This window comes from Ambystoma mexicanum, chromosome 2q, assembly GCF_040938575.1.
Source record: "Ambystoma mexicanum isolate Mex_15411 chromosome 2q, UKY_AmexF1_1, whole genome shotgun sequence".
NCBI lineage: Eukaryota > Metazoa > Chordata > Amphibia > Caudata > Ambystomatidae > Ambystoma > Ambystoma mexicanum.
This window is the reverse complement of record NC_090924.1, coordinates 212860612-212982507: the sequence shown is the minus strand read 5'-3', so window position 1 is coordinate 212982507 and position 121896 is coordinate 212860612. Positions and strand designations below refer to the sequence as shown.

The 121896-nt window shown below is 47.6% G+C and overlaps 1 protein-coding gene across 1 annotated transcript; it reads right to left on the bottom strand.

Annotated features, from left to right (window-relative positions):
- Nucleotides 1-2131: 2131 nt before the first annotated feature.
- LOC138568687 (uncharacterized) lies at nt 2132-111304 on the bottom strand. Its single transcript, XM_069646465.1, has 8 exons — nt 110965-111304; nt 110431-110730; nt 109071-109315; nt 103000-103078; nt 102302-102469; nt 2429-3750; nt 2301-2313; nt 2132-2208 (listed from the first exon to the last, which is right to left on the bottom strand). Exons 1-8 carry the CDS (start codon nt 111302-111304, stop codon nt 2132-2134), a joined length of 2544 nt encoding a protein of 847 aa, XP_069502566.1.
- Nucleotides 111305-121896: the final 10592 nt, after the last annotated feature.

Here is a 121896-nt window from a genome sequence, read left to right as displayed (position 1 = left end):
TTCTGCATTTCCCAATGGGGTTCCCCAGGGCTCGATCCTAGTCCCCTTTCTTTTTTCTCTTTATACTTCTCCTCTGACTTCTATTATTTTGCCATATGGGATGTCTTGACATTTTTATGCTGATGACACTCAACTTTTTCTTTCCTCTTCTTCTTTTACTCTTGCAATCCATCACACTTTGTAATCCTGCCTTTTGACCATTAAATCCTGGATGGCTGATCACTATCTTGTTTTAAATTCTACAAAAACTGTTTTTTGCTTTCCTGCGTCCACTACTCCTCCTCCTTCTCCTCCCTCCTGCTTTTATTTCCTTTCCCCTGTCTTTGATTCCTATTTCCTATTCTACCCGTAATATGGGTCTTTATCTTAATTCTGAGTTTTCATTTACTTGCCATAGTTCTCTACTTTCATGCACATGTCGGTTTCACCTTTTCAATATTCGAAAGGCTAGGCCATTTCTCACCTTTCAAGTTGCTAAACTTCTAATCTCATATCTTATCTTCTCTTGCTTTTTCTATTGCTCTTCTATTCATTTTGGTTTCCATCTTTGCTCCGGGTTCCTCTTAAGTCTATTTTTAACTCCTCTATTTGTCTTTTATGTTCCCTTTCAACTCATGACTATTTCTTCGTCACTATTGTCTATTGGATAGTTGTCTTTCCATTCTCGTCTGAAATCAAATTTTCTTTGTGTGGTTTTAAATCTTTTTATAATCTGGCTCCTCATCTCTCATCACTGGTTTCTTTTTATGTTCCTTCAGGATTGCTTCGATAACATTCTCTCTTTTTATCGTTCCGAGTCCTCCTTGTGCTCAGTCTCGATTCTGTTCTTTCTCTCTATTGGCTCCGTTACATTGGAATGCTCTTCCTCTTTCTTTAGACTCTATGACCTTTTATTCACTTTCTCGCTCTGCTCTCAAGGCTCATCTTCTTTAATTTGACTTCATGAAGTGTATCCATTTTATTGTACTCTGATGTGATGTTTGTACACAGCTTTGGTATACAGTGCTTAACAAATGGACAATGCCAGATTTTCAAAATGCATTTGGGCAACTGGATTCCCTAATTTCCTTAGTGGATATGATGGAATCTCCGCCCAAGAATGCCTGCACCGAAGTAGCAGGTGTGCATTCGGTAATGCAAAATGGGCGTTCAGGCTACTTACATAATACCTATCTGCGTACCATCTAGTAAAAATGAAGCGATTGTCCACTTTTGCACAAGGGGTCTCACCAATACTAATACCAGCAGTTATCGCCTACATTCAGAGCAACCTTACTGCCAGGAAGCATCTCGTGGATGTAAAATGTATTAAAATGAATTCATCTTTTATAACGCGCTTAATACCGGAGACCAGACTCTAAGCATGGGACCGGGATCTGCGTTGTCTTGCTTCCCAGACACATGCATTGTCGCTAGTGCTCTTTAGATTTACTCTCAGGGTGGTAGGTGTGCATGTTCTGCTGAGGTCTGGGAAACAGCAATGTTGGACAATGACTCTGAACCTATGCTCTAGTCGGTGTCAAGATCAGACCCACATTTGGTTCATCTGAATTAATTCTCCACATTCTCTCTCTTTTTTAAAGCTTAATGGAGCAACATCGCCCGATTTACAGTACCGAGCACCTTGAGAGATCAGACTATATTCTACTCCAGTGATGCCCTCTGCCATCAAGAGGTTATGACCTGGTTAACTACGCATATGCTCCCAAGTATGGTTTCTACAGGGCCAGATTATCTACTTAGGCCAGTCTACAAGTAGTCCAGTTTACAAGAGGTTTATAGGCTTAGATTCAGGTTCAAATGAAGGCAGATATGACTCACCTTCTCACACTTCTCAAGTCAACGAAATGCACGCCACTACATTGGGAAATAACACCTGTTGCACTAAAATACAGTTACATTTCTGGTTTGCGATCAACTGTTTTTTACCTGATAATGTAATGGCCGTAATTTGTAAGTAGCGATTTTCCTTAGGGATGAAGGGTGAGAGCTACATACCATAAAGTTGTATCAGGATTATCTATAATTGATATAGTCTCTTCTCTCAAGTGAAGACTGGTTTGTTTGATTACTGATCTGCAAACCCCATCAAGTTTCCCTGTGAATATAGGAGATTACTGTTTTATATGGGTTAACTATCATTTTGCATGGGACTCAGCTGCTCTTCCTCTGCAATGAGCTCAAGCCATTTGGGGATCATTAGATAAACTGCAGAACCCAAATAAATATAAAATGGCAGTAGAGAGAACTGGCGTCAAAGTTCATGACATTCATTGGGTGAATCACTAACAATACCATACTCTGTGGACTGTCCTATTTAAAGAGCAAAAAAGAACAGGGTTTAGGAACCTCCAAACAGTTCATGGTACCATTTAAGCCTGATGTCTATGGATAGTGTTAAATGCCTAAAATATCATCAATGTCTTACCATCTCCTCGTGAACATCCAGAGAATTTAAGGACCCATGAAAGTCCAAAGCAGAGGATATTGAGAATTCAATGTCTTCAGTTTCCGATGAACTCAAATCACCTGCTGATGTATTTGAGAGCGTATTTTCTGCATTGAGTGATGAATCAGCTTGCATGCTCCCGTTTATGAAAATAATCCCAGGATCATGGTTGATCTGCTTTGGCCCACGGTCTCCTCGGGAATTGCTTGCCTCAACTTCATTGGCTTGCACTGCTCCATTAGACCCGACATTGCAATGACAGTCTTGCAGGCTATTTTCAATGTCTGAGCAATTGCCTTTCTTCGTTGACTCTGGTACGGTAGAGCAAGATGCCATGTCTCTTACCAGTCCGACGAACATATTGTATAGCGGTAGAGGCATTCTGCATGTGATGTCAGGAACGACACCTTGATCCCGAGTGTCCGAGTGCTGGCCCCATAACATTGTATTCTCTTGAATAACATTTTCAGTGTTATCTTTTGTGTGAGGAATGATACTTTTGCTTGTATTGCTGTTTTCTACACCTTGGATGATAAAACCCTTTGATACAGTTCCAACAGAGAATTCTTGCAGGTGTGGTTTCTCTGAAGGGACTACAATGGAAGCGTTGTTGGGGTTTCTGTCCGTAGATGCCATACATTGTTCCACCTTTTCTCCCTTGTTGTATTTAGTCTGACCTTCATGTGCACAGTTAATTCCTTTTTCGGGTGGATTAGACTTATTAATGCTCTGATCGATGCAATGTGGAGGAACCTCAGTTGAAGGAGTTGTTTTTCCAAAGCCTGTAATATTTGGACTTCCCTTTTGACCGTGAAGGACACTCACCTTATCCGTCTGAAGAGTCCGTTTGTCAATAGTTCTTATGTTATAGTTGGTGTTTCCAGCTTGACCCAGCTGAGGTGCACTGTATGGCCTCGACACAGGAGCAGAGCTTGGTCGCAATCTAGCACCCATACCCGTACCATTGGAATTTCCTTTGGTTGTCTCCAGATTCAATGTTTGCCTTTTGAGCTCATGGGACTGTTTGAGGCGGCCCAAAACATGCCCAGGCCCAATGCAGTGGAACGAGGGTTCACACTCGCTTGTTTCCATTTCTTCAGTGGAATATTTCATTTTGCTGTAAAGTGACGATGAAGAACTACCCGATTCTGGGGTCTTCTTCTGGCTGTTAAATCGCTGCCGGGACCCTTTATCTCCAAATTGATCAAAAGAAGATGAACTGCTTATACGTGATTGCAAACTGGAATGTGAACTTGTTTTGGAAACTGGTAAAGATGTACTCTGGCTTTCAAAAGTGCTACCTGGAAAAACACAAAAAAGTTATACGTTATCGTCACCATTGGAAATAAACAAGAATTGCCTCAAGGGGATCTTAAAGAGTTCAATGCTTGTAAAACACATTGGGCCTCATTACGACCCAGGCGGACTTCGCGGTGCTAAATGCACCGCGAAGCATGGCGGAAAGCCGCCGATAGCGCCATGGGGGTTGGCGGATTTACCGCCCCATTCCGACCTCGGCGGAGCGGTAAATCCCCAATCCCCATTCTGCCCTTCCCCATTCCCATTTTTGCCCCATAGGGTATAATGGGAGTGGGGAAGGAGTTAATTACGCCACCGTAAAATACGGTGGCGTAATTAACAACGAGGTCCCGTAGCGCCATGGTTTTCTCCGGCTGGTAAAACCAGGCGGAGAAAACCTCCATGGCGCTACGGGAACTCGTAGTATGGCGGAGAGGTACGCCATGCACTACGCTGGCGTAATACCCTCTCCGCCAGGGTCCTAATGAGGCCCATTGGCTTCATTGCAAGTTTGGTGGTATCTCAGCGGTAAATCCACTGAGATACCACCAAACGGATTTACTGTTACCACCACTTGGTCCTGCGAAATTACTGCCAGATTACAAGTAGTGGTAGGCGGTGTTTGTCTCCATTTATCGGAGTCCAGAGGACTCCATGGGTATTTTGGAAGAATTACCACCGGTGGTAATTCCGCTGGCAGTTAATTCTGCCGATTTGAGCTTTTTATGGCTGTAAAGCAGAGGAATTACCTCCAGTGTTTCGCTGGAGGTTTTTCCTCTGCCTTACCTACAAACGTATAGTTCGGTGGTATGGTAAGGCAGAGGTAACGCACTGGTAACTGTGTTACCACTGCATTACTAGTGTTTTTGGCCACACCACTGAACTCATAACGACGCCCTTTATTTGTACAAATTCTTCTTCTTCTTCTTAATTATCGGATGCGTGGGCGGACCCACGCAGGTGCTTCGCCATTCTAAAGGATGATGTGCACCAAACCCACCAATCAATACTTAGCTCACATAAACTCACAACTCCTCCCACCACCCCGTCTGCCTCACAAAATCCAACTGCACACTGCTCCTCCTCCTGCCTCTCACCCCGTCACCTCACAGCAAAGCCTTCCCACTCAGCTCAAATTGAAGCATTTCTGAATGTAGTGTCCCGGAAATAGATTTTTCTACATCCGGGATCACGATAGAGGATCTCTTATAAACAAAAGGAAAATTATAGGTATTCATTCAGGAAATATGGGCCGCCCTCTTAAAGCTGTAGCATCAGATCTTTCATTCAATGACATAATTGCACTACGGGAGGACAAGAAGAGGTTTAGCTTCGGGCCTCATCACAGCGCCGGCGGATTCGTTAGGGAGTACAACCGTTGATAAATACCAATTCCAAAAGGGGTTATGAAGGGTGAATTCCTCGGATCCATGTGAAAATATCCCCGACATAAAGTCGCCATGTCAAAAAGTCGCTGTGAAAAGGGCGTGTAAATATAGTCTTACCATAAATACCCTTACATCTATTCAAATCATTACTTTCCCTCAGTCGGTGCTAAAATGAACTGTCTAGGAACACCGAAAATATGATTCATATGTAGAAGGATATTAATTTAAGTCTACAATCCTCACTCCACTGCACTGATCAACACAGTAAAATGATAGTTTAGAGAATATTAACATTACACCGCTTTCAAACCTCTAGCTTGATAATTGATGTCACTCGTCGGGCCGAAAAAATGATACAATATTGCCATCTAGTGAGCAAACCTAAATAATGTATTTCCCGTTACTCTTTATTTTTTTAGGATGTGTATTATTATTGAAGTCACAGACATGGGGCCTCATTACACGGAAGGCGGTAATCCAGGGTGCTATTAGCACCCTGGACCATGCCGGTAAATTACCGGCACCGCCTTGGCGGAAAGGGGATTTACCGCCCCATTCCAAGGTTGGAGGGGCGGTAAATCCCCTTTCCGCCATTGCCCTTCCCCATTTCTGCCCCATAGGGCTCTATGGGAATGGGGAAGGCGCTAATTACGCCACCGCAATTTTGCGGTGCCGTAATTAGCTCCGAGGTCCCTTAGCGGGTTGGTACTTAACGCCTGCAAGAAGCAGGCGTTAATTCCTCCAACCCGCAAAGGGACCTCGTAGTACGGCGGTAAGGGTTAACGGTCACCGTTGCCATTAACGGTGACCTTTAACCCTTACCGCCGTCCGTGTAATGAGGCCCCATGGTGTTTCGGCCAGAATCATGTGCATAAGAAAACCTAACAAAGATCGGAGCAGGCTCACCAGTGGATACTTTAAATAAGATAACAATATGAAAATGGACCAATGTGGGGTCAATAAAAAGAAACAGACGACAGAGCGTCAATGTGCATGGGGTACTCGCTCTATATGCACGGAAGGATATTTAGAGGGCTAGTCAATATATGTATACCACATGTTCTTGATTATTACGAAAGAATCAACGAACGAATAGTGCCCTGGTTTAAAGCGAGTGTTGTGAAGTAGCAGTGAAGGTGAGCTAGGTTCAAGTTTGTAGTGTGATGGTTTTTATATCAGGGTCATAGTCCTCGGCAGTAGGGGTTGGAGCCGAATATGGCATGTGTCATATGCCAGTGACACGTGCCACTGCATGGCACCACTACAAGTGACACGTGCCACTGGCAGGTGTCACATGCCATGCCCCAAAGAAAGGTTTCACGTGTCACGGTAAGTCTGTCTCTTCGTTTTTCAAATTATAATCCTCCTTTTAAAAAATAAAAATACGAAACGCCAATTTTAATCCTTTTTTGTAAAAATTAAATTATAAGTCTGCACGATTCAAACTCATGACCTCGTGTTATGGGCCTAGCTCCTTTAACCACTGCACCATTACGTCTCACGACATTAAAGGTTCAAATTCTACCTCTAATGTGAACTCTTACATGGTTCAAAGCTGCTCTTTTTCTTATTTTAAGTAACATCTTAAAACCAACTGCATGTGCAATTCTGAAAGTTTGTAGGATTGAAACAATTTACTAAAAGTATTTGCATCTTGTGCTTTTCTTGCATAATACTAAATGGAAAAAACAGTTCAATCCAAAACCTGTTACTGTGTAATGCTTTAAATGTCAAACATGTATTGTGTACATGTTTTCCAAAACAGTATGGTTGCAATATTAAAGTGTGTTTGTTTGTACATTAATTCATGTGTTTCACACTTGACTGTATGAACTGTGATAAATACAGTACAACCATATCCTACTGATAATATGTATAACTTATATATCAGAGTATATACAGGATCATGAAAACATAATTTACAAATGTTGCTAAATCTTCAGATTTAGGGCCCAATTCATAGAATCCAGCGCAGAATCAGCACAAGTGCTGCACGCCGAGAAGGAGCGTGTGCCATGCGTGTACCAGCTGTGGCACGCATATTCATGGATTTTCTGAGGCATCAGTAACCGTGGTGCAGAGAACATCAAGTACCACCAGCAATGCCCTCAACACACCCCCATGCGCAGGCAAAAGCCAGTGAAATGGCCAATACGGCGCAACGCCCCGGACCATCCGTGACCCAGCACACATCCCCCCCATTGTAATTGCGTGAAAAATCAGAGCGTAACCCGCTCGCACCAGCCAAATCACGTGAAAAGGCCCATGCGTACCCCGTCCGCACCAGCCAAATCGTGTGGGAAGGCCCGCGCGTATCCCATCCACACCCCAGCAAAATCATGTACCCCACTCGCGAAATCACATGGGAAGGCCTGCGTGTACCCTGTCCGCGCCCCAGCGAAATCGCGTACCCCACTCGCACCAGACAAATCACGTGGGAAGGCCTGCGTGTACCCTGTGATACATGCACAACTCCCCTGGAAGCAGACGCCTCCTCACAGGACAGCCAGACCCCAGCAGTGGACCATACCCCGCAGGCAGCCCATGCCACATGGTCCCCCCTTCACCCGTGACCACACCCCGCAGGCAGCCTACACCAAATGGGATCTCCACCATCACCCATAAACATACCCTGCAGGCAGCCCACACCACATGGCCACCCCATCACCTGTGACCACACCCTGCAAGCAGCCCACACCACTTCAACTCTTGAGATAAGTCTGGCTGCTCAGCCAATGCTACCACATAACTGTGTAGTACAGGCTTGTACCAAAGGTGAAATTGTACTGACACTTGTAGTCTTAATTGCATGTAGTGTTCCCAAAGGGTACTGCATGTGATTCTGCCTAACACTCTGAAATTGCGAAAGCGTGCTGCAGTTTAGTTTGTGCTCTTTAAAAATTACAGACAACACCCCTGCACAGTCTCTGCGACCCAAGAGTCCACGGTAAGATCCTCCCAAGCGCTTAGGTGCATCGCTAGCCTACCAACTATTGCGGGAATTGCATTGCTTGCTGCTGCGCTGTGAGCATACGACTATACTCTCACCTGCTGCTGCCGTGCCAACCCCGACCCCTGCCTCTTCCACGGGAGGGGAAGGAAGGATTCAGCCTTCTGTCTTCCTGCTGTCACCAGTTGTTTCCTCTATAGGGCCTCTGGCCTCCTCAGTGGCTGGCAGAGACGCCTCTGCTTCTGCCGCCCTGGCGGATACACAGGGCACAAACACTCTTTTTAACGATGTCTGACCTTTGTCCAGAGCAGCAAAGCTGTTACAAATCTGGACATGTCTTTGACAAAAGCTTCTCCAAACAAAAGCCCTTTAGCTGCTGCAGTGGCCTCAGAGGATGCCAACTCCCTGAGTTTCAGGTCGATCTTTACTACAATCGATCGTCTGCTCTCCGCTGCTATTGTACAGTTGGTATTACTTATTAAAGAAACTGCTCTTTGTGCCCAATTAGCCAGAATATGCACATCCATAGGCAGGGCCTCTTTGGTCTCTTCGACCATTTTAATGATCTTGGCCAATGGACCTATGGAATCGGGGAGCGTGTCCTGGCATGCTATCCATGAGCGGTCAATGCTCTTTTCAGGTCCTTGGTGTGTTTCACCATGAATGAGTCCACCTCCAGAGTGAGTGTCCGCTACTTTATCCGGCAGAGAAGGTCTGGGATATTGTGCCTTCAATTAGCCTCTCACCTCCTTATTTAGAGGTGCACGCAGTCGCTTGCTCAAGTACCTTTTGGCATTAAGTGGGGGCTTCCCCTTCGAGGATCTCGGGTGGAGTAGCAGGTCTGGATGAAAGGGGTCGACCAGGGATTTATCTCTGCATTTCTAAATGCTCTTATTGTGCCTTTTGCACGGTTCTCCTTCCTGAGGAGTGGCCAAGCTCACAGAAAGGTGAGAACTCTCAGTGCTGCTGGAATCCCATTCAGTGCCCTCTTGGTCTTCCTGTGGGCTAAGCGGTATGTCACCTTGTCCCTTCCATCACGCCTTTCCCTTAGCATGCCTCTCTTTTGTGTGTCCTTTGCGTGATTCGGACAGTGGTTCGCCACTGGCCTTATGTTCCTCTTGCCATTGTCCCTTGCAGGCTCTGGGCCTCACAGCTGTCGGCCCTTGCGAGAAGGCGACCCAGCCCAGGAGACAGTCCAGCTTATGAGATAGCGGCCCTAGGCCTGCCCATGATGCTTTGTCCATCAGCTGTCCCAGAGAGGGGTCCTGCTGAATGTTTGAAGGCCCTTCTCTGCTTTACTCGCTGTCAGAGGATTCTACTTATACCCAGGCCATATTGTGTAATGCACAGGAGACAGACAGCCAGCAGCCGCAAGGTGACGTACAGGGTTTTTATTATTACATTTAATTTATAACATCTCTCAATGGTCGTGAGGCTATTTCTTCACTTGTTTAATGTCTTAAACAGTACATTTTACATCAGCTAGTCCAGAGATTGGTGACATGCTATGGCATGCTGGAGTTCCAAGTGGCTGAAAGTTATGAAATATAACACAAGAGGCTAAGAGGTAAGACGCCTGAAGTAATTTTGAAGCAATGAAAAAACTGATTTGAAGCAGATATAAAGAAATATTTAGGTGTCATGCCACATTAGAATTGACACTGAAAAGGGACTTTCAGGCCCTGCCGTTTGAAAAGGTCATAAGAACTAACACCAGAAATGTTTTCATCTGAAGTATTGGTGTAATGGTAGAACTTCAGATTAAAGTGCATGAGGTTGTAAGTTCTAGGGAGCTGTCAGAATTTTTTTAAAAATTATTTATTTGATTTATAACATCTCACAATGATTGTGAGGCTTTTCATTCACTTGTTTAATGTCTTTGAAGTCATTTAAACAGTACATTTGACATAAGCTAGTCCCGAGATTGGTGACATGCTGTGGCATGATAAGTGCTTAAACTATGCATTTGCTGAAAGTGTTTCAATATAAAACAATCCCACAATGATTGAGAGGGTATTTTTCCCTTGTTGAATGTGTTTGAAATCCTCAAAACTGCACATTTTACATCAGCCAGTCCAGAGATTGGTGGCATGCTGTGACACGCTGTGGCATGTGCCACATGTCACATTCGGCTCCTACTCCTTCTCCCGCTCGGACATTGGAATTCCCAATGTTTGTAGACATTGCATTGCCTTACCTTCGGAGCGAGTGTTTGTACCCTTTGCCACATAGTCTCTACCTTTTTATAGGTAACTTAATACTGTTATATGTGAATAGAATTAAAGGGCTAGTTGGCGACCAAATAATGCGTGTGACGCTTTTTTCTTGGCGACATTTTGATTGACAAATGTTTATCGGGGGACTTTACGAGTGGACACCGAATTCCTCAATACCGCCGCCAAAGTGTGAAGGGTGGCGGATTGACTGAAATGCTGCCGGCAGTATTGCAGTAAACCCACTTCCTATGTTCTTTTAACTACACCCTCTTCATTAGGATGGACATGTATATGTGCAGAAAATGATCAAAAATCAAAGTAAATGTACAGATGCAACTTCATGTCACCCCGCCAGGGGTATTCAAAGGATACTGCTGGGAGTAAATACAGGGGTTGGTTGCTTTATTTTTTGTTGTTGTCATTTATTATGCACCTAGGGTGACCAGATTTCCAAAAAGAAAAACCGGGACGACCAACAACATAAAAGACGGACTAGCCCATCGCAGCCCACCAAATACCACCCCTCCCCCAACCCGCCCCCACAACCACCACCCAATCATATTTCCAGCACTTCTCCTTTCTATAAACTGCATATGATCTCATTTGTGAATTATCTGTGAATCTTAGCATGTTAATTCAAAACAGGCGTTTGCTCTAATTGATATAACATGGCTTGCTCTACAATCATTTCCAGGCCAGTCTCTGTGGCACAGTCAGTAAGTGTTGTGCCTTGTCGGTTGGGTGTTCGAGCCAATCCTCCAACTTCAGAATTCTGAAAGTCTTATGAAAAATAATTACAATTGGAATTACCGTAGCCAGCCAAAGTCTGCAAACCCCGGAATTACTAGGGTTTGTCCACCCGGATCGCTGCGCACTTAATCCCAAAATCGCTTTCAAGAGCGAATTTGGGATTCGAACCCGTGCTGCTCCCTTTAATGCCACCTATGATTTTGAGTGTTAACCGTGCAAGGTGTTGTTATAATATATGAAGGCTTTCACTATTGATTTGAGCCTCTTTGGAGATCAAGGAAAATAATTAAGACCGATGTGATGGCAGCCGAATAGAACAGCATTCTGCATGATCAACCACATGTCAGAGTTAAGGATTTTGATATTTGTATCGTTGCAGTTAAACAACCTTTTTAGATGAATTGTTTGGTAAAAATCTAAAAAGAAAGTAAACGGTCATATAACTTGTACTGTGATGTTTTTTTAATCAGGTTTTCAAAATATCTTGTGATTTTTCCATTTATACCGTACACATGGACACTACGCTCTATAAATCTTAAAAATTCATAATAAAAACACAAAAAACATTCTATATTTTTAATAGAAGAGTAAGATGGCAATTAATAAGGGGCTAATTTATGCCTCAGTGGTAACGTTAAAAAAAGGAGATATTTTGCAAATACCGCCTGTTTTGAAACCTACCACATTGCAGTCCGGGTTGAGTATATATACCCCCAGTGGAATTCCGTGCCATTGCATCAATGCATTTGCATATGTGCCGTTTTCAGCAGTACATTTTGATCTGCCCGTTTCCATCAGTTAGTTCATTTTTCAGGGAACCAGCAAAACGAAGTTGAAAAAACGTGAGGGCATATAGAAAAAAGAAAAAAGGACCTGGTACAGGGTCTTGTTCCCATTAAAAAAAAAAACATTGCAAGTGCAGCGATGCAAAGCGGCTTCCAATATTTTCGCTTCTGTTTGTTTTTTATTAAACAAATCATTGCTGTTATATTCCTTCTCCAGAGAGCGTCGGAACTGTTTGCCTATTTAATAGTGATTTCTTAGGCAAAACACACCACTTGACTGTGGTACACGGCACCAAGAGCTGACGTAAGGACAAGCCAGGGCTGGGCATTACAGGGAAGAACCCAGTCAACATGTCTTTATGCTGTGATCCCATGACCATGGTTTTCTGGAACCTCTCGAATGTAAGGTGGTGTGACTGTCACCTCCTCCTGCTGGGCTCAGACCTTCCCAGGCCTCTGGGCCAGCACTACCCAGGCCTCTGGCCCTACAGAGCCTTTTTGCTTAAATAAGATAGGGTTATTTTGTCTTTGTTCTCTGATCTTAGGCTGTGAGTTCAGGGACGTCATTTCACCAAAATGCCAGGGGTAGCTGAAGTGACATCACACTACCCTTGACCCCCTGATAACATCACAGGAAGTGATAGGAGAGAACAGCTCAGTGGCACATCCACTGAGCTTTGGAGATGCCTGTTTATGTAGTAAATACTACTTTAATTGTATTGCAACTCAGACTGCAGAATTTTTTAATATAGTGCTTCATTAGTGGTCAATCATCCATGGATTGACCCCCGTTGTGTGCTTATATTTCAATCACTTATGAATCCTTATTTTTCAGGTTTTTCTTTATTATAATCATTGTGGCAGAAGCCCTTGCCGATGCATTTCGTACTGTGTCCTTCCTCAGGGCGAGTTTCTAAAAAAAAATATTAACAACTCGGGGTTAACTTCACCCCAGATACAATCAACAAACAAAGCAATCCAATCTGTATTTAATCAACATTCGTGTTAATAATGTTTTGGTTATACATGCCAACAAAATAACACATACCTGCCAACTTTTTGTATGCTTTTCTCTTTAGTCAATGCCTTCAAATCACACACTGTGATAGCTACGAGCTATTCTTATTAAGAGCTTCTGTGTCGTATCTCGTATAAGTAAGCCAGAGTATATAAAGCTTAGGAGCTGCTTGGCTGATGCTAGTGGTTGTGGGTACATTCACAGAAATTCTGGAAGGAAATTAACAATACTGCGCTTTACATGTATCTGAATAGTATATACTAATTTATAGTGATGGTATTAGTGTTAATTCACACATTAATGTGTAAAAAAACATGGGCAGATTCATTAGCTGTCTTACCTCATCCGGCCGCCGGTGAGGAATACCCTTAGTTAGATCCAACAAAGGAATCTCGAGGCTGGGTGTTACGTCTAACTGGTCCTCTCTAGATGAAGGACACGTAGAAAAGTTAAGAAATGCACTTGTGTTCACTAAAGATACATGCGCTCATACGGGCATCGTCCCAAAGGCTAACCTATTCTTACTTCTTTGCGAGGTCGTTCGCAGCATTGTGGTGTCTGGGGCAACAGAGGTTTCCCCTGGCAACAGAACGCTGCGTGCCGTGATTTCGCGGTTAAATGTACTACGTCATCACGTTAATGCACGTGATGACGTGAAATAGTAGTCCATGAGATACTGGGAATTGTCGTTCTTAGTGAACAGTGACCGCATACGCGTGAAACCGCCGAGCTCATAAACTATAGAGCTAAGTAGCGTCCTTGTCGTATATTATCATTGTCGTGCTCTTTAAGAAATGTGGGGCCTGATGGATTGGATCCAAATTCCAGTGGTATAACGATTGGTTATTGTGTATTGTGTTCAGTGCAAGGCAATCCATTCTATGTAAGTTGTATAAAGGAATGTACTAATGTGACTTCTGCATGTAATGGAACTCCGTGGAAGCTACCTACCTTGATAATGATGTTAATCAGATTCAGAGAATTGGTTATCTTCTATCAGTGTCTCTAAATAAAACGCTTCAATATTTATTGTCTATTTCATCCACTGGTCAATGTGAATTCCTCTATACATACTGTACTTCCCATAATTACGGAATGGCATGGTTATAAGTTAACAATAGATATAACTAAATTACGACTCATGTCGGTCCCCATGCATTGTAAGAGATACTTTGTACATCTTGCAAAGGCAGTTGTATTAGCCTGACATAGTTGCTCATTAGCCGATATTACTACGTGTCTCACATGTAAATTACTCTGTGCATATTATACATACAATTGTTGTGGCATGGCATGGTTATTCATTACCTATATTATTTCTTATATCACATGATCGCTCATATTCTCTTGCGTGGAACATAGGAGCAACTTGTATTGAAAATTGGTCAGCTGTTTATCGACAGTCACAGTTTCGTGTCTAATGCTGACATACTTCTGGCTCCTCATTATCAGTATGACTAATGTGAGTGACATTTTTCCATTGTATCAAGTTCACAAAAAACAAAACAAGTCTAGTTCTTCATTCAAACCTGTGGGAGCAACCGTCCCAAGTCTGTCGATCCAATACGCTTCTCGTTGTTCTAGTCTCTTTGTAATAGTCATACGTAAATCTTTCGTCCTAATAACCTCCAAAATTTGAAATCTCATCTGAGATAGCTGATGTTGATGTTCTTGAAAATGCCTTGCTAGAGGGGAATGGCGATTGTTCTTACGTTGGATTTATGTTCATCCCAGCGTATGCGTGCTTTGCGACTGGTTTGTCCAACATATGTAAGGCCACATGGGCATTTGATTGCATATACTACATTTTGTGTTTCGCATGTGGCATGATCTTTTAACAAAACTTTTTCGCCAGTGCTTGAATGGGTGATGATGCTGCCCTTAGTCACGTTGTTACAGTTATTGCATGACAGACATGGATACGTTCCTGGATGTTTACAGCGTTGTTTTTTAGTTCGATTAGGGTTAGTATCCACTAGAAGGTCTTTTAAATTGTGGCTCCTTTGAAAAGCAAAAATTAGTTTATTGCTGATGTTGCCTTGTAATCTTGTGTCACATTCTAGTACTGGCCAATGCTTAAGTATTGTTTTTTTGATCCTGTTGGATTGGATGCTGTACTTACTTACAAATACCAGTTGTGGGTCAGTTTTGATAACATGAGTTTTTGGTATTAGCAACTGTGCTCTTTCTTTTTGATCCACTTTCTGTTTTGCTTCTTGTAATTCTAGTTCATTGTATCCTCTTGATCTGAACTTGTTGAGCATCTTTGATGATTCACATTCCCAGTTTGCATCGGTATTGACAATTCTTTTGACTCTTAGTAGTTGACTATATGGTAAACTTTTGATGGTTGTAGGTGGATGAAAACCTAGCCTATGAAGGAGATTATTCCTATCTGTAGGTTTGTGGAAAATTTTTGTCTCAAAATTGGGGGCTGACGGTGTGATCTGTACATCTAGGAAGTGTAAACCAGGATTTCCAATTTCTGATGTGAACTGTAGTCTTGTGTCAATCGTGTTCAGATATTGCAATAACTATTGTAGATTCTCCATTGTGTCTTTCCAAATCAAAAAAATTTCGTCTATATAGTGACCCCAATGTTTGATAGTCTTTTGCCAAACTGGATGGTGCAAAATGTAGTCCTCCTCAAATTTGATCATAAAGGCATTGGCATAGGCTGGCGCCATGGTGGCTCCCATTGCGGTTCCACTTATTTGTTGGAAAAAGGTTTTGTTGTGTCTGAAGTATGCGTTCCTTGCTATCATATCCAATAAGATCATCATGAATTCTTTAGACGCTCCTATGTCTTCTTCTTTCAAAAGGATCCACTCCACTGCTTGTAATCCTAAATCATGCGGTATTGATGTATACAAACTGCATACATCAATAGTGACTAAGATGTCTGTTGGTTCAATTACTATGGTATGCAGTCTGTTGAGAAAATCCGTAGTGTCCTTAATGTAAGAAGGACATTTCTGAATGATAGGTTGTAAAATTTTGTCGATATAAATTCCTAGGGGTTGCAGTAGTGTCACCCGCAGGCGTTCCGCTTGGCGGCTTCTCCCGCGTTGGAAATTAGGACACAGGTATGCAGGGCACTAGTCCCTCCTTTGTGTCCATCACGCTTCTTCCTCACGACGCGGGGCCGCTGGGAGTATAATTACCTTCCCGGCCCAGCGGTCCCTGCGTTGCAACTGTCCAGTGGAAGCCCTCGTTGCTTCCTGGTTCTTCGCTCCTACCCCGTTTCAGCTTCCGTCTACTCTGCTCTGCTCTGCTCTGCTCTCGCGCCCCTTCACGGCGTACGTTTTTTCTCTTTCCTCTCTCTCCTCCAGTTTTCCCTGTAGTCACCGTGCCTCGGCGACTTTTGTTTCAGTTCTCTGCGGTTCCGTCCTCGCGGATAGGCTCCGCCCCTTTTTTCCTTCGTTCCTCTGCTTTCTCTCTGGACTGCCTTGCCGGTGCCTTGCCGGTGCTTTTTTCCTGACCTCCTCCCATTCATGGTCCTCGCCCCGCTAGTTGCTTGGCTGGCAGGGGTTTCGGGGATTCTTCCACTCAGTAGGACCCCCCTGCTGCTTTGCTGTTCCTGCAACCAACACGGATCCTGCTTATTACTTTCTCCTGCTCACCTGCACGGCCACGTACAATACTACCTTGCTGACAACCTGAGGAGTCCCAGGGTTTTTTCCCCATCAGGGGTTTTTTCCCCTATTTTCGGCTTAGTCCCGGAAGGGAGGTCCCCGGCCAGCTGTTCCCAGCAGCAGTCAAGGTGGCCTCCCTCCGTGACAAGCAGGCACTTCGAAAAAAGGAGAAGGACTATCTTACTCGACGGCGGCTACAGGATCCCAGCAGTAATACCGGCAGTTCAGGTGAGGAGAGCTGGACAGAAGGGGGAGAAAAGGGAAATCAGGCACCTAAACCATCACAGATTGCAACGCCAAGTAAAGACACGATGTCCGCTGAGGGACAAGTGCAAGAGCTTTGGAAGGCGATCCAAGCTATGTCTCAAGAACTCCAGGGAGTCAAGGCGGAGAACGCCCTCCTTAGACAAATGGTTTCCGCCAGGGAAACCCCTCCTCCAGAACTACCACCTACGATACTATCCTCGGGAAAGTTTGACGGTGCCCCCAAGAAGGTGAAGGAATTCCTAGAGGCATGTACTGTCTACTTTACTTTCCGACCCCGCACTTTCTCTACGGATCAAGCTAAAGTCGGCTTCCTAATCTCGAATATGACCGGCAATGCTTTGACTTGGGCTACTCCCCTAGTCATAAGCAACAATGCCATACTTCAAGACTACTCAGCATTTCAGAATTCTCTGAGACAGACATTCGAACGCCCAGAATTATCATTCACTGCTTCTGAAGAATTGTTGGACGTCAAGCAGGGTTTCTTGGATGTCCTGTCATATATTTCGGCCTTTAAGACAGTAGCTTCTGGCGCTGGCTGGCCAGAACCTGCACAGTATGCCATTTTCAGGAGGGGTCTCAAGGAGGAAATTAAGGACGAGTTAGCCAGGTCTACTCGCTCGCCTACTTTTTCGGACCTACTAACGGCTGCACTGCGTATCGAGTATCGTCTACAAGAAAGGAAGACAGAAAGACGCAGACAACGTGGCTCAGGATTCCCCCTGGATGTTCGGGCATGCTCTCCCCCTCGTCGCTCTTCCACTGCCGCGTCAGAAGAACACATGCAGATAGGCGCCACAAGAGCACCTTTGACTGCTGCCGAAAGACGGCGAAGAAGGGAAAAGGGACTTTGTGCCTATTGTGGGTCAGACCAACACCTTCTTAAGGATTGTTCTGAATTGCCTAGCAAGAGGCAGGGAAACGAGCACCCTCGGCATCAATAGGGACTAGTGTCCGGGGGTTTCCAGTTCTCTCTACTCGTCCCTATGTTTCGCTTACAGTTTCTTCTTCTGAACCCAAGGAAGATACCAGACTCATGGTAGTTACTGCCACTCTTACGGTAAAAGGCGAGAAGGTGGAGACTCTCGCGTTACTGGACTGCGGAGCAGCCGGCAACTTTGTTGATACCCTGTGGGCAGACCAGGTCGGTCTACGCAGGATACCCCGGAAGGAAGGACAGAAGATAGAAGGAGTCGACGGCTCTCCCTTATCATCCGGACTCATCACCCATACCACTGAAGATCTGTCCTTAACAGTTTTTCATCATTCAGAAGTGGTAAGATTCGACATTATCCGGGCTGCACATTTCCCAATCATACTGGGAATCACATGGCTTCGCAAACACAATCCCCAGATCGATTGGACTAAGAACCAGCTGAGCTTTGGTTCTTCATACTGCACCGAACATTGTCTTCCTCCGAAGAGCCAGAAGGGCCCTGAATCCGTTACGGCCTATACCTCTGACTGTGTGAGAGTGTTTGCATTGCCCAACTATTGTTCAGAATACTCTGAGGTGTTCCGGGAGAACCTTCACTCCATACTGCCACCTCACCGGCCCGAAGACTGTACCATAGATCTGGTACCCAATGCCCTAGTTCCCTTTGGCAGAATGTTCTCCCTTACTCTGGCCGAGAAACTTGTGTTACGACACTATCTGGACACTAATATGAAGAACGGGTTGATTCAGCCTTCAAAATCCCCAGCAGGGGCTCCTCTGTTTTTCATAAAAAAAAGAGACTCTACTGATCTGAGACCCTGTATCGATTACAGAGGTCTCAACAAGGTGACGATCCGTGATTGTTATCCTATGCCACTTATCTCCGACATCATCGAGGCGGTACAAGGGGCCAGAATATTTACAAAACTTGACCTCAGAAACGCTTATCATCTGCTCAGAATCTCCCAGGGTGACGAATGGAAGACGGCATTCCGCACTCCATTCGGCCTATATGAGTATAAGGTGATGCCATTCGGGCTAGTTAACGCCCCGGCTGTGTTCCAAAGATTTATGGACAGAATGTTTTCTGACATGCTCTCTACTTCCGTCATCATCTATTTGGATGATATCCTTATCTACTCCCCCAACCTACAAGAACATATCGGGCATGTCACTCAAGTCCTGGAACGTCTACAAAAGAACGAGCTGTTAGTGAAGGCTGAGAAGTGTAAATTCGCGGTCCCTTCCGTGCAGTATCTGGGCTATCAGCTGTCCGAAGAGGGTATAGATATGGATCAGAGGAAGGTTCAGGCCATCCTCGAATGGCCCGCACCCACATCTGTCCGGGAGGTGCAAAGGTTTCTGGGACTTTCCAATTATTACAGAAGATTCATCCCCAACTTCTCTGAAGTAGTATATCCCATCACTCGCCTACTCAAGAAAGAGGCCTCTCCGTTCTACTGGTCGCCCGATACCGAAAACAGTTTCAGACTACTCAAACATCTTTTCTGCTCGGCTCCGATCCTCCACCACCCAGATCAGACTTTGCCCTTCATCCTGGAGACTGACGCTTCTGCAATCGCGATTGGAGCGGTTCTACTTCAGACTGTCAACGGTGTGGAGCATCCAGTAGCCTACTTATCCAAGACTCTCTCACCTAGCCAATTGAATTATTCGGTCCTAGAAAAGGAGTTGTTGGCTATGAAATTGGCTTGTGACGAATGGCGCCATTTACTCATGGGGGCCAGGCATCCATTCCTCATCAGGACTGACCACAAAAACCTGAAAGCCCTCCAAGAAATGGAGTGCTCAAATTCCAGGCAAGCTCGTTGGGCCTATCTTTTCTCACAATATGATTTTCAGATCTCTTACATTCCCGGTTCGCTTAACCGTCTGGCAGACGCTCTATCTCGCAAGGACTCCAGCAAGGAAAGGGCTTCACTAGACACTGAACCCATGTTTCATCACAATCGGATATTGGCCCAGGTCAGTACTTTCCTACAAGGGGTTAAGACCGCCGTGAGTCAAGAGCTTCCTCGAATTGCGTTGCACCCCACTTCTCCTTATCAAGAGAAAGACGGCTGGCTGTTCTTCAAGAAACGTCTATACATTCCGGAAGGCCCGCTGCGGAAGAAGATTCTGGATTGGTGTCACACATCCCGCCTTGCGGGTCATCGCGGGGGAATCAACACTCTGGAGCTCATCTCGAGAACCTTTTCCTGGCCCACCGTGAGGAGAGACACCCTAGACTTTGTGAAGACCTGTCCTATTTGTGCCCGATCAAAATATCCGACGGGGAAACCGTTGGGATTACTTACCCAAGTTGAAATGCCTACTCGCCCTTGGGGGTTGGTTTCTACGGATTTCATTGTAGACCTCCCGGAATCTGGATCATGTACCTGCATCATGGTCACGGTAGATGCATTCTCCAAGATGGCACACTTCTCCCCTCTTTCTGGGGTTCCCACAGCCACCAAGATGGCTGAAGTGTTTGCACGAGACATTTTCAGGCTACACGGTCTACCCGACAAGATCATCTCGGACCGGGGAAGCCAGTACACTTCGAGATTCTGGACAGCCCTGTGTACCCGTTTAGGAATTGAGAGAGCACTCTCTTCGGGTTTTCATCCCCAGTCCAACGGGATGACGGAACGACTTAATGCCACTCTCGAACTATATCTGAGATGTTACGTCACTCAACACCAGGAGAATTGGGTTTCCCTACTCCCTACTGCAGAATTCTCGTATAACAATGCCAAACACTCTGCCATAGGTCTTTCACCTTTCTTTTGTACCTATGGGGTTCACCCTAAGTCCTTTCTCCCTGAAATTCCCAGTTTCACCAATTCCCCGACGGCCGAAGAGGTGTTAGATCAGATCAAGGATGCCCATGACACAGCATTACAGAGTTTGGAGAACAGCAGGAGACGATCTAAGATGGGAGTGGATAAACATCGCAAAGAATGTCCGGACTGGAAGCCAGGCGACAAGGTGTGGCTGTCCACCCGGTTTCTACCCAAATGGACAAGACCCTCTAAACTGTCCCCTCGTTATCTGGGTCCTTTTCCCATTCTTCTCAAAATCAATCCTGTGGCTTACCGTCTTCGGCTGCCGCCTTCTCTAAGTCGCATTCACCCAGTCTTTCATTCCTCTCTCCTTAAAGACTTCTATTTCGATTCCCATCACAGACCAGTGCCCAGACTTGCTCCATCACAGACCCCCACTCAAGCAGAATATGAAGTCTCCAACATTAGGGACTCTAGGTTCTATCGAGGCAGGTTGGAATACCTTTTGTCCTGGAAGGGTTATCCGGAGTCGGAGGACTCTTGGGAACCTGCTTCTCAGGTGCATGCGCCTCGCTTGCTCGCTAGATTTCACCGCCTGCACCCAGGGAAGCCGGGGGTGATACGGTCTGGAAGGGGGCATACTGTCACCCGCAGGCGTTCCGCTTGGCGGCTTCTCCCGCGTTGGAAATTAGGACACAGGTATGCAGGGCACTAGTCCCTCCTTTGTGTCCATCACGCTTCTTCCTCACGACGCGGGGCCGCTGGGAGTATAATTACCTTCCCGGCCCAGCGGTCCCTGCGTTGCAACTGTCCAGTGGAAGCCCTCGTTGCTTCCTGGTTCTTCGCTCCTACCCCGTTTCAGCTTCCGTCTACTCTGCTCTGCTCTGCTCTGCTCTCGCGCCCCTTCACGGCGTACGTTTTTTCTCTTTCCTCTCTCTCCTCCAGTTTTCCCTGTAGTCACCGTGCCTCGGCGACTTTTGTTTCAGTTCTCTGCGGTTCCGTCCTCGCGGATAGGCTCCGCCCCTTTTTTCCTTCGTTCCTCTGCTTTCTCTCTGGACTGCCTTGCCGGTGCCTTGCCGGTGCTTTTTTCCTGACCTCCTCCCATTCCTGGTCCTCGCCCCGCTAGTTGCTTGGCTGGCAGGGGTTTCGGGGATTCTTCCACTCAGTAGGACCCCCCTGCTGCTTTGCTGTTCCTGCAACCAACACGGATCCTGCTTATTACTTTCTCCTGCTCACCTGCACGGCCACGTACAATACTACCTTGCTGACAACCTGAGGAGTCCCAGGGTTTTTTCCCCATCAGGGGTTTTTTCCCCTATTTTCGGCTTAGTCCCGGAAGGGAGGTCCCCGGCCAGCTGTTCCCAGCAGCAGTCAAGGTGGCCTCCCTCCGTGACAAGCAGGCACTTCGAAAAAAGGAGAAGGACTATCTTACTCGACGGCGGCTACAGGATCCCAGCAGTAATACCGGCAGTTCAGGTGAGGAGAGCTGGACAGAAGGGGGAGAAAAGGGAAATCAGGCACCTAAACCATCACAAGTAGTCCTTCGGTCGCTGCAACAATCGGTCTTCCCGGTGGTTTTTCAAGGGTCTTGTGTATTTTTGGTAATAAATAGAAGTGGGGAATCTTCGGGTATTTTGTTGTTAAATATGATTTAGTTGCTGGCGAGATCCATCCATTTTCTTCAGCATCACATAGCATTTCTTCAATTTTAAGCTTAATGTCTTGTGTGGGGTCATTGGGTAGGACCTTGTAAGTATTAATATCTTGGAGTTGTCTTTGACATTCCTCTTCGTAATCTGTTGTGTTCAATATTACTAAAGCTCCTCCTTTGTCAGCTGAGCGAATTGTGATGTCAGGGTCTTCGTACAACTTTCTTATTACTGACATATCTTTTTTGCTGAGATTCCTGTATTTGGGTGGCTTGAAAGAAACTTTTTGCAAATCCTTTAACACAGCTTCTTGAAACACGTCTATCGTTCCATGCGTAACCGGGGGCATGAAAGTGCTTTTTGAGCGTAACTCCAGAAATTCCGAGTCTCTACTGTCTGAATCAACTGATGTGTCAGCAAAAAAAGTTTTGAGTTTCAGCTTGCGTATGAACTTAAACAGTTCTACTTTCGTTTCAAACAAGGTAGACGTGTGAGTGGGAACAAAATGTAGGCCTTTCTGTAGTATTGTTAATTCAGTTGCTGTGAGGTTTCTCTGTGAAAGATTGATCACTAAAGCCTTCTGTTCGGATATCGGCTTTGGGTGCCCGATGCTCCTGCTTTTTCTCTTGCCCCTTCGTGTTCTTTTCCGCAGTCTTGTCCTTTCCTTAAAAAAGGCTATTTACGTGGTGGTGTTGTGGTTTGATCTGTCACAGGTCTTTCTTTTTCGCTAGTTTGTTGTTCTGTGTGATTATCAGTAGTTTTACTGGATTCTGCATCTGAACCTGAGCTCGAGTTGTCAGTTGAGGTTTTGTTCTGGGGACGATTTTGGTTGTTATACTTATTCATCCAGGTATAAAACTCGTTGTTAAAATAATCATAGGTATCTCGTTTGAACTTACTTATCTTTTTGTTTTCTAACTCATCTCGGTGGGATTCAGGTTTTTGATTAATTTCCTCTAATGTTTTCTTGAGATCTTCTTCACTGATAGTTGTATTTAGTTCAGTTTTTATGTCCTCAATTTCTGAATTGATTATTGCCAGCTCTTTTGATAATTCTGGTATCGTTAATAATATCAAGTCAAGTGAAGTCTTTGTTATCCTTGCATAACGTCGGTCATAAGGGCATCCGCAACCCTGTTGGGATCCTCTGAGCTCTGTGATACTTGGTCAATGTGATGGCATGTAATTTCCTGTTGATTTCCTTATGAACAAGGTATTCCAATTGTTTAATCTTTCTGATAGGATCTGTGGGTTGTAGTCGAAGTCCTGATTCTGAAATGAGACTTAGTATTGCTTCTGCCTCCTCATATGAAAATCCTAGAGTTTCTGCATGTTTATTAGTGATGTTTGATATTTCTTCATAAGACATTCTGTGCGTGCCTCCACCTTGTGTTTGTGTAACAATTTGGTGAACAAGTTCAATGGGTAAGGCGGGCACTGCTGATATTCAAAAAGTTTGTTGAACATTAGTCATAACTTATTGTTTGAGTTCAAGGTGTCATCCAAAACATGTGACATACACAGTGTCACAGAAAAAGCAACAGGAGAGAACAGCTCAGTGGCACATCCACTGAGCTTTGGAGACGCCTGTTTATGTAGTAAATACTACTTCAATTGTATTGCAACTTAGACGGCAGAATTTTTTATATAGTGCTTCATTAGTGGTCAATCCTCCATGGATTGACCCCCGTTCTGTGCTTATATTTCAATCACTTATGAATCCTTATTTTTCAGGTTTTTCTTTATTATAATCATTGTGGCAGAAGCCCCTGCCGATGCATTTCGGACTGTGTCCTTCCTCAGGGCGAGTTTCTAAAAAAACATTAACAACTCGGGGTTAACTTCACCCCAGAAAGTGAAGTCATTTGTCCCCACCCTGAAGTGATATCGCGGAAAGTGATGGAACACGACCTTTCACCTGTTGCCAAAACAGGAAGTGGCATCACATAGCATTGTACACTACCAAAAATATGGGTATGATATACATTTCATACAAGTATGGATCGGCATATGTATCGTTAAGATCAGTGTGTATAGGCGCATATTACCAAATTACTGTGAATGCAAGCAGACGTCCATGAGCAAATGATAATGATGTGTTATTATATAGCACTTACACTTAAGCGCTTTATATAGAAACAACATACACCCAATAGCACCCAACCTTTGTTGGTACTCATTTATCGACCTCAGAAGGATGAAAGTCTGAGTTGAGGCATTTAAGAACAGGCTAAATCAGTGACTCTCCCCCTGAAGTGTGCTTGAAATAAACCTTTAATGAGTCTAGCAATTATTGTGTAGAAGTCCAGAAAGACACATCATTTGGAATTTAGGATCAGTGCTGAAAGTGTTAGACTTGTGGCACTCCTGGTCCTGGTGCTGGCCACAGCCCACAGCCCAGGAGCTTGCATTTAGAGGTCGCAAGGGAGACCACAGAGGTCGCAAGGGAGACCTGAGGAAGGACACAGTCCGAAATGCATCGGCAAGGGCTTCTGCCACAATGATTATAATAAAGAAAAACCTGAAAAATAAGGATTCATAAGTGATTGAAATATAAGCACACAATGGGGGTCAATCCATGGATGATTGACCACTAGTGAAGCACAATATAAAAAACTCTGCAGTCTGAGTTGCAATACAATTGAAGTAGTATTTACTACATAAACAGGCGTCTCCAAAGCTCAGTGGATGTGCCACTGAGCTGTTCTCTCCTATCACTTCCTGTGATGTCATCAGGGGGTCAAGGATCGTGTGATGTCACTTCTGCTACCCCTGGCATTTTGGTGAAATGACGTCCTTGATTAAGAGTCCGGCAGTAGCTGTGCCGGTAAAACTGGCAGGCTGCCGCCGGATCCATAATGATTTACAGGTGCCTGACTTGCTGGAATAACCAGGGCATTACAGCCCCGGCGGCCTGGTAAGTCAGGCGCCAGTAAAATATTTATCCACATTCCGGTGGAGTCCTCTAGGACTCCACGGGAACGGGGAACACTGAAACACCGGCACCATTAATAACGGTACCGGTGTTTCAGTGAAAGACTGCGGGCGGGTGCCGATCCGCCCGCCAGGGCAGAACTGGCGGGCAGGAAGGCATCCCGCCTGCAGACTCGTAGTTTGCCGGTCCGGAAAAATGGTGCCGGTAAACTTACAGGCACCGTTGTTTCCGGACCGGCAAACTTGTAATGAGGCCCATAGTCTTAATGACCTAAACTACGTCACACATCCTACCTAGCACAAAACCTTGTATAACTTTCATAATCTGTCAAAACCACAGACTCATGACAATCACTGCACAACCACGTGGTAATATACGCATAGCAAGATCACGTGACGTAACATCGACCATTGAGAATTTCCCCACTAAACACCAATTACATAATATAACAACATGTCACACCATTCAATCCCAGCATCCACTCCATCCCCTTAAGCGACATTCCAGACCAGAGCGCTAGGGAATTTCCAGGGATCCTCGTAGTCTACCCCATTTCTCTGTGAGACCCCCATTCCTCTTCAAAAGCCGTCACAGTATCATGTGCAAGGTATGTGAACGTTTCCATAGAGTACACATCCAACACTTTCTGTAACCAATCCAACTTATGGGAAACAGACGTCAGTTGCCATTTCAGAGCCACTGCCAGCCTACCAGCCCTTAGCAGCGCCTCCCACATCCTTGTAAATCTAGAGTTCTCATGATCTCTGGGAGGAATGCCAAGGGTAATCATTAGGGGTCTAGCTGAAAGGTAAGCCCTATAAACTGTTTCATCCAGGACAGCAATTCCACCTATAAAATCACTATTGTGGGACATGTCCACCACATATGTGCCAAAGTAACCCTTTGACCACACCCTCCATAGAACATAATTGATGCTCCCACATACATCTTAGAAATAGTTTGAGGATCCCTTTGCTATCCCTCTAGGACTTTAAAATTATGTTCCAAAAAAATTAACAATGTTTCCTGAATCTTTTCCTTTGGCAGTCCCATTATGTCAATTAGCGTTCTAATATGGTCATACCCATATCTACCTCGCATGAAGCCAACTTGGGAACTACTGATCAGGTCACAGATGCATTTATCAAGCCTGTTAGTCATCATTCTTGTGAACATCTTGAGGTCAACATTTAATAATGAAACTGGCCTGTAGTTTTCACATGTCTGACAGCCCTTGCCTGGTTTTGGGAGTACCACAATACAAGCCTCTCTCATAGTGGGACATACTTCCCCATTAGTCATGAACCCATTATATAGTGTGCACAAAAACGGCACCAGTACCCGACTCAATGCCTGGTAAAACTCAACCGGGAGGCCATCCAAGCCTGGTGTTTTACCTTAATTGAGTTGTTCAATAGCTGACAGAATTTCTTCCTCCATAATGGCACCATCAACCGTCGCAGATTGGTTGTCAGTTAACCTTGGCAGATTCATTTTATTAAATAACGTCTCCATATCATCAAATGTTGGAAGGTGATCTTCTTTATATAAAGATTCATAAAATTCCCTGAAGCTCTCGCATATCTCCTCTTTTTTAACTTTATATTCTCCGCTTTCCCCTTCTATTTTTTGGACAAAGGGATTATCTATTAGACCGCGTAACCTATTCGCTAACAACCTACCATTTGTGTCCCATTGTTCCCAGAACTTCTGCTTCATAAAGAACATGCCTTTCTCATATTTAATATCAATTTCCTGCTTAAGACGTTCCCTTAACCTTCTTACATTTACTTTGTCTTCATTACTTTTTGTTACTTCATATTTATTTTGGCCTGCACCCAACTCACTTTACAAGCTTTTAAGCTCATTCATGCCCTTTTTCCTTATGCATGACGTAATATTCATTTGTTCCCCCCCCCTAATGGCTGCCTTATAACTATCCCAAACCATAACATTGGAAGCAGAGCCCACATTGATATCAAAATAATTTTTTGCAAATTCCTCTAGAGATTCAATCACTCCATGTTCTTGTAATATGTAGGTTTTCATGCGCCATCTTGAATATCCCACCCCTTCTATCCCGATGTTCACTTGCATCGTCATCAAGCAGTGTTCCGATATCCCTCTTTCCTTGATGTCAACATTATAGACCTTTCCAGCCAGTCCCTCTGAAATTAGGAAATAGTCAATTCTAGAATGTGAATCATGGACCGGTGAATAAAAAGAGAACGCCCACTCCCCCGGGTGCAAAAACCTCCAAAGATCAAACAGATCTAGACCATGTAAAAACTTGCACTTTCTGCTGTATATCTACACTGGGCAGAACAATCAATGTTTCCGTCAAGAATACAGTTAAAGTCACCTCCTAGGATTATCTATTCCCCATTAATTTCTCTTAAAAGCATCAACAGCTTCTTAAAAAAGGAACTTCCCCTAGCACCCATTCCATAAATAGACCCTATTGTAACCAATCTCCCTTTATATGTAGCATCAATCAGAATTACCTTCCCCTCCTCATCCATCACCACCTTTTCCAAGTTCAAATTCAGACCTTTGCGTACCAATATACCCACACCACTCGTTTTGGTATTGTACCAGTTCAAGAAAACTCTTGTAAACAAATTATTCTTAAGGAGATGTTTTGATTCCTCTAGCAGGTGATTCTCCTGAACAAGGGCAATATCAATGTTTTCCTCTTCAATCTAGTCAGCCTTCGATAGGGTCAACTGGGCTTTTCTGTACCACACGCTTGCAAAAATGGGCTTTGAAGACACTTTTATAAGAGTTATTAAAACATTGAACTCATCAATCAGTGCAAAGGTTTGGTGAACTGTGTCATGTTTTCTCCATTTCTTTTATCTAGAGGTACTACGCAAGGATGCCCATTGTCACCATTTCTGTCTAACTTAGCATTGGAACCGCTCATTGCATACATAAAACAGGAGCAGTGTCTTCATGGTCTTAAATTTGGGAATAGCGAAGTTAAAATTGTATGTTATGTAGATGACATGACTATTATCTTAACAAACCCAACAGAAGGTTGTGAAAAACTTCAGTGTATGTTTAGGGAGGTGGGAATGTTACCTGGCCACCAGATAAACTGGGGGAAAACAGTGGTTTTCCCTTTGGATGTTGGATATTCCAGAAATGTTATGGAGTCCTGGAATTGTCAATGGGAGGTGGGTGCTATGAAGTATTTAGGGGTTTACATGGTCCGAAACTTGAAAAGGATGGCAGAGTACAATGTTGCAAAAGTATTGGAGAAAATTAGAAGATACATTTTAAAATTGGGTCAATTGAAACTAGGGCTATGGGCGAAAATAATGCCATAAAGATGGTGCTTTTACCAAAAGTGCTCTATATTATACAGTCTATTTCCTTGAGGTTCATGAAGAAGGTCATCCTCAGTATTGATAAGGCTTTTCAGGGGTTTCTCTGGGGGGAGGGTAGCAGACCTAAGATCCCCAAATATGTTTTAACACGTTCTGTGAAGGAAAGGGGATTTGGATATCCCAAACTAGTGAACTACTGCACTGGTTTTGGCCTTAAAAAATCAACGTTTTATCTTTCTGAAGTTAATGATTATGTCCCCAATTGGCATATCATGTTCTCGCCTTATGCTCTGGGTGAAATGTATTCAATGTCCGAATTCTACAGTAAGTCTACCTACTATGTGCACAACTAGGGAAGCGTTGCAAAATGTTATGATAAGTAATGGCGAAAACATCTGGATACATTACGACCCATCTTTGTGGCATAATATAGGACTTCAAATAGCAAATAAAACTTTATTGCGGCAGAGTTGGATTAAAAAGGGCATACTTAAAATACTTGATGTATGAGAGAATGATCACATGATTCCCTTTGATCAGCTAAGAGAATCTTTTGGGATTGGTGGTAGGGAACGTGGGAGTTATGGAGTTTTAAAAACACTTTTGATAGAAAGGAAGGGAATGCTGGGTGATAACATGAGAGAAAGACCACCGGTATGTGAGATTGTTTGCTCCCTCCATGTGCAGTGTCAACATATATGAAACTAATGCCGAAGGAAAGCTCACAGGTGGAGGCATGGGAAAAACTATGTCAAACTTGGATAGAGGATCTTGGCACAGATATTCCGAGGGAAGAATGGGAGTACCTACTCCGTATAGGGGTGCAGACAAACATGGACCTGGGGCTCAGTTATTATAGACAGAGGATTCGTTGTAGACTGTATTGGACACCTTCAAGAATGGCTAGGTTAGGACTTTTGGATGCTGATACCTGATGGGGTTGTGGTTGCGGTGGGGGCACCCTAATGCATATGCTATGGACATGCTCTAGGGTATCCACCTTTTGGAATGAAGTTTTAAATAGATTAGACATTGTGGTGGGAGAGTCTCTTCTGTGCACATTTTACTCATCAATTTTGTTATCAAACAGAGAAAGAGGGGATAAGGCCAGAGTTAGAGCAAACTGGATTGATAAGGTTTTGGTAATGGCAGCAACACAAATACTAAAAGTTTGAAAGTCGAGGAAAAAGCCAAATGTAAATGAGTGGCTGTTAGATGTTCGAACCTTATCAAACTACGAGAAAGTTATGTTAGTAAAACAAGGAAGAGAGGGTTATTATTCACAAATTTGGGGAGACTTCAATGAATTGTACAGTTAAATGTTTTTAACCACGTGTATTATTTTCTGTATTTAGTAGTTAGGGGATCATTGTATTTATTATATGGTGTTGTTTGTTGTGCCTATGTTGTGTTGTTTGTTTTTTTGTCAAAGGCTTAACATTTGGTTGTATAATAGAGATTTACAATTGTTATTAAGCTTTTCACCTTATGGATTTATGAATAATATTGTATAATTATTAGTGGATTCATGTGTTTTACGACCTGGATGTAAATCCACAATGTTATGAATATGTTGTTATCTTGTTCTTTGACTGTTCATTCTAGAATTAATAAATAAAATGCTTAAAAAAATATATATATATATATGTTCCATTGTGTAAGTAGATAGGTTCCCATGAGAAGTGACTTTATACATCTTTCCCATAATGTTTCTGGAACACCATCATTGGAGTGTGACTCCCAATAAGGCTTAAAACTTTGCCTATTAGTCATATCACTTGTAACCAGCATTCTATACATTTTAATTATAAGACCCTTTCTTTCACTATTGTCATTCAAAACTTTTTCAAAAGGGGAAAGGTCTCTTGATACCTTTTCTTTCCAACGAACATCAAGGAGGTGTCCCTTGAATCATAGGTAGTCGAACATTTTTACTGCTCCTCTACCCAAAATCCATTGGACCTCCTCCAACTCTTAGAATTTCCCATTTGAAAACAGCTCACAGGCCCATTCAGACCGATATCAGACCATGACTGTGTACCTCTCAATCCCAACTTCCTAAGGTCCAGCGGTGGACCCCATAGGGAACTCAATGGTGAGGGCCAGGTAGATAGTGCCTCATTGGCATGTCCATCATTTCACAGGCAGCACAATACCCCCAATATAGGATGGTCCCGGACATCCCTGGGAAGCCGCTTCATAGGAGTCCATAATAAATCCCTAACTTCCCTCGGGTGTACTGCTCAGTCTTCCAGAAAGGACCCATACATGCGCGGTTCATCCCTCATATGTTCCAGCAGAACCTGCAGCTGTCCTGCTTTATAAAAATTGTAGAGATCCAGGAAACCAAATCCCCCATGGTCCTTAGGGAGGGTCAGATTACTCCCCTTAATCCTTGGTTTCTTCCCTTGCCAAACATATCGGAATATCATAAAATTAACTTCCCTAAAAAAAGATCCTACAGGGTGACTGGCAACATCGTACAAAGAAAAAGAAGGTGAGCAGAACATTCATTTTAACTGAAATCCTTCTGCCAAACCAGGATACTTTCAGTTTCTACCATCTATCTAAGTCTTCCCTCAATACATCCAATATCAGTGCATAATTGAGGCCATGAAGTTCATTAAGATCTCTAGGAATTCTAATCACCAGGCAAACCAACAAATGTTTCTCTATGAAGATTCCAAACCTGTCCCCGTCACTCAAGTCCTCACACCCTCCATCATTTATCGGTAGGATACTCGACTTTGCTAAGTTACTTTTTAAGACCTGCAATCCTGCTATATGTTCCAATGAACAGTGTCTCCAGGGTCCAACAAATAGACCATAATATAATTGGCGAAGAGGGAAAGTGTAAACACCATATCACCACATTTTATACCCCAAATGTCCGGGTTCATTCTAATGGCAACTGCTACTGGATCTATCACAAATACATAAAGCAACAGTGATACAGGACAACCTTGATTGGTACCCCTGCACAAGTTAAAGGGCTGTGACAGAATACTATTGACCGATATCCTGTCTGATGGGTTAACATAAAGGGAGGCCAACCAGCATCTAAAATCCCTACCAAAACCACATTTTTCCAATCAGATCTCTAAAAATTGCCATTCCACCCGATCACACGACTTTTCAGAACCTAAGGATAGCATGCATGCACCCTCGTCCAATTTTTGTGCATTCTGTATTAATTTCAAAGTCTTTCTCAAATGATCCAATCCTTGTCGTCCTCTAAGAAACCCCACCTGGTCCCCATGAATTAGATACAGACAAACTATCCAGCCTCTGTCCTAAAATGTTTGCAAATATTTTGACATCTGTATTGAGCAGGAAGATAGGCCAATATGCACAGCAATTCAATAAGTCGTTCCCCTCTTTTGGTAAATCAGTAATTATTGTCGCTATCATGGTTTCAGGAAGAGAACCACCTTCAAGAATTTCATTAAAAAGCTGAGTCAACATTGGAGCCAGGAGAGGGCGATACATTTGATATAATCTAACAGTAAATCTGTCATCTCCCGGCATCGTAGCACTTTTCATGCTCTTAATAGTCATGGCAACTTCTTTCTCTGTGATTAGGATCTCAAAAGAAGAGGCATCCTAGGGCGATAATCCTGGTAATTCCAAACCATCCAGAGAATCCAGAGCAAGAATCTGCTCCTTGTCCCCCACATTCTGTAGTATAGAGGTCCTCATAAAATCTCCTAAACTCTGCCCCTATTTCTCTATCCTCATACCTCATCTCTCCTGATGCGTAACATGTAACAGACACCATTTTAGATTGACGTTGTTCCCTCAACGACCAGGCCAAGATTTGATCAGCTTTCTCACCCTTTTCATAATACTTTTGTTTCAGGAGTTTCAGTTTCCAGTCTATTGCATGTTTCAAAAGAGCTGCCAACTCTGCCATACAAATATTCACCTTTTTAAGTATCGCTGGATCTGTAGGGCTTCTACCCAGTCCCTCTGGGTGCAACTTCTCAGTCCTAGCACTCAACTCAGATTATTTCCGAATTCTCTCCTTTTTCTTGTATGAGCCTATTCTAATCAATTCTCCCTGCATCACTGCCTTAAACCCATGCCATAGGGAAGGGGTGTTCACCTCTCCATTATAGTAAACTCAAAATATTCCTTAATCTTCAACTCCAAACGCTCTCCAATTAACAGGTAGTCATTACAGATCCAACTCCCACATTTGGCCTTGTCTCCATATTCCTCCATTTCCGCATAGACCAAGTCATGGTCCGACCATTGGGTGACACTCTGTTGCTCCTCACGAACATAATTCACAGCTGCCTTATCTATCAACACTTAATTAATACGGGATTAGGAATTGTGAGCTGGTGAGAAGTGGGAAAAGGGGTGGATGCCTCCAAAACCACCTGCCAAGATTAACCATACCCAATTCTCCATTAAGGCCCTCAAATATCTTGGGAGTCTCGCACCTGCACCTTAGAAATCTGTGCGATGGTCCCTCAGATCTGTCTCTCGAGGGGTCCAATACCATATTAAAATCCCAACACAACAATAAAACCCTTCCACAAATAATTTCAGGTGCTGATTTATATCTTCCAAAAACTGCAATTGTTCCTGATTGGGACCAATTATCGCACTGATAGTTACCTCTGCACCTCGAATAGTTCCTTTCAGAAATGGGTAACCTTCTGCCCCGGTTTGCACAGGGTATTTTTCACCAAAACATTACATGTCCACCTGATCAAGATCGCAACCCAATTTTTGTTCTCATCCCCTGATGCAAAATACAGCTTACCTATACCACAACCCTTCATAGATGGCTCCCGTCCCTGCAGCAAATGACATTCCTGTAGAAACAAAATATCAAAACTAAATCTCTTAAATCCCTCATGACCAGAGACCATTTATATGGGGATTTAAGATCCTTAACATTCAGTGTACCTAGTCGAAGAACTCACATCACTCCTGCCATACCACAATATGAACTAATTTGTTACAAAGGTCATATATTGTCCTACCGTCTCAATAAAATGTGACTATTCTCTCCGGGACCTCAGAGGTAATTCCACAGATGGGAAAGACAAACATATAGAAAAAAAGAACAAACTAATCTCCCAGACCCCTTCAACCACACTAAACAGCATCAAACCTCCCAAATGAAACTAACAACAATACAACCCCACTCTCAGTCCACCCTCCCCAATCTACTCATATAGGCTCCCACCATCATATTATCAGAGCTGAACCAACAGAATATAACCCCTCTCCCCCGTCCCCCACAAATCGCCCCAACAACATAAGATGTGCATCTCCCACCACCAACAGCACATTTGAGGCCCCAACAACTGCTAATTCATCAGATTCACCCTGCTCAAAGGCCCTACAACACCACAGGGGGAAAGGTCCCACTCTCAGACCACCCCACAGGACCTTAGCGTGGGGAACTACACACAGCCCCACCCGGTCCCTCCCACAGCTCTCCACTGAGCCCTTCTCCTCCGAACTCCCTACGGAAAAAATAAACTGGTCACACTAGCATGCCCGCCTTTGGCCTCTAGTCTTTATAGAACTAAACACTATGTCTCTTTCCTCATCTCTTCCTTGGAGATGATGTATTCAATCTCTTGAACTTCCTGGAGCCCTGATTTTCCTTCTCTCAGAAGACTTGCCAACGGAAGGCACCCCCTTCATCTGTTGAGTGTCCGCATCGGGAAACAAACCCAACACTCCCATCAATTCCTCCATAACTCTCTGAATATCATCCTCCATAACCAGGTTGTATTTCATACCCTACCATTCAAAAGAGATGGAGAAAGGATAGCCCCATCTACATCACACATCCTTCATTCTCAGTCATTGTGTAAGAGTAGAGCACTTTTTCCTTGTCGCCAGTGTATATGCGGACAGATATTGATGGATGGATACCTTGGAACCTCCACAGTCCCAAAACATTTTGATTTCTCCAAACTCCTGGACTTTTCAGACTAGTAGTGGAAACGCACAAGGACCGATCTCAGACCTCTTCCTCCACCTCCCGCTCTATGTGCTCTTTTCATTGTCACTATAGTCCCACCTTCTGCCTTGAAAAGGACATTCAGAATATCCTGCACTGCTTTCTCAATACCCATTGGAGTTTCTACTTCTTTCTCCTGCAGCCCATAAAAACAAAGATTATTGTGCCGCTCCCTATTCTGCACATCATCCAATTTCAGGTTTGTTGCGTCCCCAATGACGTTCCAATTCCAAAAATCTCATATCAAGTACGGACTCGGGTATATCCACTGGCGATTGATTGGATGTATGTGATTTCACCAAATCCACTTTACCTAAAGGTGAAATCTTTGAATGTATTTTTCTTTTAATTATTTTTTATTATGAGGGGGGAGTCCCCCCGCCAACCCCTCCTCTTCCCCCTACCTTATCCAGTCCCCTTACCCCTTATCTATGTTTTAAAATGTACCCGCTTACCCAACCAAATTCAAAGAATTTAATTTCCGAAGATTTCACATTAGGTGAAAATTGATTTGGTGAAAAGCATGGATACACAATTGATAAATCTCAAAGCCTTGCACCCTTTCCTCCATGGAGGTGATTCGTTTATCCTGACTATGCAGCCTCAATCCTATGTCAGCATGAATACCTATGATCTTCAAAAAGGCCAGGATGTCATTGTTGGTGGCACCAGTGTCCCCCATATCCGGACGGGAATCAGGGGTGGGATAGTGTTGCCCCTCCTGCTGTTTAAATCACTATAACATCTCCTTTCAACTCATCAGAAAGAAGAGAACCACCCCAACTCTTTTTAAGGACCCGAGGTGCAGTCCACCACCAACTCTCCACAGGTCATAGTTTCACCAATTCCCCCAGCCAGACACAATTGCACCATGGCACACAGAGAATCTTCAGGACTGCAACACCAGGCCAAAGGGAACCAACTCCACTGCACCAGACAGTCTACAACCACTGTACATGATAGCCAATTCGACTGCTGTGCTCAAGACTGCTGTGCTCCTTCCCCTCCCTTGCCTCGTTACGCCTTGAAACACTTGTGTATAGGCACGATATAAGTGCCATTTCATCATATCTTATAGTACAGCAACTCCTCCCCAGTTTCGGAGTTCTGCGAGCCATACTGACAAGCAGAGTCCCTTCCAGTATGTTGGAATCGTATCACATTTCTTTTCACACACCGACACATAAATACTCTATCTTACCTGTCTACTTTACCTTATTGCAGGTCGACACCCGATCTCTGCTCCACCTCGGTATCTTCTGTTCTCCTAAAGCTGCTACACTACTTCTGACTACCCTAAACTGACAACAAGGCCAGATTGAAGACGTACCTGATCATCAGGGTTTTATTCCCCAGAGGGTTTCCCTGGAGCCCTTGCTCCATCCGGATCTTGGCTAACCAGGAACGGGGGAGCAAGGTTTCCCAGGGGATTCTCAAGTTCCTCAGGCTGTTGCAGCGGAAAAGGGTTAGTGTCAGTAACCTTATTGCCATAACGGTTGCCAGAACCAGACATATATGATATAACTTGGATTTCCTTGTGAGAAAGTCTGCACTAATATTCTCTGGTCCTGGCAGGAAGGTGAACTGCAAATCAAATGGCGAAATAATTTGCCCATCTGCCCTGCCGGCTATTATGGCACTCAAACTGTTGTAATCCCTGTAGGTTGCAGTGGTCAGTCTGAACTTCGATCGGATATCTGGACCCTAATATAAGATGTCTCCATTCCTGTCAGGCTTGTTTCATTGGGTACTTTTAATGGATCCTCCCCAGTTATTTGTTAACAGGGGGCTGGTTTCACACCGGTGGAGAGAGAATATCAAGATACACAAAGTGAAAAACAAATACCCCAACCTTTTTTTGCACAAGCTCATGCCAAACATGGAAAAAAATGAGGTAAACCTCAACCTAGAGGAGGGGATTGAAATAAACATCTCAGAAAAACTGAGGAAAAACTGATTCAAAGATTAGACTCTGTGCAACATGCACGAAATACCAGCATTGAGTGGGCGCTGTTTCTGTAAAAGGTGTACAAAATTGTATAACAATCTTGAAAAAATGGTATAACAATCTTTAAGCAAATCTCTACATCCAAGGCCCTCATTGAAAAAATAAATCTTCACATCGGTGGCCCAGTTTGGCACCTATCAGATCCTTACAGACAAGCCTGCACAAAAGGATCATGTGTCGTTTTGTTGTTTTGAATCTAGGAGTTGGCAACATGTCATCACTGATACTGCATCAGTAATGGCCCTATGGACTCACCTAGTTGCACACACCTCTGTATTCAGGGTCATAAATTAAAAAACAACGATGCTCCTCCGCTATCCTCGTCACTAGCACAACTAATAAAAGGTCATTAGGTTGTCTGAACATATGGTCCTGTTGCCTGCATTTATCCCATGTAGAAAACAATCTTTCTGCACATCGTTCCGTCACGTGAGACTCATTGGCTTGCACATCTATCAGAGACTACTCTCTGCCTTTATACACTTCGTTATTTCTACCTTACACATTTTTTGGGTTATATCCATGCGAGATAGCTCTTGTTAAAAGAACCAACAATGATTGCACAGCTCTTAATATCAATGGAGGCTCTTAAGTCCATTGCAAGAGGTCTGCCTGAACTCCATCTGCCTCCGAGGTCTTACGCGAGACATCATCAGGTCGCGCCTAGCACTATGAGTTATGACTAGTGTATTCACCGGTGGCACCAATGCGATCAGTACCGCTGTGCCGCCTAGACTCAGGATTCCATGCAGCGGCATTTTCTATACGGTGGCAAGTCAAGGAATGCTCGCTCAGTGGGCATCTTGCCTATTACTCAGTATCAGTTACTTTTTTCTCGTGTTACACAGGAACACTACACAGGAACACCGGGGGCTCGGATTATGCTCACTAAGACGTTGATTGTTTCATTAGGCACTACATTTATGCTCGTTCGGCAGGCATCTTGTCTATTACTCTTTATCAGTTACTCTTTTCTTGTGTTGCATGGGAGCACTGGGGGCTCAGATCCTGTTTACTAAGATGTTGATCGGGTCATTATGCACTAAATCTAGATGGCTTGAGTAGGTAGTGCACAATTTCTAGACCAGTAATCATGTATATTGCTCTGCCATGTCTTTACAGATATTAGAATATTCAAACTGCAGAAAATACAGAATTTGCAGAATAAGGCAGCAGTTTCATGTGAATCCATAGCCACACCGTCAGTAGATAAAACATAACCAAGATATGGTACTGTAGAATGATGGAAGAGACACTTCTCTAGTTTGGCACTTAAGCGGTGGAGGCAAAGGCATTAAAGTACTGTCTTAACATGTTTAACGTGTTCAAGAGATTCCTTGGAAAAGATTAGAATATCATTAAAATAAATGATGACAAAATGAAGTAGAATGTCAGCAAAAATCTTATCCATAACTTGTTGGAAGACTGACGGGGAATTTGAGAGTCTGAAGGGCCTCACTCTATAATTGTAGTGTCCAAAGGGAGTACAAAAGGCCATCTTCCATTCGTCTCCCGCCTTGATACATATAAAATGGTATGCCCCTCTAAAGTCCAGCATGGTCAATATGGTAGCACCACATACTTTCTTGAGGATGTTAGAAATAAGAGGAAGTGGATATCTAGCCTTAACAGTAAACTTGTTCAGTCTTCTATAATCAAGACAAGGCTGTCATTCTGTACATTCTTTCCTTGGAACAAAAAACAATGAAGTGCCAGCAGAAAAGTTTGAAGCAGCAATGAGTCCATTACGTAGGGTGGCCTGCAGATATTCATACAGGGGCTTTTATTTTCAGCTCAGACAAACTATACGTGTGTCCAAAGGGAATCTGAGAGTTAGGAAGAAGGTCTATGGAACAATATTCTGGACGATGCAGTGGTAATTGGTTGTCAGTGGTTTCTTGGAAACGTCCTCAAATACCAGATATTCCTTTGGAATGACATACAAATGATTAACTGAAGTGGACCCTTCAGAATTCCAATAGATACTGGTAGTAATGGGATTGGTTTTGTCGGGGGAATGAACTGCCAGACAGTTCTTGACACAATATTCAGATCCTATGAAAAGGATGCAATATGTCCAGTTAATATAAGGTTTATGCAATCTTAACCAAGGTAACCCTAATGCGACAGGAAAATGAGCAGCCTTAATAAGGACAAAGCGGGCCTATTCCACAAGAGTACCAATAAAGAAGGTGAGAGTACTTGCTTCTGCAGTGATAGGTCCTGATATTAAACGTCTGCCATCCACTCCTTCAATTGGAAGATTGATCTCCTTTTTAATCTGGGTAATGTCATGAGGCTCAGTCCATTGATCATCCATAAAGAGAAGAAGCAGATAAATGAATCGAAACTTTAAGAACAACAAACGGAGGAGAACATTTGATTGTGTAAAAATTCTGAAAGGGAACAGGAGGAATGGGACAAGCAGCAATATATTCCCTGCCGAATGCTCCTACTGCGGCCGGGAGGTGGCGTTTCCTGAATGTTGGAGTGGAACTACTGGACAGTCCTTAACAACATGCTCTCGAGAGGCACAATACATACACAGTCCCGGATTCCTTCTTTTACGTCTTTCTTCATCAGAGAGAGGACCCCTAGTGGTCCCAATCTGCATAGGTTCTGGTTCTTCACTTTTCTTACTTGGTAATGGTAGAAGAGTAGTCTTCAACAATCCTTCTCTGGTCTTCTTTCATTTAGATTGGCTTTCTTTTTTTAATAATTTTTATTTTTGTTCAGAGAGTTACAACAGTACTAAACTGGTTGGCAGTTGGCGAAGCACATCGATCACAACAACATAGATAGACATTAACAGTATAGGTTGCACGTTTTCACATTGCATAACAGTACTAGAGTGGCGACGTCGGATTATCTTCTCCATCAGATATCATATTACACAAATATAGCCTGAACAGTGCCCATATATCTTTGGGACGGCATCTCGATGGCAATGTTATAATAAATTGTTCCTCCGGTTTGTTAACCATTGACAAGTCTTTCAAGAAGTCCAGCCACCTTGGAAGATGTATTGATTTCCAACATTTCAGTATATTACGTTTTGCAACCACACATGCCAAGTTAAATAGTCGTCTGGTGGTGGTAGCGGTTTTACCGATATCCCCAAAGAGATATTTCCGTGGGGAAGGTGTGGCAGGTATCGCCGTGATATCTTCCAGGATCTCCGCCACCTCCCCCCAGAATGCAGTGACCAGTGGACAGGCCCAATACATATGAAAAGAGTCTGCATCAGGGGCATCGCATTTAGGGCATTTTCCTGTGTGACCTTGTACAAATTTAGCCAACTTAGCTGGGGTATAGTGTAGCTGGTTAAGAACCTTAAACTGAATGAGCCGAAGCCCTGAGTTCATGGATACATGTTTGGTCAGCTGGCAACCACGTGTCCTCACCTAGTTCCACCCCCAGGTCTCGTTCCCAGTTCCCTTTCATATCATTGCTTGACTTGGAGTGTGTTTGGACTAGACTGTAGAGCGCAGACAGACTTTTACTATGACCACCCGGTTCCGTCATGGCTGCAATACACCCGGTTCCGTCATGGCTGCAATACATTCATGTGTGGCCGGTTCCTCTGGGAACGAGGGCCATTTAGCGGCAAAGGCAGCCCCCATTCTATGAAGCTGAAATCGCTTAAGGTGATCTCCACCCATCGGCCCAATAAAATCGTCAATAGCACAGTATTTCCCTTCCGGAAACATATCGCGCATTCGAAATTGCTTTTATGGGTCCCAAGCACCCAGGAGCGCCCTATCAAACGTGGGGCTTATGCCTGGGAAGTTCCATAGTGGCACTTCTGGATCATACGGGGTTGTAAGGGCGAGCCTATTATATATCATAGACCATTCGCGTACAGTGGCGCTGACAGGGTCATATTTGCATGGCTCTTTTCGTTTAAGATCGAACATGACTGCTCGTAGTTCTATAGGGGAAGCCACAAATCTTTCAAGGGGGATGTGTGGAGCAGTGTCCTCCGGGTTAAACCAGTGTCTCGCAAAGTGTGCCTGAGATGTTAAGTAATAGAGCTCGAAGTCTGGGGCTACAATCCCACCCTTTTCAAAAGGTTCTGTCATTTTGGGCCATTTCAACCTATGCATCTTCCCTCCCCATACAAAAGTGGTGGTTAGAGTGTTGAGTTTATTGAAGAAGGCTCTGCCCGGCCAGATCGGTATATTGCAAAAGAAATATAGGAGTTTGGGTAACACCGTCATCTTAAGTAAGGAGATTCGCCCATATAGGGATAAGGGGAGCCCATTCCAGGATTGTAGTTTAGCTGTAAGGGATTGTAAAAGTTCACCGTGATTTTCAGTGTACAGTGTGCTCCAGTCTTTTGAGACTATGATCCCCAAATAGCGGATATGTATAGGTGACCATTTAAATCCTTGTGTATCCGACATTTCTCTAGTACTGGGCGTGAGCGGGAACAGTTCCGACTTGGATACATTGATCTTGTATCCCGTGTATTCAGAGAACGTCTCAACCTCCAACATGATTGGCCCTAGGTTTACTTCCGGGTTCCTAATGTATATAGGGAGATGATTTGCGGCTTCCCCGTCATACGAAGGCCTCTACATGCATGGTTTTGTCTGACATATTCAGCCATGGGTTCTATGGTGAGCGCAAACAGGATTGGGGAAAAGGGGCAGCCCTGCCTCGTGCCTCTACCCCGATGAAACTGGGACGACCGACATGGTTTGATTAGTTAGTACTTTCACTCCCGGGGAGGTGTACAGTAGCTTAACACAGTTGACAAAGTAGCTTCCCAACCCAAATCTCTCAAGGACCTGAAACAGATAGACCCAGGAAACAGAATCAAACGCCTTCTCGGGGTCAAGGGAGGCCGCTACCGCGTCTGCCGCCGGATCTATATGTGCCATAACTCCGAAGAGTCTGCGCAGATTGAGAGCAGTAGACCTCGTTGGTACAAAGCCCGCCTGGTCGGGATCCACCAGTATGGGCATATAGGGCAGCAGCCTGGTGGCCAGAGTTTTGGGGAAAATCTTCGCATATGTGTTGATAAGCGAAAGGGGTCTTTATGACCCCATTTCATTAGGGGGTCTACGAGGTTTAAGCAGAACAGTTATGACTGCCTCTCGCATGGTGTCTGGTAGTATACCACATTCCATTGCTTCTTCCCAAACTGTCAGTAAAAGAGGGGCTAGTACGTTGTGATATTCTTTGTAGATTTCGGCGCCGAGTCCGTCAGGACCAGGGGCCTTACCAGAGGTTAACGCTTTTATTGCCTCCGTAATTTCATCTAGTGTTATGGGGGTATCCAATAACATGCGCGTATCAGAGGTCAAGGTCGGGAGATCAATAACATACAAATAACTTGCTATTTCTTCTTTAGTTTTGGTGTCTCTATTAGAGTATAATGTTTTGTAGAATGCAGCAAACATGTCATTGATTTCTTGTTCACCATTTACTATGTCCCCACTAGGCGTCTGGATGGCTGCTATAGGGGGGTGACCATGCTCGATTTTGAGCGTCTGGGCCAGAAGTTTCCCTGCTTTATTACTTTCCCTGTATCTACGAGCTCGGATCAGGGCAGCCATATACTGTACTTCCCTTGCAGCAAGTTTATTAAAGTCTGAAAATGTTGTGTGGATATCTAGAAGGGCCTCCTTACTGTGTGTACAGGTGTATTCAAACTCCAGGAGCTCGAGTTTGGCTTCTGTGGTGTCCAGCTCTTGTCTAACTGTTTTAAGTAAGCCTGTGGTTTTAGCCATAATTGCACCCCGAACCCAAACCTTAAATGTTTCCCATAACGTGGCGCGCCGATTTACCGACCCCTCGTTTAGTTGAACGAATTCCTCTATTTCAATACGCAATGATTCGCAGACATTCGGGCCTCTAAGTAGGGCAGGGGGCATTCTCCAGCATCTGGCCTTGGGGGCAGCTTCATCAACCCTCAGAGTAAGTGACACTGGGGAGTCATCTGAGAGGGTGCGGGGATACATTTCACAATGCTGGACCATATTCACAAGTGTGGAGCTCATTAACCAGTAATCAGTTCGAGACTCTGAGTCAGGCACTGATGAATAGAATGTGAAGCGCTGCTCTAGGGGGTGTAATTCTCGCCAGATGTCTATTATAGTCATTTGTTGCATTATTTGTCGTATGGCTAATTCGGCTCGGGTTAAGGGTCTGTATGACGTTGTAGACCTGTCAAGAGATGTGTCAAGGATTGCATTGAAATCTCCCCCCAGACCACCGCACTATCTCCAGCTTCAATCAATATATTATATATGGCATTATAGAATTCAGGGTCATCAATATTGGGGCCGTACGTGTTAACCAAAACCATATTTCGCCCTGCCAACTCTCCCCATACCAACACATATCTTCCCTGTTGATCGATCTTAACGTCATGAGTGCGGAAGTCCAGTTTCGGGTGTATTAGGGTGAGGACTCCTCTAGATTGGGAGGAGTATTCAGTGTAATATCTCAGAGGGCCCCACCTAGACAGGAAATTGGAGCAAACCTGCCCTAGTGCGTGCGTCTGCTGCAACAGTATAATCTGGGGGCTATGTCTGGTAACATATGCTGCGATTTTTCTAGATTTAATTGGGTTGTTCAAGCCTCGTATTTTCCATGAAAGGAGTTTAACACTTACAGCTTTGTCACTCGGTACCATAATATAATATCAATGTCAATGAGTGAAGTAGTTCGCCCGTGCCACAAACCGTAACTGTCGTACCTGTTGCAACCTGACTCTGCATTTTAAAACATTTTCCAACTGTGGCAACAATTCGTGCCCTTCCCCGACCCCCACCCTCACCATCAACCCCAACCCGATGATGTATCCCTTCCCCCATAACCTGTGGAACGTTCCTGAGGGTAGCTGGTCGCAGTCGCCAGGCCTCCATCAGTAGAGGCTCACGATCCCAACTTTGCCAGCACAATAACAACTGGGGCCGTTATACCCAAGAGAGTCAGCTACATAACTTGAACAGGATGCTTCCATAGTCTCAATTCAGTCTGCTGAGTCCGGGATGTCATCCCCCCGTCGCGGGGGCCTATTTCGGTCTGTGGATAATCTTCCGGAGGCATGGGGATGGACGACTCAATATACGAAATGGCATCCGGCGGGTTCTCGAAGAAATGCGATCTGCCTCCATGTTGGATCCGCAATTTTGCCAGGAAGATGAGGGCATACGGGATACGGCGCAATCTCAAGAGCTTTTTGGCCTGTTCGTAGGATCTGCGCTACATCTGGACGCTTGTCGAAAAATCAGGATATATGTGGACTTTGTTGCCTTCGTACTGCAGAGAGCCCTTTTCCCTGGACAGCCTGAGCACCGTGTCTCTGACTCTATAATTGAGGAGACGGACAATGATCGTGCGCGGTGGTGCCCCAGGCTTGGGCGCTGGCGCAAGTGTACGGTGAGCCCTCTCAACCAGAAAGTGGTCAGAGAAGGATTCCGTTCCAAGAAGAGTTTTCAACAGGGCCTCTACCTGTCTCTCCATCAGGCCCTTGCAGAAGGATTCTGGAATGCCGACAACACGGATATTGTTTCTCCTGGATCTAGATTCAAGGTCCTCGCATTTTGCTTGAGTGTTGCGTAGTTCACCTTTAAGCTGTGCTATGTCACGGCCATGCTGTGTTATCGCATCCTTGTTAGTACTGATTCTGCTTTCAGCCTCTGTAATGCGAGAGCTTTCCTTGTCTACTCTAGCCTTGAGGGAGCTGATGTTTGAAACAATATCGTCTAGCTTGACATTCACAGCTAGGAAGCCGTTCTGCACCATGGTCATAAGATGGTCTTCTCTGGCGTCCTGCCCCGTCTCAGCAAGTGTGTCATTTTCCATGGTTGTGGCTTCCGGTGTCCCCTGAGGTTGGGAGCTGGCAAAGGAGTCCATTGGGCCAGTTATTTTCCCTCCAGCGCTTTTCTTATCGTATCGGCCCATGAGCCGTCTTTGCAGAGCAAGGCCCGATGACGTGGGTCAGGCCAGACTCACACGATGGTATAGTATCGTTCGTTATAGTATACGATGAGTGCCGGTATATCGCCTCACAAAACCCAAAGGAGTCGTTGTTGCCTGGGTTCTGATCTAGCATGCGGTAATATTCCCTTGTATCCTGCCTGATGATGTAGGTTGAAGGTGAATCCCCAGGAGGGGTTATGCCCATTATAGGAGCTGCCAACCAAAGTATCTTGGTGGGTCTGGGGCCGAGCTGGGGCGCGGCAGCAGCGCCTCTGATTGCACCTGTTCCTATATATGGAGGACCACCACCACTCATGCCAGCCGCAAGCCTCTCCACGACCCTCCAACAGATTACTGGTAGTGTGTCGGGTCACTTTTAGCGCTCATCCATGACAACCGATGTCCAGCCACTTGTGGCGCAGTTAGGGAGCCCAGTTGCCACGGATCATATACTTCTCCCGATGGTGCAGGTCTGCTAAAGGATTGGTAGAGATGTACAGGCCTCCTCCCAGCAACAAAACAAAACAAGGGGCAGCGCCCACAAGTTAACAGCACGGAGGTTTTGCCGGTATAATATAGCGCAAAGTCCCCTCTACGGATGTTTTGTGCTCTCCCACATTAATCGGCGTATCCGATTGACGGATAGAAGGATATTAACGCTGTCTATATGCTCCGATGCAGCTGGGTCCGTGCACTTTCAAGCCCCTCACCTGCTTTCGTAGCGCCAGTCGGAACCCGATCAGCGGCAGACCCAAAGAGCTAGCTGAGGCCTTGCGCGGGAGACCGCACGTCGACCCAGCAGTTGTTCGGGAGGTGGGCAGTAGCAGTAGCCAATGTTCGTCTTGCAGGGACCTCGGCACCAACACACACGGTCTGCCCGTAGGCCTGCGTATCAAGGAAGCGCCGCCGGGATCAGCCGCCAGGATCAGCACCCCTCCCCCACACCTCCCTCCGGCGTCCGCAGAGCCTCGGTCTGGCGTGTGACTCTTCCGGTTCTCAGGGGCGGCTTACGGTCAGCCGAGCGGGCCGCCCCGTGAAACAAAGCTCCGAACTCAGCCGCGCCGCTGCGGTTTCACACCGGAATTGCACACAACGTGCAGTAGGGATGCCGGCATCAGCAGACGTAGTCGTATCCTATCTTCACGGCCCCAAACAGGATTAATTTATGTTAAGGATGTCCTCGGGATCGGAGCACTCCAATCAGGCGGCCATTTTAGTTGCGCGCAACAGCGCCCCCCCTAGATTGGCTTTCTTGAAGACGGTAGTCTAATTGAAGGACCAAAGTTATGAGATTGTACAATCTTCTAGGTCTAGGAACCCAGGCAAATTGATCCCTTAAAACCTCATTGAGACTTCAATGAAAAGCAATTATCTGGGCTTCTTCAGGCCAAGCCATCTCTGAAATCAACTGCTTGAATTTGGTTACATAGGTAAGAATCTCCAGAGAACATTCACATAGATCCAGTAGGCTTTCTTGGGCAGCATAAGTCAACTCAGTGCGGCCGAACATAGCATGTAAGCTATTTAGAAAACCAGGGTAATCGTCCAGGATAGGATTTCCACTGGTGGCTAAAGGGGTTGCCCAAGCCAAGGCACTTCTAGCAATATTGGAAATCATATAACCAATCTTTGCTTTATCAGAGGGGAAAAAGAAAAGCGTTCTTGAATCAACTTAGAATTTTCCACAGGAAGGAAGTCCCAAGGTGGCTTCGGAAGTCCTTGCCTGTCCTTGGGCAACAGCAGGCCTAAGGGCAGCGTTTTCAGTGTCTGGACCTCTACAGTGAGGGTCTGCATGGCAACAACCAATTGCTGAAGCTGATTAATTACTTTTTAGGTGTTGCACACTGCTAGGTTTTGTAACTTACCTGAGAGCGAGCTCTTAGCTTGGGAAAACGTGGCTAGAGGCCAGACTCCAAAATGGAATCAGCAGTCCCTCTAATAGTTAATAGAGGAACAGATGAAGCCAGATGGTGGCTGCCAAGGGAAAAAACAGAATAGGCAAAAAACTCTCCAGTTGCAGAAGAAGAAGTGAGGAGTGGAACAACAACGTAGCAAATAAGGGAATAAGGACTCAGAAGCAGAGGAATTGGGAAACTGGAGAAGAGACTGGAGAGATGGTAGCAGAGTACTGGAGGAATAGCGAAGCGGTAGTAGCCAGGGAACATAGAAAGACAGTGTCCATGCTGAGAGCTAACCTGTACGTTATGACGTGTAGTCGTGTTGGAAATCCACTCCGTTATGGGGCATCCAAACAAGAAAGATGCGGTTCCCCTGCCGGAAGGATGTCATCTTGGAATGACGTTGCCATGTCGAGATGTTGTGTGTCAGTCCTGTCGGTCATCTTACGGTGGGCAAGCAGCATGGGACAATACAGCAGCCATCATTAGGAGGGCATTAGTATTGGTAACGGTTGTGCAGGGTACCATGTTTCCACCATACCTATAGTGATAAGCCATGGGAAAGGTGAGAGGTAACAACTCGCCAAGCTAGTTCCTATGTCTTTGCATTGAACCCGAGTCATTGCTGTTGCTGCCTCTAGCAAATTCCATGGACATTGGGAACCACACCTCTTTGGCATCGCTGGCTCTAGTCAATGCCTGCTGCAACAATAACGAAGTTACTCAGCCTTACAATCACTTGTTTGTCTCTGCCTTTAACTTGCTCATGCTCCTCGTGCACTCCTCCCTGTGCCAATTGACTTGGTCTACTTTAGTAATGCACTTGAACTTCTCGCATCATGCATTTTTATTAACTCTTAACTCCTAACGTCTATTACTCTTGAACCCTGATACACACTTAGATAAACTCCTTAACACCCCCTCTATCCCCACCCAGCACTTAGCACATCTGGAATGTTCAAAGCTTGCTTACTATCAGTCTTCCTCCCCTCCCCTTCCCCTTGCTATGAATCACTTTGATGAATCTTGTCCAGAGCTGCTGGTCTACAAATACCAAATAAAGACATACAACAATTTTTTTATCAAAGACCTTTGTCAAATATAAAGATCATTCTTATGTTCCCAAAATGCTTTGATTTTATGCAAAGCAGCCAGGAAATATCATTGGTGCTATATGTGCACTTCCCCAACCCCTTAATGGTATTTCGAAAGAGTCCAATAGGAGTGTCTGAACACAATTTATTTGGTTATTCTAGCTTTTGATCATGTTTTTTCCTGAGTAAGACAAGTATAACAAATTAAATATACAATATATACAGGAAAAAGAGATTGGAAATGAAAATTGTAAATGCAAAAAAAGATGCCGTTTACAAAGTTAGTACAATTAAGTAATTTCCTTTTTTTAAAAGCTTTTTGTGAGAATCCACGCCATGGTGTTAATCAAAATGCCCTTCTTTCTTGGATGTTTCTTCGGTGAGCACCAAGGCGATGTAGCAGTATGCATAGACACCAATTATTAACAAAGCCAGAAACTAACAAATGCAGGTGTGGACTCTGAAACCTTGTCTGCTGGTTACTTACAAAGTCAGAACCCAAACAGACCACCCAGACCCTATCGGAGTACCCGATTTTAGAAAACAAAAAGCACACCTATCTTCACCACCTTCCCTTTGTATCCTGGTCCGGCATAGATAATGACCAGATAGACAGCAGGACCACCTGCTGACCAATGGGACACTGTTTCACTCCTAGGTCCATCACCTATTAGTTGATAAAGAACCGGTCATACATTTTTGTAGATTTTCAGTATATATAGTGTTGAGCATGGACTTAGGAATTTTAAACTTCATTCAATTCCAACATATTTTTTGCTTATTCATTAGAACAAAAACTCATTTGTTTTTCCAATGGTTCCCCACATCACAGCCACTACATGCAGGTGTTTCTATCTGTTAAGATCATCCTCTTGTGGCTAAAAACAAACCAAAATCAAACCAATCAACAGAAATCTCAGCAATCTCAAACAGTAATCACATTGTAATATGCGGAGTCCAAAACATATATTACCCGCTTAACACGCCCTGAAATAAATGCTCTTTCCTGCATGCAAACCTATATGCATTAATAACACACCAAAGTGCCCAAATAAGCTCTACTGGCCCGCAAAAGCATTACAAGAATAACCTGATGTATGTCAGGCACTACCTACAATAAGTGCCCTTTCCCACATGTTGTTATAGAAAACCTTATGCACATTACTAACACCCTAAAGTGCCCAACAGAAAATCCAGTAACCCACAACCTAATTTCAAAATAACTCAAATGTGTCCACACGTGCTGTGAATTCACTTCTGAAATAAACCACTCCATACGCAATGCTAACTATGGGCCTGATTCACAAACCGGTTTCCTATGGGATTGCGGCATTATAAAATGTTTCTGTGAATCAGGACCTATATCTTACTGCTTCTAACAAACCTGATTTGATATTGTGCCCTTGTTACCTAATATAACACATGTTTGTGGTAAACTGTTCCTGTGCTACCACTCACCACTAGCCCATATGTACACAACGAAACAGTGACTGCTCAAGAACCTTACTCTGTAAAGTGATAAATGCTACAACTACGATCAACGCGTGTCAGCATTCATCTTTCCAACGCAATTCCGAGCCTCCATACAGGCTGTGTATATTGCTCTCAACATTAACGACAGACAAAAGAACCTCCACCAGAGCCCCTAAACTATGGTGGACATTTCATAACATAGTAAACTCATTTACAACAGTGATTTAACATGTGTCTGTGCTCACTCACTTATCCCATACCTAGCCCAAATGATACCTATGCCTACCCTAAATGAAAATAAAAATAAAGCCAAATCCCAGCTGCATCCACATGATAATAATCAAAACATGTGACGTTAATACCCACAACTGTTACATAACTGAATGAAGTGCAATGAAATTAAACCATCCCCCATGAAAAATATGACCAAAATAATTCAATGAGGTGAAATGAACAAAATCACATGACAAATTAAAGAAGTTAATAAATAAATAATGACTACAAAACCAAAAAGAACCCATGGGAAATAAACACACTAAAAAGGTAGAAAACGTCAAAGATATGTATGCAATCTGTCTACGCCAAAAATGAATGTGTTGAAAAATAAGCAAGGGCGAATGTGTCCCACACTAAACCCATTATTGTCCACTGGCACCCAAATTCTACCTTTTTTTGAAATATACTAACAGGAAATAGACTGAAAGCAGTGAGGCATAGGAATCAGAGTGGTATTGCTTTACACATTTGAGATCCTTGAAAAATTATTGCAACATGACTCACACATTGTGTTTCTACTTGTGTTGTTTTAACAAATTGTATGTGTTTTATGTACTATGATCATTTTTATGATTGTTTTATGAAATTGATTGATTTATGATTAATACAATTTTGTGATAATTGATTGCACTTGATGTGGGAAGAGTGTAAGGTGACGCCGGATAGAATATAGGACTTTCTTCTTGTATATAGAAACCCAAATTCTATCAACATCTCTCAACCGATACGAAATGCCTCAACACCCCAAGATAACGTCTCCAAAGAGCTGGGGGGCCAGCTTTCTGGTTATCGGTGCTAAGAGCTGGAACGTCCTCCCTCCTTCCTTCAGACTTGAACACTCTTGCTGGGCATTCCGCAAGCAGCTTAAAACCTTGCTCTTCTCCCAAGAGCAATGATTGCTATCTCATCAGTGCATACTAACGATAGCTATCTTGCCATGTGGAGCTACTGCACCTAGCGCCCTGTTCATTGCACTGGTTAGGGTGTGTTATTGACAGTTATTTTGCTCAAGTTAAGATGTGTTAGTGTTATCTTGCTCAAGTTAAGATGTGTTACTGACTGTTATCTTGATGTGTTGTGTGATGTGTTAATGACCGTTATTTTGTGAAGCAGACTTTTTGTATCCAGCGCCTTGATGCCCAACAGTTTAGTATTGTAGGATTATTTAGCGTGTTTTTGGAGTGCAGCACCACTGCATGAGATCAATGTATTGCTATAATGCGGTACAAGCAATTGCACCATTTCTTTTCACCTGAAATGCCCCTGTTGCAGGAGACACATTTGAGGATTAATGAACTAATATAATTAACAGTACTAACATGATCCTAACTTCTTAATAATATAATGTCTTCACAGTGCAAAATGAGGCAGGCTGAAAGTCATTTTAAACGTGCACTTGGATTCATTTTTTTTCTCCGTACATTGTGTTAGCTGGATGCAAAATCTGCATGCCAGGAAATTAGTAGATACAGTTTCTAAACTGTATAAGCCAAGCCATTGTTTAAAGAAGGAGGGTATGACATGATATAATTGTATTGTGTGCATGTCACCCTAAGGGCTGTAACAGAGGTTTCCTAAAGAATCTCGGGGAGAGAGAAAGGCAGTGGACATTTTTACACAGCTTGGGTGAGAAGCCTGAGGGGAGTTGCTGTGGGGCTGCCTGATTGAGGGGCGTCGTTCCAGTGTACTGCTGACTTTCACAGGCTGGAGATTCCAGTCAATTGGCATCGGTTTGAGGACCAAAGAGTGCAGATTGGAACTGCATGTCCTCGCCGGGTGTTACAAAGGGAAGTCCCGAGCCATCTAAAGAAGGCGACCTGTCCAGAGAGTTTGCGTGCTGATCTGCTACAATTTTGCTGGTAATTATCTTACACAAAGCTAGAATGCGGTGTGTGAATGAAAGCTATTTCGGTCAGGCAGCATAGCGATAGCTGCGTTCTAATGTTGCTATTCAGAAATGCAAGTCAACTGATGCACTGTTCTTTTTATTGTTGCAAAGAATCTAATGAAATGCCATGTATTTTGCAATTGCTTCTATTATGTTTATTCTAGAAAAGACTGCCTCACAAAATTAGTAATGTATGATTTTGAAATTAAATTGATGTAAATCACAACCCGTGTAAAGGCTTCTATTTGCTTCTGTTTTTCTCTGGTACAGTTAGCCCATATCACCTGATAAAAGGGGAGGTTATTAGTTAATATATGTCAAGCATCCCATGTGGAAAAAGTTATGTTATGAGTAATTATAAATAGCTGTGTGCGTGGTTTCACTCAGTGTATATGTGTGTGTGTGGCTTCTGAGTGGAACACAATCCGATAGTCTGCTGGGCGTACATGAATCAGCAGAGAAAGAGGCCTCTGGAAATAGTTTCACTAATGTAAATAAATTAGTGATTATACCACATGTTATTGTGAATACTTTATGGAAGCATAATCTCACTAATGTAAATAAAATAGTGATAATACCACATGTCATTGTGAATACTTTATGGAAGCATAGCTCGCTGGTGTAGATAAATCAGTGATAACAGCCATATGTGTCACTCCATATGAAAATGTGGTGTTCTTGAATAATGTAGAAGCCTGAGGCCTCTAGAGATCACAAGAACAGTCTATACAAAAGAAAGGGGTTTTGTATGTTGGGGCCACAAATAAAACAAAGAAATTATGCTCATCACTATACCACAACAAAATGCATACCAACTAAATGTATCTGTGTACTGAAATAATGCATATCCACTATATTATTATATTACCAAACCCAATCTGAATGCAAGCAGTGATTATTGCTGAATTACTTTATTTTTGGCGGTAAGAACCCAAATTTACACAAAATACCCTACATATTTATGGTGTGTTGCAGGCCGGGAAAGTGATCATAGAGCACCTGCTGGGCGTGGCAAGTGTGTCTCACACCGCCATCTGTACATTAAAGGGAACCCATTTCATAATAGCAGTGTGTCACTAAAAACAAATTTCAGAATGTCTCAAAGGGAAACCACACTCTCAGACCTCAGCAATATTTAGAGGTAAAGTTATTCGCACATGGGACGTGGTAATCAAACAGTACCTCAGAATGGCATGACCGCATTCAGGGTGAGGTGCAGAAAGAAAAACTAGACAATATTTTTGCAGAAGGCAGCATAATTCAGGTCTGCCTTCTAAGGTTATTAAATGCAGCCGATAAAAATGCAGAGAAAGACTGTTTGATACGGCTATGCGCCAAAATCTGGTTTATTTTGAATAGGTCCCTGCGAATGCAAGAAAATGACACCCAGCTAATTAACAGGTTAAAGACTGACTTAGATGGGGCAAGTAAAAATCAGGAAATGTTAAGAGCAGAATTGGATGTATGCCAAAAAGACATGCAGTTAAAATGCAGAGATTTTGATGTTCAATTGTCCAAAAGCAAGAAACAATTTGAGGACAGTGAACAAGAATTGGTACACTTAAAAGCATTGGTGGACCACATTAGAAGAGATAAAGATGAGGTTGTGTCAGAGATGCAGATTTTACAAAAAGAACATTATGAGAAAGAAAGTGACCTCCAAAATGCGGGACAAGAAATGGTTAAAATGCTTCAAGAAAGAGACAAGAGGAATAAAGAATTGAATGAGTGCCAAATGCAAATGTGCGACATGCAGGAGGTAATTAATAAAATGAGTGATGAAAACAACTATTTGCAAAATGAAGCAAACAGGCTCCTTAAAAAGTGTAAGGACTTAGAACAGCAAATGTGCATTCCCATGTCCCAGGAGAGGCGGCAGGGTACCACATTCAATGGAGTTGAGGTGAATTCTATTTCTACCCAAAGGGCTAGTGCCCCAGTGACTGGGCTGGTGACTGAACTTGGTTGCAGCGCCCTTGGGGGATTTGATACTCCCATTGGGGGCCGCCACCAATCCCATACACCTGGAACCAGGGTCGAGTCACCAAGTAGTGCAATTCCATACATTGCAACAAGTAGCCCCATAAAGATAATGAAATCCATTAAAGCCCTGATCAAACCATTTAAAAAGGGAGGGGAATGCTGCATAAAGGATCACTTAGAAGCGGTTCATGACATTTTTAAAGCACTCCAGATACCTAAGGAACAGTACAGACAATATTTTCATTTAACTTTAGATGCCCCGACAGCCAGTATTATAAGAGGATTGAATGAACAGCAGAATATGACATGGGCGGAGTTCGAAAAAGAGATCAGGCGTCATTTTTCTCCTTTTAAGTCATTGCAGGAGGCAAAGAAAGTCGCTTACACAATCACTGCTGGGCCTAATAGATCCCCTCGCCAGTTTTTACAAGACTTAAAAAGAGCATTTTCTCGCTTTGATGTATCTTTTGACCCCAATTCCAATGAGTTTAAAACTGCCTTCTTCTATGGGCTGCAGAAAGACATTATATCCCAATTTTCTTCCGTGAATTTGACCGTGACAAGTCCCTGGAATGGATAGTACACCAAAGCACGAAACTATATGAGGTACTCTATTGTCAGGGTAGAGAAAGTGATAAAATGAGAGATACTAGACCTAAATCTAAAGAACCCTCGGCAACAGTGATGGAAATCAGGTCAGCCAAAATATCCCTTGAGTCTGCTCAAAGTCCAAGTAAAAATAATTTGGCACCTGAACAGAGGGGTAATCAACAAAGGTCATCACACACTGCACCAATGTTCCAATCACATGATCCTAGTAATAGGGAGAGTTACATCAGCCCCAGGTACTTAGGAGATAGACCCCGGGCAGGCTATCAACCTGATATGTCAGGTATGAACAATAACCAGAGACAAAATCAGGATCAAAGAAATGATGGTCCTTATCAGACATTGGGGACACAAAGCAGATTTGATCCCAATACCATGATTTATGGTAATCAGGATAGACCCCGATATGTGGATCGATTTGCTGATAATGGGAATCAACATAGGGGCCAGTACCCACAACCTGAGAGACAAGACATGAGACAGAATATGAACTACACTTCACATCAGTACAATGATTCCCCACCAGGGGACTACAACCAAAGGATGGGTGCACCCCGCTCCCCACCGCAAATGAATCAAGAGTTCAGGAACCATCCCAATAGAAATCATTCTCCTGAGAGGTGTAAGAATAGATCCAATCAGGGGGAAAACAGCCAATATCGATCTAGGCCACAGAGAGAGGATTCTAGAGAGATGGAAAGATTCCAGTGCCTCGAGGCCCAAGTGAAAATGTTGGCTGAGCAAATAGGAAAGCTCTGCACAACACAAAAACAGTCATCAAAGGAGGGGGCAGATAGCCATAGCAATGATCGGGGGGCTTCTGAAAAGTGACTAAGTACTTATGATACCTGCAGCGCCGAAAAGACAGTTTGCTCTGATGTAATTTTGCATAATGACTCAGATGCCTAATGATTTAAAAGTGAAAATACCAGTACATGAACATGTAACAGAAAATGCAAATACTTCTAAAAGAGAGGTACGGTTTAACCTAGAACTAAATCAAACATTGGCGATATGTACAAATAAAATAGGAAAACCTGAAAACCCAAAAGAACAAAGAGACAGGTTTAAGAAAAATGACTAATGCATTCGGAATACCAGTGAACCGGGAGTACGTGGAGATGCTATAGCTCCTTCACTGGGCAATCCAAACAATGACCAAACACAGACAGGAAAAAGAAATGCTCAAAAGGAGGGTACAGGTCAATCACGTGAAGAATTCTTTGAACCACATATTTTTGAAGAGGTTAAAAGGGCTGGTACCATACTGAATAATCACAAATGCACAGAATTAGACAATGACAAATTGCCAAGTGATGTTGTTACACATGTTCAGTTGGAGGGTTGTAGTGTGATCTCTGATGATACCTGGATGGATGGGCAAATGGTGGCCACACTCCAAAAACCTCTGAACATGGGGAAATTAATAAAGTCTCTCACACAGGAATGAGCAAAAAGGAGGGAAAAATGTCTTTCAATTTAGTGATGTGCTTAGCCAAAAGTGAAAAAGGCCTGAGAAAGGTGAGCCCTGAAATCAGTAAGAATTCGCATTTTCTATGTGTGTTAGAGGAAGTTGAAGACAGGTATTATGCTCCCATCATTGTGGAAGAAAAATGCCATAAATTTGCAATGATTGACACTGGTGCACAGGCCACAATTATGTCTAAAGAATTAGTAAAGAGTATCAATGAAGGGAGATCCCTGCAGAATCAGATCGCAGTAAAGAAGAATCAAGGTCCAGTGCATAATTTTAACGGGGAGGAGGTGCCTGTTATAGGCGCCACCGAGGTTGACATAAAGATAGGTAAACACAGAATGAAACAGGAGGTATTGGTCGCATCCATTTGTGATATTCCATTTCTAATGGGAACAGATTGCCTGAAAAGATTATCTCCACTCATAGATGGGGTGAATGGAGTACTGTGGTCCTTAACAAAAAAACCATTGAGACCTAAAAAACTAAAATCACAAAACAGCAATATAAATGAATGTCACGCCGTTGCAAAAACAAATGATGCAGTGGAGGTGTATCTCCAGAATAGTTGCATACCTAGCGTCATTGTTATATTAATGTGTCAAGACAAGATGCAGAGTGAAAATAAAAAATTACCTGTGCAAATATACTTAGACCCAAGGAAAGAATGGAAAACTGCCATAGATGAGCACACCTTACGTTTTTATTTAAAAGAGAAGACATGCAAACAGAATACTGCTCCTAGAGCAGGTTCAGAAAAACACATTACCACTCTTGCTGAAATACACATGGAAGATGAACAACCATGGGTTCATGTTGGGATAAATGACTATTCTAAAACAATAAAAGCCACTTTAGCGCTTGAACAGGAAAGGAGCTTCATTAATGAGAAATTGTTGCAAAAAATAATGGAAAGGGAGGAGATCCCGAAATTTAGGATTAAAAACCAGTATGTCTCTGGTTTAGACGGTCCAGACTTTGAAAACCGAACTGCGGGTAGATGCATGCTGAAAATTGGCATTGGACAAAAAACAATTTACCATAATGTTTGGATAGTGTGTGGAACGCAAAATGACTTTTACATGGGCAATGACATCATGCACAGAATGTGTATGGTGCTAGATTTCCTTAATCAAAAGATATGGTCACGCATAGGTGGGCCGGCACCTGAATTTGAAGACAAAAGAATGGCTTATCATTGCGCACAGCTGGTCCCTTATGCAATTGAATTACAAATGAGGAAAGATACTGTTATCCCTGCATTCACAAAGCAGTTTGCAATAACACTGAAATGCAAAAATGGACAGCAGATGAAAGATTCTGATGCATTTGTATGTCTGAATGAATCCATAAAACAGCAAGGCCTGGATTATGAATACATTCCATTGGTAGATGTGGGTGAAGGATCTGTAAAAATGATGGTGAATAATAAAGGTTGCCAGAATATTCATTTAGCGGAAAACTCCCCAGTAGGAATGGCCATACAAAAATCACATTACACAGCTGACCTAAATAACATGGTGATTGGAAATATCCCTGAAAAGTATGTAGATGCTAAGGGTGAATTGCCAGAATACCTGGACTCTCAGTCCAAAGGGATATTTAGAATTCATTCTGTGTACCCTTATGATTCAAGCGAGACAGTGTGCTGTCATCAAGAAGACTGCATAACATTTAACTTAAATGAAAATGAAATAGAAAATCAGCCCATTGAAGTGGAAGCTGATATGCCAAAACATTTAAATGTGGCAGCTTTACAAAGAGACACAGCCACACAATTAGAGGAAAGCGCAGAGATTCCTATGCCGGAACATTTTCCAGAATTCTCCAAAATGGTAGAGGAGCAGATTTTATTAGTGGATGCATGTGACAACGAGGAGGATAGAAATGAATTAAGGAAGCTATTTATGGAGTTTAAAGATGTATTTGCAAAAGATGCTTATGATTGCGGGCTAACTAATTTACATGTGGCCACACTTCTGGAAGGGTGTAGCAGAAGGCCAGTATGTGTACGCCAGTATAGACTACCGCTAGCATGTTTAGAATCATTGGCAGAGATTATTAAAAATTTGGAGTCGCAGGGAATCATCAGGCCCATTCATAGCACATCCAATACACCTATTTTAGGTGTGTTAAAACCAAACGGTCAATGGCGACTGTGTGCAGATTTGAGAGAGTTAAATAAAAGAGTGCCAGTATCCAGATGGCCACTGCCATTCATTGATCAGGGATTTTAACTCTATATATGTTAAAATAAATAAAATAAATACATTTTCCAATGTTCAGGGTGGTAATTCCCTTCTGATTCACAAAAATGCTCCCAATGACCATTCGTCGTTCATCCCCAATGGGTAGTGTGAGAGACCTGAGGGTATTTTCCCAAGTAGATCTTGGGAATACCTTATTCAGGTGGCCAGGGAAGGGCTGTCGCTTTCAGATCCCAACCCTGGGCGTGGATGAGCGAGGGAGGATCACCTGGGTAGGGGAGCCCAGGGTTATGCTCCTGGGAATGCCCTAGGTGAGATGCGTTCTAATACCGAAGTGGAAAGTGAGGAGAACGAAGTCCAGGTGGGTTTCCTCGGTTATGCTACATCTACCTCCCTTCCTTTTAAAGAAGCTTCCTCAATACAATTCCGTAACCCCTACAAATCTAAGCCCCCAAACCCTGTTACTTTCAAAAACCAAAACTCCCAGAATCCCTGTTTTTCTGTTTCCTATCTGAACACTCCCAGTCATTCTTCTCCTTCTCTCTCCAATTATGATTTGTCACACTCCCAGGCTATTTGGACCAAACACTACCGTTCCCACAATCCCCCCTATTCACTTTCCGACAATAATCCTGGTCATTCCCGTTTGTTCCTCAAACCTTGCAAATCTTGACGTTCAGAATTTAGCAAACCCCCTTGTATGAAAGTTATAATTTCAGATAACATCTTTTCCCCCCTCCTATCCCGTAGGATACCTGGAATCTCTAGCACCCCCTTTTCCAATCGGAACACTTTTTTACACAGTGATAATAAAAGACTAATATTAAAAATGTTTACCTGACATGTCCCAAACCAAGGGTCAGGCAAAATCAGGCTATTGACCTGAACCTCACACAACCGACAGCCCTTAGGGATAAAAGGTGGAGCACGAGAGCACAGGAGGAGCAAGGCAGACCGCACGATGAGAGGGCTAACTTAGCATGGCAGTTCAATAGGAGTAGAAAGACGGCGCAAAGGGAGAGGGTGACAAGGGGAGAAGCAACCTTGTCCTTTCCGAGCCAGGCCCGTGAAGCCTCTGCAGAAGCCAACATAAGACTCCAAACAATAGCTAGCGTGTATTGTAGCAGATGCCAACGGTACGCAAGACCCTCCTGCGCTGATAACCAAACCGGAGAGAGATGCTTGTCTCAGGAGGTGCCGACCTTGCTTCCAGAGAAAAGAAAAGCCGAACAGTTCATCACAGCCAGTGAGTTGAGGGGAGAACCGATAAGAAATGGAACTGAATTGCATGCAAAGTGGCTAATTGAACTTTGAACAACCAAAGAACTGTTAGTATTTGAAGGGGGGAAACCAGGAATAGATGGGTCCGGCGCCACATGGGTGCACACTTAGGAAACTCTGGTGATTACCCGGTTGTTAAAACTACGATAACCATAAAGCCTTGAAAGAAGTTGAAAAGAGGGTCAAAGTAGTCATACAGGGGTCATGCAAAATCCTCTGTACCATCAAAACTCTTTGACCGACAGATGATTGTGAAGCGAAAGGAAAATGAATCCCCCTTGGTGAAGTGAACGCATGAAATTAGTATCGTAAAGGTTGGCAAAATTGAACCCGGCGGAGGGATGCTGACGGGAAGGGGCAGAGTCTAAAGTCCCATAGTGAACTGTTTCGTAAAGGTTGGCAAAGAGTGAATCCGGCAGAAGGATGCTAATGAAAAGTGGCAAAGCCTGAAGTCCCTATGAACAGTGTGTTGATAGAAGGGAACCCTACTGAAGGGTGTCCACAGTGAACTGTCTTGAAAAGGTGGCCAGAGTGAGCCCAGCAGAGGGAAGCCGACATAGAGGGGTGAATCATGTGGTACTTTTAAAAAGAAATTACGATTCGAGAAACAAGAAGTATTGCAAGGCACGGGGAAGGGAACTGTCTCCCTTGTCATTTAAGGTCCGAGCCCAGCCAAGGGAGTTCCAGGGGTGAAAAGTCATCACACAAAGTTAATTGAGAAAGGAACGGTTTAGTTGTTTTATTGAAAGCGACTTGGGAGAGGTCTGCGCCCAGAAGAGGGGGACCGAGGGGTGAATCCATCACCCAAAGCATTAGTGGAACAGGACTGTGTGTTGGTTAGTTGAGAATATCAGGCCTCAAAGGCAAGAGACTTTTATTGAAAAGAGGCTTCACTATCGAAGAACTTGATAGCTGATACGGAACTGTTGGCTTGTGCTGTGAAAGCTAGAGTATGTGCTATGCTCAGGAAATCCACTTTGTGCCGTGCTCAAAAAGTGGGGAAGAGAGAACCCTGGCTATCACATCCTGACGTATTATTTGTGAACACTTCTTTCTTTATTGGAAACCCTATTCCACACTCTTTTTGTAATTACCTGTAAGGACTTGGGAATTGTTTTTTTTGGTATAGGCCTTTTACTTTGACAAGACGCCACAAGGACAGCCTTATTTTCATTTGATGGTCGACGCTTGCTCTCATCTTAGATTTAGGTTTAGCGTAGGCCTTTTTCCACCCTGCAATTACAGTTTAAAAAACACTGTTGAACTGTGACCACTTGTGTCTGTTTTTACTGTTGCCACCATGAGTTTCTTACAGTACATTGTCTGTAACTTAAAGATCCAAAAAGCTTCCGGTTGTTTGAGTCCTTATTCATGACTGCCCCATCTTGAGTGTAGGGCTATTGTTTCAATTATTTGAAATTTTAATTGAGTCACCTGGTGTCTCATCTCAATATAATGTCTCGCCTCTGGGAATTTCATGTTACAGTTTCTGATGTCCCCTTTATGTTCACCAATCCTTTGCTTGGTCATCCTTGTAGCTTCTCCTACATACATCTTAACACATGGGCATTTTATGGCGTATACAGAGAACTTGGTTATGAAGGTTGTGAACTGTCTTAATGTGGTCTTTTCACCAGTTTGAGGATGGTAAATGATGTTCCCTCAAATAACATTATTGCAATGTATGCAATTGAGACATGGAAAACTTTCCATCTTTGGTGTAGTGTACGTTTGTATGGGCAATTTGCTCCCAAAGTCTGCTCGTATTAGCTTGTCTCTTAAATTCTGTTGTCTCATGTATGTTATTTGAGGAAATTCTTTACAAATAGTACTCAAGTCAAGGTAAGCTTGTAAAATAGACCAATGTTTCTGCAGCAATGTAATAACTTTGATTGTGCCTGGTCCAAATGTCAGTGGTAAAGTAAGTTTGTTCAATGCTTCATCTTTATGCTCTCTGTATGTTAATAATTCTGAGCGACTTTTAAGTTGTGCCTTCTCTATCTAATTACCTTGTCAGGATAATCTTGCTCTAATAACTTCCTAGGAAACAAAGTGGCTTCTCTGTCAACGTATTGTTCTTTATACAGATACTCCGCAGTCTTAGAAATTGGGAGTATAGTAAATGCTGTACCAACTTTCTCAGGTGGTTGGACTTCCAATGTAACAAAGAGTTGTGATAAATACTCTTATGAAGACAGTGAAACTGATTTTGTGATCATCCTGTAATATGACATTGGTGTCCAAAAAGTTAACCATGCATTGAGACCTAGTGGAAGTGAATTTTATTATGCCATGTATTGCATAGATGTTGTTAAAAAAAAAAAAAAACAGAAAGGTCAGACGATGTTCCTTCCCACAGACAAAATCATCATCAATATACCTTAGCCACAATTTTCCACCTCTTTTCCATTCCACTGAATCCAACATTTGTATATCTTCAAATCGTTTTATGAATAAATTGGCATATGCTGGTGTAAATCTAGCGCCCATAGAGGTGACTTTCAATTGTTGAAAAAATTGTTTCCCAAACTTGAAGGAACTATTAGTAATCACAAATCATAAAAGAACACATAGAAAAATTATTATTTACTTCCATGACTTGCTGTCAACACACAGGTCCACTAGTACAGACAATGCGCACTCATGTGATGGTGACATTTCTACTACAGAACACATGCAATGACAAGGTATGATGCCGAAAATCAGGCGGCCCGACCACGGAATGTACCTCTGTTGCTGCTGCTCCCATTTTTATTTTTAATCATAAAAAATAACTTAGCACCCATACACAAAATATCTGTGCTATTTATCTTGTCGCACTAATCCTACCAAAGGCTGGGGTGGGTCTAGAAAACACTATGTGACATCTTAACTCTGCCCCAGAGAGAGGGAGAGAGGCAGACAGAGTGGGACACAGAGAGAAAGGAAATCAGATAGAGAGAGAGAGAGAGCACGTGAGAAGAGAGGGAGAGCATGAGAAGAGAGAGAGAGAGAGAGAGACAGAGAGAGAGAGAGAGAGAGAGAGAGAGAGAGAGAGAGAGATCAACAACTGGAAGCTCTCTTGCATTAGAGTTAGCAAGAGGCTAAGGAGGGCATGTTGCTCCTATTTGTAACTTATCGGTGGGACATGTTTGCACTCAGGGGTAGCCAGAGCCCTACTGCCAAATTTTCATCATTTGCACGGTGGAGTGCAAATGAGTAAACGCTGCCTAGCATGCTTGCATGCTATGTAGCATTTAATTATAATTGTGAACAAGACATGCCATGCGTGCATGGTAAGCTGCGTTCACAGTTACAGTTAAAGGCTTCCCAACATGTGAGCATGTCAGGCAGCATCTAATTGTAATTATGCACTCTGACTTGCATGCGAGCATGGCAGGCAGCATGTTCAATGGATCCCTATGGGGACGGATGGCTTTATGTTGGTGCATAAAGCCGGCGGACCCCGTAGATATCTCCAGCATTTGTGCCACATGAAAATCCATGCGGCTGTAAATGCTGGAGCATTTGTTTGGTGGAGAGGAAGGTAGGGCAACGAAAAAGCAAGATTAATTCCGTCCCTCATCTCCGCCATACAAATGATTGAACATGGGGCGTGACATTAATTAATTCCTAAGTGTTAAGTGTTGAATGGGATAACACTACAGCTGTGTATTATAGGGGATCAAATCCCCTGTGCCACACGAAGCAAGGATATTGCAGGTCACCTTGACGTTTCATGACCTTTTAAAGCAACTCATCATTTGTCGTGTTCCTCTATTTGGACACAACAGAACTCTGTGATTTGCGATATCCATATAACGTACTGTAGGGGGAACTTTATCCCACACAAAACTAGAAGATATGTTATTCCTAATGGAAGGTATACTACAATAGTCATGGTATAGAAAGAGGTAGGAGCTTGTAGGAATATGAGACCCTTGCGCTGACCTGTTCAGTTGGTAGCTATGATATTCGCAATCCTGCAGCCATTTCTAAGGTTCCAGTGGGATAAAGCTCATGTAATCCCGGTGTTCGTAACTGAAGAGTGGGGGTTGGAACCCTAGCTGTGAAGGTGCTGGATATGGCCGTTGGCATGCGGTAGGGTTCTACCCAAATAACAGCTCAAAACACTGCTGTACAAAGCTCAAGTGTTCACAGAGGTTGGATTTATTATTGGGGGCAAGGTGCTGCCCAACAATTACACACAACTGGGTACATGTGTATGCCAAGGAGGAAGCCAACACGTGTTTCGACCTGGGGTCTTTGTCACGGCTGTGACAATGTGTAATAGTGACATTGCATGGTGGTGCCGAGGATGAGTGCCGTGAGTAACAAGGTATAGTGGTGGTGATTAAAACAAGGATATTGGAAGAAACAGATGTTTGCAGGTGTGTATTGGAGGTAAGTGTGTTGTCAGTTTGGTATAGTACTCATTTATCAGGTTCCAGTAAGTCGTGATGCTGCGATTATTAGTATCTTGAGAGCCTAAGGGTGCCATCTGGATCGGCAGTCTCTGGGTGATCATAAGTGCTAATGGACACGGGCTGGGTTGCTGGCCAGCCTGCGGGCTGCAGCGGGAGCGCGCTGGCCGTGTGTGCTGGCTATTTGAACTGTGTGCCATAGAAGGACTGTGTTTGCTGCATGTGCGGTCTACTCAAGCTGTAGGCAAGCCTTTATGAATGGCTAGCCTGGTGTCTTGATGGTAGTGAGAGGAGCTGGTGCCCTTGCGCATGTGGTGTGGGAGAGCCTGGGGTCATTTAGTGGTGGTAGTTCAACAAGTCAACGCCCAGGCAGCTTGTGTTGGGGTGATGGATATAGGTTCCGAAGGTGGGGGGCCCATTGGGTGACTGGCTGGTGATTTTGAAACTCAGGTTTTATTTTTGTGGCATTGTGGTATGAAAGCCATGTGGTGTTGTTAAGGGCTGGACCTTATCAAGGGCAAAGGGCTGGTCTGGTCGATACAGTGCATGCAGAGGGCAAAGTGCACGGTGAGAGACAGTGGTTAAGCGCGGTAGCGGATATGTTGGGAACCCGCTGTAAAGTTGGGTGAGGGAGTGCCTCTAATCAATCGGCGCATCGCTGTGTGCGTGTGGGGTGCTCAATCTTACCTAAAAGCCTGGCGGGGCTGAGGTCATGTCTGCATCTCACTGCGATCATAGGTTTTGCGATCATTTATGCCGTATGTCTCATCTGTTATATGCTAGGTGCGCTGGGATTGGCGCGTGTGACAAATGATCCCATAGGTTATGGTCACGGGCCAAACTGGTGAAACGTAGACCGGTTACAAAATGGATGGAAATGCCAGTATTGGATTGTCCTGTTCTGCCCCTACTGATGGGGTGCCCTGCAGTCAGGTGGGCTGGTGGATGCAATATAAGATCAGTGTAAGCAAGTGTCTGGGGCGACACTAAAGTTGAAACCAATGAACCACTGATGAATTGAATAGACGTTGTTGCTTGTTGTTTTCTCATATTCTAGCCATAGTATTGAGGTGCTTTGCAGTGGGAAGAGAGGAGGATGTCATGTATGATGCATGTATCGAGGGGCACATGTTGGGTGGGAGGTCTGTGGGACAAGGGGTTTCGTATGTATGACAAGTGGGGCCCGTAGTGTGGTCAGGGGTTGCATATGTAGGGTGCCCGGTGGCTCATATCTTAAGGGCATGATTCAGAAGCATAGATCATTAGTCGGATGGACAGGGGGTCTGGTGTATTCCAATGGTGGGGCCTGAGGTGGTGTGATTGGCCGGGTAGTCTATATGTAGGTTGGTCTAATGTGTGCCCGGTACTCTGGTTGTAGGTGGAGAGGTTGAGTTCAATTAAGTTGGCGCAGTGGCACTGGGGAAGGAGGCTGGTGCAATTGCTTGGTCGCCTCAGGTCTGGATATGTTGAGCAATCAATGTATCAGGATCCCCGGTGGCTTGTGTCTGAGGGGCATGAGTCGGATGCCTGGATCAGTGGCTGGATGGACAGGAGATTTTGTGTATTCTTGGGTGGGGCCTGGGATGGTCTAGTTAGCTAAGTAGTATGGTTGTGGTAAGTCTAGTGTGTACCCGGTCTCCGGTTGTTGGTAGAGTGGTTGAGTACAATTGAGTTTACGCAGTGGCATTGGGGATGGAGGGTGGTACTATTGCGTGGTGGCATTGGTCTGGGTTAATATGTATCAGTCATGTGGTGGGTCAGGTGTGGCTAGTCAGGAAGGTTGTCAGGCCTGATTCCAAGGGTCTAGGCGGGTCGGGGGGGTGGAGAAAGGAAAAAGAGGAAGCAGAGGGGAACCAAGGTAGGGCCAATTGAGAGATAGTTAACAAGTTTTCAGAAGAGACATGGGAATGTACAGGTCAAAGAAAAACATTGAGCTCATGGTCAGTGTTCAGACCGAGACTCACATTCCTATATTTGCAGATCAATTTTGCCTCACGTTGTCTGAGTCTCAGTTCTCTGTCTCCTCCTCTCAGGTCCCCTTTGATGAGTACTAGCCCAACAAATTGGATATCCTCTTTCTTATCCATCTGGTGTTTCTCCTGCCAGTACTGTTCCAGTGGGTATCCCGCATCCTGTAACTTCAGTAGGCTGTGGTGTCCAATCCTTGTGCGCAGCTCTCTATTTGTGCTCCCAATGTATTTCAGTTTGCAAGTCCAGATAATCACATAGATCATGTATTTAGATTTACAGTTTTTGGAATTAGTGATTTTGTGGTTGTGATTGTCCATAAATGTGATACAGCTAGTGTTCCTGGCATGTGGGCACATTGAGCAGTTGCCACATTTGTAGAAACCTGTGGGTTTGGCCGATGATAGCCAATAGTCACTGGTGCCCATCTTTGATGACATAAAGGATGGGCTAAGTAGTGATTCCAGAGTCTGTGCTGTGATGTAGGACATCTGAGGTCTGTTGGCTAACCAGGGTTGTATATCTTCATCAATGTTAAGCAGGTGCCAATGTTTGCTAAGAATCCTTTGGACCAGGTGGCTGTTCTGGTGGTATTGGGTCACATATCCGAAGGTATCATCCTTGGGCCTTTGCGCAGTTCTGGGGGTTCGTAGTGTTTCTCTTGCAGTATGATTGGATTGCTGAACTGATTATTGCTTTGTTGTAACCTATTTCACCAAATCTGTTGCATAAAAGTTCACATTCTGATTTGAATGCTTCGGTGTTTCTGCAGTTTTGCCGAGCTCTAATAAATTCCCCCTTACGGATGTTGTCGGTGACAGATCTGCGATGACAACTGGTTGCAAAGAGGACGGAGTTCACTTCTGTAGGTTTTCTGTAGATTGCGGTTTTCAGAGTTTGGTTGTCTGTCGTGATTCTGATGTCTAGGAAGTTGATCGTATGGTCGCTGTGTGTTCCTGTCAGTTCTATCCCAAACTGGTTGGAGTTCAGGTAATCCTTAAAGGCTGATAATTCTTCTTTGGTTACTAACCAAATCATGAGCAGGTCATCGATGAAACAGTACCATTTGTGTATCAAGTTGGTAAAGTCAGTGTTTGCAAATGCATGAAACTGCTCATAATGGTGCATAAAAAGGTTGGCAAGGGATGGGCGTATGTCGCCCCCATTGCGATCCCTTTTGTTTGTTTGTAGTATGTTTTGTTGAAATGGAAGACAGTATTAGTCAGAGAGAATTCCAAGAACTCCTTGGTGAGCTCTAGATGTGAATAGAGTGATGCTGAGGCCTGGGCGAATGTGTAGTCTACTGCTTTTAGGGAAAGTACATGATCTATTGCCATATAAAGTGCCTTGACATCTAATGTTACCAAAAGGAAGTTGCATCTCCAGGTGATTTCTTTTAGCATCAGCAGAGCGTGCATCGTATCACAAAGGTATATTGGTATTTTTGGGACTTCTGGTGTCAATATATTGTTGATATATCTGGCAAAGAGCTCCGTGACCCAGCCTATTCCACTTAGGATGGGTCTACATTCAGGTATTTTCTCAAATGCCTTGTGCACCTTTGGCAGAAAGTATATCGTGGGCATCCTGGGTTGTTTCGGTTGCAGGTATTTGTGCTCATCATCAGTGATGAGGCTGCATTTTTGCCACTTGGAGAGTAGGTATCTAGCTTGTGCCACCTCACTTGCCAACCTTTTTATGCACCATTATGAGCAGGTTCATGCATTTGCAAACACTGACTTTCACTAGCGTCGAGTTAGACACCAGGCTAGCCATTAATAACGGCTTGCCTACAGCTTGAGTAGACAGCGGCAAACACAGTCCTTCTCGAGCACACAGCTTAAATAGGTGGCACACACGGCCAACACACTCCTGCTGCGGCCCACAGGCTTACCAGCAACCCAACCCGTGCCTATTATAATTTATGATCACCCATGGACCGCCGATCCAGGTGGCACCCTTAGGCTGTGAAGGTACTAATAATCACAACATCACGTCTTACTGCAACCTGGTAAATGAGTACTATGCCAAACTGTCCCAAATCTAACCAATAACACCTTTGCCTCTCATGACTTCACAGGAGCTAAACAGCAAATAATTTCAGGACACAACAGGCCCACCAATACACAGTAAGAGCCACCTCTACTTGCCTACCACACTACTCTACAGGCATCTGCCCAAGACTAACCCCTGCTCTCCACTTTCTCCTTTCTCTCTGTTTGCTCCGACTTCCTTGTGCAACTTGTTCAACTTACACTGCTGTATGAATGTAACATCACTTATATGTGGGATCATGTCACCACACCACCACCATTCCACACCACAATGATAACCTAAATGTGTTTTACCATATACAAATTGTATATATGCAATGTACTTCTACTGTATGTACGACCCAGATCTGACAACACACTTACCTCCAATACACACCTGCAAACATCTGTTGTTTCCAATATCATTGTTGTAATCACTACCACTATAGCTCGTTACTCATGCATCGTGTCTCTCCCAGGCCAGTGGAATTGCATCGCGTCTCTCCCAGGCCAGTGGAATTGCATTACGACGTCTCTCCCAGGCCGGTGGAATTGCATCGCGTCTCTCCCAGGCCGGTCGAAACGCATCGCATCTCTCCCCGGCTGGTGCAAATGCATCGCGTCACTGCAAGTTGCACTCCATGTGCTTAATACCTAAGAGGCTTCTAATCGCGGAACCGGGATTCGAACCTGTGCTGCTCCGAGACGATGCCACTGAGCTATAGTTCCACTATAATGAAAAACTCTGGCCGCGATATTCTGCTGACCGTGCTTTCGTTGTGTACTTTTTCCTGCTTCCAGCACTTTGGACTACTGCATCCACAAGGCTTTGCATTAACCCTCTGAGGGCGGGACTATAAAGCCCAGGACCCGCGCGCACCGCGTGCATGCACCGAAGCAAGTACCTGGAAGTACCGCTTGGCCACGATACTCTGCTGACCGTGCTTTCGTTGTGTACTTTTTCCTGCATCCAGCACTTTGGACTACTGCATCCACAAGGTGACAACTGCTACCAGGGACATATATTGCTTATTACAATATATATAAACCCGTATATAAAGCCTTTATTCTTTACAGGCTTTGCTTTAACCCTCTGAGGGCGGGACTATAAAGCCCAGGACCCGCACGCACCACGCGCGCGCACCGAAGCAAGTACCTGGAAGTACCTATTGGCCGCTTTGCCGCGCTTGTTGCGCTGTTGCTTTAGCGTTCCAGGTTGGTGCCTCCCGAGGTTTTGATTCCTTTTCATTAAAATGAAACAAACAATTTCCTCGTTGAAGACAGGAATGCCTTCACAAACTGAAATTCAAAGGAACAACATAAATGGGGCAGCTTTTGTTTCTCCAGAACGGCCCTTGAAACGTGTTCACTCCTCCTCCACCCTGTTGGTTGGTAACGTGCAACTAAAAGGTGCCCGCAGGAAAAATGATCCAAAGTCCACGGATATTCGCTCCTTTTACCAAGAAAATAGTGTGCATGAAAGTGCACAAATAAAAAATGTCTGCCGCTTACCAACAACAGAATCCACTGTTCCTTCTTTGACTGATTCAGTAAAACTCCCATCTTGTGTGAAGAGAAAATATCAAATGGGTACAGCTCACGATGCTACTGGTGATAACTTAAATGTACATTTTCCTGCAAATGCCTCCACCTCTGTTGTCTTTGCTAAAGAAAATATCTCTTTGTTTGATAGTGCCCTTCTTCGTAGTGTATTGACCGGAGCTGGAGTTATTCCCATCTGCAAACCAGGTGTGTGTATGTGTGATGATCCAGCTATTATTGATCTAGATTCCAATGCCACTGAATTTTCATCTCATACCTTGCCAGAACGTCTATCTGGATCACCTGACTTATTTATTAATTCAAGCATTTTGCAGTCTTTGAAGGAATTATCCTTTGCTGCTCCCACCCCACGCAGAATGAAACCCCCTGCTCCTCTTCTTCCCTCGTTAGACAAATCGTCTGTCTCTTCAATTACTGAAGAGGTAAAACTCCACTCTTCGTATGGCCTCACAGAAATAGCTTTAACAGCGATAAATCTTGTAATACAATCTTTAGTGAAACTTTTTGAAACACTTGATACAAGGCTTGCCTTTCAAGCCGATCAACTTGAAAAAATTTTGAACTGGCAACATTCGCACTCACTCTCCCAAACACAAGCACTAAATATTCCCAAGTTACCTGCACAAATAATACCACTAAACAATGTGACATCTCTGCTGTAAAAGAAACTCTAGATCCAAATCATAAAGGATCAGAATTTCGTGCTGTACCTTTGATACCTGCTATAATTGTAGAACAAACAGAAGATGTCACTAAACCAAAACCACAAACCTTGGAATATGATTTAACTAAGTTCCGAACAAACACGAAAGAAAATGAAAATACAAATTACACAGTGTTCTTAGGCCCTTGTGAAAAAACAAAAAATATGACAAACAAGCCAAACAAAAAAGACTATTTATCAAAATCAAAAAAGAAATCAGAGAATGCTAAAAACATCAAAAAAATGTCATCTTCTCAAGCTAAACGTTTTTATAAAGAACTTGTCTCAACCTAAATCTGCAACATCGACTGCTTGCAAAGTTATTACAGAAAAATACAAGCTACAAGCTTCTTTAAAGAAGTATCTACAGTCAAATGAGTCTAAAAGATTAACCCAGTACTACCAACCATTAGATGATCTAGTTGCTGCTTTACCGGCAACACCGGAATTGAATCAAACATCTTCTCCCAATCTCAATTCCTCAAGGGCGGAAACTGACATTTGCATGTCTCTCCAAAGCGAAATTCGTCAAGCAGTCGATGCTTATATGAGTAATCACCCTGTGCAAAAAGACCTAGGGGTCGATTCATGGAAATAATGTGCGCCGAAAATTCCCGCGCAGAGGTGCCAAAACGTGCGAATCGCAGTAAAAGTGCGAAAATCGCAGGGAAACCAGCGCATATCGATTCATGGACGTCCGTGCGCGAGAAAAACATTGGATGTGCGCTAAAAATGTGCGCCACGCACGCCGGCGCACAGGTCAACCACCAGCTTGCGCCACGGCCACTGCGAAATCGCACATAGCACGGCGCCCATCACAAAAGTAGGCAGAACACGGGGCGTAACACTCGGAATGGGGAACAACGCGTGAAAATATGGGCGTCACGGGGGAAGTACAGGAGGCAAGTGTGCGGAACGCCCACACGCTCGCCTACAACCCGTATTCATGGAATCGAATAGGGCAAACCAGCGCACGGTCAAAGACGCGCACAGGGCCAAACAAGTACGCCACAAGAAAGCAGGCGGTAGCGCCCCTGCGACTGAAAAAAATGTGCACCAAAATGTGCGCTAACAAAAAGCACCCATATACAGCCATGATGAATGGGCCATACAGTGGCCCTCTAGGACAAATGAGGTGCAAAGGAGCACCGACAAACATGGACACCCGCTGTGTGAAAAATAGCGTGTGCATGTGTTCCTGGGTGCGTGGGAAGTTCCACACGTGATTGGCCTGGGTACGTGTACTTCGGGGTGTGCGGGAAGTTCCACACGTGATTAGCCTGGGTACGTGTACTACGGGGTGCGCGGGAAGTTCCACACGCGATTGGCCTGGGTAGGTGTACTTCGGGATGCGCGGGAAGTTCCACACGCGATTGGCCTGGGTACGTGTATTCCGAGGTGCGCAGGAAGATTCACACGCGATTTCAGCAGGGTACGTGTATTTCGGTGGTGCCGGGGAATGCTACACGTGATTTGGCCATGTGGGTCCTCCCAGGTGTTCCCTCTACATCCTCCACGACCCCTGCAGGCAGCCCACACCACAGGGTACTACCCTGCACCCCTGCTCATGTCCCACAGGCAACCCATCCACCATGGCCATGCCCACCAGCCAACCCACATGTCACCTTGCACTACTGATCACCAACACATGTCTCCCATCACCCCCACCCCCCAGCAGTGCAGGGGCAGCCTCCACCAGGCCCCCACTCATGTCTCCCATCACCCCCACCCCCAGCAGTGCAGGGGCAGCCTCCACCAGGCTCCCACCCATGTCCCCCTGCACCCCCACCCCCCAGCAGTGCAGGGGCAGCCTCCACCAGGCCCCCACTCATGTCTCCCATCACCCCCACCCCCCAGCAGTGCAGGGGCAGCCTCCACCAGGCTCCCACACATGTCCCCCTGCACCCCCACCCCCCAGCAGTGCAGGGGCAGCCTCCACCAGGCCCCCATCCATGTCTACCACCACCCCACCCCCCAGCCACCAGTGGCAGCCTCCACCTGGCCCCCACTCATGTCTCCCATCACCCCCACCCCCCCAGCCACCAGGGGCAGCCTCCACCAGGCTCCCACACATGTCCCCCTGCACCCCCACCCCCCAGCCACTAGGGGCAGGCTCCAACAGGCCCCCACTCATGTCTCCCATCACCCCCACCCCCCAGCAGTGCAGGGGCAGCCTCCACCAGGCTCCCACACATGTCCCCCTGCACCCCCACCCCCCAGCAGTGCAGGGGCAGCCTCCACCAGGCCCCCACTCATGTCTCCCATCACCCCCAACCACAGCAGTGCAGGGGGAACCTCCACCAGGTCCCCACTCATGTCTCCCATCACCCCCACCCCCCAGTCACCAAGGGCAGCCTCCACCAGGCCCCCACTCATGTCTCCCATCACCCCCACCCCCAGCAGTGCAGGGGCAGCCTCCACCAGGCTCCCACCCAGTCCCCCTGCACCCCCCCAGCAGTGCAGGGGCAGCTTCCACCAGGCCCCCACTCATGTCTCCCATCACCCCCACCCCCCAGCAGTGCAGGGGCAGCCTCCACCAGTGCTCCCACCCATGTCCCTCTGCACCCCCATCCCCTAGCCACCAGGGGCAGCCTCCACCAGGCCCACACTCATGTCTCCCATCACCCCCACCCCCCAGCAGTGCACGGGCAGCCTCCACCAGGCTCCCACACATGTCCCCCTGCACTCCCACCCCCCAGCCACCAGTGGGGCAGCCTCCACCAGGCCCCCACCCATGTCTACCACCACCCCCACCCCCCAGCCACCAGGGGCAGCCTCCACCAGGCCCCCACTCATGTCTCCCATCACCCCCACCCCCCAGCAGTGCAGGGGCAGCCTCCACCAGGCTCCCACTCATGTCCCCCTGCACCCCCAACCCCCAGCAGTGCAGGGGCAGCCTCCACCAGGCCCCCACTCATGTCTCCCATCACCCCCACCCCCCAGCAGTGCAGGGGCAGCCTCCACCAGGCCCCCACTCATGTCTCCCATCACCCCCACCCCCAGCAGTGCAGGGGCAGCCTCCACCAGGCTCCCACACATGTCCCCCTGCACCCCCAACCCCCAGCAGTGCAGGGGCAGCCTCCACCAGGCCCCCACCCATGTCTACCACCACCCCTACCCCGCAGCCACCAGGGGCAGCCTCCACCAGGCCCCCACTCATGTCTCCCATCACCCCCACCCCCCAGCCACCAGGGGCAGCCTCCACCAGGCTCCCACACATGTCCCCGTGCGCCCCCACCCCCCAGCCACCAGGGGCAGCCTCCACCAGGCCCCCACTCATGTCTCCCATCACCCCGACCCCCCAGCAGTGCAGGGACAGCCTCCACCAGGCTCCCACACATGTCCCCCTGCACCCCCACCCCACAGCCACCAGGGGCAGCCTCCACCAGGCCCCCACTCATGTCTCCCATCACCCCCACCCCCCAGCCACCGGGGGCAGCCTCCACCAGGCTCCCACACATGTCCCCGTGCGCCCCCACCCCCCAGGGGCAGCCTCCACCAGGCCCCCACCCATGTCTACCACCACCCCCACCCCCCAGCCACCAGGGGCAGCCTCCACCTGGCCCCCACTCATGTCTCCCATCACCCCCACCCCCCCAGCCACCAGGGGCAGCCTCCACCAGGCTCCCACACATGTCCCCCTGCACCCCCACCCCCCAGCCACTAGGGGCAGGCTCCACCAGGCCCCCACTCATGTCTCCCATCACCCCCACCCCCCAGCAGTGCAGGGGCAGCCTCCACCAGGCTCCCACACATGTCCCCCTGCACCCCCACCCCCCAGCAGTGCAGGGGCAGCCTACACCAGGCCCCCACCTATGTCTACCACCACCCCACCCCCCAGCCACCAGGGGCAGCCTCCACCTGGCCCCCACTCATGTCTCCCATCACCCCACACCCCCAGCCACCAGGGGCAGCCTCCACCAGGCTCCCACACATGTCCCCATGCACCGCCACCCCCCGGCCACCAGGGGCAGCCTCCACCAGGCCCCCACTCATGTCTCCCATCACCCCCAACCACAGCAGTGCAGGGGGAACCTCCACCAGGTCCCCACTCATGTCTCCCATCACCCCCACCCCCCAGCCACCAAGGGCAGCCTCCACCAGGCCCCCACTCATGTCTCCCATCACCCCCACCCCCAGCAGTGCAGGGGCAGCCTCCACCAGGCTCCCACCCATGTCCCCCTGCACCCCCCCAGCAGTGCAGGGGCAGCTTCCACCAGGCCCCCACTCATGTCTCCCATCACCCCCACCCCCAAGCAGTGCAGGGGCAGCCTCCACCAGTGCTCCCACCCATGTCCCTCTGCACCCCCATCCCCTAGCCACCAGGGGCAGCCTCCACCAGGCCCACACTCATGTCTCCCATCACCCCCACCCCCCAGCAGTGCACGGGCAGCCTCCACCAGGCTCCCACACATGTCCCCCTGCACTCCCACCCCCCAGCCACCAGTGGGGCAGCCTCCACCAGGCCCCCACCCATGTCTACCACCACCCCCACCCCCCAGCCACCAGGGGCAGCCTCCACCAGGCCCCCACTCATGTCTCCCATCACCCCCACCCCCCAGCAGTGCAGGGGCAGCCTCCACCAGGCTCCCACTCATGTCCCCCTGCACCCCCAACCCCCAGCAGTGCAGGGGCAGCCTCCACCAGGCCCCCACTCATGTCTCCCATCACCCCCACCCCCCAGCAGTGCAGGGGCAGCCTCCACCAGGCCCCCACCCATGTCTCCCATCACCCCCACCCCCAGCAGTGCAGGGGCAGCCTCCACCAGGCTCCCACACATGTCCCCCTGCACCCCCACCCCCCAGCAGTGCAGGGGCAGCCTCCACCAGGCCCCCACCCATGTCTACCACCACCCCTACCCCGCAGCCTTCAGGGGCAGCCTCCACCAGGCCCCCACTCATGTCTCCCATCACCCCCACCCCCCAGCCACCAGGGGCAGCCTCCACCAGGCTCCCACACATGTCCCCGTGCGCCCCCACCCCCCAGCCACCAGGGGCAGCCTCCACCAGGCCCTCACTCATGTCTCCCATCACCCCCACCCCCCAGCAGTGCAGGGACAGCCTCCACCAGGCTCCCACACATGTCCCCCTGCACCCCCACCCCCCAGCCACCAGGGGCAGCCTCCACCAGGCCCCCACTCATGTCTCCCATCACCCCCACCCCCCAGCCACCGGGGGCAGCCTCCACCAGGCTCCCACACATGTCCCCGTGCGCCCCCACCCCCCAGCCACCAGGGGCAGCCTCCACCAGGCCCCCACTCATGTCTCCCATCACCCCCACCCCCCAGCCACCAGGGGCAGCCTCCACCAGGCTCCCACACATGTCCCCGTGCGCCCCCACCCCCCAGCCACCAGGGGCAGCCTCCACCAGGCCCCCACTCATGTCTCCCATCACCCCCACCCCCCAGCAGTGCAGGGGCAACCTCCACCAGGTCCCCACTCATGTCTCACATCACCCCCACCCCCCAGCCACCAGGGGCAGCCTCCACCAGCCCCCACCCATGTCTACCACCACCCCCACCCCCCAGCCACCAGGGGCAGCCTCCACCAGGCCCCACCCATGTCTCCCATCACCCCCACCCCCCAGCAGTGCAGGGGCAGCCTCCACCAAGCTCCGACCCATGTCCCCCTGCACCCCCCCAGCAGTGCAGGGGCAGCCTCCACCAGGCCCCCACTCATGTCTCCCATCACCCCCACCCCCCAGCAGTGCAGGGGCAGCCTCCACCAGGCTCCCACCCATGTCCCCCTGCACCCCCACCCCCTAGCCACCAGGGGCAGCCTCCACCAGGCCCCCATTCATGTCTCCCATCACCCCCACCCCCCAGCAGTGCAGGGGCAGCCTCCACCAGGCTCCCACACATGTCCCCCTGCACCCCCACCGCCCAGCCACCAGGGGCAGCCTCCACCAGGCCCCCACTCATGTCTCCCATCACCCCCACCCCCCAGCAGTGCAGGGGCAGCCTCCACCAGGCCCCCACTCATGTCTCCCATCACCCCCACCCCCCAGCCACCAGGGGCAGCCTCCACCAGGCCCCCACCCATGTCTACCACCACCCCCACCCCCCAGCCACCAGGGGCAGCCTCCACCAGGCCCCCACTCATGTCTCCCATCACCCCCACCCCCCAGCAGTGCAGGGGCAGCCTCCACCAGGCTCCCACCCATGTCCCCCTGCACCCCCACCCCCCAGCAGTGCAGGGGCAGCCTCCACCAGGCCCCCACTCATGTCTCCCATCACCCCCACCCCCCAGCCGTGCAGGGGCAGCCTCCACCAGGCTCCCACCCATGTCCCCCTGCACCCCCACCCCCCAGCAGTGCAGGGGCAGCCTCCACCAGGCCCCCACTCATGTCTCCCATCACCCCCACCCCCCAGCAGTGCAGGGGCAGCCTCCACCAGGCCCCACACATGTCCCCCTGCACCCCCACCTCCCAGCAGTGCAGGGGCAGCCTCCACCAGGCCCCCACCCATGTCTACCACCACCCCTACCCCCCAGCCACCAGGGGCAGCCTCCACCAGGCCCCCACTCATGTCTCCCATCACCCCCACCCCCCAGCAGTGCAGGGGCAGCCTCCACCAGGCTCCCACTCATGTCTCCCATCACCCCCACTCCCCAGCCACCAGGTGCAGCCTCCACCAGGCCCCCACCCATGTCTACCACCACCCCCATCCCCCGGCCACCAGGGGCAGCCTCCACCAGGCCCCCACTCATGTCTACCACCACCCCCACCCCCCGGCCACCAGGGGCAGCCTCCACCAGGCCCCCACTCATGTCTCCCATCACCCCCACCCCCCAGCAGTGCAGGGGCAGCCTCCACCAGGCTCCCACTCATGTCTCCCATCACCCCCACCCCCCAGCCACCAGGGGCAACCTCCACCAGGCCCCCACCCATGTCTACCACCACCCCCACCCCCCCGGCCACCAGGGGCAGCCTCCACCAGGCCCCCACTCATGTCTCCCATCACCCCCACCCCCCAGCAGTGCAGGGGCAGCCTCCACCAGGCTCCCACCCATGTCCCCTTGCACCCCCACCCCCCAGCAGTGCAGGGGCAGCCTCCACCAGGCCCCCACTCATGTCTCCCATCACCCCCACCTCCCAGCAGTGCAGGGGCAGCCTCCACCAGGCTCCCACACATGTCCCCCTGCACCCCCACCCCCCAGCAGTGCAGGGGCAGCCTCCACCAGGCCCCCAACCATGTCTACCACCACCCCTACCCCCCAGCCACCAGGGGCAGCCTCCACCAGGCCCCCACTCATGTCTCCCATCACCCCCACCCCCCAGCAGTGCAGGGGCAGCCTCCACCAGGCTCCCACACATGTCCCCCTGCACCCCCACCCCCCAGCCACCAGGGGCAGCCTCAACCAGGCCCCCACTCATGTCTCCCATCACCCCACCCCCCAGCAGTGCAGGGGCAGCCTCCACCAGGGTCCCACTCATGTCTCCCATCACCCCCACCCCCCAGCAGTGCAGGGGCAGCCTCCACCAGGCCCCCACTCATGTCTCCCATCACCCCCACCCCCCAGCAGTGCAGGGGCAGCCTCCACCAGGCTCCCACTCATGTCCCCCTGCACCCCCACCCCCCAGCAGTGCAGGGGCAGCCTCCACCAGGCCCCCACTCATGTCTCCCATCACCCCCACCCCCCAGCAGTGCAGGGGCAGCCTCCACCAGGCCCCCACTCATGTCTCCCATCACCCCCACCCCCAGCAGTGCAGGGGCAGCCTCCACCAGGCTCCCACACATGTCCCCCTGCACCCCCACCCCCCAGCAGTGCAGGGGCAGCCTCCACCAGGCCCCCACCCATGTCTACCACCACCCCTACCCCGCAGCCACCAGGGGCAGCCTCCACCAGGCCCCCACTCATGTCTCCCATCACCCCCACCCCCCAGCCACCAGGGGCAGCCTCCACCAGGCCCCCACTCATGTCTCCCATCACCCCCACCCCCCAGCAGTGCAGGGGCAGCCTCCACCAGGCCCCCACTCATGTCTCCCATCACCCCCACCCCCCAGCCACCAGGGGCAGCCTCCACCAGGCCCCCACCCATGTCTACCACCACCCCCACCCCCCAGCCACCAGGGGCAGCCTCCACCAGGCCCCCACTCATGTCTCCCATCACCCCCACCCCCCAGCAGTGCAGGGGCAGCCTCCACCAGGCTCCCACCCATTTCCCCCTGCACCCCCACCCCCCAGCAGTGCAGGGGCAGCCTCCACCAGGCCCCCACTCATGTCTCCCATCACCCCCACCCCCCAGCCGTGCAGGGGCAGCCTCCACCAGGCTCCCACCCATGTCCCCCTGCACCCCCACCCCCCAGCAGTGCAGGGGCAGCCTCCACCAGGCCCCCACTCATGTCTCCCATCACCCCCACCCCCCAGCAGTGCAGGGGCAGCCTCCACCAGGCCCCACACATGTCCCCCTGCACCCCCACCTCCCAGCAGTGCAGGGGCAGCCTCCACCAGGCCCCCACCCATGTCTACCACCACCCCTACCCCCCAGCCACCAGGGGCAGCCTCCACCAGGCCCCCACTCATGTCTCCCATCACCCCCACCCCCCAGCAGTGCAGGGGCAGCCTCCACCAGGCTCCCACTCATGTCTCCCATCACCCCCACTCCCCAGCCACCAGGTGCAGCCTCCACCAGGCCCCCACCCATGTCTACCACCACCCCCATCCCCCGGCCACCAGGGGCAGCCTCCACCAGGCCCCCACTCATGTCTACCACCACCCCCACCCCCCGGCCACCAGGGGCAGCCTCCACCAGGCCCCCACTCATGTCTCCCATCACCCCCACCCCCCAGCAGTGCAGGGGCAGCCTCCACCAGGCTCCCACTCATGTCTCCCATCACCCCCACCCCCCAGCCACCAGGGGCAACCTCCACCAGGCCCCCACCCATGTCTACCACCACCCCCACCCCCCCGGCCACCAGGGGCAGCCTCCACCAGGCCCCCACTCATGTCTCCCATCACCCCCACCCCCCAGCAGTGCAGGGGCAGCCTCCACCAGGCTCCCACCCATGTCCCCCTGCACCCCCACCCTCCAGCAGTGCAGGGGCAGCCTCCACCAGGCCCCCACTCATGTCTCCCATCACCCCCACCCCCCAGCAGTGCAGGGGCAGCCTCCACCAGGCTCCCACCCATGTCCCCTTGCACCCCCACCCCCCAGCAGTGCAGGGGCAGCCTCCACCAGGCCCCCACTCATGTCTCCCATCACCCCCACCTCCCAGCAGTGCAGGGGCAGCCTCCACCAGGCTCCCACACATGTCCCCCTGCACCCCCACCCCCCAGCAGTGCAGGGGCAGCCTCCACCAGGCCCCCAACCATGTCTACCACCACCCCTACCCCCCAGCCACCAGGGGCAGCCTCCACCAGGCCCCCACTCATGTCTCCCATCACCCCCACCCCCCAGCAGTGCAGGGGCAGCCTCCACCAGGCTCCCACACATGTCCCCCTGCACCCCCACCCCCCAGCCACCAGGGGCAGCCTCAACCAGGCCCCCACTCATGTCTCCCATCACCCCCACCCCCCAGCAGTGCAGGGGCAGCCTCCACCAGGGTCCCACTCATGTCTCCCATCACCCCCACCCCCCAGCAGTGCAGGGGCAGCCTCCACCAGGCCCCCACTCATGTCTCCCATCACCCCCACCCCCCAGCAGTGCAGGGGCAGCCTCCACCAGGCTCCCACTCATGTCCCCCTGCACCCCCACCCCCCAGCAGTGCAGGGGCAGCCTCCACCAGGCCCCCACTCATGTCTCCCATCACCCCCACCCCCCAGCAGTGCAGGGGCAGCCTCCACCAGGCCCCCACTCATGTCTCCCATCACCCCCACCCCCAGCAGTGCAGGGGCAGCCTCCACCAGGCTCCCACACATGTCCCCCTGCACCCCCACCCCCCAGCAGTGCAGGGGCAGCCTCCACCAGGCCCCCACCCATGTCTACCACCACCCCAACCCCGCAGCCACCAGGGGCAGCCTCCACCAGGCCCCCACTCATGTCTCCCATCACCCCCACCCCCCAGCCACCAGGGGCAGCCTCCACCAGGCTCCCACACATGTCCCCGTGCGCCCCCACCCCCCAGCCACCAGGGGCAGCCTCCACCAGGCCCCCACTCATGTCTCCCATCACCCCCACCCCCCAGCAGTGCAGGGACAGCCTCCACCAGGCTCCCACACATGTCCCCCTGCACCCCCACCCCCCAGCCACCAGGGGCAGCCTCCACCAGGCCCCCACTCATGTCTCCCATCACCCCCACCCCCCAGCCACCGGGGGCAGCCTCCACCAGGCTCCCACACATGTCCCCGTGTGCCCCCACCCCCCAGCCACCAGGGGCAGCCTCCACCAGGCCCCCATTCATGTCTCCCATCACCCCCACCCCCCAGCCACCAGGGGCAGCCTCCACCAGGCTCCCACACATGTCCCCGTGCGCCCCCACCCCCCAGCCACCAGGGGCAGCCTCCACCAGGCCCCCACTCATGTCTCCCATCACCCCCACCCCCCAGCAGTGCAGGGGCAACCTCCACCAGGTCCCCACTCATGTCTCACATCACCCCCACCCCCCCAGCCACCAGGGGCAGCCTCCACCAGGCCCCCACCCATGTCTACCACCACCCCCACCCCCCAGCCACCAGGGGCAGCCTCCACCAGGCCCCACCCATGTCTCCCATCACCCCCACCCCCCAGCAGTGCAGGGGCAGCCTCCACCAAGCTCCTACCCATGTCCCCCTGCACCCCCCAGCAGTGCAGGGGCAGCCTCCACCAGGCCCCCACTCATGTCTCCCATCACCCCCACCCCCCAGCAGTGCAGGGGCAGCCTCCACCAGGCTCCCACCCATGTCCCCCTGCACCCCCACCCACTAGCCACCAGGGGCAGCCTCCACCAGGCCCCCACTCATGTCTCCCATCACCCCCACCCCCCAGCAGTGCAGGGGCAGCCTCCACCAGGCTCCCACACATGTCCCCCTGCATCCCCACCGCCCAGCCACCAGGGGCAGCCTCCACCAGGCCCCCACTCATGTCTCCCATCACCCCCACCCCCCAGCAGTGCAGGGGCAGCCTCCACCAGGCCCCCACTCATGTCTCCCATCACCCCCACCCCCCAGCCACCAGGGGCAGCCTCCACCAGGCCCCCACCCATGTCTACCACCACCCCCACCCCCCAGCCACCAGGGGCAGCCTCCACCAGGCCCCCACTCATGTCTCCCATCACTCCCACCCCCCAGCAGTGCAGGGGCAGCCTCCACCAGGCTCCCACCCATGTCCCCCTGCACCCCCACCCCCCAGCAGTGCAGGGGCAGCCTCCACCAGGCCCCCACTCATGTCTCCCATCACCCCCACCCCCCAGCCGTGCAGGGGCAGCCTCCACCAGGCTCCCACCCATGTCCCCCTGCACCCCCACCCTCCAGCAGTGCAGGGGCAGCCTCCACCAGGCCCCCACTCATGTCTCCCATCACCCCCACCCCCCAGCAGTGCAGGGGCAGCCTCCACCAGGCCCCCGCACATGTCCCCCTGCACCCCCACCTCCCAGCAGTGCAGGGGCAGCCTCCACCAGGCCCCCACCCATGTCTACCACCACCCCTACCCCCCAGCCACCAGGGGCAGCCTCCACCAGGCCCCCACTCATGTCTCCCATCACCCCCACCCCCCAGCCACCAGGGGCAGCCTCCACCAGGGCCCCCACTCATGTCTCCCATCACCCCCACCCCCCAGCAGTGCAGGGGCAGCCTCCACCAGGCTCCCACTCATGTCTCCCATCACCCCCACTCCCCAGCCACCAGGTGCAGCCTCCACCAGGCCCCCACCCATGTCTACCACCACCCCCATCCCCCGGCCACCAGGGGCAGCCTCCACCAGGCCCCCACTCATGTCTACCACCACCCCCACCCCCCGGCCACCAGGGGCAGCCTCCACCAGGCCCCCACTCATGTCTCCCATCACCCCCACCCCCCAGCAGTGCAGGGGCAGCCTCCACCAGGCTCCCACTCATGTCTCCCATCACCCCCACCCCCCAGCCACCAGGGGCAGCCTCCACCAGGCCCCCACCCATGTCTACCACCACCCCCACCCCCCGGCCACCAGGGGCAGCCTCCACCAGGCCCCCACTCATGTCTCCCATCACCCCCACCCCCCAGCAGTGCAGGGGCAGCCTCCACCAGGCTCCCACCCATGTCCCCCTGCACCCCCACCCTCCAGCAGTGCAGGGGCAGCCTCCACCAGGCCCCCACTCATGTCTCCCATCACCCCCACCCCCCAGCAGTGCAGGGGCAGCCTCCACCAGGCTCCCACCCATGTCCCCCTGCACCTCCACCCCCCAGCAGTGCAGGGGCAGCCTCCACCAGGCCCCCACTCATGTCTCCCATCACCCCCACCTCCCAGCAGTGCAGGGGCAGCCTCCACCAGGCTCCCACACATGTCCCCCTGCACCCCCACCCCCCAGCAGTGCAGGGGCAGCCTCCACCAGGCCCCCAACCATGTCTACCACCACCCCTACCCCCCAGCCACCAGGGGCAGCCTCCACCAGGCCCCCACTCATGTCTCCCATCACCCCCACCCCCCAGCAGTGCAGGGGCAGCCTCCACCAGGCTCCCACACATGTCCCCCTGCACCCCCACCCCCCAGCCACCAGGGGCAGCCTCAACCAGGCCCCCACTCATGTCTCCCATCACCCCCACCCCCCAGCAGTGCAGGGGCAGCCTCCACCAGGCTCCCACTCATGTCTCCCATCACTCCACCGCCAAGCCACCAGGGGCAGCCTCCACCAGGCCCCCACCCATGTCTACCACCACCCACACCCCCCATCCACCAGGGGCAGACTCCACCAGGCCCCCACTCATGTCTCCCATCACCCCACCCCCCAGCCAGTGGCGTAACACAAAATGTGGGGGCCCCCCTGCGTGCCATGCTGAGGGGGCCCCCCAACTCGGCAACAAATCACGGGTTGCGCCACACTCTGGGCCGGCCTAGACTGTCACGCTTGCACAATACCCATGAACGTGCTGCTGAAGGGGTATGCCGCACACTGCACTAGGAAAAAGATATAAATATGTGTTTTAATGCAATATACAGCACACTTTCTGAGATAAATTGGCTATAAAGCCAGAGTGTTTGCAATTGGTTTGTAGAGTAACACAATCCAATACATGCAAGTCACCAACAGTGCACAGGAACATTAATGCTTCCAACTGGCTGCACAATGTAGACCAGTGTAAACACGTAATAACATTATAGTACAGAATGCCAGGCCACATTTAGACATACCTATACTGTTTTCAGCAAAATGCCAGTCAAAGCAATAACACTCATCAAGAAGAGAGCACACAATAAAGCATGTGTCTCCATGGCCTCGAACAACACGGCCAAACTCCTTAAAATCTGCAAGGAACTGGTCAATCCTGTTGTGGTCTATACCTGTTCCCTCCCATGCCCTCTGTACAGCTCTGGCCTCTCATTTCTCTGCTAAATCTCAGGACATCCTGTCCTCTATGTCCTCTTCCTCTCTCGGCCCATTTTGGCCATCTCTTCTCTCCTCCTCCTTTTTCCTCTTTCTCTCTGACAACACCTGACGAGGTTTCTAGACAAGTCCGATCTATGAAAGTGTCATCCAAACAGGTGCTCCGCTGCTCCTCCAGAACCATCAAAGCCCATATTGACACCCTCACTCCAGCCTTGGCCGATTTCTGTAATCACTCTTTCGCCACTGCAATGTTCCCCTCTCCCTTTGACCACTCCCTTGTGCACCCACTCCTCAAGAAGCAGTCTGCTGATCCTACCTGCTGGAAAACTATCGCTCAATCTCCACCTTTCCTGAGCAAACTCTTGGAAAAGCTTGCCATCTCCCAGCTTACTCTCCACACTGAATCTGTTGGTTGTCTCCATGACCATCAGTCTGGCTTCAGAGCTGCCAGAGGCATGGAAACTGCTCTCCTTAACACCTGTGCTGCTCTCTAACCTTGATTCCAGCATTCCTTCTATTCTCATCCTTCATCTTTCCTCTGCTTTCGACAGGGTCAACATCGCCATCCTGATCAATCGACTCTGTGAGAACCTGGGCATCACAGATCAGACCCTAGAGTGACTGACCTACTTCCACTTGGACCGCCACTCCGCTCCCAGGTCGATCGTGGTCCCATTCTCTCCGCCACCTCTCTCTACCTGTGGCATTCCCCAGGGCTCTATCCTCTCACGCTGGTTTTTCAACCTCTACTTGGCCACTTTGGCCTCCCTGATCTCTACCTTATCCTCTAACTTTCAGTGTTGTGCGGATGACTCAGCTTTCCTTCAGGCTCCCCTCATCCTCCTCTCCTCTCTTGCTCATTCCTGACTGTCTATCCACGATTCAGGATTGGTGCGCCTCCAACAATCTCTGCCTTAATGCCAGTAAGACAGAGATCCTTCTCATTGGGACCCTTGCCACTGTGTTTCCTCTCTCACTATAGCAGACCACCTTGGGCCCTCTTCCTTTGCCTTCCTGCGAGGCAAAAAACCTTGGTGTCATCTTCAACGCCACACACTCTTTCTCTCCTAACATCTCGGACATCACCAAGAAGTCCCACTACCAGCTGCTCCTCCTCAAAGGGACTCTTCCCTTTCTCACTCTCCACCAGAAGCTCACTGTCTCTAAGCTGGACTACTGCAACAGCCACTTTCTCAATCTGTCTTCTTCTAGTCTCCGTCATCTGCAAATACTCCAGAACAGGACTGCAAGACTTAGCCTTGGCCTCAAGCCCTGGGATTGTATTTCTCCAGCCCTGAAATCTCTCCACTGGCTGCAAGGATCAAGTTCAAGAACCTTTGCATTGCCCACAAGGCTTTCTGGGGCCAGTGCCAACACTAAATCCAATGCTCTCTTCCAAAATACCTTCTTTCTCTAACCCTTCACTCAGCTACCTCCAACTCTCTAAGGCTTAGACATTTCTCCAGGCAGAGAGTGGGGGTAGACCTCTCTCCTCTGCTGGTGCCTCCAACTGGAATGGCCTCCCTGCCCCTCTCAAACTTGAGGCAGACAACCTGAAGTTTCGGAAGCAGCTAAAAGCTTTCCTCTTCTCTGCTGCTTTCGCTCTCTCTCCCCCCCTGCTGACCTACCTGACCTACCTGTCTGCTGTACTGACTGGCTGCTTGGCTACCCTCAGAGTCTCTCTGAGTCCAGGCTCTTTCTTGATTGGTCACCCTTGCACTGCCTCCGGGCCTACCATGCACTTAGGGGCTGTAACTGTAACCCTGCAGTCCATTGTTCTCCTTGCACAACCAATAGCTGCTCTGCCCTGGCTGCACTTACTGAGAGCATTGCTGCCCTGTTTTCCCCTCCCCTCTCACTTGCACTTCCCTGCTCCCTTTTCCCTTGCACTTCTCGTTCTCACAATGACACAAGGCCTAGTGAGATCGTTTGTCTTGTCCTCCCTCTATCATCCCTCCCTTGTGTACACTTGTGTACAGGCGCATTATAAATGACTTGAATCACATCATATCATTTTATCACAGATGCCCAAAAAAATATACAATGCCACAGTAAGAAATGGCTAGACTGGCAGCACCCAAATGCCAATCTAGCCAGGTAATTAAAGTTAGCAGGACTACTTTATCAGAAATGTCCAGTTAAAAGAAAGTCATACCAAACTGAGGAATGACTAGACTGGCTAAATCAAAATGCCTCTCTAGCCACTAATACCACATATCATGCCTGCTTAGCCTGGACATGGACAACCATTATGATTTATCACACAATCCTGCCCCCCCACACATCCACTCTCCCTCCCACCCACCACCCCAACCTCCACAATCAGCTCCTTGGCCCAGAATTACCTCTGCGTCCCTCTTCCTTGTCCCAGAGCTTTCGTATGAGGCTCCTTGCCTCATAGGTAAGTACTGGGATGAGCAACAGTGGGACTAGGAGTGATGAATATTACAGGTAGCTAAATCAGGCATTACCTCCATGTACCTCTACCTCTTCCCAGTACTTTTGTATGAGGCAGAGTGCCTCAAACACACGTACTGCCTCGTATATAAGTACTGGGACGAGGAAGAATAGGGCTAGGAGTAAGCAAGGCATTAAACACAAGTAGTAGCGCAACACCATTGAGTTGACTGGGCTTCAGCACTACCCCCCTGACATTTTGGGCTATATTGACTCAACTTGGCTAACCTTTAGAGCAGTTGCCAGACCGAACAGGACACAGATTTTAAACGGCACCTGGTTTTTGCTGTTAACAAGAACCCAGCAATTACCAACGTAAAGCATTTCACTGTTAGTACCTGCATTCAAATGCCACATTGTTTAGGCGATTGAAATCGTGATGTGGGTTTAGTACTTGCATGCCAGGGGAGTGATTGGAAGGGTAAAGAGGGAACAGGAGACTTATAGGAGAGAGTTAACTGCTTGTAACATTGAATCTGCACTAGAATAGTCTCATTAAAATGCGTAAATAATTTGGATGCGCCCACACAAATAAGTTTCCCCCTCCCCACCGCATGTGAAGTTAGCGCCTCTCCCAACATTTGAAGGGTTAGCCCCCCGAAATGAAGGTTTTCTTGTGCCCCTGTACACAAGCACACACACCATTCACCTTATACACACCCAGTCATCCACACATTTAAGTGTGCACCCTTTCACCATACACTCACACAGGTAGCCACCTATACATTTATGTGTGCACCCTTTCACCATGCAGGCACACCCCCACAGCCACCCATACATTTAAGTGTGCACCCTTTCACCATACACACACAGGCAGCCGGCTATACATTTGAGTGTGCACCCTTTCACCATAGACTCATACACGCACACCTCATGGAGTTGAGGGGGGGCCCTATTACTTAAAAAAGAAATTGGGGCTCATTACGGGTCCAGCGGTAACCGTGCCGGTGCTATCGGCGGGTTGCCGCCAGACCCATAAAAAATTACTATGGCCTGACTTCCCGGTGCCACCGTGCTATTTCAAGTCCGGCGGCTGGGAAATTAGGTGCCAGTAATTTCGTTAAACCCCAGACTCCACGGGAATGGGGACACAGAAGCACCTGCACCATTGTTAACGGTGCCGGTGCTTCCGTGACAGGTCTGCCTACCGTGGCTGCTGTGCCTGGCAGGGTCAGACCTGTCGGGCACGGCAGCCCCACCAGGCAGACCTGTAATATGCCGGTCCGGAAACAACAATGCCTGTAAGCTTACCAGCACCGTTGTTTCCGGACCGGCATGGTCAGAATGAGCCCCATTGTTTCTTTTTTTATTCACTATAACTTCATTAAGAAATTATTTCAGTTAAGGACCGAACCATAATCAAAATAATTTCTTTATGATGGCTGAGTGGCTTCAAAAACAAACAATTTCTTTTTGAAGGCATAGGGTTCCCCACCCCCCCCACCCCATGACATGGAGGCCTCCAGCCTAGGGTCTTCCATGTCATGGGGTACGGGGGCCCTCAGACTTCAAAAAGAAAGTTTCTTTTTGTAGTCACTCTGCCTTCATAAAGAAATTATTTCTGTTACAGAAATGTTCTTTATGAATGCAGAGTGAATTTCAAAAGAAACTTTTTTTTTTTAGAAAAAAAATATATATTTTTTTTTTTTTACTGGGGCCCCCTCCCAGCCATGTGTTGGTGGGGCCCCCCACACCGCGGGCCCCCCCGCACCGCGGGGGCTGCGGGGGCCCCTGTTACGCCAGTGCCCCCAGCAGTGCAGGGGCAGCCTCCACCAGGCTCCCACCCATGTCCCCCTGCACCCCCACCCCCCAGCAGTGCAGGGGCAGCCTCCACCAGGCCCCCACTCATGTCTCCCATCACCCCACCTCCCAGCCGTGCAGGGGCAGCCTCCACCAGGCCCCCACTCATGTCTCCCATCACCCCCACCCCCCAGCAGTGCAGGGGCAGCCTCCACCCGGCCCCCACCCATGTCTACCACCACCCCACCCCCCAGCCACCAGGGGCAGCCTCCACCTGGCCCCCACTCATGTCTCTCATCACCCCCACCCCCCAGCCACCAGGGGCAGCCTCCACCAGGCTCCCACACATGTCCCCCTGCACCCCCACCCCCAACCACCAGGGGCAGCCTCCACCAGGCCCCCACTCATGTCTCCCATCACCCCCACCCCCCAGCAGTGCACGGGCAGCCTCCACCAGGCTCCCAAACATGTCCCCCTGCACCCCCACCCCCCAGCCACCAGGGGCAGCCTCCACCAGGCCCCCACTCATGTCTCCCATCACCCCCACCCACCAGCAGTGCAGGGGCAACCTCCACCAGGTCCCCACTCATGTCTCCCATCACCCCCACCCCCCAGCCACCAGGGGCAGCCTCCACCAGGCCCCCACCCATGTCTACCACCACCCCCACCCCCCAGCCACCAGGGGCAGCCTCCACCAGGCCCCCACTCATGTCTCCCATCACCCCCACCCCCCAGCAGTGCAGGGGCAGCCTCCACGAGGCTCCCACCCATGTCCCCCTGCACCCCCACCCCCCAGCAGTGCAGGGGCAGCCTCCATCAGGCCCCCACTCATGTCTCCCATCACCCCCACCCCCCAGCAGTGCAGGGGCAGCCTCCACCAGGCTCCCACCCATGTCCCCCTGCACCCCCACCCCCTAGCCACCAGGGGCAGCCTCCACCAGGCCCCCACTCATGTCTCCCATCACCCCCACCCCCCAGCAGTGCAGGGGCTGCTTCCACCAGGCTCCCACACATGTCCCCCTGCACCCCCACCCCCCAGCCACCAGGGGCAGCCTCCACCAGGCCCCCACTCATGTCTCCCATCACCCCCACCCCCCAGCAGTGCAGGGGCAGCCTCCACCAGGCCCCCACTCATGTCTCCCATCACCCCCACCCCCCAGCCACCAGGGGCAGCCTCCACCAGGCCCCCACCCATGACTACCACCACCCCCACCCACCAGCCACCAGGGGCAGCTTCCACCAGGCCCCCACTCATGTCTCCCATCACCCCCACCCCCCAGCAGTGCAGGGGCAGCCTCCACCAGGCTCCCACCCATGTCCCCCTGCACCCCCACCCCCCAGCAGTGCAGGGGCAGCCTCCACCAGGCCCCCACTCATGTCCCCCATCACCCCACCCCCCAGCAGTGCAGGGGCAGCCTCCACCAGGCTCCCGCCCATGTCCCCCTGCACCCCCACCCCCCAGCAGTGCAGGGGCAGCCTCCACTAGGCCCCCACTCATGTCTCCCATCACCCCCACCCCCCAGCAGTGCAGGGGCAGCCTCCACCAGGCTCCCACACGTCCCCCTGCACCCCAACCCCCCAGCAGTGCAGGGGTAGCCTCCGCCAGGCCCCCACCCATGTCTACCACCACCCCTACCCCCCAGCCACCAGGGGCAGCCTCCACCAGGCCCCCACTCATGTCTCCCATCACCCCCACCCCCCAGCCACCAGGGGCAGCTTCCACCAGGCTCCCACACATGTCCCCCTGCACCCCCACCCCCCAGCCACCAGGGGCAGCCTCCACCAGGCCCCCACTCATGTCTCCCATCACCCCCACCCCCCAGCAGTGCAGGGGCAGCCTCCACCAGGCCCCCACTCATGTCTCCCATCACCCCCACCCCCAGCCACCAGGGGCAGCCTCCACCAGGCCCCCACCCATGTCTACCACCACCCCCACCCCCCAGCCACCAGGGGCAGCCTCCACCAGGCTCCCACCCATGTCCCCCTGCACCCCCACCCCCCCAGCAGTGCAGGGGCAGCCTCCACCAGGCCCCCACTCATGTCTCCCATCACCCCACCCCCCAGCCGTGCAGGGGCAGCCTCCACCAGGCTCCCACCCATGTCCCCCTGCACCCCCACCCCCCAGCAGTGCAGGGGCAGCCTCCACCAGGCCCCCACTCATGTCTCTCATCACCCCACCCCCCAGCAGTGCAGGGGCAGCCTCCACCAGGCTCCCATCCATGTCCCCCTGCACCCCCACCCCCCAGCAGTGCAGGGGCAGCCTCCACCAGGCCCCCACTCATGTCTCCCATCACCCCCACCCCCCAGCAGTGCAGGGGCAGCCTCCACCAGGCTCCCACACATGTCCCCCTGCATCCCCACCCCCCAGCAGTGCAGGGGCATCCTCCACCAGGCCCCCACCCATGTCTACCACCACCCCCAGCCACCAGGGGCAGCCTCCACCAAACCCCCACTCATGTCTCCCATCACCCCCACCCCCCAGCCACCAGGGGCAGCCTCCACCAGGCTCCCACACATGTCCCCCTGCACCCCCACCCCCAGCCACCAGGGGCAGCCTCCACCAGGCCCCCACTCATGTCTCCCATCACCCCCACCCCCCAGCAGTGCAGGGGCAGCCTCCACCAGGCCCCCACCCATGTCTACCACCACCCCCACCCCCCAGCCACCAGGGGCAGCCTCCACCAGGCCCCCACTTATGTCTCCCATCACCCCCACTCCCCAGCAGTGCAGGAGCAGCCTCCACCAGGCCCCCACCCATGTCTACCACCACCCCCACCCCCCAGCCACCAGGAGCAGCCTCTACCAGGCCCCCACTCATGTCTCCCATCACCCCCACCCCCCAGCCGTGCGATTTGCCTGGGTACGTGTACTTCGGGGTGCGCGGGAAGTTCCACACGCGATTGGCCTGGGTACGTGTACTACAGGGTGCGCGGGAGGTTCCACACGCGATTGGCCTGGGTACATGTACTTCGGGGTGCGCGGAAAGTTCCACACGCGATTAGCCTGGGTATGTGTATTTCTGGGGTGCGCAGGAAGTTTCGCACGCGATTGGTGGAAATCCACGTGTGCTCTGTCATCACGTGTAATGAGGGAAACACCCGCGCTTCACATCACAGACGCGCTTACGCGCTAAGGGCCTTTGGTCCAATGAAATCGCATATGCGTGCTGACGTGCATACGCGCTAAGGGCCTTTCCTCGATTTACACGCAGACGTGCAGGATTTTCACGTGCCAAATCACTCCGTATCTAGCTGGCCACGCGTAAGCACACGGAAGACCACGCTCCTGCCCACAAGGCCGAATTACTACCCCCCAGAGCCCCGAGCACGCTCCCACCTGCCATCTGCTGCTGCCTGACTGCCTGCTGCCCACGTGCCCTGCCATTTGCTGCCTGCACATCAGCCAGGGGTGCTGTTGCTGTGACCACCCCTGCTGGAACCGAAGACTCCCGACTCGGTTTCCATCGCTCCACAGCCCAGCCCCAGGACCCAGTTGCCCACCCACTCCTGCCTCTGGGGTTGTCATGTCGGGCACAGCAACATCTGGCACCACTGACAACCCCCGGCCAGAGAGGCAGAGGGGCACCAGCTTCAGTGCCAGGGAAGTTGGTGTCCTGGTGGAGCAAGTCCTGGGGCATTATGATGCCCTCTACGGAAGTGTGCGCGCAGACAAGGAAGGACGAACTCAGATCTGGACGGACATCGTGACTGCCATCAACGAGGAGGGGGTGGCAGTCCGTGACTTCCAACATGTCAAGAAGCGCTGGGAGGACTTCAGGTCCAGGACCCTGAACAAGGCCCGGCGCCTCTTGAAGGCAGCGGATGCTAAGGGGCGCCGGGGCCACTTGTCGGAAGATCAGATGAGGGTCCTGGAACGCATATCCCCAGCGCTCCACGTCCAGGTCCTTGAGAGGCAGACCCGTCTGGAGTCGAGCGGTAAGTGTACATGCATCATGATTGTAAGCTGTGCGTGTGGTGATGTGCCAGTAGTGTGCCGGTTGCACATCTGTTTGTATGGGGCCGAGTATGGGTGGGGGTGTACAGGACCGTGAGGCTAACACATGCGAGGGCTGTCATGTGTGAGACATGGATGGTGCTTGTGTGTGTAGGCTTGCATGCCAAATGCAGTTGTGTGGGCACACATGTATGGATGCATGTGTATGTAAGTGGGCATGTTCGTGATGTCACGCATGTATGTTGTTTTCAGCTGAATGTATCAGCACTGTGTACATGTGCATGTGTGTGTATTTGACAAGGGTGCAACAGTGATGCAACATGGATGCATGTGACAGCGGGATGTGGAAGCCTGATTGGCAGATGTGACATGGATGCCCATCGGAACACTGCGACAGTTGGCTGAGGTGTACACATGCATGCAAGTGTGGTGGTGCGCGTGCACGTGTAGTGCACTCCCTGTGTTGCATGTGATGTCTGGCTCCCCTTTGGCTGCTGATGCTGTTGTATGTGTATGGATGGTGCTGGCAGTTGCGATGTGGCTGTGGTATGGCTCATGTGTGCAAGTTGAAATGACATGTGTGTTGCCGATTGTGATGCCATGTCTAAGGTTTGCCAATGCCACTCATGTGCAACTGTCATGTGTGTATGTGTCCATTGTACAGTTCCCTGATGCCTGTGTTTTATTTCTCCCTGTCTGCAGCGTCAACTGATGAAGAGGGTGGAGAAGGTGCTGTGGAGCACAGCGGCGGGGATCGCACCGCCAGCCGGAGACGCAAGGCCCGGCTCCCCTCCCAGGTTGTGATCTCGTCGGGGAGTGAGGAGTCCGGTGCTGCGTCCCAGGCCGCAGCTGCCGGGGGGAGGTCCAAGGGGCGGAGGTCGGAGTTGGACTCCTCGGCAGCAGAAGGGGCAGCTGGGATCCCACAGGGCCCAACGGGGGAAGATGGCACGGAGTCATCCAGGTTGGTGGAGGGTTTGTTGGAGGAGGAGGCCGTGCAAGCAACAGAGACGGGGTCTGGAGGTGGGGATTCCACTGGTGCTAGTGGTGCAGTGCAGCACCAGGGACAGGAGGCAGCACAGGTCTCCGCGGAGGTGCCTGTGTGCAATTCTGTCCCTGATCCTGTCACTGCATCATCTTGCACCAGCAGGGATGCCTACGTCCAGGCCCGTTTTCAGGCAGGGGATGAGCTCACGACAACTGGCCTTCCTCTGCCTGCGGACGTGGCTATCCGGGTCCAGGTTGAGCCTGTCCTGACTGGTGTGGCGTTGCGTCAACGGGCCATGCGAGGTGACCTGCAGTCTTTTCATGAGGAGACTGCATGTCATCTCGAATGGCTCGTTGACCGCGTCGGCCTACTGGGACAGGTCACCCAGGCCGGATTCCTCCGTTTGATGGGGCTTGCTACGACCCCCTCCTCAACTGAACCCCCTATGCGCCAGTCGTCCTCCGTGCCATCTTCCCACCCATCAGTCACCTGGGTGCCCTTTGGAGCTGCCTCTGACGGTGCGGCCAGGCTGGTGGAGGAGGCATCCCTGCCACAGTCGGGAGTCGGATGTCCAGCAGGGGTGGCCACATCAACGACTGCACCCCAGTCAGCGGAGGATGTGCAGGCAGCAGGAGGCAGTGCACGGGCAGAGGCGCAGCAGCAGCAACGTGGTGGGAGCCATGATGGCTCGGGGCCTTCCACATCGGAGGGGCAGGCATCGGCCGGAGGGCAGGAGGACCCAGGACGGTAAGTGTCTTCCGTGTGGCAGCGGTTGGGCCACGCCATAGATGCGGAGCGTCAGTGGGCTGAAGAGGCACGGCTCACGATGGTCAGGGCGGAGAACTCCATGTGGAGGGCCCTGAGGCGTGCCGAGTGCCTTGAGGCAATCCGCAGGGAGTTTGGGGGGAACATGTGGATGGCCCTGCGGACCCTCGGGGCCATGGAGGAGGAGCGCCTCCAGGACATTGAGCAGGAGTTCGATGATGCCCTGGCCCGGAACATCCCGAAGTGAGCCGTCGGACTAGCCCGCTGCCCTTGTAAATAGTTCTATAGTTAGTGTTAGGTTTCCTTTGGTTTAGCATTTTTTTGGACCTTTTGGACAATGGGCCACATTTTTGTATATCGTTATTTTTTTTAGGTAGTGTTATTAGATAGGTTTCATTTCTTCGGTTGGGATCATGGACCCTGGATTCTTCATCTGTACATAGTTGACTTTTGGATTTTCAATTTTTATTATGATTTCGCCAATGGTTTTCGATTTTAATTTTCCATTGGATTTACTTTTGTGGACTCTGACTTTGGACACCTTTCCTTTGCATTATGATTTGTGGTTTTGCATTATTTCACAGACCTGCTGTTTTTTCTTTTTTAAATTTCTATTATTGTTTGTTTATTTTTGATTCAATTTATGTTGCTTTTAATACATATTTTTTCTTCAAAGTTCAATGTGTAGTATCATCTCATTGGTTTCATGCATATCATGATATGGGTTTTGACATTCACTGACACCCATTGGGTGTATGTGAGGGACATGTGTTCATTTCCAAACTTGCAATTGGGCTTCTATCATGTTTTTGCCATTTCTAAGTGGGTGGATGCAATACTCGGGTGGGTGTTTGGCATTTGGAGGCTGACCATAAGGGCCAGGGATCTACATTGTGGTGACATGTTGGCTTGGGGACATGAGTGGGGGCCTGGTGGAGGCTGCCCCTGCACAGCTGGGGGGTGGGGGTGATAGGGGACATGTGTGGGGGCCTGGTGGAGGCTGCCCCTGCACTGCTGGGGGTGGGGGTGGTGGGAGACATGGGTGGGGGCCTGGTGGAGGCTGCCCCTGGTGGCTGGAGGGTGGGGGTGCAGGGAGACATGAGTGGGGACCTGGTGGAGGCTGCCCCTGCACTGCTGGGGGTGGGGGTGGTGGGAGACATGAGTGGGGGCCTGTTGGAGGCTGCCCCTGCACTGCTGGGGGGTGGGGGTGGTGGTAGACATGGGTGGGGGCCTGGTGGAGGCTGCCCCTGGTGGCTGGGGGTGGGGGTGGTGGGAGACATGAGTGGGGGCCTGGTGGAGGCTGCCCCTGCACTGCTGGGGGGTGGGGGTGTTGGTAGACATGAGTGGGGGCCTGGTGGAGGCTGCCCCTGGTGGCTGGGGGGTGGGGGTGATGGGAGACATGGGTGGGGGCCTGGTGGAGGCTGCCCCTGGTGGCTGGGGGTGCAGGGGGACATGCGTTGGTGGGCAGTAGTGCAAGGTGACATGTGGGTTGGCTGGGGGGCATGGCCATGGTGGATGGGGTGCCTGCAGGACATGTGCAGGGTAGGCCCCTGTGGTGTGGGCCACCTGCAGGGGCCGTGGAGGGTGTAGAGGGAACACCTGGGAGGACCCACACGTGCAATTCACGTGTGGTGCTCCCCGCGCACCCCTGTAATACACGTACCCTGATGGAATCGCGTGTGATACTTCCCCGCGCACCCCTGAAATACACGTACCCTGCTGTTTTTGCATGTGATACTTCCCGCGCACCCGTGGAATACACGTACCCTGATGGAATCGCGTGTGATACTTCCCGCGCACCCCTGAGATCCACGTACCCTGCTGCTTTTGCGTGTGATACTTCCCGCGCACCCCTGGAATACACGTACCCTGATGGAATCGCATGTGATACTTCCCGCGCACCCCTGAGATACACGTACCCTGCTGCTTTTGCGTGTGATACTTCCGGCGCACCCCAGAAATACACGTACCCTGCTGTTTTTGTGTGTGATAGTTCCCGCGCACCCCTGGAATACACATACCCTGATGGAATCGCATGTGATACTTCCCGCGCACCCCTGAGATACACGTACCCTGCTGCTTTTGCGTGTGATACTTCCCGCGCACCCTGGAATACACGTACCCTGATGGAATTGCGTGTGATACTTCCCGCGCACCCCTGAGATACACGTACCCTGCTGCTTTTGCGTGTGATACTTCCCACGCAGCCCTGAGATACACGTACCCCGCTGTTTTTGCGTGTGATACTTCCCGCGCACCCCTGGAATACACGTACCCTGATGGAATCGCGTGTGATACTTCCCGCGCACCCCCGAGATACACGTACCCTGCTGCTTTTGCGTGTGATACTTCCCGCGCACCCCTGAAATACACGTACCCTGCTGCTTTTGCGTGTGATACTTCCCGCGCACCCCTGAAATACATGTACCCTGCTGCTTTTGCGTGTGTTACTTCCCACGCACCCCTGATGCACACATACACAGGACAATCGCGTGTGGAACTTCCCGCGAACCACTGAAATACGCGTTCCCCGCTTGGCGTTTGCTCTTTGCCAGCCCTGTGAACTGGTCCAGGGTTAGCGCAGCCCTTTGCGATTATTTGGGAATTTTGAAGGCTTTTCCTTGCGTGAGGGCGTTCTTGGGGGCGTAACTGGCGCTGCTGCAGGGTCGCTGCGCCACGCTGCGCCACGGCTGGTTTTGGATGCGAAAATCCATGAATACGCTGTGCGCGGAAATCGATTTTAGCGCACGCGGCTGGCACAGACATTCACACGGGCACGCTGTGCGCCAGCCGCGTGCGCCACTTTTGTGCAAATTTCTATGAATTACCCTGCTAATTTTCACCCCACATGACAAGGATTGTCGCATTTCAAATAAAGTACCCGATGCCCAAAGAGTTAAAGAGCTTTTATCTCTTCCTAAAACCAATTCAAACTTGCAACCTTACGCACAGAGTTCAGCAGTGCTTGTACCAGCGTGCGAGCAATTAACCAATAATGATCTTACTAAATTAAACTCTGAACCTCCAAAAAGCAAAGTGATAACAGAATCAGACTTAAAATTGCTCATTAAAACAACCGTCTCACAGCCGATGGAGGAAATGAGTATCCCAAAAAACCAATTAAAGTTGCCCTTGGCAATGAATATAAATCATCAAAATAAACCGAAACAAACCACCAAAAGACCAGCTATTCATTCTCTTGTCCTTAAATGTTGTCCAGCTCCATGTACCCAATACAGTTTGAATAGAGCTTCTGTCTTACAAATCTTCAGTGAACTACCGGCACTGGACCACATTAGTACTGTTGACTTGGAGCTGGTCGAATTTATAAATCCATTAAATAGAACGGCTGTCATTTTATGGATAAACTCTAAAGTTGTCCTTAATACCTTATGGATGGTCAAATCCCAACTTCTGGAATTGGGTTTTGAAATATCATCATCCCTTTCTCCCTCTGCAATCCAAACACCTAAAGAGTCTCCTCAAGTGTCTTCTGTAACAAATGATAAATTCAAATCCCAATCTACATTAACCACTCACTGCAATTGCAATACACTCAAGAACCAAAATTAGCTAAATGATACCGATTTACTAAGATGGTCCCTAGTTAGTTGGAACTCCAGGGGTTTCAAACATCTGATTAATAACCGGGATTCTACGTTGATAAATTACGATATCATTTTATTGCAAGAAACCTGGTTACGTTCCTCTCCTATCTGGAACAATTATGACATCTTATCTGTTCCAGCGAAAAAAGCCAAACTAGGTCGTCCCACCTCAGTGCTCCTAATAGCTATCAAACAGAGCACTCGAATTGCCTTGACAAACTGTTTCTCTCCAAATTCTTTCATTCAAATTGTCAAACTATCGAGAAATCAAACAACCTATGCTGTTATAAATGTGTATTGGAATCCGGAAGGAATAGACGACAACAGGTTCCTAGAATCCATAACCGAAACTCTGGATTTGATTGCGCAAGAAAAACATTACTGTCATACAATATTAGCTGGTGACCTGAATCTACATTGTCTAGAACCAAAGCGCTTCTTAGAACGCTCTAGACTATTAAAATGGAACAATCTAACCAAATCCAGAAACTTGTTTATGTTCAATGGTGCCTGGTTGTCAGATATTCCTCCCGTTGCCACCTGGCACAGAGGAACCAGTTCAGCTGTTATTGATTTTGTATATGTGGATGTGATATTATTCTCCCAATTAACCTCCTTTAATGTAATACACTCTGACTTAAGCGACCACAACAAGTTAAGCTTGTCGTGGATCCACAGGAATATGGAGAAGACATCCCCTTGTGAAATTCATCCAGGGCAAATAGTGGTTAACACTGTCAGGAACAGACTTAGATGGTCAGGACCATCATTGAATGCGTTCAAGATATGTTATGCTTCAGAAGTTGTGCGAGTGAGACAAGAAGAACACACATCTAGTTTGATTTATCCACAACTAATGCAACAGTTTCAATCTAAATCCATCCAGATGGAAATTAAACAAACACCTCATTTGCATGTTCACAATCCTGAAGTTCAACGTATGAAAACATACGTGAGATACCTCAAACGCAAAGCCATGAGTTTATCCATAGAGGAGCGAGTCAAAGTCCTAACAAGGATTAACACAAACTATAAAAATTGGATAAAAGGTACAAAATCCAAGTTATACCAAGAGGATGGGAACCAAATGCTTAGGAATTTATCCAGTAAAAATGCATCTCAAATTTGGGCGCTGATAAATCAAGCAACTTCTGGAACACAGGTGGCAGTTCAAGCGAATATAATCAAAGAACAAGACTGGATTGACTATTATAAAAAAATATACAGTCTTCCAGTCTCTGTCTTATTTCAGAGAACTCAAACAGAGGAGAGACCCTTTGAGCTCAATTATGATCGTGATGACATTTTATATTACATAAATAAAAGCAGCCATTCCAGGGCCCCTGGTCCTGATGGTTTATCTAATGCAACTTTGAAACAATATCCAGATATTTGGGCCGACATTCTTAAAATCATGTTTGATAATATATTATTCACTCAGCTCATCCCAAATTCCTGGACTGGTTCAATCACCATGCCAATTTATAAGAAGGGTGATCGTGCAAACCCAGCCAGCTACCGACCAATATCGCTTCTTGATGCTCCTAGTAAAATCTTTGGACGCATCATACTAAAGGAATTAAATAAATGGTCATTACATGAAGGGAAGAGAGATCCTCTACAATCAGGGTGTCAGGTACTGTCAGGTTGGAGCGACATATTCCTTACATACAGTATCATATATGCATTTACATTGGGTCAGGGGAGACACATATTTAGTATAGAAAGGTTTTGGGAAGTTATTATGGGTTATATTTTTAAACAGCCAATTTTGCCCTTAACCTTCATTGCAGTCTATGGAAAATGCCCCAAGCCAAGATGGAGGTTCTCAGTCTAAATTCTAATTGGCTGGAGATTGTTTATAGGGAGGACAGTGAACATTCTAAACTGCCTTTCATCGTCTTTGCCCAGCTGAGAAGTTGTGTGCCTTGCTGCTCCTGCTTAACTTGTTCAAGGGTGTCAAGTTTCAAGCAGTCGAGCGGCATCTTTGAAAATACGTGTTTGGAGTTTGGTGGAGACACAGGACAGGAGTGAGAAATTTCCAATTTTCTGAGAAAAGAAGTTTTCAAGTCTCAATCACAAGATAAGTGACTTTCCATGTTTTGATGAACTTTGTAAAAAGATTATATTAATTTTAAAGGATAGAAATCGCAAATCTGAATCTAAAAACTGAAGCGCGTACGTTTGTTTTCTTTCTTACGTATCATTTCAAACTAGCGCTTGATTTTTTTCCCATTACTTTGAGCCTGCGCGTGTGACTCTGCGCGTGAGAGTGAAGCGCGGGCGTGAACTTTGGACTCGCGTTTACTGTTCATTTACGCGAGGGTTTTTTCTACATGAGTTCGCGTGTGTGTTATATTAAGCGTTTCGTATCTGCGCGTGCTCAAGAACAAATCTATGTGGAGCTTTCGCGCGAGCTCTCAGAAGTGTCACGTGATAAAATAAAAGCGCATGTGCTTTTTCCCGCGATTTGGTTTTTGCGCGTATGCGTATTTTTTCGTGGGTTGGACTTTAGCGCGAGTGAGTTTTACTCGCGTCTTGGACTTTAGCGCGTGTGCGTCTTACCCGCGATTTGGATTTTCAGCGCGTGTGCGTATTTCCTGTGACTTGGAGAAAAGCGCGTGTGTTTTTTCCCGCGGTTTGGATTTTCAGCGTGTGTGCGTATTTCCCGCGACTTGGATTTAAGCGCGTGTGTTTTATCCCGCGGTTTGGATTTTCAGCGCGTATGCGTTTTACCCGCGCTTTTGGATTTTAGCGCGTGTGCTGGATTTTCCATGTGAAGATTTCATCGCAAGTTAAAAATTCGTTCCTGAGTAAAAGACACTCTAAAAAGAAAATATAAAAGCAAATACAAGAACTTAAAAGAACTTCCTTAAACTTATTTGAAGAACTTTAGACCTTGTTCAAGAATCTTGAGGTTGAGAAGACGAACTACAAAGTTAAATATTACATTCATGGACCTGCTGAGAAGGCTGAATGATCTTTAAGATTCTGGTCAACAAGTAAGGAAGTCTTGTCTGCTTATCACTTCTCTGGGCATACTGAAGAGAAGTACCAGGTATGTTTTTTTGACTATTTTGGTAAAGGATATAGAGTTTAAGGTTAGTATAGTAACCCATTGAGTAATGAGGTGTATTACACTTGTATGTTTTAACTACAGGTGAAGAACCAGCGAGTTGATAGCTTCCAGCCTGGTGTTTGTTTATTTGTCCCTTCCCCCTTTCCCCTTGAAGTGAGGTAAACTGAGCGGTTATATATATTATCAGCTCAGAGTGCCACATTTTGGGTGGATTGTTGGGGGTTCAGCAGCTTCCGCAGACACCAGGATCTCAGCCTGACACAGGGTTTGTGAGTGGGCTTGGCACGGTGCACAACATGATTGCCTTAAGCATGATACAAGACCAAAGTACCACAAGAAAACAGCCGTTATATTTAGCTTTCATAGACTTCCGAATGGCTTTCGATTCAGTTGACAGAAACCTATTATATACCAAACTAGAAGCTTATGGCTGCCCATCATCTTTATTAACCTTGATCAGACTACTACACACGGACACCACTATGAGAATTAGGCTTACATATGAAGGCCTATTGTCAGCAGCTTTTAGAACTTTACGTGGCCTAAAACAAGAATGTAATTTAATCTTTTCATCCTTGACATGGGCTTATACTTCTTTCAAATCACATCAGATTCTCCTAAACTAGGGTCCCAGCATATCCCGTGGATGCTATACGCTGATGACCTAATATTAATGTCTCACACTCCAATTGGCTTGCAGAATCTATTAAATGCATTAACCGATTTTGTTAAATCAAATAATTTGACCATCAATTTGGAAAAAACACAGGTTCTTGCTTGTAAATATTCTAAAAGACGTAGACAGTCTAATCATCTATGGTATCTCCAAGATGTTCCGATCAAGGTTGTTAATGAGTATAAATATCTAGGAGCTATTGTTTATAATAACCCTTCACACATGCTGTACCATGATACCCTTAACATCAAGAGAAATAATCTATTATCTCAAGCCAAGATTCTGAATTATAAATATGGTAAGTTCACCTGCAAACATGTGGTATTATTTTACAAGCTGAAAGTCATCCCTATACTGCTATACGGAGCAGAATCAAAATTAAACATTCATACAAAAGTATGGAATACTCTTGAAGGCCGTTTCTGGAAAACAATCTTGCATTTACCTAATTCCACTCCATTGCCGATAATTCACTATGAATTGGGTTTAGTGTCAATGGCAGCTCGCTTAAGCTGGCGTATGTGTAATTTCTTTCGTAAATGTCTACTGTGCCTTGAGGATAATAACATTCTAGGCACAACAGCCCATTACCTTATAACTTCTAAGAATAATTTCACAAAGAAATGGCGTGAAAATGTTTTAGAAACCATGGCTAAAGCCGACATAACTCTGACTCTATTATTAGAGAATCCCTCTCGCGCTAAAGTGAAATTGTATCAGTGGGACTGGATCCAAAATGAATCCATCTGCATGACTTACAAAGATTTTGACACTAACTGGTTTGGTCACAAAAAGTTGCGGGTTATGACTTCGTACCTGCTAAAATGCCATTCTAAAACCCTGAGGCAAACGTTTTTAAGTTTTAGGCTAAATCTGTGGCCTACACGAGAAATCTTAACACGTCGAAAGAAAATTCCATCAAACGTGAACTACTGTTGTTTTTGTCAGATAACTACGGTTAAAGAAACGTTGCAACATTAAATAACAAGATGTCCAAAATTACTTCCACAGAGAATGATACATTTTAAGAACCTGGTTTGCATGTACAATGATAAAAGTGATGATGAAATTTGGCGGGTTTTATTCTCAACAACTAGACTAGCACTTATGAAAGCTATAACACCGTTTTTAGATTGTATCTTAACAGTGGAAATCAAATTCTAGTGAAAGAATAATGAAGTTACTAATTCTTCTTCTTACAATGCTAGTTTTGTTTCATTGTATCACAACCATTTTTCTTTCTCCTTTTTTCTTTTTCTTATCCCTGCATTTTTCCTTTTTATTTTTTTAGAAAATATTAACTGTTTTAACTATGTATGAACTAAAGGTCTGTATATTGTTTTGTATTTGTTGTTTAATTTCAACTAAATCAAATAAAAAATAAAAAAAATAAAAAAAAGTTACTCACGGCACTCACCCTCGGCACCACCATGCAATGTCACTATTACACATTGTCACAGCCTTGACAAAGACCCCAGGCCGAAACACATGTTGGCTTCCTCCTTGGCATACACATGTACCCAGTTGTGTGGAATTTGGATTCCTCCTTGGCGTACACATGTACCCAGTTGTGTGGAATTTTTGGGCAGTACCTTGCCCCCAATAATAAATCTAACCTGTGTGAACACGAACTTTGAACAGCAGTGTTTTGTGCTGTTATTTGGGTAGAACCCTACCGCATGGCAATGGCCATATCCAGCACCTTCACAGCTAGGGTTCCAATCCCCACTATTCAGGTACTACAATAGTCAGTTACTTTTAAACCTTCTAGGCCTTTTATACAGTTCAAAGCCCTGATTTATCTTGTGACTTTGAAATCCTATGGCTTTGTGGGACCTCCAACAGGGGTTGCAATTGAAGGACACCAAAGCATGGATGTTCTTAATTTTTGTAAGTTTTGAAAATTCATCAGATCCACCTCAGGGCCACAGTTGAAAGAGTGGGCATTTTTATACTGAATACAATATGATATGATATGATAGGTTATTTATAACGCGCTTAATACCCAGAGGTTTCTAAGCGCGGACCCGGGGATAGAACCTTTGTTGCTCTGTGTCGTCTTGCTTCCAAGGCGATCACGTTGCCACTGAGCTATCCTCCCGAAATCGCAGAGTCTAACGCAGGGTCTTCATCTTTCAAAGATTTTCTGAGCATTTGCTACACGTCCTTACATGTGAAAGTGCTCAGCTGCTCGGATTTGTTGGGGGGATTGCTTGTTAAACTCTTCTCTTCATTGGAAATCAAATACATGATGATTAGCTCATACTTACGATATCTTTGGTACCTAATCCCAGCTAAACATTGAATTATTAGCTTTTTAATATTTTTTGTTTAAATATATTTTTATTAACATTTGTTCAAATAAACATCTTTACACCCGCCCCTCCCTGCTTTTTATTATTTTTAACCTACCGTCCACAGACAATGTGGCAGGATCATCTTCGTCCCACCCTTGTTCTGGGAGACACTGCAGCTCAATTTCTACATCCGGGGAAAGCCAGGTGTTACAGGGAAACACGTGCACGTCTGTAGTGTTGCCCCACCTCTTTATGATGACATCCTCCAAATACAACTGGTGGTCTGCAAAAGCAATGTGCATGGTTAAATCTGAACTATAAACTCAAACATAGACCCTCTTGCTATTTCTTTCATAGCCTGGATGGTACATTTTTACTGCTTCGCAATTCACTCATATTAAAATCAAATGCATGCCATCAAATCAGTCTGACGTGACGCAGTGTTATTTCTTGCTGTTAATGTATCTTACAGCAGGCATTGCTATTGGAGTGACGTTTCATCTATCTATATATTCAAACCACATGTCCCTAATACATTATATTTTCACATTGCCAATCGGCCCTTTTGACCTTCTAGGGCTGAACAAAAGGGATGATTCCTATAACCAGTTTTCAGTATTTTTATAGTCAGTCTTTCTAAAGTCATCCTAACAGCAACAAAAACTAACACTGAGATGGTTTGATGAACTTGATCCAAATGGAATGAGTCTTTCTATTCACTTTAGGCAAACATCTGTCTCCTGGAATTTTTATAGCACGCCATTTTTAGTAAAAGTGAAAGTCCACAAAGCCAATAAGTGGTTTAAAACATACTTGCATCCATTTGGTGTCCTCGAATGAAGCAATTTTGGAGCTGCCCAACTTCTTCAATTCTCACCTTAAATATGTTGGTCTTGGAGAATAAAACGAGAAAATAAAGATAATTACGGTACTGATGATGTTTGACACGGTGATGGGCGTGAGAATGAGAACATACATTTGCATGAACAATACGGAGCCAGGTGATCCAATGGGAGTGTTTGAATCAGCGCAACTCTTTTAAAATGTTTCAACAAGGCCTGGGAAAGTTATTGCACAGAACTGCACTGCATATTCTAACAATCTTTCCAGAAGGAGCGGTAAAGGAAAACACGATTCATGTAAAGGGACGTGGGCAAGGCAGTTGCATCAACGTAATTTGGCTCGTTCCAGGTCACGTGGGGTTGTATCACAGGTGTAAAAAATACACTGCAGAAAATCCGGGTTATAGTACCAGTTACTTTAAGTTTAATTGTATACATCGTTACATAGACATACGCACTGAAATCACTGTTCAACACACGACACAGAATTCAAATTAAACATTTACAATAGAAATGGAAAAACATGCTCAGTGCCCCTCAGATCCTTGTATTGTGCCCCTTTCAATTTCCAAGTTCTTATAGCCCACAGACAAAATAGAAAATATGTAACAGCAAATGGTACCGACGGATTACCCGAAACCTGCATAAACGGCCCCCACCAAGACAGCCCTCACCAAAACCAAACATTCAAAAGTATCAGGTGAAAAGTTAGAAATTAAAACGGGACGTTCAAATTGGATTGTCTTCCTGTCTTCTGTTAGTATTCTGTTTACTATTTTCATTGTTTTCTGTATTTTAATTGTTTGAAGATATCAAAATAAAAGCACCAAAATCAATTACAAAAAAAAGTAAATTCCAAAAGGCTTTGGCAGAGATGACAGTGAAACCCAGTTCTGCTGACTTCTTGTCATCGGAGGCGAATGCTCTTTCCATTTCACTATCAATGCCTTGATGATGAATCTTTGGAAAGCATCAATGCACATCAGCTCATCCCCACACGTCACAATGCACTCAGCTAATAAGTGACAATAACATTGCACCATTTCACAATACATACGTTTCATTGCAGCTCCAATCTACACCACTGTTACAAAGAAACAAAATAACTTTGCTTGGACAACACCTTGCGCATGGGCAGTGCCTTTCTCACCTGCATGCATTGCCTCCTGCCCATAGAAAAAGAGGCGAGTCAGCAGGACAAAGTAACCACAATGCTTTCGCGGAGTCCCATATTACACTAAAGTGTACACCCACACATACTCCTCTGGAAAGACATTCAGCACCATTCTTGTGCATTATTAATTAATTAAAACATAGCTGAGAAGGTGGCACATACTTCTGGCCTCTTGTTATCATGTCCAATCGCCACCCATGCAGTGTGTCTCATTGTTCTTACAGCAGAGTGCAGCATTCACACCCGACTTAAACTGCTCCCTTGGCATTGACTTTAGTAACGTCCCTTTGATGGGACCCTTGTTAGTAGATGATCATGGGCAAGGCAGCATGAACTTCTTTGCCCCCTCCCCTTTGGCTCTGGCTCCAATCAGACCACACCTTTCACTGTAGTGTCCCAATGTATCCCATGAAAGGCATTGTTACCTTATGCCCAAAGAACTCCTTAAAGGGCATTTGGCGGCTTCCGCCGGCCAGTGTCTAGGATCATGGATGGAGTCGGAGGTATGGGGCCGACAAGACATTCCCATGTATGTATAATATAACATAAAAAAATGATCAATGATAGACTACAGCATTTCTTCGGAACAGGTCTTTATTCCCATGTAGTATATATAAAATGCAACCATAAAAACTGAAAACCACTGGGTCAGTGATTATCACTAGCTCTGTGCAGGGGAAGGTATTGGCTGTTGCATTGAAAGACAAGAAGAGCATGGGGATCCCATGGGAAGATTACAATTTTTTTATTTTGATTTACTTGTGTTAAACAATTTTTACAAAAACAAGAAACTGTAGCACGCAAATCAGAGCAATTCTCAAGTTCATCAGCTAAATAGTTCTTTGGGTATGCGATCCACTGTTTTCTTTTCTCATTCGAATTTTTAGTGAGCATAGCTGGTTCAATTCCCCTCAGGTTCCTTTTGTCGTCTGCACGACCAGGTCTATCAATTTGAAAAACCCAACTACTGCAATAACCCAATTTGTCTTTTCTCTGTTTGTTAAACAAAGACACCACTCCTGTTCATCGTAAACGTGTAAGTCTCTAAACAGGTGGCCCAACCATCTCGATATTTCCTTCACAAGACCTGTGCATGATAGGAGGAGATGCCTTCTCATCTCAACCTGGTTGTCTCGAGTGCAGAAACAGCAATTGTTTGAATCCACCTGTTTCCTGATTGCTAAAATCTCATTTGTACTGAATAAATTCAATCTAAATCTCATGAAACTTGTTCTTAATTCTTTGTTCAGGAGTTTCCTAAGAAATGGTGGAATATTGTTTATTCTTTTTGGGTTATGTGGGAAGTCCTTTGTCAAGGTGCGCTTCTCCGCTGCGTTCAAAGTCTCTATCCAATCCGTTTCTAGTATTTTTTTCTTTACTTTCACTGGATTGGAGATTAGTTCCTCCTCCGAACTTCCAACTTTTTCCAGTAGTCTCCTGTTCTTTAGTCTCCATGCTGTCAGGGTGTGGCTTTCATCGTTCATCATTGCTCTGTTAATTATCTCCAGCATTCGGTTTGAATTAGGTTGTATTAGCTTTCGATATAGCATGAAACCGTTTCTTTCGACAATTACTTTCAGAGATGACTACCTCAATTCTCTTTGGATCAACACCATGGAAGTTGACTGAGGCAGACACAATACTTCATGCCAAAAAAGGCCCTCAAGCCTGGACCAAATGGAGTCAGGGAGCGATGGCATCGCTTCTGCCCCATCGACCATGCTTGGAGTCACTTTTGCTCTGAAAAATTTCAGAATTGGCATGAGTGAAAATCGGCCGAACTTTCTGTTCATGATTTTCGTCTGAACTATTAGAGATCTCATCTTATTTCTTAGGTGATCATGCATTGGTGTTTCTGTACGACTGTTACTCAGTATGATCCCCAGATATTTGAAGCTAGTCACATTCTCCAGTCGTTTGCTATCCGTGAACAGTTTAAGAGTGTTTTTTTCTTGCCCCTTGTTTCGAACGACATTACCTTTGTTTTTGTTTCGTTGAGTTCCAGATTGTTCTCACTCAAATAGGCCTTCAAATTGTCCATCTGTCTTTGTAATCCGATAGGCATTTGGTCTAGCAATATGATGTTGTCCGCATAGAGGATTCTCGGATTTTCGTGTTTCCCAATGAAGGAGGGAAAGATCGTATTAAGTCTTGGGACTCGCTGTAATCAGCAATGCAAGAGTTGTATAAGGACTGCGCTAGCGGACATCCTTGTTTTACTCCTCGAGCTGTTTCGATGTATTCTGATAAGAGACCAGCTATGTTTAATCCGACTTTCATAGTGGTCTGTGAGTATAAAGCCTGAATAGGTTGAAGGATTGAGCTCAGACAGCTTCGTAGTTTCAATTTCTTCCACAGGGTATCTCTATTAACCTTGTCAAAAGCTTGCACTATGTCCACGAAAATGAGGCATATCCGTGCATTTCCTTCCCAAGCCCTTGCCTTTAGGACGCTCATTAAAAAAATGCTCACTGATGCTCCCAGTCCCCAAACGAATACCCCCCTGTAGTGGGTCGTAGTTTTCTGAGGCGAGAGTCCATTCTTGAAAGGCCTCCAGTGCTAGAGAGCCGCAAATCTTGCTGATTGTGTCCAAAAGGGCTATTGGGCAGTATTGCCTTGGATCCGTCTTGTCGCCTTTTTTGAAGATCGGTACGACATTAGCTTTTTTCCATGTTAGTGGAATATCGCTGCAATCAACGCAGTCCTGATAAACCTCCCTTATCAGGACTGCCCAGGCTTCCGGATGTTGTTTTAGATGGTAGTTCGTTATCTCGTCAGGTATTGGTGCTCATGAGTTGTTTAAGTTTTTTATTTTTTCTTCTATGGTTTTCTTATCCCAAGCGATCTTCCATCTCACTTTGGCAGATTTCATTCTCTCGAGGCATTTGTTTTCAGGTGCTTTGTATAGGTCCCTGAAGTGGGTGCTCCAGGCTTTTTCCGGCACATTATTGTCAAGTGTAGTTAATTCCTTATTGTTCGGCTCAACCAGTGTGCAGAAGGCCCTGTAATTTTTATTGCTCAAAGTGCACAACATTTCCTCTGCGTCAGCATGGTATAAGTTGGCTCTCTCCTGCCGTATCCATATTTTGTATTCTTTTTAGAGCTCGATTGCTTTTGCTATTAGGGATGGATTTTTTTGTTTTTTTAGCCACCCGCTTGCTTTGTCTAACCAGACGCCTTTTTTCTACTAATAGTTTGTTATAGACATGAGTCTTTGGTTTTACGGACTCTTTGCCTGAGGTTTAGGGAGCTTTATATACTTTAAGAAAAGGCCGGTAGTCAAATACTTCTGTGACACTTTTTCCCCACCTTTCTTTAGCATGCTGATACTCGGTTGTCAGAGAGGCTATTTGTTTCTCTTTCAGCCTCAGTCGTGAGCTCCCGTTGCAGGGTTCCAGATTGCTTGGCATACTTTCTCCAGTCCTGCCTGTGCAATTCCAAGTGGTGACCTTTTCACCCTCCTTAAAGCATACAGCGTTCAAGTCTCCTGTGATTATTGTGTGATCAATTTTGTATGTTGTGTTTGCTTCTTCAAGGGTCTCCTCTATTGTCTGTAGATATTTATCGTCTTCAATTCTAGCCGGATTCCAGTAGGTGTTAATTACAAGAATCTTTTCAAGATAGGTTCAGTTTTTCGTGCCCTTTTATTCTGTTCCACGAGACCAGGACCACTTGTATCAGTTCTGTGGTGCTGAGGGTAAGTTTCAGAGTTAGACCACTTCCTGCTCTGATTGCAGTTAGGAGCCCTGAAATAGGTCTCCCAAACGCCCCCTTTGTTGCTGGGGAGAGTGTCAGATCAAATCCGTCTAGGCAGGGTTTTGTAGTTAACCGGTTCTCTTGGAGACACACAATGTCGAAATCGCCTAAGTTAACATCCGATATTGTTGTCAAATGTCCAAAACTCTGGGTATTCCAGGAGCACAGCAGTTTTTTCCCGGGCTCTTCCAGGCTTCCGACTTTCCCTGGATCAGACCCCCACAGCTTCCTTATATTTGGAGCTAATGGCTAGAAAAATGTGTAGTTTTTTTGTACTCTTCAGGTCCAGATGTTTGCTTTGGATGTAATTGTTGTTCTTTACATTTTCCCCCCGTGCTTTGGTAATTTCTCGGGGCCTCATGCTTTTTGTTTGCCACATGTTTGTTTTTGTTGTTCCTCCCCAGAGTGGAAGTCTCTCGCTTGTCTTCTTGTATTCACCTCTTCCATGGTTATTTGGTGATATACTCCTACAGGACCTTTCATGTGGGAGACAAGGTTCATGAGTCTTCAGCAACCCCCTCCGACTTGATCCTGACATCCAAGTGTGAGTTCCATAATCTGTATCTTTCACTTCTGTGATTCTAGAGCTTTCCTGCTGGTCTTGACTGGGCTAATATCTTTCTCCCTTACTTTGCTTGACTGACAAGTTGCTCTTACTTTCAGAAGTCTCCTTGAGTTTGTAGCCCATCCTTCTAAAGTCCCCTATTGAGTCTCTGAAGCGACTTCTTGCATTTGTTGCTTCAGTATGTAAGTAGGTGCATTTTATGTGATCCTCATCCCTAGGTTCAACATTCCTGATGTCCCCTGAGGATAAGTTTTTCAATCTTACAATCTGATCGCATAGTTGTAGCACCATCCTTCGATTCAGTACTTTTCCTTTCTGAAAGAACTTCTAGTCTGAAAACACTGTTTTCTTGTGAGATGTTGTGCTCCTTATCCATTTTCCCGTTACTGGGCAATGTGGGTGTCCTCTCTTTGATGTTCACTCTTTTAAAGTTTAGCTCGTGGCTTTGTCTTAGCCTTTTGGTTGCGTAAGAAGGGCTCCCAACTGATTTGCTCCCTCTATTATGACTCCTGGTGTAACTTCGGGATCTCTCACTCCTCCTTCTTACTTTTAGTCTTTGACCTTTGTCGTCGTTATTCCCATTTTCTTGGACTGATCTTCCCTGCGGGAACTCTTTCTTTCTGTTTTCCAGAATATTAGTGGGATGACGCTCAATCCTTTTTAATGGCCGCGTTCCTCTTGCTTCCCTTATCCATTTCTTCTTTTTTGGTTCCGTTATCTTTAGATCATCCTGTTTTGAGTCCATTTTCCTTTTGACGGCTTGAACAGGAATAAGCTCTGGTTCTGACTCCTCTATCGATTAAATGCTTAATTCCATTAAATCCAACATTTGATCATTATCTTCCCCACTATTTATGTGAGTGTCCAGTTTCGAGGGTATTAGCACTAGGCACCCTTTTTGTATTCTGTTTCCCTTCTGGGTTGTTACATTTTTATTCCTTTCGAAGCTCCACAAGGTGCTTTATAGGTTCCTGTATCGTATCCTTGGGCTTTCTTACCTTGGTAGTAAGTTTGTTTCTGATACATATCTGCACCTCCTTCTGTAGAGTTTGCTTGTTTTGCCCAAATATCCCATATTATGCCATAGTTCCTTCCTTTGGGGTTCGTCCTGACTTTCCTAACAGGTTTTGCTGAGGTGAGGCTTCGATTGTTATCGAAGTCCCTGTGTCTTCAACGATAGCTCCGTTCGCCCTTGATTTCATGTATGGCTCGACCTACTCTTTAGGCAGTAAATCTGGATTTCTCTCTTCTTGCGTGTCAGCAACGCCCCCGTTAATTTCAGTTTGAGTCATAGGCTCTGTTTGTGTATTCACTGAATTAACTGCTTTGGAACTATATTCTGAGGAGTCTCAAAGTGCTGTTTGTGTTGAGATTGTTGATTGTGTTTGTTTCATGAGTACCATGCTCTCCTGCTTTTTAGCTTCAATATATCCCTCTATATGGGCTAATTTTGCGTGCATCAATGACATTATTGATGTGTTATCCTTCAAAGATTCGTGCATCGCCTCATATAGTTTGCAGTAAGGTGCTAGCACGATTGTAACTGTGGACATGATGGACATCAAGTCAACTTTTTTTGATGGTGTATCTCGGGGAGCAGGAGTTTGTATTTCGCTTAACCGTCTCCCAGGGGTCGGGGTCATCTCCAAGATCAGCCCATGCTGGAGGGTTAATTCTAATTTGTTTTTTCTCTCTCTTTTTTTCCTCATTTGTTTTTTTTGACGAGTCCATTTTGGAAACTTCTACTTTTTCAGTACTAGTCTCCAGAGACGTCCTCTGTTGAGGTCCTTCTTTTGATGGTGTTATTCCAGGCAGTTCTGTTGCTTTATCACTTTTATCTGGGGCTGCCAGTGCTGAAACTACTTTGATTTCTGCAAAAGCCACTTAATTTTCCCTAATCTCTTTACCTGGGTTCAAACGTGATGCAGCTTTATTTGTCGTCAAGAGTTCCGTTGTCAGTTGGCTAGGTTTTTGTGACATATCCTCCTGCACGCTGATAACTGATTTCAGTTGTTCCTCAGGTTGTTTTGGGAGGGTGCCTGCTAAAGGTCCTTGTGTTAAATCTACTTGGATTTCGCCCATTGGCATGTGGCAGGATTCAGAACCTGCCAGTATTTCAGCATTTGTCAGTTCTTCCGCCACCAGTCTCTCACCATTGATTTTATTGCAAAGACGTTTTTCAGCGTGGTGGATAACACTGATTGTTGCTGCACAGAAAGTAGATGAGGTTTCGTTTTCGTCAGCTTTGAACGTGGACAATTGTCAGCATAGATTTTCTTTATACCTTTTCTTCTGTTTTGTAGCCCACTTAGGGAATGCTCACTACTCGCATGGTCTCAAAACGTACTACTTTTTCTACTGAGTTTTGGTACTCACGAACGTTGGTTCCCCTGACCTTTTCTCCTTTTGTTTTAAGGGATCCAGGAGCCGCATCGAGATACCTGCTCTTTTAGTTTGCTCTGTAGATTTTTGACGTCTCTCCTTCTTGTGTGATTTCGTGGTTTTTGAGTCAGGCTCCCCTGGTTCTTGTGGGCCTTTAAATTCTATTGGTTGTCGTGCTAGTCGAGAGTCCTCTTTCCCGCTTTTCTCGTCAGTTTCGCCTCTCTCCCATTCATCATAGGTTGTAGTTTTCTCAGGGGGGGTTATCAGGTCTTCCCTGTCTATGATCTCGTGGACCTCAATATTTATTTTTAAATGTGGTTTCTTATTCTGTTCTAATAAGCCAGCCCGGATTGGGACAGTTGAAATGCTGTCTTCCAACCTTAAAACACCTACCCACATTGCCGGCTGAGGTAGAGCAGGGGTTGTTGCTGAAAGTACTGTGGGGAGCGTATCACCCCCCCCCAGCCTTCTGTGTGTCATGGTTTTTTCCCTCTATGGAGGCATTTGAGTCAACAGAAACGTCAGGAGAGGAAGTGTTTTTAGCCATCTGTGGAATGGTTAATGACAAGTCTCCCATCCCCCCTATTATCTGGGGGCTGTGTCTTGCAGCTCCTTTAGACCATTTAAAGGAGAGGGAGGGTCTGTTTGCAGGATCCCTGTCACAGTGGTATCTCCCTTGTTAGTGGCACCAGGCTCACCCTCCGTTGTTTCTATCTCTCCGTTATTACAGGTGGGCCGCTCTTACCTTTTTTCTTCCAGCGTTCCATTTTTCCTGTGAGAGCAGCCATGGGCGATGTGACTTTTGCATTGGCTGCAGACGCCTCTGAGTCTGTTCTTCATTGACGGCCACTTCGGAGGCTTCTGCTATCATCCATGTCGAACCTTCGCTACCACGGACCCTTGCCCACCAAGATTGCGCTGCAAGGTGAAGGTTTCTCGCCGTCCGCCGACCACGCCGAACAGCAGAACAGCACCACCAGCCCTTTTCCACCAGGGCTTTACTCCACAAGGGCAGCGGTGCACCCTTTTTCAAAGGGCTCGTTTGTGACGTGATGTGCTCACGCCGATCAGCTGTTTGCAGGATTGCCTTCGATTTCCTTCGGTCTTAAAGGAGCCGCTCTGCTCCAGCCACGGCAGAAGTCTTGGAGGTAGCTCAATGTTCAATGTAGTTCACCGCAGAACAGCACCACCAGCCCTTTTCCACCAGGGCTTTACTCAGTGTTATCAAGCCATAGCATTCAGAGAATGGAAGAGCACTGCTCCCACCTGTGAGACTAAAAACCTCGGGGTCACCTTTGACTCCACACTCTCCTTCTCTCCTCACATCTCTTGACGTCTCTAAGAAGTCACACTACGAGTTGCACCTCCTCAGAGGTATTCTTCCTTTCCTCTCCTTCCCAGAGAATCTCACCGTCTCCAGAGCTCTGGTTCTCTAAAGGCTGGACTACTGTCATAGCCTCTTTCTAAATCTACCTGCCTCTACTCTCCGCCCTCTGCAACTTATCCAAAACAGGACTGCGAGACTTGCCCTTGGCTTCAAGCCCAGGGATCGTATCTCTCCAGGACTGAAATCTCTGCACTGGCTCCCAGTGGCTGGCTCCCAGTGGCTGCGAGTATTAAGTTCAAAACCCTCTGCATTGTCCACAAGGCCTTCTGGGGCCTCAATACTTTCAACTCTCTCTTCCTAAACATCTTCCTACTCGAGCCCTTTGCTCAGCCTCCTCCAACTCCCTCAAGGTCAGTCGCTTCTCCAAGCAACGAGTTGGTGGTACATCTCTTTCCTCTGCTGGGGCTCCCTTTGGAACAGCCTCCGTGCCTCACTGAAACTACTTGAGGAGAATTATCTCCGTTTCGGGAGACACCTCAAAACCTTTCTCTTTGCTTGTGCTTTTTCTCCTCCTCTCCCCTGCTGACTTCTTGGCTGAATCTGGCACTGCACTGGTTACCTGACCACTTTCTGATCTATGGCCCAGGTCCCCTCCCCTGCCAGCTGCACACCTGCACTTGGGGACTGTTTCTGTATCCCTACATGTCCCACTAACAGCACTTGACACCTGTGGTCTGCACTTACCCTTGCACTTGCCACCTGCTGACCATACTTTTACTTAGTGCTATTTATTTATCCCATGTACTGCACTGTTTCCCCTCCCACACACTTTCCCACTTCCCCCTCCCATGCACTTGTGCGATCTGAATGAGACCTGGCCTAGTAGGATCGTTGTCCGTCTTCCCTCTATTCCCCCTCCCTTGCCTCGTCGCGTCTTGAAACACTTGTGTATAGGCGCGTTACAAACGCCATATCATATTATATCATAGCATACACGAAACCATAAAAAAATAGCATTAAGGAGGGGCTTTCCTGTCATTGCACTAACATCAGCAATCTACAACCTTAGCCAGAAGTTTTGGACTGCAGCTCCCCTTGACCCTATCCAGCATGGTCAATTGTGGAGGATCATGGGAGTTGTCATCCCAAATGTCTGGAGAGCCCCAGGTTGCAGACCCTGACAGTGTAGAACCTTTAAAAAGGTTTACTTTTTGTGTCTAAATATAATCAGATTTTCAGGCCAATGCCAGCTGTAAACCTGTATCATCACAGATACTGTGCATTTGGGTACTGGATGCATGCCTTGCCATAATCGGGCAAAAAAAACTCAGGGCAGCTCAATGAAATGTATCTCGTCCCTCAAAATGGACAGCACATAAAAGGACAGGCAAGAAAAATAGTCACAGCCTGGACTCACTACAGCACAGACACATGGGGTCCCCACAAAACCAAAGAAAAGCAATGGGTCCAACTACCAATGATTGTGAGCAAAGTACATCTAGGCATACAGTATCAGAGTTCCTGTTGATTGAAGACACATTATCACAACAAAATGAGTGGACAGGTATTCCGGGATTTGACCCACCAGCCCTCCCCACATCTGCTAGCACCTCACTTTTCACTTTGCTGACCTATGGAGAATGGTGTAATCAGCATACACATGCCTCTGTGGCCTGGAAAATGGCCCAGTGCACCCAAACAATATTCTGATGCGTCTCTGTTGTTCTCTGTATTGGACTACCCGCCGACCATGGCAGGCAAGCACTTTCAATCCTGGAATTGAATATCCAATTTGATCGCCAGGAGCGTGGTAGGCCATAACTACCCCATGAAGCACAACTGGTACTTGACTACAAAGTGCCAAGGAAAGCTGCCTGCCAAACCTGCAAAGGTGGCACCTGAGAGGAATGCGCTCAGGATTGGAATCGATTAGCATCTACTGTCCGGCCTGTAAACTCTCCCTTACCTCTTTGGCAAGGTCAGTACCCTGAGGAGGGAGTAGTATGGTCATTAGGAGAGTAGTAATATCAAAGGATGCAGGTGAGGCTTCTGAGGAGTGAGAGACATCAGAGGGATAGAGGAGGAAGAGGTGATGGTGGGTGGAGTTGAAGAAGAAGATGCCTGAGAGAAGGAAAACACATTCAGGAAGTGAGATGGCGAGAAATATGCAGGCACGAGAGAAAGAAGAACAAATTGGGCGGAGTGTCTGAAAGGCAAAATCCAATACACCTGTTAGATAAGCAACCTCAGGATAGTGCAGGGTCAGTCTAGGAACTCTCTTGGGAGGTTATATAACGCGACTTGCCTTTTGGTCATCACCAGTAGTATAAAATGGAAATGACAGAGTAAGGGGGGTCAACAATCTATATCTACTAATGTTAGGTTAGTGACACCTGGGTTAGGAAAGAGGTGCTTTTGCGGACAAGAGAGAGAGGAACGGCCTTAGGGCCTTGTGAATTCGTAATAAAAATATTTGAACTGTCTTTGATACTTTGAGCATTTCATGAGCCATCCTTGACAGCTCTTTAACTTACTACTGCAATGCATTCTGGGTACTGTACATTCTGCATTCATTCATGTGCTATTTGGATTAATATTGTGCACTGCTGCCAATGCCGATCGCATAGTCTCACTGTGTCTCTCTCTCAGTGTGGTGAGGTCTTTGTCATCTCTCGCTTTCCTCTGTAACATACTGCAATGTATCCTGTATTGCGTGAAGGGCTAAAATATTAGAACATAGTATATTACAGCTTTTCTTAATAGAAGCCCTCTTAGTCGTAAATGTTCCATTTTGTACATTGTGTGTTTATTATGTTATGTTACTGGGATTTAAACTGTTCTCTCTCACTTTTTCTCTCTCACGCTCTCACTGTGGTGTTGTCTTTCTCGTATATCTCTCATTCTCACTACTGTGTGTTTACGTCTCTCTCTTACTCACTCTACTGTATGTCTTTATGCCTCTCTCTCTTTCTCTACTGTATGTCGCTGTCTTTCTCTCTCTCTCTCTCTCTAATGTATGTCACTCTCCCTATCGCTTTGTCTCTTTACTGTATGTCTCTCTCTCCGTCTTTATATTTCTTTTGTAAATTATTCCAGTGTGTTCTGCTATGGGGTGATGTGCTAAGATATTAAAACATACTATTATAATCTATAAAAATGTGCAAGCCCCTTGGCTGGAAACAAACATCATTCAAATAACCTGCTCCATGGGATATAAACCAGTCAGAAGGATCAACAAACCACATGCTAGCTCACTTTACCTCTCACAGAAGAGACATATCAGTCTGCTTCCACCCACACGGCCAGTGCAGTGCAGAAATGCTAGGCAATTCTCCTCTGACCAAGAAGAACCTGCAGAAACCCCAAAGTGCAAGTAGGAGACATTGGACGGAATCAGCGAGTGGGAGCTGTCAACACCCTTAGATGATCCCAGACTTACAAAGGGCCAAGAGCTGCCAAGTGTACCAAAGTCACTCCTTTGCCACTGCTGCCACTGACATACAGCACTTGCTATGCAGTGGATGTTCTTCAATCTGGTGGCTCACAGGAGGCTTTTGTGACATATTTTGTCTAGAGTACATTGACATTTTGGACATGCTGCTGGAGAGCAAATGGGACTGCATTCACTTTTGAGCTTGAATTTGTTGAGGAACATCAGCAAGGCAATTTTGGAGTGGTGACCCCAACCTTGTATCGCCTACTCCTTGCCCACATTCACCTTTGCAACCCCTGTATTTGTATTTGTATTTTATTTATTTATAAAGCTTATAAAGCGCTTCCGGCCGTGGGGCAACTGGGCGCGTGTCTTACAGCTATTACAGCTCTTAATGCAGTACAGTTATGCAGGAGTATTCAGTTACACATTACAAAAGGTTACAACAAGAGTAAACAGTACAAAGTATTGAGTTCAGACCGAACAAGAGGGTGGACCGCAGCCACTGTCAAGTTAGTGTAACTATAAGGGGACTAGCAGTCTAGTTCGTGTAACCAACGTGTGGATTTTCTTTTGAAGATATGGAAAGATGGCTCAGTTCTAATAGTAGTAGGAAGCGTATTCCAAAGCTTCGCTGCCTGGACAGGAAAACTGGAACCCCCCGCCCGCCCGAGTTCTGCAGCTTGTATCTAGGGATGGCCATAGTGTGGGCTTGGGCCGATCTAAGGGGCCTAGAAGATGTGTGTGGAAAGAGTCTATTAGAGAGGTATGCTGGGGCAAGGTTAGCTCTAGTATTATGGGTTAAGGCTAGTGTTTTGAGGGCAATTCTGTGTTTGACAGATAGCCAATTCAGGTTACGTCTGGTGTCGGATATGTGCGACTTCTTAGGTATGTGAAGGGCCGCTCTGATAGCGTTGTTCTGTGTTACTTGTAGTTTGTTCATGTTTCTAAGGCCAGTCCCTAGAAAGAGTGAGTTACAATAGTCAATTTTGGACATAACTAATGTTCTGGCCAGGGTGATGCAGTTAGGCGTCGTTAGGAAGGGCCTGCAGGCAGTGATTAGCTTACTTGTGTAGGCAGATGCTGCAACCACCGCGTTGGTTTGTCTGTTGAAGGATAAGGTATCGTCTAGGTACCTTATCCTTCAAGTTAAGGTATGGTATCGTCCTGCCTTCTCCTCACCCATTTTGCCCACATATTTTCCTCAGCTGCTTTCACCCTTGTACCACCTTCTCCTCACCTGATCCCACCCTTATATCCCATGCTTTCGACTCACACCCAGATACTGGAACCACTGACTTTCCCCCTTTCCGATTGGATTCCGCATATGTCCCCCCCCTTCACCCTGTTGCTCCAAGGAATAAGAGTCTATGTACCCAATCACTTAATCATGCACTGAAAACCATTTTAGCAGAGGAGGAATAAGTGATTTTTAATACCTGCAAGCAATACCAGAACAGCATGGTCTGCATGCTGTTCAAACCTTTGGTTACTTTTGAACATTATGAGCAGTAGCAAGAGCATGTGAATGTTGATGGTCCGGACAACAAGGTGGGTCTTACTGCTCTCCTGAGGACCACCATCCACACATTTGTGCATGCACGCTTTGAGGGTGACCACCCCCAGCTCTGTAGGAATAAAATAAACACATTCTTGCTTATGCCAGGGCAGAATCTGTGCCCCTTCCTGCACCCCACTATCCCATCCCAAACCTCCCTCATTGTCTCTCAGGCACGTGGCAGCCATCAGTCCCTTTAAACCACATGCACACCCACCTCTGCTTCTCTTGGCACAGACACCACTGACAGCCATCAACCCATCTGCTTGACAAATGTAGCTGTTCCTTCACCCTCCCCCTCCTTAAATTACACTGTAAACTAGGCAACTCTTTGCTTTCATATCTGACCATGATGTGATACACTTGTGTTCTTTTTTCCCCAATAAAACCTTTTCCAACAGTATGTATTTAAGTTTACTGTATTTAATGGGTCACTGCTACAGTATAAAGGCTGAGTAACATGAAATGACATAATGGTATGAGCATTCAGAGAGGGCATACAGTCCATACACATATTGACTGTGGCCCCAATGCCCTCCATGTCTACAGGGAGCACCTTGTTTAATGTGGTTTATCGTCTTTGCACCGGTATCTGAGGTCAGGCCCTACCACCAAAACGATGTAATGCATTTTGGTGGGCTTGCCCACACACTTTAGGTTGTGCCCTGATAAGCTCTATAGGCTGTACATAAGGAGATTCTGGGAAAGTCCAAACCCAAATTAGCCTCCGTTCCTTTATAAAGGCTGCTGCATAGAAATGTTTGGGGTCATTGTCCTGTGGGTATCCACTGGGTAATTCTGCCTTGTATACAGGAACAGCTTCGGCATTATTAGGTTCTCATTACAGAAAGCTGAGTCCATGATGCCCTCAAAATAAATCATTGGAGATGCCACCTATCATGTGGCCAAGTGAGGTCACAAAGAGGCTGACCACAATTCTTAGGTTAAGCATATTTGTTAGGTTCTCTCCTGGATCAAAATGTAAAGTGTCAGGATAGTCTCTTTTCAAAAGTTCTTGCAGTCTTAGGGATCCTTACAAAAGTCACAAAGATCAGCTTACTTCCTCATCCCTAGTAGTATTAATGATATTCTCATGATGTATTCCTCCTTACCTCTGGTTGTTAGCGGAATACAATGGCAATACCAATCTGACCCAAACATTTTTTTCGAATGTGAGATTTGATCGACGATTTGAACGGATACGATCATTACGATCAAATATCCCATTTGAATGGCATTATAGTGAACAAGGGGAGTGGAGGCTGTGGGGGTGTACACCGTACCTTTGTTCACTATAATGTCAGCTGGGATTGCAGGGGTGACCCCTGCACCCAATCGTTTAAAGATTTATGATTTGTTTGGCTGTAGTGAAAACAGATTTGCTGCAAAATTGACTACGGTCAATTCCGCCACAAATCTTTACACTTCGGTCAAACAACTCAAATCAAAACAACCACCTCTGATTGAAAATTTAGCTCCTGTAGACAGCTCTGGGTTTTTGCTACCAGCTGTTGGTAGCACAGAGTGTCTGTTCATTGCTGACATAGACATATGTGGGTTTGCCTTCCCAGTTTCCACAGGTGGTTTTAAGGAGGCTCAGCAACAACACTCCCCATGGGTTCTAATCTCCTTCTTTACAGCCTCTATACTCTTGTGCTGGTCCTGCTCCTTGATGCCATGCCATGAGCTTGTTCTCCTCACAAAATATATACATTGACTGGGGTGCACTACCTACTTATTAAGATCTTAATATTATTGCCAAAACAATTCAATATTGATACCTAGATTTGTTTCACGTGCCATGGGTAAGCCCATAGATACAGCGACAAAATACTAACAAGAAAATATAGCTCATCAAAAACTTGACACGTTGCCCAGTCACTCCTTTGGGCAAAACCCGTTTGCTTACTCATATATTTAATGAAAAGATTGAAGTACAAAAATCATAACAATTACAAACAGATTAAATCAAATACAGATTAAATCAAATATTTTATGTTACTTACAAATGACATTAAAGAATTTCACAAGTCTTCCTATAGACAAATATTTTCATAATAAAGAAGAAGAAGAGACTATGCTCTTCACTTTAGCACATTCAACATTGCAGTGGCAGCAGAAGTTGAAGGGAAGCAGAGCCACGGGAGCAACTGCTGGTGGAGAAGTGAATGCCTACTTCATTAGGGTTTCTACCCTTTATGACACTATAAATATTGCGGGAAGTGTTATTTCAGCAAGCGTTTGCCCTGGGGGCCCTGAATGCAGAGGTTGCGCAGTGGGACACATTAATCCAAAAGCTTTCGTCAAAGCAACTTGTACTCCGGTGGCAGGCAAGCACCGGAGTGCTTGTGGAGCAAGGGACGTTTCTCTCCCGACCGGTGTGGTTCATAGGTAGCAGAAAGAAGCAGCTTACCGTGTAGCGGGAAGCTGAGGAAGCAGAAGACACTGTGGCAGTGGAGCGAGTGCATGCGAATTCAGCACCCGATGAGTTCACTAGTATTATGTGACCCTGGGACACTCTGTAATCGCCTTCTTGCCACTATTAAGAATATTGAATAGCAAACTAATGTTAAGAAGTTGAAGTGGCAGACTAAGAATAGCTTTTCATACCAATTTGATACAAAGCAGCTAAAGTGGCAGAATAAGAACCTTGGGAACAGACAGGGAGGTTATAATTGTAAATTCAAAAGTCAAAGTAATTGCCAAAACCAAAAGAAATTAACAACAACCAATATTTCCAAAACCCAGAGAGGGCAATTAAGAAGCAGACCAATTGTAACCTCTATTGCTAAAGAGAGTAAGAAGCAATAGTTGATGAAGACTTAAACAAGAATTGTCTAAGCCAACGAAGAGCAAGTGTGATAAAAAGACATTATCAGCATTTCGTTGGGAAAACAAGAGTGGCAGAGGAGCTGCCTTCCTGATAGAAAGCATTCAGGAGGAGTTGCATGTGGCATAAACAGCACCAATGTGCTTCATGTCTTTTCAGAAGAAACATTCAATACTGGGGTTGTTGAAAGTCAAAAGACTTTACTATGCTGTTTGGTACTTGAGGTACTTGCAGTAGTGTTAGCAGTTTTTAGTCCTGGCAGGTGACTATACCAGGGCAGGGACCTTGTAGTGGTAGTGCCTGCAGGTGAGTGGACCAGGAAGAAATTATTGAAGTACTATTGAAGTACTATGGTGTGATTAAAGACTGAAGAAGAAGTAGTGGCAAGGGCACTACAATATCTGAATCATTGTGGAATCATTTGGGCAGAACATTGCTATTGCTATCAATGAGCCGTAGAAGTATTTTTGCTCTCTAAGAAGAAGTTGTGTTGAACTGTTTGCTACAAGTGGAGAGATAATGATTTGTCATTTCTTTTGAACTGTTGGCAAGTCCGAGTGAGAGACTTTTGGATCAAGAAGAACCTCATGATCAGAACTTTATTGTATGACAGAACTTTCCTATTTTGAACTGTTAATAGAAATTCCTGCTCTGAATCTGGGGAAGGGGAAATTACCCAGGTTAAAAGGAGAAACAGTTATCAGGTTATATTGGACATAACTGTTATTTTGTTATATTTAAATTGCCATATATTTGCTTTATATGTTTGTTGTATGTACACGTGTGAGGGCCAGATTCCTTTTGTTAGAGTGTTTCTTTTAGTTTATTTTGATAGGCAGGGAAATCCTCTTCAGGGTAGGGAGGAATGTATCAAATCTTTTTAAGTTAATAAAATGTCATCTTATGAAAAACCTTTACAAAGTTGTCTGCCTCACATTTCTGACCACTCACACCTACCTCCTCCAAACTCATTCCTTGCTCTCCAACTTGTTTTAAACTCCAACCGCCAGCTCCTACTCCAAACACCCACCCTACCCGACAGGGACTCTGGTCATATTTAACTCTATAATACTTCATCCGTGCTGGAATTTCTGTGAGAATATGCACCTATGTGGGTAAATGGGAAATGGTCTTTGGTTGGCAGCCTACAATTTAGTTGACATGTGCTTGATTTGTGCTTCTGAGTGTGGACCAAGCCCTTAAACTCCCAATTTTGAATTATATTTTCCTCCCTGGTGCACTGGGGCAGTCCCTGTCCATCCACAGGCATCCTGGAATCTGTATTTATTGTTTGTTGGGTTGTTAGTCAAGGTGAGCATAAGAAAGGTGCAAGAGCGCTGGTGGTTCATGCTGCAGGTAAAGGAACACAGAATCCGCAGGAAAACAGAAAGAGTGCCATTGGAAACTGTAACATGTCTCTGATGTTGCATGTTTCATAGGGGAATTCAGAGCACCTCTGAGGTCTTTGTAGACTCATGCTGTGAGCATTGTAGAAATATGCACTGTGCCTCTGAGGTCTGAGGTGTACCCGGTTATCTGTGTCAGAGAAAAATAATGTGTAGGCTACATTTTTTCCTTTGTTGTCAGAGCTCCATTATCGTTAAAGGAAAAAGTCAATTATTGTATTATCCCCTAGAATGTATGCAATGCTTACTTGGAGGACAGGGGGAACATGGTATCATTGTGTACATTCCCTTTAAGCTGCCCCATTGTACCTTTGGTCTCCCTTAAATATACGGCATACTCAAATTGTTTCATGTGACTGTTGCTTGCCCCGAAAATGGGACTAAGTGAGAGTGCAAGGAGATCCTCCCCATACCATCCTTGAGCCCATCCCCCACTA

Excerpts from the sequence above, each read along its gene's own strand:
- LOC138568687 (XM_069646465.1), bottom strand. The coding sequence starts at position 111,304 with ATGTGGGTAGGTGTTTTAAGGTTGGAAGACAGCATTTCAACTGTCCCA. Across the intron at positions 110,731-110,964 it reads AGAGCAAACTAAAAGAGCAG|CAACAATCAGTGTTATCCAC; the intron begins GTATCTCGATGC and ends CTTTCTGTGCAG. Across the intron at positions 102,470-102,999 it reads AGGACACCAAATGGATGCAA|ACCACCAGTTGTATTTGGAG; the intron begins GTATGTTTTAAA and ends TTGCTTTTGCAG.